This window comes from Amblyomma mixtum, chromosome 2 (genome assembly GCF_055824585.1).
Source record: "Amblyomma mixtum isolate Tamu chromosome 2, ASM5582458v1, whole genome shotgun sequence".
NCBI classification, from domain to species: Eukaryota; Metazoa; Arthropoda; class Arachnida; order Ixodida; family Ixodidae; genus Amblyomma; species Amblyomma mixtum.
In genome coordinates, this window is record NC_143013.1 from 244945170 (window position 1) to 245062784 (window position 117615).

Genomic DNA, 117615 nt, shown 5'->3' on the forward strand with positions numbered 1-117615 from the left:
CCGAATGACGCGGGTTCGGTCCTTGTCGCGGTGGTTGAGTTTCGATGGAGGCGAAGTTCTAGAGGCCCGAGTACTGTGCGATGTCAGTGCACGTTAAAGAACCCCAGGTGGTCGAAATTTCCGGAGCCCTTCACTACGGCGTCCCTCATAGCCTGAGTCGCTTTGGGACGTTAAACCCCATAAACCAAACCTGGGTTTCGCGTCGTTGTAGTAGTATGGTAGTAATGGGAAATTGATTTCGACGCGAGAGAGGTGGAATGTGTAATCGGAGGGTGGCTGCCTCCGGAACCATCCGAAGCGCGGTTGCCTGCGAAGTGGGAAGGTGTGCCGTTAGCGGATCGAGGATCACGTAACCAGAGAGTACATGAAAGAAGCCGACACTCAACGAAACTAAGGAGCATAGGGGGTGATGTTAATCGATTGGATATTAATGGCTTGATTAGTTGATAATTAAAAAGCGGGATTAAAAAAACACATGCCACTGGTCGGATACGAACCCACGACCTCAGAATTCGCCTCCGGTGGGGTCCGTGGAATAAGGAGGTTATGGCAAGAGTAAAAATGCGCAAGCGGAGAGGGAGTGCCATGAAAAACTAGCCGGAGGGCGGTTACAGTAGATGGAGAGGGTTACTGTGGAAAGAGAGTATAGCGAGAGTGGAGGAGAGCTTACCCAGAAGGTGGTTACCACGGGAACCTCTTTGTGAGTATTCCCGTGGCCGTCGAATTTCGATGGGAGCGAAATTCTAGAGGCCCGTGTGCTGTGCGATGCCAGTGCACGTTAAAGAACCCCAGGTGGTCGAAATTTCCGCAGCTCTTCACTACGGCGTCCCTCATAGCCTGATGGTTGAAAAACAGCGCACAAAAGACTAGAAACAAGAGTAAAGGCGACGACAGGACAAGCGCTGTGAGTTCAGCGCTTGTCCTGTCGTCGCCTTTACTCTTGTGTCTAGTCTTTTGTGCGCTGTTTTTCAACCATGAACCTATACCAACTCGCCCAACTTAACGTTCTACTAAGTCATAGCCTGAGTCGCTTTGGGACGTTAAACTCCAATGAACCAAACGAAACCAATCTTTGTGAATATTCCAGTCAAATTTAAAAGTTCTGAGGTAATCCTACAATTTACCAATCATTTTTTAATTGCTTCTCGCAACCGATTACAGCAACACCTCACTGCACGTTCTTAGTCGCCCCTACCCCGGTCTATATTAACTCTATGACCCCGGTGACGTAAATCGGTAGTCTGGGCTAGCTTTCTCTCTGGCGTGCCCAAGTGACGTAGGCGGGATGGGGCGCGACGGGTGCACTCCCGACCTGCTTCTTTTTGTATTTATTTTTTGTAGCGCATTGGTGTGTATGAGTTGAGAGGGCACAGGAGGAGCATCATTTTTAATCGCCAATATATTCGGTGCTAATGAAGCTAGCTAAAAAATTTTTTCGGGGTGGTGACGAATGATAGAACACCGATCACTCAAGCGTTTTTTCAAACCTAAGTAAATATCATTTAGTTGTCCCTTTAACGCGTTTCGATACATGCTCGTATCTTACTGAAACCGTTACTGCAGGTTCTCCTCGGCCTTTTGACAATTGGTTTGGTTTACTGGTTTATTGGGGTTTAACGTCCCAAAGCGACTCAGGCTATGAGGGACGCCGTAGTGGAGGACTCCGGAAACTTCGACCACCTGGGGTTCTTTAACGTGCTCTGACATCGCACAGTACACGGGCCTCTAGAATTTCGCCTCCATCGAAATTCAGCCGCCGCGGCTGGGATCTAACCCGCGTCATTTTTGCCAGCAGCCGAGCGCCGTAACCACTGAGCCACCGTGGCGGGGTCTTTTGACAATCATTCCAAACTTCGCTGCTGTGCGACGTTTCGTTTAAGAGCAAATATATTTTAAAATTTCTCGTTTCATGACCTCAATCGAAGCGTTATCTATGAGCATCCTTGCGGGTGTTAAGTCGCGACTTGCGTCCCGTCGGTGTTTGCTCTGCGTTTGCAGGAGGAAAAAGGTTCGACCTTTTTTTGTGTGTGGGATTTCGGACAAAGTGTCTGAAGGTATCATTTTCAGTCCCCAGTTTAACTGTTCGACATGCAGAGAAACCGCTTCGTGACAGTATCAGTGATGTCATCAGTTGTTGAAACCACATTTCGGTTTTTGCTTCGTATGTGTAGGTGTTCTATCATGGTGCTGCTCATTATTTTGAAAATCGTTTAATCGCAAACGAGAATCGGAGGTCCAAGAAATATAATGAGATCGTTAACCCAAAATTGTCACGTTGTAGTGACGGCAGTCCAGCGGTCAGGAAGACAACAACAATGCTTGCAAACGAAGCTCTTTATTTGGGCTGACTTGCGCCCGCAAAAGAACTAAACAGCACGGCAGCGGTGTAAGCAACAAACGTGCTTGTCAGTCGTCCAACTATGAATGCCCGCCGCTCGCTGCATGGCTCAATATAAAGCCGGCAAGGAAACTTCGAGTTAACATCAAAATCAGCTACAGCAATCTGGAAAAACGTAAATGCAGTTCTTCATGACTGATCAATCGAGATTAGTCCGGTCGCTTCTCGCGTCACCAACAAAAATGATAACGCCCCGTCCCCGCGGCCTTGAGCGCGAACGAACGGACACTACAATGATACGTGGCAATATTTTAAATCCTCTGGAGTTGTTCTTTAAACATTGGTAAGGCGTTGAGAAAATGCACTTTACGACATCTCGACAAGCTATACAGGGTCTGTTCTGAAAGTAGTAGGACTGGTTTTTTCCTGAGCGAACGGGCGGACAAGAGGTGGTCTCCGCGTGCAGGATCGTTGAAGGAGGATATTGGGAATGCTGGGGAAAATCGGCAGTCGGCTCTCGGCCGTTGAAGAGAGGAGGTCGCTTGTAATGTGAACCCCTGTCGAAACGTCTCGTCACGCAGAATCGTCGAGCGTTTACTGGATCAGCGATACGCGATCAAATTTTGAGTAAATCTTCGTAAAACGGGCAAAGAGACTCAAAACATGATTAAGGAGGCCTACGCTGACGCTTCCATGGGTATATCAGGGTTTTTTGAGTGTCACAAGCTTTTCCGAGAAGGTAAGGAAAGAGTGGAGGAAGACGACCGCTCCAGACGCCCTTCGACCAGCAAGACCAACGAAAATGTGTAGCGAGTGATCGTAGAATGAGTATCAGAATGATTGCTGATGACTTGAGCATTCCTCAAACCCAAATTTTTGAGATAGTGACAGAAAACTTATCCATGAGGAAAGCGTGCGCGAAGTTGGTGCCGGGAGTGTTGTCAGAGGAGGAAAAGGCCAACCGGTAGGATCTTCATCATGTGAATGAGGACTCCGATTTTTTGCCCAGAACAAGGCGGCAACGCTGCCTCAGCCCCCCCCCCCCCCCCCCCCCCCACAGCCTCGACTTGGCCCCGCCAGACTTTTTTCTATTCCCGAGAATAAAATCGACGCTCGAGGGGAAACATCACGGATCGGTAGAGGTGGTTCAACAGGCCGTGACGAGGGAGCTAAACAGCATTCCGGTCCAGGCGTTCCTGGAGGCGTACGAAAACTGTAAAACTCATTGGCAGCAGCGTGTAGGTGCGGAAGGGGTCTACCTTGAAAAATTGTAATCGTTTGTACTATTCTCTTGAATAACTTTTGTTTAAAAAAATGAGTCCTACTACTTTCAGACCTGACCATGTACTATCGCGCTCAATATGAGTTGCAACGCGCGGTCATCGACCGGGGCTCGTTCCGTGGGGTGCCTCCTCCAAACAGTCGCTCGGAATTCTGGGAGAAACTGCTGTTCCAGGAAACAACAGCACCCCCGCTCAGGAAAAAGTTTCTGCCAGAATTCCGAGCGACTGTTTGGAGGAGGCACACCACGGAACGAGCCCCGGTCGATGACCGCGCGTTGCAACTCATATTGAGCGCGATAGTACATGGTTTTGTCGTTTACAAATAAACAGGGTGCTGATGGTGATACTAGCCCCAACAACCCAAAGCGCTTCTAAACTTTCTATACCCTACATTCTACTCCCCCTTAATTTATGCCTCATGACAGACTTCTCGAAAAAAAAAAGTATCAATGGCGCGGTGTTTGAAAAGGTTTCTGTCGGTGTACACGACACTTGTGGCGCTGGTTTTTATGAGGCAGCGCGGCATGTGAAGCATTGCGCGTAGTGTTTAATACGGCGCTGGTGACGCACCACCTTTCGATGCTTCTGTTTTGAAGCGAAAAGCTTCACTACGCAATAGTAGGATACAACTTAAAAAAAACAGCAGTTTCTAACACTGGGCCGCGGTTCGCGGCGTCGTGTATTACTCCGCTGGCCAATCTAAACAGTAAACGAAATCAGCTGTTTAATATTTGACTAGATCAAACAATCCGCGCATTAAAATTCTAGAGCTCGTATTTTTTCTTGTGATAAACTGCTTGTTTAGGTAACAAGAAACGTTTAAGCCGTGGGCTACTTTTTCGTCGTGGAGGAATTCTGTGCGCGGACGCTCAATGTGGGCGGAGCTTCACTGCAGACCTAAGTTGTATCCAACTATAGTCAACACTGCGCTTCGCGTGAGCCGGCGTATGTCGGAGCACGAGTGACGTCACGCACGGTGCAGGCTACTGCGCATGTGCGCCGCCGCTTCTCCTCCTCGCCACCGTTTGACCTTTCGCCGCAGCCGTGCGCAGTGCGCATTTGAAAGGAGGGGTATATAAGGCGCGCTTGCCCATAGAACAGGCGCACGCTGCTGCGCGCTACGCGTCGTCGTTTGACGTTCGCCGCAAGCGCGTGTTTATCGCGGAGGTCGGCTGGAAAGCAATAGCTTCTGCCAGGCGGTTGATTGATAAAAGGCGGGAAGCGCTTTCTCTCGTTCTAGCCGAGTCTGGGCGAATGACGCCGCGGGATTTTACTGCACAAGGCAGACGTATAGCATAACCATAAGCTAACCATAAGCATATCCATAAGTTAAACCGTAAGCATATCCATAAGTTAAACCGTAAGCATATCCATAGGCTAAATCATAACTCATAACCATAATCTAAACCATAAGCATCACCGCAGCTTTTCGCTTCGAGATATCCAATCTTAACCTTAGCTAAGCGCCAGCCAATTTTTTTCCCTGGGGTGACTACTTGCTCTAAAAACGCGCCCTTAATCGCAGTGTTGCCAGAATAAATAACGTTTTAACGATGCTGCAGAACGTTTCGTGTTCAGGTTTGGTTTGGTTTGTGGGGTTTAACGTCCCAAAGCGACTAAGGCTATGAGAGACGCCGTAGTGGAGGGCTCCGGAAATTTCGACCACCTAACGTGCACTGACATCGCACAGTACACGGGCCTCTAGAATTTCTTCTCCAAAGAAATTCAACCGCCGCAGCCGAGATCGAACCCGCGTCTTTCGGGTCAGCAGCCGAGCAGCATAACCACTGAGCCACCGTGGCGGCATTGATTCGTGTTCAGTGGGTAGAAGGACGAGTATGTGCAAAAAACTAAAAGGAGTATTATATAACTATACGTATACGCACGCCGCTCTCAAATTATTACCGTAATATATCGGGGAATGAAAGCACATGAACAGCGCTTGCTGAATTACAGTTGTAACCGCCCTTTGTTTTGTTTTTGTTTTCTCTTAATTACTTTGTTGCATTCTCTTTTGCTCTCTTGAGACATGAATGGCATGCCGGGAGCACTTCAACATTGAGGCCTGTTACTCGTGACGAGAAGCCATTATGTTTTCGTATTTGAGAGAATTCATAATACGCAAGCGAAAATAAGCAAACAGGATTGCTTCGGAGCGCGTAAATACGGAACTGAAACGCGCGCTTGAATGCGAAACTGGTTCTTCGTCACATAAAACCATGAAAGCGCCGGCAGTGTAATAGCTATTTTTTGTTTTTAAGAAAACTAATTGAAATTTTTAGAAGCCAATTATAGTTTTCCATTGCACAGAAGTTGTTTCCTGAGAGACCTAGAAAAAAATCTGTATAAAAAAACGTTGCTGTATGTATCAAGTCAAGGCAAGCCAAGTCAAGCAATCAGAATTCGTTCGTTCGCGGATTTGTGTAGTTCGTGTTCTGTCCATCCGGTGTTTGCTGTGACCGCAGGTGTGCTGGTGTGGCAGTTTGCTCTTGCGCCTCTCATCCCAATGATTACACAATCGGATGAACGACACTGCGCAATGTGACGTTCGCCCCGAAAGCTGCAGTGTCTGTGCCGTGAGCGACGTGACACGAACCACCAAGTTCGCCGATCTTCAGTCATGGTTGGCTCCGTGGTGCTCGATGTGCATCGTCCACTGTGTTCATGATTGTGGTGACCATGTCAAGACTTCCAGATCATAACGATTGGGTCAGGAGCTTCTACGTGTCGAATCCGACACTGCACAAAAAGGGCTACACGATCTACAAGGTTGTCTCAAAGGTAAACGGTAACCGCTTTCGCTGCGACCTCCGAGCTTATTTGATTCGAACCACTACTTTCATCTGGGTTTTTAAGGTTATTGCTTAAAATTGTTCTGTCGTGCCGCTGTAAATCCTTCATATACATTATTCGCAGATATTTCCGAAGAACTCGGTGGAAGCCGCGTCTCAGGTAATGCGTGAGCGCTTTGTTTCGTCCTCAAATCAGCATGCGTGTAACGGCTAACACTTCCTTGTTTTGCTCGCAGGTTGTTGTGTGGAAAAGGTACAGCGACTTTCGCAAGCTGTACAAGGCCCTCTTTCATCTTTACCAAGGCCTTCACCTGAAGGGAACCTTTCCCAAGTTCCCTAAGGCCAGCTACTTCGGTGAGTGCTTGCGTCGTGCTTTCGTAACCTAGGACAGTCGGAATAGCTCCCAATTACGTTTACACCACAAGTACTTCTAACACCGTGGTTTATACTGCTTATGGAAGAAGGCTATTCAGTAGTCGGTAATGAAGGTTTATGAAAGCCACTCGGCTTATCGGTCTGAGGTCCGTATTTGAACTAGAGCTTTACGCTTTATTCACAGAAACAAGACGTTGAATCCGCTTCTTATGATGCCGTGCAGGCTTCACAGTCTGCTAAATGTTTGGTTTGGCTTGGTTTATTAGGGTTTAACGTCCCAAAGCGACTCAGGCTATGAGGGACGCCATAGTGAAGGGCTCCGGAAATTTCGACCACCTGGGGTTCTTTAACGTGCACTGACATCGCACAGTACACAAGCCTCTAGAATTTCGCCTCCATCGAAATTCAGCCGCCGCGGCCGGGATCGAACCCGCGCCTTTCGGGCCTTGCAGCCGAGCGCCATAACCACTGAGCCACCGCGGCGCATCTGCTAAATGTTTTAATGCTTTATGGCTTAGAAGGGCGAGGGAAAAAAATTATATCGCATGTCATGTTGCTGGGTCACATTCGGTGTTTGCAGTCGTCATTTGCAGAGGAAAATGCGTATGCTGAACCTGTTTGTGGCTTACTTTAGATGTTTAGATGCAGTGTGATCGGCAGTCAGATTTAGGTCGGGGAGATGTGTTTAGACGCTTTAAGAGTTAACATGATTTTCCACCACGTTGTAAGCACAATTTGGCATATGCATCATATGTGTTATCTGATTGTTGCTGCTTGTGTGTAAACATAGAGGTTGCCATTTCAATTTGTTGTGATCAGGCCGATGTTGACACTGCCTTAAACCCTTCACCTTTTGCAAAGTTCACTTGTGCGAACTCCGTGCGCTCATACAGCCGACTCCGTGCGCTCATGCAGTGGTGGCAAGTTTTCAGAGCTTTCGTGGGTGCTTCTGCAGCGTAAGCTCATTTTGTACACAGCGAGAACAAACGTATTTGTTAAAAGAGAGAAAATGAAACCCTTGTTGACATCCCTCCTCATCCATCATAACTGTCTTGCTCAATGCTTTGCTTCCAAGGCCGTTTCGATGAGGAAACAGTGGAAGAGCGACGCAAGTCTGCTCTTTGCCTCCTGGAGTTTGCCGCCCAGTATCCCGTCCTCTTCAACAGCCAAGTGTTCGTAAAATTTTTTGAGGTAGGTCAGCAGGGTGCCTCATGCTGTGCGCTTTCTCTAGTGTGCCCATAACTTTGCTGCTGCTGTGGAGACTGTTTCTCTCAGCTGTGCAGCGCCTGTGAAAACTGATATCACAGTGACACATTGCATTGTCACGGCATTTTCATCTGGGCGACACAAAAGACATGTTTATGGGTGATAGCTGCATCTCTTCCACATATTTGTCCTTATTTCTTGCTTCCTTCGGCTTGCTCTGTCAATCAGCTTAAGTAACAACGTTAGTGGTGAGAAGGACACAGGAATATACTACTACTAAGTACCTGCTAAAGGAGCAACATTTTTTATTGAAATCACTGTATTTACAATGCTACCTCATGTAATGTCTTTTTATATGTGTATATGTTTCCAAGATATCACTATCATTAAAGAATTTTTGCTTTTATTAAAATACCATAAATGGCATTTTGACCTCCTGCTGACTTTGTATGAACCATTTCAAAGTGTTATATAGAAATCATGATTCATGCTAAATAAGGCTGTTAATGGATAGTTTACTGACTTTTATCGAATTTTTATTTATTTTTTGTGGAAATGGAAAGCTTCTTGCCCAAAGACACGAATACCCGGCTGTGGCACTGAGAAACACAACAGAACAATTTAAAACCAAATTCTTTCATATGGTAATCTTGTTTTTTTTCAATGGTACATCATGCCTGCGAACCCTGACATCGGGGACATGAAATATGGTTACACTCACTCGATGCAACCCTATGGACACAGTGCATGTCGCTTCATGTAGCCAGTGTGCAATGGCAAAAATGATTGTGACATTAACCGAGATGCCTAGGTTTTATTAAAGCTACAGTTGGGAGCACTAAGATGGTTTTAAAATTACGTTAAATAAAGTAATAGTGGTGATCTCTGTCACTGATGCCAGTGGCTGCTTTTGCCAGCAGCAGCACTGAAAGCATATCAGCACCCTCATACGTGTTATTTCTTTCTTGAAAACATTTTAAAAGATGATCACGCAAGGCTGAACAATAAGAGTCGCTGTAATGTATTGAAAGAGCGAAAAGTATGCAGCCTTAAAGGAGTAGACACACCAAACTTTTCGAAGTCTGTTTTTACTCTGAAATGATACGTACGACTTTAGTAAATGTGTATCACCGCGTGGAATTCTTCATTGCTGAGTAAATAATTTGTAATTTGATTTTTTTTTTCCTCTGTAGTTTCGATTTTAATTCAATTGCCAGATCATGGTTGCAATGTCACAGGTGAGTATGAGATCATGTGAGGCATCTAAAAACTGTAATACGACCACTGCTTTGTTGTTTTAATTCATTCACACTCTTACGCTGAACTGGTGCAGAAACCGGAACAGCAGCAAGCGAACAAAGAGCTTTTATGTTGCAGTTTTTCTATGCCTTGCATGACGGGGTGCTCACTTGTGATGTGGCAACTGCCTTTCAACTGTAGAAACCGAAACTGTGTGGAAGAATAAATTAATTTATAAGGTCGGTACTGAGTGTAGACGAATTGCATTTCATGATTCACGTTTACGCATCATTTGAAGGCAATAACACGCTACGAAAAATTTTGGTGTCTCTACCCCGGTAAGGGTATATAAACAAAAATTAACTCCGTAAGATGCTGGGGCATAGTCATGAAATGCAGTATATTCATACTACACGTTTACTGTGTTGACTGTAACAAGAGATTATAGAACTGACTTTCTTTGGCAGTTCCTGCCTAATTCTGCCTAAATTGCGAGTTCTGCCTTCATTATTGCCACCATGCGGCAAGATCTACTGGTATATGCCAGTAATTTTATACTCGTCTCTAACACTAGACTGTCTCTTTAAGAAACTCAGTATTCTCAATGTTGTTGCATTAGGGAGTGTTGTAAAACATATCTTCACTTCTAAGGAATTGAGGAAACCATACCGAAGAGATGTATTTATGAAAGGAATGGCACAGCATGCGTTAGAAATGAGGTTATGACAGCTCTAGCACTTCCTGCCCTTATTTTTTTTTCTTTCACTTTCGACTGTGCTGTTGTTTTTTTAACCCCCCCCCCCCCCCCCCCCCTTTTGGTATGTTTTGCACCTCTTTTTACCTATGGGGAAATGCTGATATGATCATTCTTCCTGCCTAGTGTATTTGTTTTGTTTAACCTGTTGCAAGCAGATTTAGTGAAATAGTCATACTAAAGGTGATGTTGATGTCTGTGAACAAGAATTGTAAATAATTGAAAGCCTTTCAACCCCAGTGATGTGTTTACCTCATTCTAGCATTCTCATACTTGTAGCATGCCCTTTTATCAGGCAAAGATAAAACAGTAATAACAGGGTTTGAGCTTTATATGCCACTGTAATGGAGACTGCCTACAGTAGACTTTATTTTTGTTTGATGTATTGAAGTGTAATCCTTGTTTCATGCTGGCTGTCGAAGAATGTTTGCTTTGATTAAAAAGCATTTAATTCAAATCAAATATTACATTTATTCTTGTAATTTGCACCCATGCATAATTTGCGCACCTGCAACTGTTTGTTGGGATTAAAAAAAAAATTGCTGCGCCGGACCGCCAGCATGTATGCTGGTGCGGCGGTCAAGGCAGGCTTGGGAATATCGACTCGGCCACATCACCGTGTGCAGCTGCAAAAGGGCCGAGTACGCCATTTACTCAGCCTGCTCACACTGGTGGTAGCTTGCCCGGACGAACAGTTGCGCGCACGCCCGAATCCGAAACTACTGAACCGTTTGCTGTTCAGTTTGCTGCTAGACAGCCGGGCCGCACGCGAGGGTGCCGTTTTATCAACCGTTATCTCTTTTGTCTCCCACTCTGGCTTCACTAATGTATCATTGCGTGTTTATTGCCTTGAGCTGCGCACATGGCATCATGCCTTCACGCGGGGAACTAGATAACTTGGTGTGGAGCGGGAGGGGGTGTACGTCCTATATTTGGAGTCAACTTTTTTTGTTCTTTCCTGCCAATGAAGGGTGCTAGAAAAGGGGTCTACGTATAGACAGCAATATACAGAGGACTTGTTCGGAAAATTTTCGCATAATTTCCTAACCCCCTTTTCGAAGCGTTAAAGAAAAAAATGTGCGCGAATTGTGCAAGTAAATACAGTGATACTCTAAAAGAATAATTATATTCTTTGAGGTGGATTATCATCTTTTCATCTACCTTTATAAGCTGTTTGCTAACAAACTACAATAGCGTCAGTTCTTCGCTTGTGGCGTGGAGAACGTTTGAGTAGTACATCAGCGTTGAAGGTCAAGCAGTGTGTCAGTGTTGCTAGAGCTAATGGTCAACTGGTGTGCCCTTACATAGCTTCACTTTCCTGATTTGCATCCTTTCAAACTGTTGGTACAGCTTGGCGCCGGTACAATATTTTAAAAGATTGGCTGCCTCAAGCAGTGATAACGCCTATGTTTGCTCGTTTAAGACTGCGGTTAATAGCTTATCTATTTGCCTTTGGAAGCTGGCATGATTTTTGCTATAGAGGTGTAAAACGCTTAGTGTGCACTACATTCTCATCTTTCTTTTTCTGTGGGCCCTAAAAGCTTCAAATAATTGATATTTAGATTGTGCTTATGTCATGCTTCCTTCCAAGCAGCATAGCCAAGAGTGCCATGATGATGTCGAAGAAGAAACTTCTGGTTTAAAGCCACCCCTGCTCGCACCACCGTCCAAGTCCAATGGATCCTCGACCTATTCTGGGTAGGCATTGCACTTTGATAGCCGGGAACTGTATCTGGCCCTTTTTGCTGCTTGTGGCTCACTAGCATAAGCGAAAGTATTGTACGTACCACTCAAAGTCAGCCTTTGATTGAAATCGTGTTAACTGCCATGTGATAAAAAAGAATGAAATGCTTGTCTTAAGGTTAACGACTGCTGGCTTCATTTTTGATCCACACTGTGAGGCCTTAATTTCAATGTTGTCATTTTAGCAAGAATTACAGCCAGTTTAGCTTGCTTGGACAATTCCAAAGTGCGCTAGCAAGTCGCATTTCACTTCGCCTTCAGTTCAAGGTTAGCAGTTCAAGGTCAGGTTTCAGGCAAATATCGGTGAAATCGGTGATTGGGGCCCACAGTGGTAGTGCACTATAAAATTTTGGGACCGCTTAACCATTGCCTCCTCTAGAAAGATGCCTGCTGTGTGCGACAAAAACCTGCTGCCCTTACCTTTCCCTTTTTCCTCCTTTCCACTTAAGTTGAAAGCTAGCGCTCCTTGCGGCGGCTGCTTGCAACACATGCACGCATGCGCACTGCCGCGCAGTCGTGGTGCGCGCGTGTCGTAGTTGTAGCAGACGACGTCTCTGCGGCAGGCGACCCTTCCGCGCATTTATGCAGACGAAAACATAAGCACGCGGAGCTGAAGGAAAAAAGTTGCAAATAAGTTTATTTTGCTCTGTCATAGGTTACTTAAACCCTCTTTAAATGAAGTTTAGGTCTTTTGTGAAAACTACGGTGGCAGACCTATTAGTAGCAGAAGAACTGTTTAACACGTCTGCTGACTGCTGCCGCTCACTGCTTGCAACTGTTTCGGTCTTTGGGCACTTCAGCAGGAGTTTTACTTGCTCGTTGTGTGTACTGAAAAGAGTTCAGTTTTCTAAAGCGCGATGCGCTCTTGTTGTGTCCCACGCTGCACCTCAGGCGAACAAAGAAAGGAGCCCGGAGTCTCATTACATGAAGCCGCCGCGGTGGCTCAGTGGCTATGGTGCTCGGCTGCTGACCCAAAAGACGCGGGTTCGATCCCGGCCGCGGCGGCTAGAATTTCTTTGGAGGAGAAATTCTAGAGGCCCGTGTACTGTGCGATGTCAGTGCACGTTAAAGAACCCCAGGTGGTCGAAATTTCCGGAGCCCTCCACTACGGCGTCTCTCATAGCCTTAGTCGCTTTGGGACGTTAAACCCCACAAAACCACAAAACCAATCATTACATGAGCTACCATCCGACAGCGCTACGCGGGACCGTGACACCTCACCACCCCAGAGCCGTGCACCACCCCTGATCACCCCCCCCCCCCCCCCCGCATTGGCGCGGATAGGGAACTAGCTAGTGCCATCTCTTAACAACCGCTCGCAACTCAAGGCACCGCGGCTACAATGGGCGAGAGCGCGACGCCGCAGGCATCTTTCTAGAGGAGGCAATGGCTTAACGCACAAGCATTGTGTTCTGGATCCATTGTGCGTGGATGGAAGTTGGTGAAGGTGACGCCATGCAGTGCACAGCACAAGAGAGTGGCAGTTAAACATGACAGGTGATTTGTTCCACCGATAGCATAATATTCTCGTGCAGTGACCAGCAAAGCTGATGTGTTTATGCTGACACGGGTTTGAAGCCCAGATGCGGCCACATTTAATTTAGGTATTTTTGCAGGTCTAGCTGGCTTCAGACAAGCAGACAATGGGCTTTTTCAAGTGGTAGCGCACTAAGAGACAGTTTGAAAATACTAATGGTTTTGCATGTGCAAGTTTTGCTTATTACGTTGTACCACTGGCTTTTTGTGTGCAGGTTACATTGTTTCATTTTAATAGAGTGCAGCATGTCATTTTTGTATCACAGGGCATAGCTTTTCGGAGAACTGAAGGCAATGCAGGAAGCTCCAACTTATGCACTCACCCTCTACTCAGAATGATGTCTAGCTCGTCAACTCGTTGTTCTAAATGAAAGAAACTCGCTCGGTACCTGATGTTTCTGATGTTATCATAGTAGAGCCCTCAGTAACATCTTACATTGCGTATTGTGCGCGAAAATAAAATCTGTCCTCTGTAGCACACCCGCCGTGGTGGCTCAGTGGTAAGGCGCTTGTCTACCGAGCCGGAGTACCTGGGTTCGAACCCAACCGCGGCGGCCGCGTTTTGATGGAGGCGAAACGCAAGAGGCGCCCGTGTGCTGTGTGATGTCAGTGCACGTTAAAGATCCCCAGGTGGTCGAAATTTGTTACCAGAGACCTCCAGCACCTCTTTCTCCCTTCTTTCACTCCCACCTTCCTCCCTTCCCTTACGGCGTGGTTCAGGTTCAGGTGTGCGCCGATATATGTGAGACAGATACTGCACCATTTCCTTTCCCCGAAAAACCAATTTACCAATTTACCTCTGTAGCACCATGAACAGAACAAAGGTGGGAGCACCAAATTTCCTTTTTTTTTTGTCCTGGAACACAGTGGTCTGGATTTTTTAGTTTGGCATTTTCTACTGTAGCATCTGTTGTCATTGCATTTTCCTTGTGGATGAACCCCGCTGATTTTTCGTCCCCTTCCCCTGCACCACCTTCTCTCTTTCGTGATTAGCTCTGCCGATCTGGCAGGAGGCGATTGTTCCTCCGACATTTCGTGGCGGCCACCCTCGGCTGCTGATGCGCTCAGCCTCGACTCGCGGACAACGGAGGAAGAGGCAGACCTCTCTGCCCGTTCAACGGCCACCGAGGGCGAGGAGGACGACCGACTTTCCACCTCGCGGCAGACATCACCCGCGGGGTTTCTCCGTCCTGATATAGCCGAGTTTGACCCCATCCTGCAGGTGCGGCCCATTTGAAGTGTAAAGAGTGCACTTCCTCAAATTGTGGTTAATTTCTTGCATGAGCATTTGAATATATTACTGCAGTATTCATTTCATATTATCTTTCTTTTTTTTTTTAAGACAATTTTTGTCGCTACATTATTTAGTGCATTATGCTACAACCAGTCTTTAATGAGCAAATGTATCTTACTGACCCATCTTTGCTGTGTTTGTTTGTTTTGTCTTCTGTAATGTGGTGTGCATACCCTGCCGGGGACCATACAACAAACTGACAGACAATGGCTCTTTTTGGCTGAATGGAAGCCTTAGGTACAAGACAAGACACTGCAATTGCTGTATCAGTTGTAGGCTAACTTGAGTGTAAAACCAGCTTGGGTTCAAGGCTAAGTCATGTTCATGCAACATCGTGTCAATATTTTGGTTTTGTCATTTGCTTGTGAGTGCCGAAGTTGCAAAGTGTGACGAGTCTTTTCGAGGTTGTTGTTTTCAAACTTCTATCAGATCTTCATGTGATGCAGTCACGCAATTTCGTAGACCAGTCCTTTTTTTGCTTTTTATTCTTTTTTTACGTGTTCGCAACCTTTGTTGACACTGGCAAACACATTGCACTTGTGCAGCACCACACGTGGTCCGAGCTTGGCATTTCGTCAAACACTGTTGCAGTGAAGCAGCCCCAGTGCATGCCCGCTGCTGAAAGGTTGTCCGGACACAAAGAAATGACATCCTGGCTTTGCACCCGATTTGCACTGGTGTGGTGCTGCCTTTTTCAGTGACGCAGAAATTCCATTGGTAATAAACAAATGAATGGGTATAACCTTGTTGCATGCTTTCCAAGGTGCTGTCTGTGTAATGTAGGATGTTGTGCTATACTGCAGAGGGAGGACAGTGATGAGCTGTCATCGCTGAGCAATGCCTGGATTCTGTCGGCTGCTGATGCCTGTGCCTGCCTGGGAGACGAGTCAACGCCCACCCCCAGTGGCTCCGCTTTTGTCTTTCCAAGCCCAGTCGAAGAAACAGTGGAGGAAGATACTGATGATTGGACTGCTTTGGAGCTGAATGGTACAGTGCCTGACATCTGCTCGGTTTTGTTGCTAAGATCATTGTAAAGCAGGATTTAACATAAGGCGAGCACAGCACTGGAGTAATGACATATGTATTGTAGTGAAAGCTATGTATCGTATTTACTCGCATAATTTGCACACCCCTAATTGATTACCCGGGTTTATAAAAAAAAAGGAAAACTTTTGCTCACTGGTTTTGCTCCCTGGCTCATCGTAGGGACAGTCAGGGACGTTCAGGGAATGCGGGTCAAGGTAGCATTTCACTTTCGAGGCACCAGTAGGCAAAGAATTGCAATATATGAATTTGTGGCTACGCTTCGGCCATGATCATGTTTGCTAGAAGTACAACCCGAGATCAACGACGACTTTTTAATTCACATTCAGACCACTCTAAACTAGTGAAAAAGTTCAGTGTAAATTCCTGCCTGTGAAGCACATTGACCAAGTTCTGCTACTGTGCTCCTGGGGGATTGTTAAATTTAAGCATCTCTGCAAGGCTTCGTTAGTAAAACAGTCATAATAAATTAGTGAAGATTTTTTTTTTTTTTGTCTGTACCATAAGTGCAACAACTTATGTGTTTTGTGGCACGTTCACATGACATACTTTGGCTGTGTCTTGCTGTGCTATCATCAGCTAGTGTCGTTGGTGCCTCAAGCTTGGTGTGTCAACTTTGGTCACGGTGCAGCGTTATGAAGGTTCAGAGCCATCAGATGTAGCTGTTCAGTCAGTGCTCTTTGCACTCACCCTTTACAGCTAGTCTGTTAATGTCATCTTGACTTATAGTTGCGTTTATTTCTGTGGTCCATCAAGTTCTACCAGAACTGTGGCAGCATTTGTAATTATGGCAATCACTTTTCCATCGCTGATGAAAGCAAAGGCAGTGGAATAATTGCAAAGAATAAAAAAGAAAGACTGTCACAGTGCTCTCGCAGATTCAGATTCAAGCGTGCTTCGGATAGCTACCTGAAGGCAACATGTTCATCCATCATGCTGGAACGTGAAAGGCAAAGAGGATTGCATATGGTATTTGTTTCTTTGAGTTCTGTATCATTCGTGGTGCTTGTTTTTTTGTGTGTGTGTATGCAGCTGTTGAACCAGCTAGCTAGCCTCTATGTGAAGCTATAGGAATCAGTAGCTTGGTTTGTAGTTGCCTTATTCTGCATGCTGAAAACTGATGCACATCAACGTTGATGCAGATGAGACTGACGGAAGAGGGGACACGGGGTGGTCGAGACACGAGTCAGCCACAAGCTTTTCGCTAGGCACGCCTGTGTCACCGCTGGATGCGGAAGGCATTGGTTACCTTCACGAGGCGACGAGCTGCGCAGCCAAAGCACATGCCTGCGAAGCCCATGGTGACTTTGTGGGAGCCTTCTCCCTGTACAAGAGGGCAGTCAGCAGCCTGCTTGAAGGAGTTCAGAGTGAGTAGGATGCCTAAACAAAACTCGGGGGATAGGGAATCGCACGTCTGACGCAAAATGAATTGCTTCGCGTACAATGCTTTGAGTTCTTGCTTCCGGAATGGGTGTGCTGGAGTGTGGGATCTTTATTTAGTGTCATGCTCTCAGAAGTCAACCTCTTCCTTGATTGTGTACTGCTGAGCATTGGTTGCTTTGTCATCAGCAACACGTTGAGAGGCATGGCAGTGTATGTTTGTATTAGTGGTGTCGTTTGTGTGGTGTAGATGTCATTAAGCAATTGCATGCAGATGCTGCTCTCATAAAAATGGATGGTGTCACGAATACAACATCAAGGTATTTGTCAAACTAACTCTGCCTACACTTCGCATGTAAGTGCTTCAATGCTTTGCTCTCTGCTCTTCCTTTTATGTGTCTAGGCTGAAGAGACCATCTTAAAAAGACTGCGTACCTTGTAACTTTGTAATTTCATCATCTGTTTGGTCACAGTGATTGCTATTATTGTACTAGTAGGAGCACTGTACTACTACTTCTACTACTACTGCTTCTTCTTCTGCACTGTATACTACTACCACTGCTCTGTGCTTTACTGCTGTGGTGCTGTGCAGTAAATACTACTGCGAACTGGAGGTTATTGCCATTCTGTCATCATCGTTTTGTGCAGAGGACAGCAGTGCCTCGCGGAGGGAGGCAGTCCGGCGGAAGACTGCGCAGTACCTGGCTCGTGCTGAGCAGATATACGAGCATCGGCTGGCCAGGCGCATGGAGGGGGAACGACGCTGGTCCCTCAGCAAAGGCCCTGAGGTCCTGGAATCCGGGGTTGCTCCTTCTGGAAAGTGCACTTCTGTGGCACCCCGGGGACCCAGCCTGAGAGGTCACATCAAGGACTTGGCACACTACAAGGTCATTGGTGTCGTGGGCACCGTGCTCCTCGTGTTGGACATGCGGCAGAGCCAGACTGTCGTCATCAAGGCAAGCTTGTCATTGTCATCTCTGTGAGCTATCATTGCTGCTATCAAGTTGGAGTGTCCTGAGATAAGAATGAAGACAGCAGTTCAAGCAAAAAAAAAGAACTAAGCATGTTTGCTAAAGCTTTTATAGAGTAGAGATAACTGAAATTGTCATGCCGTGGGCTGATAAACAGTGAAGAGCATCTAAAAACCGAGAAATAAGGTGGAAATCAATCTTGTTAGGCTATTGTTTCATTTAGTTTGGTCCTTCTCTCTTCGAAGCAGTTCCTATGGCTGATAATGGGTATGAGTGTGAAATGTTTTGGTGTGGGTAGCTTAGTAACAGCTGATACTGCAAAAAAAGGCTCAGGTGTGTCATACCTGGACCCTCATTGTACTCCTTTCAGAGCCCCTGCAGCTTTGTTCATTCATACAACCACCCGCCGTGGTGGCTCAGTGGTTACGGCGCTCGGCTGCTGACCCAAAAGACGCGGGGGCGATCCCGGCCACGGCAGCTGAATTTCTTGAAGGCGAAATTCTAGAGGCCCATGTGCTGTGCAATGTCAGTGCACGTTAAAGAACCCCAGGTGGTCAAAATTTCCGGAGCCCTTCACTACGGCGTCTCTCATAGCCTCAGTCGCTTTGGGACGTTAAACCCCAACAAAACAAAACAAAACAAACATTCATACAACCCCACTGATATTGTGACATCACATGGTGCTAATTTGACATTGTCGGTCACACCTCTTGGATTATGCAACTGAAAATCCCAAAGATGGACAGACGGAAAGTTTTGCTGAAACATTCTATCTGTTCTTGTTAAACGTGTGAAATGCTGCTCCTGACATTCTTTGCTGTGTGCATTGAGTTCTTCTTAATTCGAACTTGCTTCGTCTGGACATCTGGTTCATTCAAACAGACACAGTTTAGGGCAGTCAACATCAAACATGTTAAAAAGTCTCCCCTCACTGCCAAAGAACTTGAATTCGAAGAATTTAAGTCAGATTTCGAGTTTTAATTGGAAGAATGAGAACTGCTGTCATAGAATTGGAAAACTTGCAAAGAAATCATTTGCTGAAGCGAACCTCAAATTGTCGTTGCTGTGTATGATTTCAGTTTGTCAATGCAAATCACTCACGAAATTGGAGCCCACGCGCAGCCCCCTCCGCGTCAATTTTATTGATCATTCGCGAATTTGGTTTCCGACCGTCTAGTGGCGAAGTGGGTTTGACACTAGTTGATTCTCCAGCAGTCACACCGGATCACGTGATTGCGCAACATGTGCATTGATGTGCCGCGTGCGCTGCTTGTAAAATCTTTCTTGCTAGTTACTTTTCATTTTTTTTTTTGTAAGTCGCTTGCACTTTCCATGGTCTTTCCTGTGCAACGTCCCCCACGGCAGAGGAGAAGCTGGAAGATAAGGGGCACATACGTGCAATTGCATTTGGTCATGTGCGTGCATTATGTGACCACGGTAATTCGAACTCTGCATAATTCGAACAAATTCTCAGTCCCCTTGAAGTCCAAAACTTAGATTCTCAGGAGTCAACTCTTCATGATTGAGTCTTTTTTTCTCACGTTGTCTTGCTGTGTACTCTTGCCCGACGTCAGGTGCTGCACAAGAGTCCTGGTGGTTCCTCCCCTGGCCGTCCCAGTGTTGTGCCTCAGGGTGTGCCTCACATGGCCCAGTTGCTGTGCCTGTACGAGACGGACTGCTCCTACTATCTGGTGCTGGAGTACGCTCCGGGAGGCCGCCTCTGGGACTGCCTGGCGCCCTACTTGAACCGACGAGCTGTCCTGCCACCGCCCCATGCCTGCCAGGTGCCTTACGCGGGATCCCCATCTTTGTCTCCCCTGGATGGCTCAGCGGCATCTCCTTGCTTGCCAAGTGGTGAGCTGCTCTTGCATGGTCGCCGTTGGAAACTGAACCTAGCAATGTTTAACGCAAGAACCTTATCCAGTGAGGCTAGGTTAGCAGTGCTCGAAGAGAAGGCAAGCGTAGCAGGGGGCGGCAGAAGGTTAGGTGGGCGGATGAGATTAAGAAGTTTGCGGGGACAGGATGGCCACAACTGGCGAAGGACAGGGTTAATTGGAGAGACATGGGAGAGGCCTTTGCCCTGCAGTGGGCGTAGTCAGGCTGATGATGATGAAAGATTGATGCAGTGCGAGGGTAGTAACTGTGTGTGAACAGCTCACGAGGCAGAATGTACAGTCGAACCTCATATAGCAAACACGCATATAATGGCTATATAGAACTCCTCTAGAATTTTTCTAACAAATTCTCATAGTTTTTACTTTGTGTATTGGATGCAGTTGAGCATAAAACAAGTATGCACCAAGCTGTACCCAAAGTTATGGCAAGTGGCTAACTTTACCAGACTACATGAATGGCTAGTGGTGGTGCAGCATGTCCACGTCTTCATCATTGCACTCTGTGGTGCAGCTTCATTCTTTCTTTCCTTCTTTTCTTTTAGGAGAACCTGCACGCATGCCTCCTTCAGAATGTGATTTTGCCATTACTTGCAATGAATCTCAGACATCGTTGCCTGCCACATCAGTTCCGTCTGTCTTGGACTCAACTCTGCCTGCAAAAAGGAGCCCTCCACCTTCGAGTGATCAGCCATTGCTCAGCCCGGATACCACATCCCAAGTACAAATAAGCACCACAGAAAATTCGTTGCAGTTGCCATCCGTCACAGGTACACTGCCGTCTCATGGGAGCAGTCAGCTCTCTAAAGCGCAGACAGACGTACCAAGCCTGGAGCAAACCACAAAAGCCATGAACATTCTGACTGTCGACGAGGTGAGCGAGAAGTCCTGCAGGAGTAGAAACCAAGTAGCGGGCCGGTCCTTGGAGGATGTTCTGGCCAGGAACAATGCCCTCAACTTGCCAGCCTCCAAAGCGGAAAGTCACAGCTACTCGGGAGAACGGTCGAGAAATTCGCAGGCGCCGAAGGAGAACAGCCGCAAGAGTGTGGCCAGTCCGAGGAAGCCCGTGAAACGGTCGCTCTCTTCTCAGGCAGCCGAGGCATTCCGCGAGCTCGACAACATTTCCAAGCAGCTGGCCAAGCCAAGCCACCTGCCTGAAGCCTGCATCCGGCTTTGGGCTGCGGAGATCGTGATGGCCCTCGGTCACTTGCATCGCCTGGGCATCGTTCGGCAGGACCTTTGTCCACACGATGTCCTTCTAGGAGAAGGAGGCGAGTCATTTATGTGTCAAATGTATGACCATGTTTTGACTTGCCTGCACACACCATGCTGCGCTCATGGGGATGCGAACTGCAGTTATTTACCTTTGTCCTATTGTAGAATTTCCCCCCAATCTTCCTAGTGCATGCTAAGCATACACATTTTTTATGCAAAGCATACTACTTTAGCTACCACTTCAGCCCTTCACCGTGGTTATGCGCCTCCAAATCACGTGATACATGACGTCACACCACGTGACACGATGACGTCACGACAGTGGAGAAACGGGGGCCCACCTCGCGCCGTCGCTGTGGTTGTGCACCTCCAAATCACGTGATACATGACGTCACACCACGTGACACGATGACGTCACGACAGTGGAGAAACGGGGGCCCACCTCGCGCCGTCGCTGTGGTTGTGCGCCTCCAAATTACGCGACACGATGATGCTTCGCATTCTCCAGGCTTAACCAAGTTAAGCCTCAGCCATTTTTTTTTGGCTATTCAGGAAAAATTTCAATATTTTGCTTTTTTTAACTTTGTAGTGAGTACTAATTTCTGATGATGATTTTGTGATGCTGTCATGAAGCTTGGATGAGTTTTAATGGTGCATTTCCCTGTGTAATGCCTCATTGGGCCTTTACAATAACAAAATCAAGTCAGATCAGATCAAAAGTTGATTTCATTTGAATGAAAAAATGATAAACACATTAAATGAACACTCATTTCTGGTTATTTGCTGCGAATGGTAATGAATCATTTGGCTGGCATTGCTGGTGTATGTGAAATAGCTAATGCACGCAGTACACTGGCAGTGATGTACAGTGCTCACTGTTTCACCTCTCCGAGTATAAATTAAGAAAGTGCTGAAATCCTCCAAGCTGACTAAGTCCTTTATTCATTTCCCTCTCTCCCTGACCAGGACATGTGGTGCTCACGTACTGCTGTGCTTTCAACTCTGTCGACCATGCACCTAGTCAGTTTGCACGGGAGAACCAGTATTGTGCTCCAGGTAAGCTACGCAGCATTTTGGCCTGTGCCAGACATTTTTATGTAGAATTTTACATTCCACATGCACAGACCTTTGTTGATCGTTGTTCAGTTATTAATAGTGTTAAAATACCCTTAAATTGTAAGAAGTGAGCTTCTGGTTGCTTTCCCTCACTAAAATTTATAAATATTTATTTATTTATTTATTTATTTATTCAATATACTCTTAAAGGCCCTCTTTCGAGGGTACTACATTAGGGGTGTGGGCAATAGAAAGCAAACTTGCAATGTGACATGGAAAAAGCACACAATAAAACGCAAATTATTATACGCAGTCATGCAAATAAATTTCAAATACGAACTAGAAATATACAGAGTGCAATAGCAACAACAGGTGAATTGCTAAATCTAAATACGTAGAGTAACATGCGCATCATAACATATGGGATGGCAAAGGATGGCACTACTAGAACTGGCGATGTCGTTAGAGGGTATCCAAAGCGGAGATCAGTTCTTGAAATTTAGATGCGTTAAATTCGGTAGCGATTTTGGATGGTACATACATTGGGTAGTAATGGTACATTCACAGTTTTTTTTCTTGGGTATTGCTTAAGTAGTCTTTTAGACTTTGTTGCCGTTTTGCTTACAGCTGTGGCTGCTTTGTCATTCAGCCGAGAAAGCTTTGTTTTTATCCTGCTTTTAATCTTCAAGCATACACCTTTGCGTGTATAAGAAGGTGAAATTTTATGTTAAATACCTCCATTTTTCGATAACATGGGAGCAGCGGGAATGTTTGTGAAACTTGATGTCTCGCAGTGTACATGTTTCTCTCATTTTGTTTGTCATCATTTTATGTCAGAACAAGCGTAACAGCCTTCATTTGATTGTTTTGGTTTTACGCCTTTTGTCTGGAAATGCGGCAGAAATCAACAACTTGGGTCCAGTGACTCCAGCGTGCGACTGGTGGAGTCTTGGGGCACTCCTCTACGAGCTTTTTGCCGAAGCTGTAAGTGTAGGCTTTATGGTTCCCAGCATGCCATCGGTAATCAAGCTGATGTGGGACCAAAACCATTTTGTGCATGCGGTTCTTTTCAGCTGAACTTTTCATTTTCTTTGTGCTTCAGTCAGCTACAAACCTACTCGGAGTAAAGTAATATCTGTGTAGTGTTTTACCGCTGTGGTTGCGCCTTTCAGAAGCACCTGTGATGAGAAAAGGCTAGAGCAGACTAAGATTTCTGTATAGAAATTCAGCTCCAATTTTTGCAGGAAGTGGCTTTGGATAAACAAGTGTTGAGTTCAGAAGTACGCTGTAGGATTAAAAAAAAAATAAAGGTAATCAGCCAGGCTAAATGGGCAGGGAATTTCACTTTTGCTTGCAACAATATTGATTTTGCAAGTGTGGAATGCCAAGCAATAAAATGAGTCAAGGTCTAACATTGAATGCATCAGTGCAGTTATTTTTTCATTAGAATGTGACCATTAGTTCACCAATATTCAAAGCCATGCCAAAGGCCCGTAGCGTCGTGGCAGAGATTAGTCATGTGCGATTTTTTATGCAACTGATTCTTCGTGTAATCGTTGGATCTTATTCTGCTAGAAAAACCTGAAAATGAGAAGGGAAGGAATTTATGCTGAATTGAAACCTGATTTGTTTTTTCTGCGGTCAATTATTTACTTGGCGTCTTGCACCTGTGACTTCACAGAAAGTTCTGAGAGCCTTGCCCAAACACGGCTCGTCTCCAATCGGCACATAATAACACCACTATAAATGTAAACCTTGCATCGTTGGTAAAGCTGGAATTTAATGATTGAGCTCTCGATTTCAAAACTGTTCTGCTACCATTTGAGCTATGAGCCCACACTCGTAACTTGGACTTGGAGGTTCTGTTACTGCCAGCATCAAGAAAAAAAAACGCAGTGTGAAAGATAGAAATAGCGACATTTTTTTTCATTGCAGCGGTAATGATCAGTGCTGTTGCCGAATAGTTTGGTGCTTCAGACAAACCAGCAGCAGCAGACGGAAATCTGAATAACGAGTAGACGTAACAAATAATGATAGCCATTGTATGATTAGTTCTCCTATAGGCTACAGGATAGTCAAATTTTTTGTCAATTTATGAGGGCAACTTATGAGTCTAACCTAGCTTCATCCTTAGTGTTTATTTGTATAGACCTAAAGTGCAAAATAGAGGCAGACTGCAAAAAGTTAGCAAGAACCTTACAGGACAGTTGTCACTGTGTAACGTGAGGTGCAGTGGCATCTGTTTATGGTGGAGAATACTGCTGCGAGCTACTGGGCGCGCAGTAGATGAGGACAAAGCGTGGTGTCTGAAGGTGCAGCCATCTTGACAGATTATGTCTTCTTTCCTCCACGTTTGCCCCAGTGTTTATTACTCCCCGTCCAGTACTTGTTACAATTTGTATGGCACAAATTTATTTATTTATTATTTGACTTCTTGTCTGGTTGGGTGCGTGTAACATCACTGTGTTTGGACCATCTGGAGCGGTACATCACAGCGATGTCATGTGCGACATGCATAAGATGAGAAGGGGAGATAGCGTATCCTTCGGTTTTAACAACGTTCCCACTAGAACTTCGCTGTCAAGAGCAGCAGTCTACTTTTCAAGCGAAAATAGCCTTTACTCCTTTACTAGCACACCTGTTCGTGCAGTTACATTATTAGTTATAACTGTGGTTTTCAGTAGCTCTGCCTAATCAGTCATTGAATTGAGTGTGAGCTGTCTTATCAGTATACTACCTCAAATCCTGAGATTCGTAAAGTACCTGTAGTCATGAGCTGTTTGATTAGTCTGACGGTAAGAATCACGTGCTTATGCATGGTGAATTGTTTTTTTTTTTTCTCTTATTGAAGGCATATTGTGCTTAACATGCGGCTGTAGAGTGCTGTGTGCTCTACCATGCTAACTCTTCTTTGTCATTTCAGCCCCTCATTCTGTGCCATCCTGGGGGCATCACACCGACCACTCGCCTCCACATTCCTGCCCATGTGTCAGCTGAAGCAGCAGACCTGCTCGATAAGGTGACCAGTCCACCCTAACTCCTCTTCGATTCTAAGAGCAGATGCACAGGCGTCTAGCACGAAAGCCTGTAAAGTCATGTGGCGCTATATTCAACACACTTTTTTTTAAAGCTGACCTGTTATGCAGTCTTCAAAACTAAATCAGATTGCGTTTCTAATCAGTTGCTCTTGTTTGTGTGTGCTTCAAAGCGTCAGCATGCCTTTACCATCACAGCAGCTTTCTTTGAATATTTCATCTTGGATGCTCTTTTAGTGCAAGAAGGTCTGGCATGAAATTTTAGCACTGGTATGCTTGATCTGTGCAGACCTAATGCTGTGAGCTTGTACATGCACAAGCTTTTACTCCATAACGCCCTGTACAAAGTGTTTAAACCTCAGCTTCCCATCACCTGCCAGTGCAAGCACGTGCCGCCGTACGACTATAGCTTGTTAGAGGCTTCTGTTTGAGATTACCACTCTTAATTTTAACCAAAGGAAAAAATTAGGTCTGTTTGCAGACTTCCTGTGACTAACCACTTGTTCTCCATGTTCTGTATTTCTTTTTTTCCAAAGCTTTTAGCCTATTACGCCCATCAGCGTCTCGGTTACGGCCCCACGGGCACCGAAGATGTCAAGTGCCACCCATTCTTCGCCACAATCGATTGGACAAAGATGAGTCTATCTAGGTGAAGCGTGTAGCTCGTGAATGTCAATACCTGTGATCTGCGCACCTCTCGTCATGCTGTTCATGCCGCAACATGCTTTTATTGAGTCTGTAGAATGTACAGAAGACCTGCAGTCACTGTCACCTTATGAAGCCTGCCAAAATCATTTTATTCGTTACACATTCATGCCACAGTTTGATGCATGCAGTTTGATGAATTCTCTGTAGCGGGCCAGTGTTGTCACAGATGTCGGTCGCTAAGTTCGCTGCTGATGTCATTATGTGTTCTGTTTTATCATAAAATGATTTCTGCTGGGTTCATTGCCTTTGCCACTGTATTATGTATATGCGGAGCATTTTTAATAGCTTTCTTCAATACGTGGAGTGAGACAAAGAAAGGTATTGTGTGTGATCACATCTGATTCGTTCCAGGGACACAAAAAATTGTTTACTTGTTTTGTGTGGTCTGTATGGAAACAGGCTATCTCTGTATTACGTTTGTATTTGTTATTAGCTGAGATGTGAAACTCCAGTATTGTGGTCGTTCATGTGATACCAGTGTTTTTTATTTTGTCATCCTCACATTCTTTTGCTCATTGTGAATGATGGTGGATGGAGAACTTTTTAATAACTGCAGTTTATTCCCAACAATTGTTGTATTCAACTTTTTTACAGATGTTTGTCTGGGTAAAATAGTGGACAGAAGTTTCCACCCAAGTAATGGTTCTTTGAGTAAGATTGTGCGAGCCACTGCTGTTTTGTGATCAGTTCAGCTGTAAGTTATGAAATAAATTTTGAAATTGTTCTTATTTTTTAGTTGCTGACATATGTGAATGATTGAGGTTGTTAGTTTTTAGCATTGTTTGCGAAAGAACTATATTCTGTATACCGTATAAACCTGTGCAATGGCTGCATTTTTTAACTTTTATTTTTCAGGGTTTTGTGTGGAAAGTTAGGATGTGGTTTTTAGACAGATAAAAATTCAGATATTTCCTTCTTTTTTTTAGCTGATGAATTCTTTGTGAAAGTTACCACATTTTGTTTATAAAATGAAACAGCTCCATTTATTGCATTGTCAGGATCAAGTCTATGCTGTCTGCCTTTCTGCATATCATCCTTGCCACTCGTTGAGACAGTCCCATCTCTGAGCTGATTGTCTTCCATGACGTCCAATACGAATACACATTTGTGTAACCGTGAAGGCCGTTTCACAGTCCTCTAAAAAACCACACCACATACTTGATCAACCCGGTGCACAAATTCTCACAAAATGTCCTTTCTCGCTACCCAAATTGGTGCCTCTTGGTAGGTAACTGGTGTCATACAGCGAGCATGCATGTTGCAGTACACAAACTTGAGTGTTTGCTGTTTGGTTTACAGAAGTGTTAACAGATGCGGCATGTCATTCATACCTCAGGGTGTCATTGCCTAGTTTGTCCCCAAAGCACGAGCTTGTTCTGGTGCGTTCGTTGTTGTACGTTCCCAAGAACTCACTGAAGTAAGAAGGGATGGAATATCAAGATCCTGTCTGCTGTAGACACAGATTTGGCAGTGAGTCTTGCATCAGGTGGGTGGTGTTTGCTTATCTGCTGTAATGCAAAACACCTCTGTTCTTCGACACCCATTGCATGGTAATGAAGGCCTTCTCTTTTATATCTGTCATATTCTCGGGCACATCTAAACAAGGCGATATTTAGTCAGCATTATCCATTTCGCACAGTGCATGTCCATGTTCAGGGCACTTTATGATGGCGAAGCTTTGTAAGAAAGAAGCTTGTCTTCATGTTCTTCCTGTAGACAATGACAGTGTCGTTGACAAAATGGCAGTTTCTTTTGCTTCTTAGAACAGCAATCCATCTGTTGCTTGTTGGGATTTGCGTCGCGATAATGTTTCCTTCATAGAGTTGCAGGCATATTCAGGTATGCCGTCTCCATTAACGAACATTGCTCCACATACCAGAGAGGCAACTCTTCCACTTCGGGAAATTTGTATTCAGTTTTCGTGACAACACAAATGGCATGTGGACCCTTTATCTGTGTAGAATTTCTCTGGCTGCTCCCTTGCTGTCCTCTTCAGCATCAGCAAAAATGGGCATGCTTCCTCATGACAGATGGAACTGGTTGAGACGAAACACCCCGACGCATGACTGTGGCTACATCTTGACACAGCTAAGCTGGACTTGTTGCCTGCTTCACAAGAAGGTGGCACTTTTGACTTTCCCAAGTTAGGTTTGCAAGTTACGTGTAAGTGAAATCTTGAGACAGTTTTTTTTTTTACCTTTCCATTCAGGATTTGGTGTGCAGCTATTGCATGTCTGTACAGTATACATGATGCTTAATTGAAAAAGATCTGGGTGTTTACGGTTGTATATTTATGTTTATTCATTCAAGGAAACATAGGTCTTTTCTATTTCAGGCTGCTTGGAGGAACGAAATCTTTGAACGCCATTTCTTCAAGCTGCATTTGCAACATACTTTTGTTTCATGGAATTGAATTAAGCACTCAGAAGGTCTTTTGATACTTTTGTACTGGTCATGAAATTTTTGTTAACTTTATGGGAGAAGATTGTACGTCACCTAGAATGACTGCGCTGTACAGCTGTGTCGACTGGGGGCATTACCTTCTAGCATCATACACGACAATTTAGCATCTTTCACACAAAAATTTCACACAGTTCTGGACATGGCCTAATGAACATGAACATCTTTGTGTCCTGTAGAACCTGCAGGAACACATTGCAGAGACATAGATTTTAGCTCTCAGGTATATTTCTCTACGTGCAAACTGATATACGCTCCGTGTAATTGTATTCCACTGCTTGTTTGACATTAATTATCAAACCTTTTTCTTTGATAATGTGACACATGCCATATGAGAAGGTTGTGTCACGGGGCAGCTGAGCGGACAGTGGGCCTCTGATAGACACTGGTGCCACTCGTAGTGGCTGCTTCTGTCCATTAATGATACATGTTGGGATGACCAGTAAATAGATATATATGAAAGGATTCTGGCACTAGAATACTTCACAGAGTTGAATTGCGTATCATTATTTTGTACAAAAGCATTGACTTGCATCATAGGTGCACACGTGTGTGTGTTGTGTCCAGTGGCTTTCTTTTCTTTTTCTTCGCCTGTGACTGGCAGTGCCACGTAGTTAAAATATACTTGGGGGGGGGGGGGGGGGGGGAACACCATTCTGTAGTCCAGCGCATTTTTAGTTAGCAGTTTTAAATCCATCTCACACTGTGCACCTTTGGCGGTTAGAAAAATAGCCACCTTCCTTGCCCTTGTTGCATGTTTTGTGGTGGTCATGTTTTTGATGTGACCAGCATTTCACCCTGGTTGACAAACCAGCCTGAGAGCTGTTGGAAGTAGTACTGCTTAAGAAGTAGAATTTGCAGTTGTAATTAAAGAAGTACATAAGTGCAATGAAGCAATGAAGAAGGGCAATTTGGCAGTAGAAGTTGAAGTGACTATAGATCTGCTATAGCACAACAGAGAGCCTCTGCTTGGAAAGCTGGAATCCTTCTTTTACACTATATCTTGTGACCTGAAGTGTACCAGAGACATTTCAGAATGCTTTTATAATTGTGATTCACTAAAAAGGTGACCTCAACAGGCAGTTAGGATGGATTAGGATGGTGTCTGACTTCGACCAGCGAAGGAACTGGCAGGCTTTCAGAAGGGGTTTTTTCACAGCACCTATGCCATCAACTAGATTATGGGAAAGTGTATGGAATATTGTTTGTCCCTATATATGTAGTGCCTAAATTACGGAGAAACATGTGGTTATGCAGAAAGATTAGCAGTCATACAAACACTGTGTGACCAAGTCATTGAGGAAGCATACGTAGGTATGTTGGGAAAAAATATGGTGTAATCTTTTTAATTCAAGCTTTGGATTTATTTGAACAAGCACTTTGGCCCTTTCAACACCATGTACAAACTTTTCATAAAGTTTTAGTTCCCTTCACGTTTGAATTACTGAGATGCAACTGTATCTACAGGGACTGCATGATGGCAAAAGCCCTCTATATGAGTAGTGAAAAAGAAGTAGAACATCAAACAGGCAGATACAGTCTCTGTGTATAGGCACTCCATGTCTGCAAGAAGTGTTCCAAACATTAGATTTGGAAGAATTAGATAGGAGTTGCTGGTAAATATTTCAACGACCTTTGATGTGCTAATGGTGGTGCGGCGAGTTATTGGACAATAAATTGCCTTGAACAGCTGGGAACCTAAATGGCAAAATAATTCGATGAAAGCAAAAGTAATGCTCTCCATTTTTTGCCAAGAAGCAACAGTTCACTGCATGTAATGGGGTACTGGAATAAACGCATTCCTTTAGAAGTCGCAACAGATATGGGTCATGGGGTAGAAGTTAGTAGACGAATAAGAACATGTTCGGTTGTATTTTGTACACACTCCTAAGTTGTGGACAGTAGCTTACTGATAACTATCAGAGGGAAAAGACTGTCACCAGTTTATCGTGCGAGTGCTCACTGATGGAGCCAAACCTTGGAGGCTATCAAAAAGCTTGAATTTACCCCAAAGATAGAACAGCGAATAATGTGTGGCGGGGGGATACCATTGGTGTAAAATTTGGGAATAGAAGGAGAGCTACATGTGTTAGGAACCAAATGTAAGTTGATGAAAGCGTAGCTTTAACTAAGGAAAGGAAATGGGCATAAGCAGGACACATTATAGATAACCTGTAGTCTTATCAGCATCACTGAGAGGAAAATGCAACAAAGAATGGTAGAGAATCTGGTGGAGGGGTGAGGTGAAAAAAAATTTGCTAAGGGCCAGCCATGGATGGCTTACACAAAGCAAGGGTAATTAAATGCTGTTACCTTTACTGTTGACTTCTCTCCTGTAGTAGGCTTAATTTGGCTGGTGATGGTGAAGGTGTGACGAAGCATTTAGTTGCTGTTTTCAATCAAGTGCAGGCATTTTAAAATGCACTTAATGGTCTGTTTTGCAAATGCTTACAAAGGAAAACGGTGTGAAGCTTCTGTCTGCATGTGCCTCCATTGGGGCATTTTTCTCATGCTACCGCATTTACTCGCATATAGATCGACCTTTTTTTTTCAGAATGTTGCCCATAATTGGTTATCGACCTATATTCGTGACCAAAGAACCATGACCTAGTATATTCGTGACGCAGGTCTTCATCATGCGGATGCACACAGTGAATTGCTGTGTGTACCCGCATTGCTCTTTCACTCATTACTGTGGTCTTATCATGGTAGACAGCTTAGGAAGCAGTATATTTTGGCGTTCTAGGCAGGATCGGTGATAGTAAAGCACGGGAGGTTTTGGAGGCGTACCACATAAGAAAAAGAGGAAAAAGTTGTGTCAGTGATACATCTGTAAACCTTTTTAGTGTTGAGATTTCATATCTTGAATGGTTCTGTTCATTGCACATCAGGTTTCTTTCTGCGCATGCCTAGGTTTCTGTACATTTTCTCGCTTTTCAGAGATTAAAGTCAGATGAAGTGTGCGCTTGTCCTACGTCGTATGTGCATGTTCTTCAAAAGATATGGGTCGATTTATATTCGAATAATTTTTTTTTATTTCTCGGCGAGCCCAATGTATAGGGGTCGACCTATATTCGTGGTCAACTTATATGCGAGTAAATATGGTATGTTACCTGCTCGTCTGCTCTGTTTCTTCCAACCAAGTAAACAGTTTTTTTTTCTGAGCTTGGGCTTTCAAACTTTGCTTTGCCTTGCCACAGAATTAAGGTTTCATTGCAGGTTGTTTCATTCTAGCACATGTGGTGATCGGTGCAGCTTTTCCAACATGCCAGTGTTCAGTTATAGCATCAGTGATGGCAGATTTTGAAATGGACGTTGCTTGGAGCTGGCAACGAGAGTATACGGGGCGTCTTATTATTCAAATGAACGAAGCAAAATATAAACAGTGTTGGTATGCAGAGTCATTCCTTGTTGACCAAATCAGCCTGAACAAAGCCACTTGTTTACAACAAAACATGTATCTTATGCATTTCACAGTAACAAAACACATAAAATGATAGCATTAACCCGGTGTAAGCCTGTAAATGATGAAAGTTTAAGGTAGCCTTGTGGTACTGGGAAGCAGTGATTGAAACGTTGTTCACACCTAATTCATGTCAAGTGTCAGTCACTTGAATGAATACACAAAAATTACATTTTGCATATTGCATACAGGGTGGTCCGCTCTTAGGGGAAGCACACGAGTGTGTGGCCGAACTCTTCGGAGTGCCCATGCATTTGAGGCTGGCTTGGGCTAGATTGACAGGCTTGGTTGGAGGCTCGAGACCTTTTTGGCTACAATCTTGACAAATGGAATATTTGTGCTCAAGCTTTGACAATCTCCATACTGACCAGGCAGTCATGTATTCTTTTACTTTCATGGCACAATTTTCCCACCATAGGCTTAGCTGCATTTGCTGTTGTTGGTATTCTGTGTGAACACTTTCATCACAAGTTTCAATTTGTCCTTTGTTGCGTTGTTTAAGGCCTTGCTACCCCAGAAACCATACTCTGGTGACTTACGTGACTTGTAGTTTGCTGAGAATAGGAAGCTGCCACCCCTACCCAATGAAAAAAAAAAATACAGTATGGTGCATAGATGCACATTTTATATATATGTCAAGCACTTGAGACATTGTGTTGTGTACTGCTGCTTCTGCGACCACATCAAGATTGCATGCACCTTGGCTTTTTATGAAATATAGTGAAAAGAAAAAGTTGTTTCAAAGCCAGTGACATCATTGTTGGCTCACGTATCACAAAGCACCATTCATCAGTACTTGACCACTGCTGTGAATTTTCTTTTATGATGGTGTTATGTACGCTCATTCAAACAGTGTGCCAAATTTTTACACCGCAGCTTAACTTGCTGAGTAAAGTGATGATAGCGCCATTGTGTTTTTCCCTCATTAAACCTTTTGTGCAAAATTTAGGTTTATAAACTCCATGTGGACTCTCTGTTGCCATTTTGAATAAACTGATAAGGCTTCTTCTGAGTCTTATTAATCAGTGTTACTTTTCAGTTTGTGGCTGATTTCATTAAATTCTGTTTTCCAGACATTTAGGGTCTTTTTCTTTGTGAGCACAGCCTTTTCATTTCACGTTTACGCTCTTGATGTTACTGACGCAGCACATTTTTGATATTACCATGTCATCTGAATTTTTAGCCACATGCATTTGAATTGTAGAGGGGGTATGTAAAACGTCAGTTCTCAGTTATGCTTATATCCATTATTATAATTGTGTTAAATATTGTTATTTTATATTCAAACAATGTGAAACCTCTATTTATTGTCTTTTGCATGATTTTCATCAAGCTTATCATGAATGTTTATATACGACAGAGCTGTCTTGCTTCTCCTGCCACATGATAATGTTTCAGAGTGACACGCATATAAATTTTTCTTCATTGATTTTGCTTCAGAAATGGTGGTGTCCATGATAAAAAAGAACCAACGTCACACGCTAGAAGTAACATGTATATTACGACAATATAAAACGCAGTACAAACAGCAAAACTGTGCACCTGTAAATATAGCAACAGTATACCGTAACCACAACTGTTCGGCTGAGTATTGCTTGCTGTTCACGCCCTCTGTATAAGATTTGAACCTGTTTCCTCAGTCGCTTTGGGACGTTAAACCCCAATCAACCAACCAACCATCATATTCATCTGTGGCTAATAGCCACCGAAATTGTGTATCACAAAATGATTACAAATCATGTACACCTTGTAACCCTTTATCTGAGCATGGTCAGGAAAAGTTTTTAAAAATTCGATTCTATTTGTCTCTTGTTGTGTCACAAGTTACAGCTACCATGGTGGGGCTCAGGCACGATTACATCTGCAAGCCAAATTGTCTTGAGAGTCAGAGTTGCCAGGAAGACACTTGTGGCAAACATACTTTCGACAGGCAGATTGTACTACTTGGGGCAACAGGAATATGATAACTGTCACCTCTGAACATTCACGCCAACACTGTGAGACCATGGAAACACTTCCACAAGTCTTCAAACATGATTGCAAGCTCAGCCGTGGCTTTGCAGGTGGTTGGAAGAATCCCAATTCGCATTGATCACAAAGCAAATTGCTATTCTTATTGCACCCATTTGTATTCAAAGATGACACAGGTCAATACACAAAGCATGTTTCCTAGTCTTGAATCGCACCTTATGAGTACAATATTTTTCTAGCCCTGTGCTTAACATATTGATGGCAGCTAAAGACCAAAATGCTGCACGCAGATCTTACTGGCTGTTGTGATTTCTTCAAGGTCAGAAAAACGTTCCTGGATGTTTGTGCATTCATAAACACTGCAACCTCATTAAGGAGCTAGAGCAGGTGCATTACGTTTGTGCCATCTTTTGTCTTCGTAATACTCGCAGAAAGTGAGTAGGTATGGTGCAGCATTACCCTCTACTCCCCCAAGAAAGCTTGCATAGGAGGCTAATCGGCCACCCTTGTTCACTTCGTAGTTATCCTTTCCCCGACTGTTGAGTGATCTTGGAAATTTGGCACATTAACATTGCTCTCTCTGTTGCAGCCCTGGTAATTCAAACAAACATCACATTTATAACACATCGCAACATTCAAGTACTGAACATAATTATTGAATAGTTGAATGAATACTAGAATGAAGGGTCGTAAAAGCACATCACGATTTCAATAATTACGGTAATAATAAAAAAAGAGCTTAAACAATGACACATAAGAATCCATGCATCACCATCCTGCATACCTCTCACTTTTAGCCTCATATAGGTGCGTACCTGGTTAAGCATCTATAGCTTAACATGAAGCACACAGAGGTGACATGCAGTAGTACTTGTTGCACTGGTGAAACGGTGCTGTTGCTCTGAGGAGATGGCGCTTTTTCCTTATTGCACCGAGCAGTGTGTAGTTGCATGCAAGCATAAAAACTATAGCACGTCCACAGCATGTGTGTACACGTAAGGTGCGACTCATCGCTGCACAAATTTTTAACCCTGCAAGCAAGCACAGGTAGCTAACAAAGTCGTGGATGAAAGTTTGCCCCGCTTTGCTATAAAAAGTTCAAAGCAGTGGCAGAGAATAACAGGTTAAGGCACCACGGCCACACAACAAGGAGAGCAATAAATACTGTCACTCAACATTTCAACAGGAATCGCAAACAGAAAGCTGCAAACAGATATTGCCTCGCTAGCTGTGCTGTACACAGACTTGGACGCACGCTCACAACAGGTTTCACGCATGACAGTTCTTCATCGCGGAAGTGCTGAGTTGTGCGTAAACCAGTTAAGGAACTTCAGTCACTTGCGCCTTGTGCCTGGTTTTCGTCGGAGCTTGAGGGTGGCTCCTGCACGACGACCGTAGGTGGCAGCTCGGTGATTCCGTGGCCCTGCAGGAGGTCCCTGAGGGACGCTATTTCCTGCTCCAGGGCGTTGCAGTAGTCGCGGTTCTTGAGCAGCTCTTGCATGAGCTTCTCACGCAGTTTGCTCTCTCGCAAGAGCTGCCGCTCTGCCTGCGTCTTGACCGTGAGCACGATGCCTGCAGGAAGTGAGGAGCAAAGAAAGACTTTAAACTGAGTCCTCGCAAGGCATCTTGACAGTTTCGTGAAGACCAGAAATGATGAAGCGGTGGCCTCGACTCCATCTTTCCAACTGCTTTCTAAATTTCACCTTTATAGAGTGTGCAGAAAACAAAAGACAGACTCCTCTCATACAGCCATTGAAGTTTCTGTTCCTAATGGAATGATGACTATATAGGTCACTACCAGTGTTTACGTGAAGCAGCAAAAATGTGCCAAATTTGGCTTGAACTTCAGAATGCCTGCCCATGTCAAGTAAATCTTGAAACAGCCCAAGCAACACAGCAAGGAATAGGCTAATTCAGCTGCTGTTTCGCTTTCTTGTCCAGTAATTTGTGCCACTTCAAGGCCTTCTAAGCATAAACAAAGCCAACAAGCCAAGCTTAGCTGCTGAGCTAATGAGTTATAATTGCATGGGCAGCCTGTCAGAAAGAGATGTGTTAGCACGGTCAAAGTAACTGCCCGAAGGCACAAAAATGCCAGTGTGACGAGAATTTATAAGTGAAGCTGATCAACATGAAACCTTGGCCTTGGTGGTCTTTTGACATTCTGCCTTCTTAATGATACTAGTGCTACACAAAATATGTGGATCCGGTGCCGACTCCCAACTACTTGGCCTAAAACAGCAACGAAACACTTAAATATGTGGATAAAATGAAGTTACGACATGCAGTCATGCCATACAGTAACTGGCACTTTCTAGACAATTCACTCCATTGCCTATTCTCTCAGAACTGTGCCCTGCAATACTGGCAGTTTGTCTGATCGGATCGCTGATGACATAATAATGTATTGATCTTTCCGATTTTGTACTTACTGCACTTCAACAATTTCACGCATTTAGTTAACTTATCATAGCTCTAAAATAATATCATATCCTTGTATAGCAAGGGCTTGTAGAGGCATTCCCCAATAAGTATTCAGATAGTCCCAAAGCAGCATGGTTCATGCTACTACAAAGCTTTCTTAGTCTTTCTTATTTAGACACCTGCTTATTTTACCCACATATACTTCACTGCATGACAAAGGAATAGAGTATATCATCGCATCTGTGCACTGAAAGCCAGCAATGGGGCTAGTTTCAAAAAGCAGTTCTGCTGGTTGTGTCGGAATTCACTTTCCTGCAAAGACTGAGCAGCTTGTAATGAGCATTACAACATCAGCTCCAGCAAGCCTGCCAATCCTATTAAAGTTGTGTGATACCTAACACACGTATAGCATTATAACAAGCCTCTGTCCTGCTCACGTTTGCTATACTTCTTCAGGAGATCAGTATCGTGCAACCTGAAGAAGGTAGACAGGTGTACAGAGGTTGATGTGTTTACCGTCTTATCGTTTCCCTTTGGTGCGTGTGCATAAAAGCTGCGTTGCCATTTCAGTAAAAGTCGTTGGGAGTTGGCGCTTTGTCCCTGTACTCTGCGTAAGTGTTTGCAACTGCTTAGTGCCACAAATGTTAGGAAGAATCTCCAGTGTGTGCCGAGAAGAAAATGCAAAGCCCCGTACCATTGAGCAGGCGCGCCACTCGCCAGAGTCGCAGGACAATGATGAGACCGGCGCCGTTGGCAGCCGACTCGGGGTCCCTGAATGCAACGTCCAGGGAGAAGGAAATGATGACCACCACTGCATCAAACACCTCCAGCTTATGGTGGAAGAAGCGGAGCCGGTAAGCATACAGCTTGACAACGATTTCCACCAGGAAGAGACTCAGGATAAAGATGCTCATCGAATGGATGATCTGTAAATACAAAAAAAAAATGGATTCTTATGTATCCTACGACACAGCGTGTCTCAAAAGTCCACATTCATCCCGACCATATGAGGTTTTTTTCCAATTTGGCCAGAACCTCAGTACACAAGTTTGTTTGTTTGCTTGTTTATTGGGGTTTAACGTCCCAAAACGACTGAGACTATGAGAGACGCCGTAGTGAAGGGCTCCGGAAATTTCGACCACCTGGGGTTCTTTAACGTGCACCGACATCGCACAGCACACGGGCCTCTAGAATTTCGCCTTCAAGAAATAAGTGTACCTGCATTGTGCCCTTTGTGAACTCATGAGTCCAGCAGAACTATATCACATACACAGCGGTGGGTAGCATACTGTGTATGACTTAACTTTCGTGAGGGCCTTATTTTTGCACTTCACATAAAGCACGTGAAGAATGTATCCCACAGATAATCTCAGCAAAATGTCAACTTGCAGTGTGGGAAACAAACGACTGTGAGACCAGCATGGATTCCTGCCTGCAGCCTAAAGTGTAAAGCAAAGTGGTAATTCCCCGCTCGCCGGTTCTTTTCCCAAGTAGAAGGTGCAGTCTTTTTCTAGCAACGGCTTTGTTTGCTTCTCGGAGCTGGCTGCTGAAAGGGGAGCATTTAAACGGTAATCTACCTAACCGTTGCCAAGATTACTATCTGTCTGTTTTTTTTTTGTTCGTCTGCTCAATGTGTCTCACTTCTGTCCTCTCTGTGAAACGTCTGAAACCCAGCAACACTCACATTTGGCTGCTTTCGCAAGTAAGTTTCAGTATTCACTAAGAATGTTTAGGCCTTAGCTGAGGCTGCCAAATTTGGCAAATGTCCGATTTACTTTTTTCTACTGCTGAATTACTGCAAAGGTGGGTTTCACATGAGTGTCAGCATGTAACATGAGCCACATTCCTGCTCTGCAATGTGGTAAAGCTAGCAGACCACGCGTAAGAGGGGAGCACTAAGGGGCCTGCCACGTCTTCACCATGAAATTTAATGCTCACAAAATATTCTGAAACTGTGACTTTAGCCGACTTGGCATAATATGAAGCTGGTGAATAGTAAGTCGTCTATAGTAGATGGCACATGAAAGCCCAATCTTCATGCACATTCGACACAAGACTTGTCATGTTGCTTAAAATTATTTAATTTAAAAAATTATTTAATTTTAATTCTGTTTAATATTTCTGAGCATCCAATGCTGGTCTAAGATTGGCCAAGTGGTAATGCAACTCAACTCATGCCAACAATCATTGTAGTGCACGGTCAGAAATTCACTAGTTATTTATTTGGCATTTTAAAACATTATTCGGTCTTTCATATAGTACAAAACAAATTTTAGACAACAGTGCCACACAATGTACAGTCTTCAAGATGAGTAGCTGTCTTACTGCATGAAAGTTATTCTGCGCAAATTTGAAGACACTATGTCCTCAGATTTGTGTGGGAATCAGGCATACCTCGGCACCAATAGAGGTGGCTCAATCACACTCACACTCACGGCCACTCGCACTCACATCCACTCATTCACACACACACTCATGTCCACTCACACTCGCAACCACTCACTCACATTCCCACTCATGACCACTCGCGCTCACAACCACTCACTCGCATTCACACTCACGACTACTCGCACTCACAACCACTCACTCACACTCATGACCACTCGCACCCACAACCACTCACTCACACTCGCACTCATGTCCACTCACACTCACAACCACTCACTCACACTCGCACTCATGACCACTCGCACTCACACTCATGACTACTCGCACTCCCAACCACTCACTCACACTCACAACCACTCACACTCATGTCCGCTCACCCTCATTCACGTTCACTGACTCTTTCCTTGTTTGCTAACAACGGAGGGGTTGAGAGATTTACTGCCGCAGCCGACTGCCCTCATGGCTCCCCTAGCATAGCCTGTGTCTCAAAGATGGGGTGCTGAGCGGCCCAGGCTTTGTCGGGCTATTTGGCCAATCGTCACAGCTTCACTGCTCGATGAAAGTGGTCACTGATCACGCATATTCCATGCACTGAATGGTACGCACGTGCGCTTCCGGGCTTGCTGCTGAGACGAAGAAAGCCAGTTCAGCGTCAGCTAAGATGCTTAGAGAAGTTTTTGAACGGTGCCCATACACGTGCGCAGGGTTCTCCATGAAAATGAGCCATGTTTCAGCTCAGTGCTCCCCCACCCCCCCCCCCCACCCCCATCCCCAACCTTCTCTCCTAGGCCATTACAGCCAGAACGGAGCGCAAAGGTGAGGAATGATTATAGAACATTTATTTCTATGCGATGTAATTTCAAAATATACAAGATATTATTCAGCAGTAGTTTTTATTTTAATCTGTAATATCGGCAGAGGAATACATGGTATAGAGAGAATAGGCCGCTGGTTCCGTCACCCTCAAAATGTGAACGAAGGGAGGCGAAAGGCTAAGGGTGCTTGCCAGAGTTTCCGCAAGAGGTCTTGTCTTCATCCTGACTAAGACAGCCCTCTTGTTGAAACGTTCGCAAGCACACTGAGGCTTTCGGCTCCCTTGTTCACCACGTGAGTACCGGCAGAGGAAGGCATGTCACTCCGTCGCTGAAGTATCAATGTAACATCCCGCTTCCAGAGTAATTTCCATTCTCTCTAAACCCCAGCAAATGTGACAGATTTGTTTTTTTTCACTGTCACAGCAAAAAAGAACCTGAAAGGCTTGCCTCAAAATGACCCGGCCAGTAAACAGTTCTTGAACGCAACATCATGGGTCTTCGGCCACTAAAAAACCTGATTGGACATAGCACTGCACTGTAAATTGTGCCGGAACAGGTCCGACAAGTAATTGTATGAGGCAGACTTGGCGATTAGGGAGATTAGACGAGTGAAAGAGGGGGGGGGGGGGCATCTCCCTTTCTTGTGCGCACACCTGTGACGGTGTCTAAATAAAAATAATGAATTTGTCTTGACAATAGTATTGGATTGTGTCTAATTACCAATATTTGGTCTTGCTTGACAACGACGTTCCGTGACTGCATGAACACATTGGAGTCAAATGGCAACTATGAATACTTTTCGCGGCGTGGAAAATGGAGCATGTTTTTCAAACGGTCGAGTGATTTCCTCACGCAAAGCAAAATGGCTGGAATGGGCCGCAAGTAGAGGATTTCCCCGCGTAATAACGATGCTAAGGGGAGTTGTCATTAGAAATCCATTTACAAAACCTCCTAAGCTACAATGTGTGACCGATCTGTGGACATGTCTGCCGTGCAGAACGTTTTCTGCATTGCACATAATCCCTGTCTGAAGGAGGTTTTACAAACCAGCGTGATGTTTTTGAGGCTAGTGCGTGCGGAGACCACCTGCGCATCCGCGTGGTGATAGGGGGCGCTTACATTTCACCTGATTATTCTTTAACGTCGTTCGCGGAAGAATGCGCATGCAGGTAACTTGTGAGCCATTTTGTTGCGCGCGCCCTTCTGAAACTAAAATACTTTAGTGGGAAAAAGCGCTATCCAGAAGTTCTCAGAGGAAATCGTAGTATCCGGTTCAAAAGATAACTCATGCTGTCCAGATATCAGTGTGGGTAGGATTGTGGAAATCGATGCGTGCAAAGAGAAGCTAATCCACTTACTTCACTGAAAACACGAAAAATAAACAAAAGCGCATTCCACAAGCTCATTTCGATTTGACTCCCCCAGTGACAAAGCTTCAGCGCCAAGTAGGTCACGTTTTCGCGTGGGTCCGGCCCAATCAACAAATTACGGCCAGAGCAAAGCTCTGCAATGCACACACCTGGGCACACACACACAAAAAAAAAAACCTAAGAGTCCACTGCAGCACTCGAGATCCCATCTTACGGTAGTTATTGCCAAGAAGCGGACAGTCGTTGTTTCAGCAGTAAGCGTCGTAACTCTTGTGTATATGAGATCGAGCCGTGCGGGGAGCGTGGCAAGATACACCTGTCTATATTTTCAGGACTGGCAATGCAAAATTCGATAAAGGATCTCACAAAACTTGTAGCGGCACATTGCATCCGCGAAGGGTCTGCGCTCGTGCCAGTGGTGAACTACAAATGCAACGAAATATTGCTGTTCCTGTGCCAGCGGAATCCTCTGCTTCGGTTGTCCAAAGACACGAGCATGATGCCTTATGCTGCCTCGAGCGCCCTCAGTAGTCAATATTTGCTTCCCTCAGCTCTCAACAACATGAAAATAGCTAAGCGGGCATCGTGGTCGCGAAACATACGGGACAGACTTCGCTGTCGCGTCCACCCACCACTCACATCCACTCATTGCCACTCACGTCGACTCACAACCACTCATTGCCACTCACGTCCACTCACAACCACTCATTGCCACTCATGTCCACTCACAGCCACTCATTGCCACTCATGTGCACTCACAATCACTCATTGCCACTCGTGTCCACTCACAACCACTCATTGCCGCTCACAACCACTCACAACCCCATCACAACCACTCATTGCCACTCATGTCCACTCACAGCCACTCATCAAGCATGTCCACTCACTACTCACCTCTACTAACGCTCACATCCACTCACTCGCACTCACACTCATCTCCACTTACACTCATATCCACTCACTCACACTCACACTCTTGGCCACCCATGCTCACATCCACTCACTCGCACTCACACTCGCGTCTACTCAAACTCACAACCACTCACTCGCACTCACACTCGTGGCCACCCTCACTCACAACTACTCACTCGCACTCACACTCATGTCCACTCACACTCACGACCACTCACTCGCACTCACACTCATGTCCACTCACACTCACGACCACTCACTCACACTCACACTCACAGACGTGAGTGTGAGTGAGGCGATATGAGTGCACTCATGAGTGAGTGTGCCGACCTATGGAATCAGGACACACACGTCTTGAACAAGCAACAGAGCAGCTTATGAAAGGAAAGGAAACTAAACTGGTGACATGCGAGACTTCCTCTGGTGGTACAAATACGAGCTACATGTTTTTCAATACTTCCATGTGCAAACCTGAACAAGATGCTACACCTTGGCACCAAAGGGAGGACACAACGGAGCACTGTGGAAGCATTTGCACAGAACGCCCTGTACAATGTTGAACTTCTTGTGTCAAGAGAGCGTTAGAAATACGGCTCTTGCACACCATACTGTTAAGGTCTTCGTTTTGCTTCATGTGCACCTCGTACTTCTGCCAACACACCTGGTCCAGTACTGTTCACCTCTCTTGAGAGCGTAAGACATACTTGGGACTTGGGTGTGCTATTTGCCTTCACTATGACCACTACTGCTCAACTGCGATTTACCTGAACGGCTCCCACAGTGGCACTAAACAGGTTTCGGACTTGCATCTAGTGTATGCACACTAGGAATGGGTCACCCAAGACAACCAGTCACGTTCCATTTGGGGAAGGTTAGGAGAAATTTTGGTAAGGAGAGAGTTTTTGCAGTTTTGGGGAATTTTAGGAACCGAAATTGTGTCACTTTTTCCAAATGGACCAAGTTTTCAATACGCTTCAGGGAAAAGGGCCTGAAATAGAGAATTTTGGGTCCAAATAAGGGAAATTTTATATTACAGCTTGGAACCACACTGAAGCAAACTGTAAACTCTCATTTAGTACCCTGTTTTCTCAACAGGCTTCCTTCAATTGCTGTTCAAGCACTCAGCCAAATGCTTAGACAGGTGTCAAAGGTGTCTGGGTTTGATTTCCTTTTCTTACACATTATGGGTATGGACCTTCAGCAGTGATCAAACCAACTGTACAAATGAATGACCAATCGGTCTAATCAATTGCATCTTTAAGCATCTTTGACCTCTTCACTACTCCACTCTCCTTGTCTTAACACACTGTTCGCCCCCCCCCCCCCCCCCTCCCCCCCTTCCTCTCCCAGTATAGCTAGACTAGCAAGGTAAGAGATTCAGAGCTGCAGGCTGACTATTCTTGCCTTCTATCCCCTCCCCCTTTCTGCCTTTGTTCCTCTCTCTTTCTCTCTCTCTCTTTTTTCAACAAGCATAGGTTAGCCCAGAACGGATTTTGCACTTTGTTGCGAACTGTCTTCTGTGCTTTAAAACATGGCTGTTGCTGCATGATATAAGATCGTCGTTAGTTAACTTCTGCTAATGCATGGTTTTGAATGCGAGGATGTGCATAGATCAGAAACAAAGAAAAATTAAATAATATACTTTTAGGTGTTAAAGCTATACACATCTCTTGGGTATTCCATAAATAGGGCTCTGTGGAAAAATTCCAGTACATAAGCATCCTTAGATTTAACCTGATTAAAATGAGTCCACTGCATTAAACTATAAAGCAGGTTCAAACATAACTACTCGCTGCCAGCATGGTGAGTTTGCAGTTCCGAACAGCTAGATGGCCTATCAACATGCGATAACTGTAATACACCGCTCCTAATGGCAAAGATGGAAATGTGAGATTGGGACTAGTTTAATAGTTCATTTAACAAACTAGCCCAATCTCACGGGAGCTTCTGTGCAACAGTCAGACCTAGCTTACAGTGCTGCTAATATGCAGGAATCAAATGAATCGTGATTAACCTGGAAAGAAATTAAAGTTGCTATAGCCAAAATACCTGCTGTTTTTGTCTGCATGAAAAAAGCATGATATAAAGTATGTGAATTGCAAAGATAACCTGGTCCATTCAATCCCTTTGTCTTGTGGTGGCTCATATATCTGTCGACCAAACCAGTCATTGTGTTAATGGCAGGCTTTGGGAGCAATGCAACAATGTCAAAAATGCCGCCTGCAACGTTGGTATTCGCTGCCATGACTATTCTTCCCGACCATCATATGAAAACAGCAGAGTTGTAGCTAAGAACAAATGTCAGCTTACCAGAGAAATCATCGAGGCTTCTAAGATTGTGAGGCATGGTGCAACATATGTATATGCACTCCACCTGTTGCTATCTCAAGGAAAGAGCACGAATGTTTACAATCTTAGATATGCTATATTGAAGAAATTCTGCTTGTTCAGAGCGATGTGCCTTGCTGTACTCAGGGGTTTTCTGTGTTTTTTCAGTGATGCTAGAGTTTACCCAATGGGCACTAGTATTCTCTTGGATGTCCCATGGACGTCCTAAACGTCCACAGGACGTGCCCATTGGGTATATAAGCTATGACATCCTGAATAAACTATCTGTTGTTAATTCAGCGCTGTGTCTCATCCAGTCTTCACCTTTTGGCCTCGTGCTGTTGTGCTGGCTGACTAAGAGTTATCTCAGTCCCACATTAACAGACTCTGCACGATATGTCATCTGAAGTCTACCATTCCTGGAGGCTGCCCACTGCTGCTTAATGTTTTTCAGTAGTGACTGGTATCCTTACCTTTGGTGCGATGGAGCTGTGTTCGTGAAGTTTTAGGACCTCCAGCTCCACAAGCAGTTCGGTGATGACTAGAAGGCAGTCAAGAACTACCAGAACCACAATGGCAATCTGAAAGGGCAAAGTAATCGTTTTGATGAGCGGCTCATAAATGTATGAGGACCACAGTGCACGCAACTGTGCACAATATGAGCATCTGAAAGTCACCTGAAACTTAGTAGAATGCAGCAGCGCAGACAGTTTCTCGCGGAATGTGACAAGGGGCCTGATGTCGACGTCAGATTCCATGTCAACGTCGATCGAGACGAAACTGGCGCTCGGTTTGTCACGAGTTTGTACGCTCGGTAAGTCCTTTTGAGGGAAACGATCGTGATCTTGCTCCCTGCGGCGACAAAATCGGACGACATCAAGCATAACATAGGTAACAACATGACACCTGTCAGAAAATGTCAAAAGTTCCGCATACGGTACGGACGTACTATGATGAAACGAAATCTAACTTGCGGAAATATGAAGAAAAATAACTATTTCCACACACTTTCTGACACCCGATACAAACAATCAGTGAATGAGATTCGACATCTACTGCCTCGATTTTCGCAGCACAAAGCCACAGCTCGTGAATTACGCTGCCAAGGCTTGAAAAGTGACTTACGTCGCTTGCTCCATGTTGCGATACCTTGCACGAACTGGGACGTCCCAAGTTGGAATGCTGAAGTTTTCAACAGCTAATCATGTGCAAACATTTCCCACGTACCGCCGCCAAAGGGCCTTTTTTTATCATTGTCACCCAGATACAGAGCCACAGAGGTGCGATCAACGAACTTTCGCACTACGCCCCCCCGGCCCGATCAACTGACCAACTTCTGAGCGCGGCTGTGGCGGCTGCTTGGGCAAAACCAAACCAAAACAAAGCAAAATGTCCCACTCTCGCTGTTTCCAGCCAGCGCTCACACGCTCCCGGTTTGGCGGGCGCGCGTCCGCGCTGTGGCCACTGTGGGCAACCAAGTGTGCGCGATTCACGTGAGTTTCATTCGGGCGGCGTTGCAGTCAGAACACGTGAAGTTTTACCGCAGTAGCGAAGAGAGTTTGTGGAAATGGCTGCAGTGTTGACGTTAAACCCCAAAGCTGAAATCGCGCGGCATGCCCAGGCACTCGCGGTCAACATCAATGCAGCCAAGGGCCTCCAAAATGTGCTGCGCACAAACTTGGGCCCTACTGGCACGATGAAAATGTGAGTAGGCATTGTGCCATTCTAAGCCTAAGCGTTGCCGGAGAGATTTTTGTCGTGTATCACCATAGTTTAAGAGCGATGAGCTAATAATCTCTCTTAACCACTAAATTGTTGTTGCAGCGATAGTCCCTTATTATATCCGGAGTTTTTTCTGTAAGCTGCCGGGTTATAAAGAGGTGTTTCGGTCAGGTGTCACGAAGTGGACGCCGGCTTGCGATGCCGCTCTAGAAAGTTCCGAGTCAGGCCCCCCGATTTGATTATAGCCTTAAATGTTTCGCTGCCAACCGTTGTTTCATCAGGTGTGGAAAGAATTATTGTCTTGTGTCAAACTCTTGTGTGCTTTTCTCGTTAATTCGTGCTTGACAGTCCCCATTGATTCCATATAAGGCAAAGTCAAGTGGCGCATGGCAGAGAAGACGGGCTTTCAGTGAAAGTGTTTTCTTTTTTTTTTTCTTTTAGCACACTTTGTATGGACCGCAGATCTCGAAACTGAAATGTTCCTCGTTGTTTCGGTTGTCCATTTACCAAATTCGCTTTTCGTGCGGTTGTCGTGATCGTTCTCGATACTAGCTTGGGGTGCGTCCTTGCATGGCTGTGCTCACACGAGGGATAGTCTAATGCCATTCCTCCGTGGAGAAGTGATATTTTAGTAAGGAAGCATGCCAGGCCATCGGTTATGTTAGTTTGCCTTGGAAAAAATGAACTTCTGGTGGATTCGTGGCGTGTTATTTTGAGCGAGCGTTGATGTAGCTCTCGAACGCTGGTTATCATTCCTGGGTTCCTGTAGATTCTTCTCCTTTTTATAGAGTGTCATTTGGTCTAAATTAATCCGGAGCCGTCCACTACGGCGTCCCTCATAGGCTATGTGCAGCTTCAAAATGCTAACCGTCACAGACCACTTTTTTTTGCTATTGTTTCATTTGCAAGGTTGTGCAGAATCAAGAACACAAAAGATGCAAGGAAGCACCAGTGAACTAAGATTCTCATTATTATTATTTTTTGTATAGCAGGATTCAAAAGGTTTTTGTAATGGCCACACATGTGCTTGTGTTTTAGGTGCAGGCAGCTCTAGCATTCCAGTGAAGATATGAACGAATGAGTTGCTCGCTTGCTTCACGCCACGGTTTGTGTATTGGGTGACCTTGCCATACCTTACAGGTGATTCACACTGTTCGGGGTAATTTTCTTTTTTCCAGGCTTGTATCAGGTGCTGGTGACATCAAGATAACAAAGGATGGCAACGTCTTGCTGCATGAAATGGTAAGTTCCATGTGTGTTTCAAGCCAGCTTCATTTACATCTCTTACTGCAGTTGACTGAAACAGGTGCCTGACCTGAAAGACGCGGGTTCGATCCCGACCGCGGCGGTCGAATTTTGATGGAGGCGAAATTCTAGAGGCCCGTGTACTGTGCGATGTCAGTGCACGTTAAAGGGACACTGAGGAGAAATTGAAGTTGGCTTGTATCGACAGAATACCAGCTCCTGATTACAAAAACGCCACTAATACTGACAACAAAGCTCTTGTAACATAGAAAAGAGCAAGAACCAAAATACAGGTATCGCCGCCACAGGCCAAACTCGCAAGTACAAGCGTGATGACGTCATTGGACAAAACAGTGTTTCTAGAACAAATGGTGCTAGCAACCCTAGGACACAAGAAGCCACGAATCACTGAAGCGCAGCCAATGCAAGCGCAAATCTCCTTGACGTCGCCAGATGGCGCCACATACCCGGCAGCTATGCGCGCGCCTGCAACATCGGGACCAATCGGCGCCTGCTCGCCGGCAGTAGGCGGGCTCCTGGTATTCCGCTAACGGTAACAAGGTACACAGTATGCTAAAGGTGTCTATTTGCGAGAACTTCGTTGACGACTTCGAGAGCGGGATCCATTGCAACGCTGGCAAAACGCCGCTGCAAACGTAAACGAAGTGACGGTAGCGACGGCCGCAATAGCTGATAGATGCCTTCAACGAGCGGCCGGCGGTAGCTTTCTTTTCGGCTGCTGCTAGGCCGTCAGAAATCACGGAGTCTGCGTTACGTCATGTGCACGTCATGTGTCACGTCACTTAGTCCTGTGTCGTCATAAGAGAATCCCAAGTTTGAATCAGAGCGGCGGGAAAAACTTTTTCAACTTCGAATCCAAATTTCTTAGAAATAAATGCATCTTTCGCTGCCGTCCTAGTGGCTACAAAGCCATGAAATGCCGAACTATCGGATTTTGCTTTTAAAAAAATATTGATAGAGCTCGCCTCACTGTCCCTTTAAAGAACCCCAGGGGGTCGAAATTTCCGGAGCCTTTCACTACGACGTCTCTCATAGCTGTTGGCTTCTTTCATAGCTAGCCTGAGTTGCTTTGGCTACAATAAACCCCATAAACTAAACCAAATCGAAACAGGTGCGCATTGGGCTGAGGTTATCAATATGCAGGGATTCCAAAGCTCTCTTAGCTGTGATGTGTTGTTGCCCGTATTAGCTGCTGCGATTTGTCCCTGCCTAACAGGATAGTACTATTAAGGACAAAAGCCACAGGACGCATACGCAGCAGCCGAAGCCGGTATCTCTGTTATTCGGTGGTGGCTCAAGACCATGCTTGTAGAGGGGTAGGGAAGCAGGACTCACGTGCCTCAATATGTTGCAGTTACACGAAGTTATCATTGGCAGACATGGCCGTTATGAGCCAAGATAGCTTTCCCGTCCTGAAGACTTCAGTCCCCGATAGTGTATGCAGTGGGCTTATTATTGCTGCTGGCAAGTCAGGAGCACCAACAAGACAATAGATAAGATGGTTATTGTCACTGGCTATCTTTGATTGGCTGTGACACCAGTCACCAACCAGTAGTGTAATTGCGATTAATGTGGTCAGCCGTGCAGTAACCGCACAATAGATAGGCACCACTACACTGTTAGTTCGCAGCTGGTTATTCGTATATAGAGAGCAGATATCAAAACAAATGATAGGGCTTTAACTCAGTTAAACCGAGTAGAGGTGCGAAAGCGTGTGTCTAGCCTGATTGGCTTGTGGTTTTGTTTTGCTGGGACGTTGGCACATCTGGAGACGATATTAGACTCAGGTTAAGTTCTGATCGAGGTTAAGTTGATCTGATGTGTTCGCGCCACAGATGGGAGTTGATGAAGACGATGCGCAGTGCATAGTGCGAGAGTTTGTTACAGTTTAACACGAGGCATGGTCTGCTGCGGCGATAGCCTAGTGCTCGCGTGCAGTGGCCAGCAAAGCTGATCTGTTCGCGCTGCTGCGGGTTCGAATTGCAATCGTGGCAATGTTTATTTTATTTATTTGTTTGTTTATTCAAGGTCAAGCCTTCAATGGTGGCCCAGCTTTCGCAGCTTAGGTCATGAACTACAGCTTTCACTCGAAAAAAGGCAGTGGACAGAGGGCGATCACTGTAGCGAAAAGGAGCGTAGCTGAGGCACTCGCAAATCACGAAATCATCCTGCTTATATAAAGAGCTCCAATCAGATTTGCAAGTGTGACCTTTGATTTTCTTAATGCAGCATGTTGTGTTTTTGCTTCAGCAAAAGTTTGGCACCATCATTGCCCATGCTTCACCTGCATTTAAGGGGCACTGAGGGCAAATTGCGGTTGTCCTGTGTCAGTAGATCACTGCGTTCTAACTACACACAGGCTAGTTTCACTGAGAATGGCTATTTACAAGCCAGAAAATGTGAAAGAATGTAATGCATATTTCTCCACCACTAGCTGATTTTGCGGGCAGTGGGGACTTCAAGACAGTTTATCATGCACATATCTCTGAGGTTAAGCTGCGCTGCCATCCAACTCTTTACTGTGATCACGGAGTCCTTTTCAGTTTTGATGTCATGACCCTGGATAGAGTGGTGATGAAAAAATTTTAAAATCCAATTTTCTCAGCTGTAAATGCATCTTTTGCTGCTGCGCAAACTAGAGCATTGCCAGACGGAGCCATTCAAGAAGTTTTTGCTGTGGACGAAAATTGGAGGGAATTGTTGTCGTTTTCAGAATAGGTCGTTACTTGCTGCTTAGCTGTGCGGGCTAGCGTTTATAAGTTTGCATTAGTCATTCATGTCTTCTGTGGGTTGTGCAAAAAGAAAAAAAGGCAGCTGAGGGAAAAAATGTGTATAATTTGTTTTACAGCAAATTCAGCTTCCCACTGCAAACCTCATCGCGCGAGCTTCAACAGCACAGAATGACATCACTGGTGATGGGACAACATCGACTGTGCTCATCATTGGAGAGCTCCTCAAGCAGGCCGACCTCTATGTTGCTGAGGTACGTTCTTCAAATTGTGGCACGGCATGTTTCGGAGTGTCTTGTTATTAGTACTTCTATGTGACATCAGTCAAATTTGTGCAAAATGTATAACTTCAAGCAGTGTACTATTTCTCTAGCAAATAGTAGCTAACAGTGTTGGCTGAGTGGCCGCGTTCTTTAGAGGGGAGAGGTCTTATGCTATTAATATTGAGATATTTCAGTTTAAAATATCCTGTATAGGAGGTGTTCATGTGATGTTGTCCGCAAGGGGTGGTAGTGACTGGCACAGCATTCGCCATGTTCGCCGATGCTGCAGCTTTTCATTCTTTGTGGCCAGCGAACTGTCTTTTGTGTCTTATTGTAGATGACTGGTAAAAGTGTGTGAACTGCGTGAAACAGAATGTACACTTTGAAAAAGTTTGGTTTTGTGAAAACATTGGCCTGTACGGCTGCGGAGGCACCGGCATCTCTTAAAGGTGCACTGAAGAGGATTCTGAACATGTCTTTTTGCCGCGGGAACTCGATCCACACGTTCCTAGCATTCTTAGAAACAGTGACTTATTGCCCTGTGTGGCCGATTTCCCCAATTAAAACGAATTAACGTCCGGCTGCCGCCTTTTCTTTTTAATTCTGCCTCGTACGGTGGGCGGAGTCGACCAACGCGTGGAGCGCCTTTCACCCAGTCCCGTGGAGGCTTTGCTTTCGCTTTATTTTGTTTTTTAGGTTTCCATGAATAAATAGTTTCATTCGCAGATAATATAGCTGCAAAATAAGCCCGAAGAAATAAAAATACGTGTGGACTATTTGCTACTACGGACTACTACGTATTACTCCGCCGATGGCAGAGCGGCAAGCCGCCACGGGACTGGGTGAAAGGCACTCCACGCGTTGGTCGACTCCGCCCACCGTACAAGGCAGAATTAAAAAAAGAAAGGCGGGAGCCGGACGTTAATTCGATTTAATTGGGGAAATCGGCCGCACAGGGCAGTAAATCGCAGTTTCTAAGAAAGCTCGGAACGTGTAGATCGAGTCCCCGCGGCAAAAAGACAAGTTCAGATTCCTCTTCAGTGCACCTTTAAGTGTTGCAACAGGCAAAGAAACTAAAGCCTACAAATGTATGAAAGCGTGCAATTCACCTTTTTCACAAGGCCGCTTCATCCTCTCCAGCTTCATTGGTTCAAAATAAAACCGCCAGCTCCTGCCGTGCAAGCGCAGTTCATGTTAGTGACAGACCTGTGTGACACATGACAGCAGCTGTCAAGCACACTTGGCACTTTGCAAGCGCTCCTAATGGAACCAGATTGCTCCTGCGTCTCCCGCGCATATTTTTCAACCTGTAGCAGACGAATTTTCACCACTATCCAGAGGGCGCCACATCTTGTGGGCAGTGAAAGCTGGCCCTGTATAAACCTCAGAGCAGAACGGTTGGGCTAAAAATTAACGTGCAGAAAACCAAAGTAATGTTCAACAGCCTAACAAGGGAACAGCAGTTCGCAATTGGTAGCCAGGTGCTGGAAGTAGTAAGAGAATGTCTACTTAGGGCAGGTAGTGACCGCTGATCCGGATCATGACAGGGAAATAACTAGAAGAATAAGAAAGGGGTGGAGCGCGTATGGCAGGTTCTCCCAGGTCATGAATGGCAGTTTACCAATATCCCTGAAGAGAAAAGTAGGCAACAGCTGTTTCTTACCAGCACTCACCTATGAGGCAGAAACGTGGAGGCTAACAAAGAGGGTTCAGCTTAAATCAAGGACAACGCAGCGAGCTATGGAAGGAAAAATGATAGGTGTAACGTTAAGAGATCAGAAGCGGGCGGAGTGGGTGAGGGAACAAATGTAGGTTAATGAGATCCTAGTTGAAATCAAGAGAAAGAAGTGGGCTTGGGCAGGGCATGTAATGCGAAGGCAAGATAACCGCTGGTCCTTAAGGGTAACAGAGTGGATTCCAAGAGAAGGCAAGCTTAGCAGGGGGTGGCAGAAAATTAGGTGGGCGGATGAGATTAGGAAGTTTGCGGGAATATGGTGGCCGCGGCTGGCGAAGGACAGGGTTAATTGGAGAGACATGGGAGAGGTCTTTGCCCTGCGGTGGGTGTAGTCAGGCTAATGATGATGACGATGCTATGTCCGTCCAATTTGCAGGGCCTTCACCCGCGCATCCTGGCGGACGGCTTTGAGAAGGCCCTGGGGAAGGCCCTGGAGGTGCTGGAGTCCCTCAAGGTGACCCCGAGCGAGGTGGACCGGGACCTGCTGGTGCGGGTGGCCCACACGGCCCTGGCCACCAAGGTGAGCCCCGAGCTGGCCCAGCACCTGACCGAGGTGTGCGTGGACGCCGTGCTGGCCATCCAGCGGCCAGGGGAGGCCCTCAACCTGCACATGGTGGAGATCATGGAGATGCAGCACAAGACCGACATGGACACCCAGCTGGTGCGGGGGCTGGTGCTGGACCACGGCGCTCGCCACCCGGACATGAAGAAGCTGGTCAGGAACGCCTACGTGCTGGCCTGCAACGTCTCGCTGGAGTACGAGAAGACGTACGTGCCTGTGGGGAAAGGAAACGCACACCCGCACTTCTATTCTCTACATTGTTTTTGCTAGTTTTCATCTCTTCTGTTGTGATTAGCCCGTGCTGTTCATTGCGAGATCAGTGGCCGTATTCTCTTGTGCTGTTCCTGGTCAAGGTTCCGCCAGTTAATTGTATTGCCATTGTGCCCATGACCGCAGTGGAGGATCATGGTGAGGCAGTCATTTCTTTGATGCCTGATCACCATAGCCGCATTTATGTGGGGGCAAAGTGTGTGAAACACCACTTTTGCTAAGGATTTGCTTTGTCGGGAGGGTGATGTTAAGTTTTTAAACTAATTGGGAGCCGTCCACTCCACCGTCGTAAAGTATCAGTAGCTTTTTAACACTCCAGTGAGGTATACAATAGTACCGCACTGAAACGTCCCTGGTTAAGGCATTCTCGGATAACATGATTTCTGGGCTACTGCATTTAAAACTTTGAATTCTAGTCGTTTAATACTTTTAGTGGCCAACTGCACATGTGCAAACATACAAGTGGGTCGTATATGGGAGCGCCTGATGAGCTAGATTGCAGTGACAGTCACCTGCCATAGCAGCTTCTCTGCAATGTTTTGGTGCACCAAAGAGCACCAAAAAAATGATGAAACTGGTGCGCTAACTTGCAAGCGGGCCATTCCTGCGCAGATGTGACTTGTGGAATTCTGTGGCTTCTTAGCGGTGCCCAAGCAATAGGTGATGGAGCATTTGCAAGCTGTAATGACACGCTTACATACGAGTGGAACGCAACATGAAAATCAAGTACGCTGCGAAAATCAGCCTCCATGGTGGCTTGCCCTCTGTGCTTAGGCACAAAGGGGTGAAGCATCCAAAGACTGACAAAGATCTTGGCATTGCTCTCGAGGGACTGCTGCAAAGTTCATTCCGCACTTCAGACTATGCTAATGCGAACTGAAATATGTGAGTACTAGATAAGGAGCTGTTCAGACCTTGTGCCAGAAATGCTAATCAACATTTTTGTGAAGGGCAATTATCAATAAATGTCCTCGTATCTCATTCAAAAGTTCCATTTCTGAAATGTAGGCACTTTGGATCATGCACTTTCCTGAATAGACCTTTTTTTGTTGTGCATTTGTTTAAAAATGTAGTAACGAATTTTTCCGTTAATTGTGCATACTTGGCATTTTCTGCGGCATATTACCACCTGCATGTTCTGTGTACATACGATTAGTAACTAGGATACCATGCGTTGTAGAATAAAGTGCAAAAGTTAGATGGGCTTGCTTGTGATGAACAGAAGGACATGAAGCTATTAACTAGCTCCAGAGCACCCCAGTGGTGGCCTAGTGGTTGAGCGTCCACCGGTGATAGTGTGGGTACAAGCTTTCTCGTGGCACAGTGCTCAGCCTATCTGGAGTGCAATGCTTGTGAAATCAGTCTCTGAAACCACCCTGAGTCGACAAAAATACCTTGTGCCATGGCCTGCCCTTGCGTCATTAAAATCTATCATCGCCAACTGGCTCCAAACATTCACTGTGTTGTAATATTGGCAACATTACTGCAACAAATGGAGCAGCAGCATAAAGTGGCGTGCAGTCCCGTTTCTTCCACTCGCTTGACAGATTTGCTGCCTCCTTTGTTCCTTTGCAGGGAAGTGAACGCTGGTTTCTTCTACAAGTCGGCAGACGAGCGTGAGAAGCTGGTCAAGGCAGAGCGCCAGTTTATCGAGAACAGAGTGCACAAGATCATTGAGCTCAAACGCAAGGTCTGCGACACTCCCGACAAGAACTTCGTCGTCATCAACCAGCAGGTCAGGGGCCTCTTTTTCTAGACACGCGTGACCTCGTGCTTTTATCTGTGCTCTTCCTATTCCACTTAGGCCATTGCTACGGCATTTGGCAGTGTGCTGGAAGAGTTGTTAGGCATAGCGTGAGAGTCTACGCATCACCATGTGCTAACGTTCGATGTGTTGTGCTTTGCAGGGCATTGACCCAATGTCCCTGGACCTTCTGGCCAAGGAAGGCATTGTGGCCCTGAGGCGTGCCAAGCGGAGGAACATGGAGCGGTGCGTTTCTTGCTAGCATTACTCTTTTAGAGTAGTAGCTGTGTAGGCAGCTAATTCTTGTCATAGGTAAATAGGTGCTGTCTGAGAAACGGAGGGCTGGAGGGGCTGTCCGAGCTACGGCAGGGCAGAACCAGCCCCGACAGTGTTAGGTTTTCAGCTTTTCTTTCCTCTGCAAGGCCTGAGGCTAACTTTATTGACGGCACCGCACGCGGAGCATTTGTGGCCTGCGGCCGGAGCGAAATGCGAGGGGTGTCCCATGACATGGTTCACATTGTACAGGCTGTGGAAGTCATGGATGGTCTATTTATTCTTTAACCCTTTGAGGGTCGAATTATTTTGAAGAAAACTTTCCCAGGTGGTCAAATTACTTTATTGCAGATCTTGAATCTACAAAATGTATATAATCGAGAATAAATAGTAAAAAAAAATTAGGAACAGTACTTTGGTGACAGCATCACTCACAACTGGAAAATGTTCAATAGAATAGAATAGCAACGGTGATAAGCAAGCTAAGAGCAGCACCAATAAAGATAGAAATCAACTTTCGCCGCCTCTGCAAAACAGTGCCCACAAAAAGAAAACACGTTTCGCGCGACTCCGTTGCGATCCCGCGGCGGAATCGAAACCGCGTAGGCGCGTTGCCACAGAGGGCGAGAATACCTCATGAGCAACGGTAATAAGCAAGCTAAGAGCAGCGCCAATAAAGATAGAAATCAACTTCGGCAGCCCCTGCAAGATAGTGCTGACAAAAAGAAAACTCAAATTTCGCGCGACTCCGTTGCGATCACGCAGCGAAACCAAAACTACAAAAGGGATGTTGCCGCAGTCTGTGCCGCCGCGCTAAAGCTAGACATAAGTTCTGCTTATCTCCGTAAGAAGGCAGCACAAAATTCAAACACTTCTTGTAAGTCCTAAGAGGTGGCAGCACCCCCCCAGTGAGTATGCATTGTTCTTTTGGCGCAAAATTTCAAACGGAAAATCGAAAGCGTACCCGTACGGCAAAGACCTTGCGGGACAGAAAACCGCCGCCGTACATATACGGCAAAAACCTTCAAAGGGTTAAGAATTTGGGATATTATTATGAGATATGAACTTATCAGCAAGAGTTTACTCTTGTTCGTCTGGCAGATTGCAATGAAAAGTCTTCATGTTGTATTTGTGAACAAGTAACTCACCATTTACTACTTCTTGTGCTTGTTTGATTGCATTGAGAGGGTAGCGATGCTAGGACTAAATTAGTGTGAGGAAAGGAAAAAAAAACACTGCTGCGTGGTCTTCCTAGTGCGAACCTTGTCCGAAATGGCAGTTATAAGGTCTGCCCCCTTCAACGGAGCAGCTGTGGTCTTTGTGTGGGTGCGTGTGAGAGAGAGAAGCCTCCACCCCCTGGCGGATTGAGGTAACTTTCTCGCCTGCAATGTGCTTCCTCTGGAGCAGGTTGGTGTGTACACTTCTGGGCACCTACTGGCGGACTTCATCCACACGAAAGTCCAGGTTGGGCTCCGTATAACGGCTCTCGATGCAGTAGCGACAGGAAGCGCTTTTGATTAATGTGTTGTGGCTCTCTTGGTGCAATGCCCATTCCTGCATTGGGTTTCAGGCTGGCGCTGGCGTGCGGCTGCACTGCCATGAACTCGCTGGACGACCTGACCCCCGAGGTGCTGGGCTTTGCGGGCCATGTGTACGAGCATGTGCTGGGTGAGAACAAGTTCACCTTTGTGGAGGAGCTCAAGGACCCCCGCTCGGTCACCGTGCTCATCAAGGGTCCCAACAAGCACACCCTGACCCAGATCAAGGATGCCGTGCACGACGGGCTGCGTGCCGTCAAGAACGCCATTGAAGACGGTGAGCTGTGGAGACTTGTGTTGTGTCGCCTTTTTTCTTTTTAGTTTAGTATTGTTTTGTTTTGTGACGGGTTGTTGCTTTGATGTGCAGTTAAACCAGGACATGACGAACCCCTGTATAGCAAATTCCTTGATACAGTCGCCGACTGATTTTTCGGACTCCAAAAATTCGGACATGCTCGATTATTCAGACTGCTTCGTGGCACCGCCACTCTCCCCATAGACCGTAATGTATAACAACTGCCGAAAGTTCGGACATCTTGCAGCCTCTCGTTTGATTTTTCGGACACTCCTTGAGCCAACTCGACCGGCAGCACTTGCCGCACCGACGCTCACCGACGCGCGGTTCACTTCGCTCAACGCCATTTTTGTTTTGAACTGAGCCTCCTTGCTGCCCCGCGAGGTGGCGCTACTGCAAATTCCCGCTCATCATCATCGTTTCCGCGTGGTTCGGTAGCGCGCCGCATGGTGGCGCGCCACACCAGTTCCGGCCGCAGCTTAGTAAGCCATCTCAAGGCAATCCAGGAGCCGCTTTGTTTGTTTATCCGGCAGCAAGCCCGCGAGAGCGCCGTGGTAGGGTGTCTAGAAGGGGAGGTGTGAAGAACGCGGCGCGCTGACCATGGCGAGGGGTGGCCCCCTGCGCGTTACTGCCGCCAGGGCCAAACCGAGCGCTACGGTCGGGGGCGCCGTCAGCATTCCGGAGGAGGCGGCAGGGTGAAGGTTGTTACCGCATGGTTTGACCCATCGTCATAGTGTGTTTCTGTGCGATCTCCTGCATGTGCTGTTTGATGAATACCCTTGCTGCGTGCTGGCAGAAATGCCGCCTACGTCAAAGAAAAAAAACTCAGAGGTGTGTTCTGTTCCTGAGCGCGATCATGTTCGGAAAAAGTCTCTCCTTTCCGTACGCTGTCTTGCCCGGATAAGTTCTCGAAGTGGGCGCGCTCCATGCCAAGAGCTGACAAGCCCCGTTGCAAGAGAATTGAGCTGATGTCTGTAAAGAGTGGGAGTTGGGTGGGCTTCTGAACCCATCGACCTCACTACACGATTTGATTCATACTCTTGACAGCAGGCTAACCCACCAATTCTGCAGAACCAATCTGCATTCTAATTTTATCTTTCAGCATATTTCACAAGGTGAGCACAAACGTGCCAAAAATTGGTTGTGTGGAGCACTGTTCTGAGCTCACAAAATATGTAGTCAGGTTTTTCTGCCTCACCAGATTCACTTTCTTTTGAAGGGCCTCAAACAAGAAATTAATGAAAAAAAAAGGAAAAATAACAAAGCCTTGTCTTATGTGACCCAAGCAACAAAACTGATTTGCTGGCTGCCAATAAAGCTTGCTTGTCCAGGAACATACTGAATGTGTTTTCTGGATTCTGTTATATTCAAAATGCGCGAATCGTAGTTGCAACACACGATCTTGTAGCTGTACGGGTAATGTGTTTAATTTCGTTTACGTAGGCTGCATGACGCCCCCCAGAACACAGGCAGCGAATTTTCGAGCAAAAGGTAGTTGAAATGGCTCTGAAACCTCTCAACACCGTGTTTGTGATGGTTTAGTGCTGCTTTGGAAGGTAGAAACGGAATCCACTGCTTTTGAACGTGATAACACCGTCGCCAAAGGTAACGTCCGAAAAAAATCCGGTAATCCTGGCGTTAACTATCACGTTCATTCAGGAGGAAAAAAAATATTGCTTATAGAGTTGTGCAGGACACATTCCGCCCTAGATAACCACCACGAAAATTCACTGCCTTTAGCAGAGATTCATAAAATACGTGCCTTCGGCTCGCAGAAAACTCGCGCAAAGTTTGCACCGATGCGCAGAGATACTGCTGTGTTTCTCCGCGCTTTTATGTCAACAGCAGCGTCGCTTCAGCTTTATAATGTCTGAAGAACTGTGGCGCTTGCCAAAACTTCGAAAATTCAATAAAGTGCGTTTCCGCTACAGCCTTCTCCCTGCTCGCGCAGGCAAATGCGCTGCGCGCGCTGACGGCGCCGCTGACAACAGCGCCGCCGCGCGGCAGTCACGCGGAAGGGGCCAGCTTTTCCTGACCGGTTTTCACACCTCCCCTTCTAGACACCCTAGCCGTGGTAGCACGACGCAGCGCTGGAGATGCGATATTAGCCTAGGGCGGCTTACAGCCGGCGTTTTGTCATCGAAAGGGGTCTGTTGAACCCCGAGTAGCAGTATCAAGATGTTTCGTTGAAGTGCGCGTGAGCATTGACTTATGCAACACCAGGCCGGCGGCAGCAAGCCCGCGAGAGCGCCGTGGTAGCACGCAGCGGTGCAGATGCGATGAGGCCCGACGGCTCTCGAAACGATGTGGGGGAGGAGGCAAGTAGAGGAGGTGGTGAAAGAAGGAACGGAGAAGAGGAGGAGGAGGAGGAGAGGCGGCGTTGGGCGAGGAGACATATGCAACGCCAGCCCGGGATCAGCCAGTGCATGTAAGCTCGTTAATTCGACCCCCGTTAATTCGGAAAATCGGATAATTCGACGCGCGCGCGAGGTCCCTACAATTATACATAGGAGTCTATGGGGCGAAACTCTCGTTAATTCGAACAAATTTTGCCGTGCGTCGGTTAATTCGACTTCACTCCGCAGCCCGCCAAGCCGGTTTGCCGAGAGCAAAAAAAAAAAAAACACTGCCATGAGCGGCGCTACTGTACTGCTGATAGGCCATCCGTATGGTCATATTATCATCCATCCATCCGAGGAAGCGAGTTAGCGGCGGCCGAAGCGGCTGGCGTCTTTTTTTTTTTTGTGCTTTGTTGTGTCGCAGCAGTCGCTACGATCGCGGTTATTTACGGCGCCTTTTTTGGTAAATGCGCGCTTTGTCAGCGTGTTTACTGCGCTGCTTGTTGTTGCTGTTTTGTTGCGACTGAGAGAAGGGTGAAAGGAAATTGCAAGGGATTGCCTACTGGCTCAGCCGAGCCACCACCGCTGCCATGTGCAGATAGAGGAGAGTTAAAAGATCAGAGGAAAGATAAAGAGAAAAGATAAGACGCGCATCCCAGCAACAACGCCGTCCCCGTGGCCGCTGGCTGAAAAAACAGATAAGCGGGGAGCCGCGCTCTCTTCACCTCCTCCCCGCGCTGCTTTCGGGTGGATAGCGCGCAGGGCCTGCGCGCCTCGCCTTTGTGTCCTGTCAGCTGACCGAGGATGAAATAATTAAAGTGACAGGCGCTGACAACGACGACGATTTACGATTGTGAGCAGTTGTCCCAAATGCCGAAGTGCACGGTGAAAGAAGCCGCAGAAGCCTTGTCCGTGCGGGAGGACTTCTGTGAACAAATCCCTGACGGCGCGTGTGCCGCGGAGCACCTGGCAGCTGTTAGAGCTATCGTAGTCGCTCAAATTCGCTCGAAAAAGCAGACGGTGATTACAGATTTCCTTGCCAAATAAAGGTATACGTCCTGTTGCGGCAAACATTGTTTTTTGTTGTTCATTCGGATAATTCGACAATTTTTCGCGGTCCCGTCAGTGTCGAATTAACGAGTTTTTACTGTAAATAAACGATTTCTTTCTCTTTTTTTTCTGAATTTGTTTTTTCGGACACCTGTTTATTCGGACATTTCCGCGGTCCCCGTGAGGTCCGAATAAACAGTCGGCGACTGTATTATGAAGTTTCTCAGTTCTTCAACGCAGGCCCCCATTGAAGCGCGTTCATTTGAGACCTCCATGTAAGGATGGTTTTGTGGTGGTTGACCTTGATATAAATGTGCTACGCTGGTAGTCTGTTAGCTTGTGCCGAGTACGAAATTTGGCAGGAAGGCTTCTTGATTTTAAAGCACAAACTGACAAAGGAACACCTGCGATCGCAATGAGCTTCCGCAGTTGACACTTGGTGCCATGCTCCAGCATCGTTGGCATGCTTTCGCTTTTGGAACGTCATACCACGTGGCACTGCAACTGTTCATGCTCAAAAGCAGCGACAAATAATAGGACATTGCAAGAAAGGCAAGACATTAGCCACCGCGGTGGCTCAGTGGTTATGGCGCTCGTCTGCTGACCCCAAAGATGCGGGTTCGATCCCGGCCACGACGGCCGAATTTCAATGAAGGTGAAATTCTAGAGGCCCGCATACTCTGCGATGTCAGTGCACATTACAGAACCCCAGGTGGTCGAAATTTCCGGAGCCCTTCACTACGGCGTCCCTCATAGCCTTGGTCGCTTTGGGACATTAAACCCCAATAAACCAGTAACTGAATGTAATTGTTTAACTAACTAGTTTAACAAGTTTAGCTGTGCAGGTTATAACAGCCAATTGACTGTTGTCATTGCTTGGTCACACAACAGTGGGTTTAATCTCGCAGACTGCAGTGGTGGAACTGCTGCGCCAATTGCGCCAAACTGCGCCAAATGGGAAATCCTGCTACATGCTGCTACAAAATCGGTTTTTTGCCTACTTTTGCGCCACGCCTGCGCCGAAATATCTCTGAATAACTCCAATAACTCTGCCGAGAACGAAACCGAAACTCATTTCCGTGAAACCAAAACTGATGTCTGCCGGCAACACTTCCGGCAACGCATCTGCCGGCAGCCACATCGCCATCGCTGCTTTGCAGCCGAACACAACCGAAGGTGAACAAAGGGACCACTGTCAGCGCACTGCCTGTGTGAATGGACACTTCACGTCTTCGATGTCTTTGTCAAAGCTGAAAGGCAACAAAACTTATGACTAACTTATATCGGGCAGAAAATCCAGCTGCCATTCCTGTGACACAAGGATTAATCAGAGCGGTGAAAGGGTCGCGGAAGCGTCAGCTGCAACGGTTGGAGGCGGATGCAGGAGAAGAGACCCGTGCAAAACAAGCGAAACAAGACTGTGATGTACAGGACAAAGACACCCAGAAGAGAGGTCAGAATGAAGAGAAGGTACAAGGAGAGATCAGACTGGCCAGGAATATGATCACCAATGCTGAGCTGCTTTTCACAAAAGGTGTCAAGTCTAAACATTTTGCAGTCATTGAGAGTGGACAAGCCCTTCTGAAGAATGGACAGGAAAAGCTCGCAGTGGCACTGTCTAAGCTGGAGTGACCAAGAAAAGGGAAGAAATAGTACCTGAAAGTTTGTTTTATGAACGGTATCATTTTTTATAGTTCTGTTGAGCATCTCGTTATGTCGCTCTTCTGAACAAAAATGGCAGTGTTTTTAGGAGAACCTCCTGTTTTGTTTATTTTCGGCTATATTTAAGGAACCAAGCACTTTAAGCTGCATTTGGGATTGAAGCTTGCTCTTGCATGGCTGTGGTTGCTAAAAACGTCTGAGCAAATGCCTGTTCCAGAAATACAACAAAGCTTCTTTATTTAAAATAACGTTTTTTGGCATGAAATTTTGGTACGAAGCTTTTTTTTTTTTGTGCTACAAAAGCTCGAATTCTGCTACAAAATGCCATTTTTCCTGCTACAAAACTTAAAATTGCTGCTACAAACTGCGATTTCTTCTGCTACAAAAGCTGCTACAAGAAGTCAGTTGCCAGTTCCACCACTGAGACTGTTACCCACACTTGCTTCTTGGTCTGCAGTTCCTCACTGCATAATTGTCATCTTGCTGTCTTGCTCGTGGCGTTGCAGTAATGTAGCATAGTGCTGTTGTCTCATGTGCTGCAGTGTGTTGCTCAATCATTGCTGCCCCATTCCTTGGCGCAGGGTGTGTGGTTCCAGGCGCGGGCGCCTTTGAGCTGGCAGCGCACGCAGCCCTGACTGCGCTGCGCCCCACAGTTGAGGGCAAAGCGCAGCTGGGGGTGCAGGCATACGCCGATGCCCTGCTCGTCATCGTCAAGACCCTGGCCTCCAACAGCGGCCTCGACCCCCAGGATGTGCTGGTGCGGCTGCAGCGGGAGCAGCAGCAGGCACAGCAGCCCATCGGCCTGAACCTGCGCACTGGTAGGTGTTGTTCACATCCGCAAGAACCAGAAGTTCTGGATTGGCCTCGGGCATGGGTCAGTTCAGTGCCCTGCTTCCAAGTACAGGGTGATCCACTCGAAGGGTGAATATGTAAGTGTGCTGCAGTCACCCTTTGGAGTGCCCATGTGTTGTTCGCGCGTCGAAGCAAAGTGGCACAGTGGAGGTGTGGTGCTTCGTGTTGTGTCATGGCCACACACACTCAGGTGTTCACCCGAAGAGTGGATCACCCCGTAGGTGCCCCAGTAAGGCTTGAGGAAGAACGCTATTCTCTGCCCTACCACAGTTCCCTCCCTCCCTCCTTGTCAGATGCATTTGATACTGGTGGTCCCCGCTGTTAATGGCTTCATTTAGGATAAATGAACGCAACATTAGAAATAGGTTAAGGCTGAAGTACTAAATCTCTGGCACAACAAACGTCTATGGATACGGTAGTCCAGTACAGTGAACATGCAACTTTAGATACTCGAATGCAGGGACATGCTGCATGGCTTTAGTCTTGATCATGAATGCGACAAATGGAAAAAGGGTAAAAAGATAACGTGTATGTGAATGCCAGGAAAAGGAGTAAAAAGTCTGCCGTGTGAGCACAGCATTACGTAAGCTTGCGCACTTAGAGGTCATCATGATATGGGAAGATTTTTGAGGCACAAAAGAAAAAGAACCGGGGTATTACGAGTGGTGAACCCTAAGTTTTCTATCTCGCTGAAAACTCTGGAGTTGTAAATGTGGAGATAGTGTTGTGCCTGAACTGAGCCATGGAAAGCAGAGAGATCTTATCCTGTACTGGAGCACATTTGTTGATTGCACTGGTTTTGCCTGCGTAGTGTGCCAATCACAAATTCCTTGAAAGCCGCATGAAATGCACTCCTCAGTAATCTCGTGCACCAAATTAGACAAGTCGCCACGCTTGTTCGGCTCTTATCAAAAAAGGCTAGATCGACATCTGCTTCGCATAACTTTGGCTGCCACCATGACTCTCTGTTCCCTGTGCAAATCCCACAGATGCAGTTTCTCTTGCATCCATCCAAAGCCTATCGTGTGTCCCTTCCTTCTATTTAGGGTTGTTGTCTTTGCAAAACTGGCCACTGTGCTCACATATGCCATCAGTGTGCATCTTTGTTGGCTCACCGCAGAGGGGTTGCTAAGTGTTGTCATAATGGCTTGATTTGTTTATTTGAACCTTGCGTTGCACTTTTCAGGAGAGGCTTTGATTCCGGCCAACGAGGGCATATTTGACAATTACTGTGTGAAGAGGCAGCTCCTCAATTCCTGGTGAGTGCGGTCAAGTTCAGTCTCCTTGCTTGGCTCTAAAATAACTTTTGTGTATGTAATTTTCTGTGGGCATTCTTAAAAGTAACGTTGGAGAGCTTTGAGCGCAGTACATGCTGAAAACTGATCTAAAAAGCCTCGAACACTCCTCCACGTAGTTTTCTGTTTGGGCTTTTTTAGCCTGTCAAGAGCAGCTGTTGGCTGCGTGTGGCTTGAATAGAGTAACATTTTTATTTTTTTCATGAGCATTTTGGTTGCATGCAGTCCATGGCATATGAGTGATGGTTCTCTTGCTGCATGATGCTAAAAGCAGAGTTGTTGCAGAGTGGGCTGAACTCCTGAAAGTATTCTCTTTTTTTATGTATTTTTATTTCGAAGTGATTAAATAAAATGGGCAATGTCAGTGCGAGTTGAAAAACCGCAGGTGATTGGAACTGCTAATCCAATACAGTCTGCTCTGGCATTTGTCGCACTTCATGGGCAGTTTTGGGGCATTAAACCCTGCATGCCGTGCAAATAAATGTTTTCTTGCTATATTTTTATTTGTTTATGCCTGTCGCATTTCTTGTTTACGAACAGTGCTCCTACAGAACCTGATATTTTGGGCACTGGATAAGGCTGAGTGGAATTTTGCAGCTGCGTCATGTTCATATTAAAAGGCAACCTACTCTATCATTTTTTGAAGCCTTGAGCGTTTCAGTCTTGGTAAGCAACCTGGAGTCGTTGGAAAATGCTGGCATATGAAAAAAAAAATTTCTGCGCTGTATAGTTGTCGGTCTGTGAGCAGATGGCTGTGCCCTGCTAGAATCACTCTCGTTTCCTGTTCTTTTTCTGGGTTTGTCATCCTGTTTTTCAGCGTAATTTTGCATATCTGGTCTGAGTTTTTGTTGTTTATATTCAGCAACACACTGCACTTCATTGGTGTCCCTTTTTTTCTTTTCCTTTTTTCAGCACTGTCATCGCAAGCAACTTGCTCCTGGTGGACGAAATCATGTTTGGCGGAGTGAAGGGACCGAAGTGAACATTTAACATTGTCACCAGGCTACACCCGCTGATGCTGCTGCTGCCCGGTCATGTCATGTCTGCACACCTTTTCTGAGAATAAATTATTGTTTGTAGCTTTGGTTTTCCTTCAGGTGTTCAGTACCAGTTGGACCTTCTGTAGTGGCTGGCACTCTACAGCCGTTCTCAAGGTTGCAGGCTCGTTCCCGACTGCAGGAGCAGCACTTCAGTGGAGGTGAATCACAAGGTTACAATTACAGAGATTCGTCAACATTCAGGAATTGAACTACAGTAGACTCCCTTTAAGATGAACTCCAAGGGACCATGAAGACTGTTCATCTTATCAGAAGTTCATCTAATGAGGAGTGCTTCTTAAAATGATGTTCGAGCATGCAGTGTGTGTCCAAATACTTCGTATATGTGAACAAAGCCATGAAATAGTCTTTTAGGAAAAAAATAATTGCAACATAAGCATTTATTGCACTACTAGTGCAGTGCATCAGGCACTGTTGAGTGTTGCCCAGTCTGTTTTTTTTTGTGTCTGTCGAGAAAATCGTCTGCTTGCTACAAGCGTAGGCATATCACTTAACCTTCCAAGATATCCTTCAGTGCCCTCACAGGGGAGGAGCAGCGACAGTTCTGCTTTCACAGAATCGCCCTTTCAACGGAGACGTGGTTAGGTCTCTGTGCCTCCCCGCATCGCATGGATCGTCGGCGGTGCAAAAAAGCTTTCAATTTTTTAGCTTTTTTTTCTTTCCTTCTGCTGAAATACTGCTCGAATGGTCGAGTAAAGCTGCATGGCTTGGGCACGGCTGGTCGTGAAAGTTCATCTTAACCAATTAGCACGTGTGCAGTGTACATCTTAAGCAGATTTTTTTTGCATTGACTCTATGGGAAACCAAACAAATGACCACCACTGTTCATCTTAGCCAAGGGTTCATCTTAAGCAAGTTCGTCTTAACGGGAGTCTACTGTATTTGGAATTAATAGTTCTTCATACGGCAGGCGTGCAATTAGAACTCTCGAGCTCTTGTTCCAGGCAGCAGAGTACGCGTTCTTATAAATTGCAGAGCAGTGACGGCAAGAAAGCTTGTCAGTTGATTCCGAAGACTGCACGTTTAGGAGCAGGGAGCAAGGTGAAATATGAACAGAAACGTGACCTTTTTATTCGTACTGACGCACACATTTTCTGTTGGCCCGCCGTGATGACTCTGGCTTAGGCGTTCGGCTGCTGATCACAAGATGGCAGGATTGAATCTCTGTCGCGGCGGCTGCGGTTAGATGACGTGAAATTCAAAAAAAGGCTGTGTACGTTGCAGTGTCTCCGCACGTTCTGAACCCCAAACATTACGACTTGCCTCGTAGTACGAGTCTCTTGGGGACGTTGCCACCGTCTCATTTTATGTGCCAGCAGTGTGGGAAACAACAATGCGTGACTGCTATCTTTAGCATGACATATTACCATGCGTCGTAGCTATGCGCGGTGATGAATAACACGACCTAAAAATTACTGTTGAAATTGAGCTAGCTGACAGAGCTTCGAAGGGAGGGCATAAAATTTGCTCAGATCTCTAGGGACTGCACCCCCCTGCCAATCTCGCTGCACAGTGTCTCGTTATTGTGTTACTGCTGGCTGACTGAGATGAGATGGCGGTGCTAGTTCAAAATGCAGGCGTAGCTCATAACTAATTTTTATATTTTTGTATTCTCAAACTACATACAAGTTACAAAAAAATGCTGCTGCGGACTTCACTGCTGGGGTGCAATCCTTTTCGCACAGTATTTTTGTAGAAACAAGCTCAATCCCGCTTGCATTATCACGGTAACTTCATGTAACATGGTTATGTGTGACTTTTTAATGACTCGTGAGGAGGAGGAGGAGAAAAGACTATTAAAAAATGAAGGAGAGTTGTGCAAGCTTATGGGGGTCCTCATTCCGGAGCTCCACTGGCTTGAGCTTCCCTACGAACTTGTTTATGAGGGCCCGTTGGTCATCCAGGTCATCGCTGGTCAGCAGCTCTTTCCACCGCTGAAAAGACGTGTTTTCCGTCTGCAGATTGTTTGGTTTGGCCCCACATCCCCACGAAATGTGGATGAGTGCAGGGCGGGCCTGGCACGAGGGACACGTGTCTGAGTATAAAGTTGGGTGTTTGAGATGTAGTCTTGCAGGTTTGGAAATGTGCTCGTCTCTCTCTGCCGCCGAGACTGCATCTAGGGTGTCTAATTTCTTATGAGATGGGGGGAAGTGTCTCCTTTGAAGACACTGAAACTCGAGGTATTTGTTATACCTGTGCAAACAGACACAGGTGTGTATGTCTTGTATCTTTCTTGGTCTGTGTGTGTTTGCGCTGTTGAACTGCCATTATGAGTCTACAAGGTGCTTGGTGAGAGGTGTAACACGTGAAAACATTTTAATAATGATGGTGAACGACTTTTATTGAGAGTGGATCGACTCTTAAGGGGCCGGCCCTCACAAACACTAGGTGAGGTACCTAGTACGGCACCCCAGTGGCGTCTGCCGCTGCCAGGGTGTGCTCAACCAGAACCTTTTGGACCTGAGGGTCGGAGCAGCCGAGCAGTGTCGCCTCCCAGTCCTCCCGGGTGGGGTTGGGGTCAGGGGGGATAGCAAGGTTGGAGGGGCAGGCCCACACCACGTGGTAGATGTCCGAGGACTTCTCCGCACAGTGCGGACAGCTGTCCGATAAAGAAGGGTCGAAGTATTTGAGAGCTGTCGGGCAGAGCAAAGTATTAGTATACAGGCAGAGCAGAAGCCGCTCTTCCACCTTTGAGAGCCCTTTACATGGGCGGGGATAAAGGCCACAGCCAGATTGGTAGAATAAAATAAAGGAGTATACAAGCTGGAGTGAATTCGAGTTCCTGATATTCGGGGTCGGAGGTGAATGCCCGGTGGGAGAGCGCGCAGGCGGCGGCGTCAGCTGTGTCATTTCCCTCCAGGCCCATGCGAGCAGGAGCCCGAACTATATTGCGGTGAGCGGAGTCCCCGGTGTAGATGCTGTTTTGGAGAAGGCGGTAGGCTAGGCACGGTACCCAGCCCTGCTCAATATTCCGACAGGCACCTCGCGAGTCGGATATAATTGTTCTGGAAGTGGGATGAGATGCAGCCAACGAAACGGCAACCTCCTCCGCATGTGTTTCGTCACGGGCTCGGAAAGGAAGATCGTTCACTTTTTTGGATTGGTGGATGACTGCGGCCGTGTACTATCCCCCACGGTGGAGGCATCCACGTAGAATCCGTCCGGTTTCGATTCATAGTGGCGAGCCAGGGCTTCCGCCCGCGCCAGGCGCCGGCCATTATGGTCCTCGCGGGAGGAGGGCGCATCTCCAACTACTGGCTCTTGGAATTCACAACACCTTCGAAGAGATCAAAGAAGCCCAACTGGTCACGCAGTTAGCTAGGCTCCAGCAGACTCCTACGGGGCGCTCGCTCCTTAGGCGACTGGGGCTAGGCCGAACAGCGGAATTCGAGAATCGTACTGCGAGCATACCGGACGCAATTCGCCAGACGCCAAAGGTTCGCTCCCTTCCCCGGAACATGGACCCCAACTTGCATGCGGCCCGTAGGGCAGCCCAGGCGAGGTATGTCCAACAAAATCTAGCTACAAAATCCACAACGGTATACACGGACGCGGCTCCGTATACAGGAAGCTCACATAACAGCACAGTGGCGGTAGTTATTGATTCGAACTTAAAGGAATTAGCTAGCGCCTCAGTGAGGGATTGCACGGTAACCGAAGGGGAGGAGCTGGCCGTAGCTCTAGCGGCGGTAGCCGGTTATCGAAGCAACATGTCCCTTACCATCCTTACAGATTCGAGAGAAGCGTGCCGTAACTACATGAACGGCCGCATAGGTCGCGCCGCGCTCCGGCTCCTCCAGAGCGCGACCCCACCAAAAGTCACACATAGCATTTACTGGGTGCCAGGACACACCGACATAGCGGGGAACGAACGCGCCGACGAGGTAGCTCGAGGGTATACGAGCCGAGCTTCCTCCCAATCGGACGATCTACCCGACCGAGTCAGCCCTACGTACTCAGACATTCTGAACTACTATAAGGGGGTACGGATCCGCAATCCGCCGCCTCATTCTGATCTAAATCAACTAGAGGCAGTGTATTGGCGAAGATTGCAGACAGGAACATTCCCAAACCTGCATATCCTTAGCAAGATTTACCCGACGCAATATCGGGACACTTGCCCGTGGTGTGGCAGCAAACCATCGTTGTACCACATCACGTGGGAATGCAGTAAAAACGACAACTTTCGCAAAGACCCGAGTGCAGAACAGTGGGAGAGCCGGCTCTCCAGCGGCGATCTGGGTGGCCAACAAGGTCTGATCCAGCACGCCCAACGAGCAGCGAAGCTCAGCGGAGCCCTGGAATAGGGGCACCGACCCTGTGAGAAGAAGGAAGATGGACCTCTTCTTTCTCGTCTGCTACTAGCACCTTTCTAGATCTCTTTCCTACCTACCTACCTACTGGGATGGGATATGTACGTGCGCGCTCTTCCATGAGAGTGGTATGTTGGATGGCAATGAGGCGGCGACCGGAGCTTCCGAAATGTGTTCACCATGCCCAGCCCCAAAAGGCGCTGGCTGGAGGTGTTCGCGGGTAGGTCCAGGGCCCGCTTAATAGTTTTGTGGAGGATGACTTCGAGTGCATCCTTGTCTTGCTTCCACAGGTGCAGGTACGGAATCGAACATAGAATATGACTGGTTACAAATGCATGCGCCAGCCGCAAGGCGTCCTTGCATCGTAACACCCCCCTTTTTTAGAAATCCGGCGGACCATCCAGCTCTGGTTCCCCACCTTACGGAGTTTGGCCAATGTCGTTTCTGACCGTCTGTGTTGATGTATGATAAAGAGCCCCAGTACCCGGTCTTCGATATGTTCAGGGATTGGACCTGTCCCAAGAAAGAGAGAATGCAATTTTGGCCGTGTACTTTGGTGAGGGGCGTATGTTCACAAATTCAGACTTGTGGGGAGTATTGGAGGCCGCATGCAGCGGCGAGCATAACGGTCCACTATGGTCGCCGCCTCCAGAAGATTGGCCTCAATGTCTCCGAGGGAGCCCTGCGTGGCGCACAAGATGACGTCATCGGCGTACAGCGCATGCTGCTCACCAGCGATATAGCGCCCAGCTGAGCCGGTACGTGCATATATCATAGCCAGACTGAATAACAGGGGAGAGTGCGCACCGCGCCCTGTGGTGTACCCCTGATTCCTAAATGAAAAATACCATGTTCTTGATCCTGTATTCGAATGTAAAATTGTCGGTTGGTCAAAAATTGCCGAATGTATTGAAAGGCGTTTTTGACACAGTTCAGTTTGAGAGAAGTGAGTGAGAATGATCTCGCGTTCTCGAATGTTCCCTTTAAATCCAAGGCGAATACGACCTCGTCATTGTGGGGGCATTCGACGGGGTCGAGGACGGCCCGATGAAGTTGTAACAGGACATATCCTGTGAAGATCTGTAGGGAACCCGAACATATCGGCGAAAAAGCTCCACAAACTCGGACAACTTGTCGCGTACCATCGTCGTCTCCGTGAGTTTACCCACACAGGAAACCATATAGATGGGACGTAGGTTGTCTGTGTTGATGCCAGCTTAAGGTGACCACGGCGGTCTTCCAGTCGATGGGGAGTGGCACTTCCCCAGGCCAGATTGAGTTAATGTAATCCAATAAAGATAGGTATGTCGGGTTGGGTAGGTTGGCTAACAATTTGACTCAAAAACACCTCCAAAGAGCAATACCCAGCTTTCAGGGCAACGCAATTCAGTTGGCGCGCAAGCTCCGGGGCCAGTACTTGTGCACCACCCAGGACGCCGTATCGCGGGCCGGAGTTGGAGGCTCTGAGAACGCTGAGCCTGAGGGCGGCCCTGGCCAAAATGAAACGTGGCACAGCTCCGGTCGGGACAAAATTAGTCATAACATTTATGAAGCGCGAACTCAAAATGAATTTTCCCGCTTTTTCAGCCTCATGCATGTGCTGCCCCAAAGCGGCGTCAAGCTGGAGCACTTGTTTGTGTTCCTTTTCCCGGAGCCGAGCCGGTGCCATTTTATTTTGTCTCTTGTTTTATCCAGCGTTCCCTAGTTTCGCTTTTTGCAGCGGCGGCTTGCGTAAGACTGCGTACAACAAGGTTAAAAATCGTCGTACTGCTTATACGCATGAGCAGTGCATGATCACTTCAGAGTAGCCATCACCTGCGGTTTGATTGGTTTGGTTGCAGCGCGCGACAGCTGCTGAAAACAAAGCGGTTGTTCTTGCCGGTAACGTGGCGTTGGATGTATTTTGAGTAGCTGAAGTGCACTGTCACCGAAGCTCGCTTCGCGATGACTGGGACAGTGATAGCGCGCGAGACGTGTGGATCTGAAGTTCAGCAATCTTATGTCAGGTTCGAGAACAGCGATAAGCTGTACGTCGTGAGGCGGTGGCCCCGCAGGTGGTCGTCGTTGAGAACTGTTTTCAGCGTGAGTTGGCTTTTTCTCGTGCGCATGTTTGTCCTCTAATCCTGCCAAGTTTTGTACGATGTGTGTGGTCAAAGCGGTTTGGCGTCAGCCGAGCTGATTTCAAGTCGAATCGGCCTTGAATGGACGCAGTCGAATACGGCTCAAGTTTCGATCAGGGTGCATATCAATTTAGATGGTGCTTCCTAGTTGCATGACTTTAGCATTACTTAATTCGGCTAGATTATATCAGCTAAACTTATATGCGTAGCAGTACATGTAGCAGTATAACCCCCTTGGTAGCAATAAGTGGATTTTGTGCAGGTTTCCAAGGTTCGTAGCGAAATTTAAACGGGGCTGCTCGAAGCGGGGGCTCAGTTATGTTGGATCATGATTGGCTGGTATTCGTTTGAGTGAATTTCGTGCGGGTTGCCGATATGTCTTGCGAAATTTAAACAGGGCTTTATCGAAGTGGGGGCTCAGGCATTTTGGATTATAATTGGCTGGTCTTAACCGAGTTTTACAGATTTTATGTTCTTTAGCGGTGTGAAAAGTTCTTGTCAAGTTCCTGTCGCTTTTATGAAGGGGATCGAATAATCCTAAACTTTTTGATCAAAAAGTTTAGGACTAAAAAGTTTAGGATTATTCGATCCCCTTTATTAAAGCGACAGGAACTTGCCCAGACTTCTCATGATGCTAAAGAATATAACCTCAGTAAAAACCAGCCAGTTATGATCCAAAATGACTTGAGCTACCACTCCGAAAAGCCCTCTTTAAATTTCGCTAGACGTCTCCCCACAAAATTCACTCATGCGACGTAGAATTAGCTCAAATCTTTTCTTTGTACACAAATGGATGAGGATCACATGGGAATAAATACTGAATATATTATGTTCCTTTATGCAAGGAATCGCGTGTGGAAATTGTTCTGCAGACAGTTCACGTTATTACCGTGATAATAAATAAGTAAAGAACTGAAATGCTAGACCAAGCAGCTTTATAACTGATATTTTGATTGCAGGAGGTATTTCTGCCTGTTGGCTACCCAGACAGTGTGAGCCGTGATTACACAGAGTACCAGATATGGGACAGCATCCAGGTAGGTTCTATATTGTATGTATACAAATATCGGAATATTGGTTTTCTGAGTTCCACACTTTGGCTTTGCATGCTCTTCATTTGATGTTGGTACTTTGGGCTTTCATATCCTTGTACGGTTTAACGGGAGACATTGCCTTTGGTGTAGGCATTTGCCAGCAGCATCACGGGAACACTGGCCACCCAGTCGGTGCTTACGGGGGTTGGAGTTGGCGACCAGAGTGCCTCTGTGTTGGCTGCAACGACCACCTGGATTCTCAGAGGTGAGGGCTGAGCTGCTCAATAGCTGTAGCTCTGCTGTCAGTTTGCTGTCGGTATGATTAGAAATGGAGGTTTCCTATAACTTTGAGGTGAAGTGCCAGTAACTTCACCTGACACTGCGAAACTCAGGCATATGCAGTCATTTATGTGACTCAGGCTCTCGGTGTAGAGATGCTGGCTCTGAGTGCTTTGTGTATGTGTTTTTTTTAATAACATCTCTGTATCTGTGAAAGATGCCTGTGTGCAGAAATTTATTCCAGATGGTACAAATTGGAGCAAAGTACTTCATTGTGCCCTCTGTCATAGCTAGTGCAATTAATTGCTGGTAATTTTGCCTGAATGTGTGATTAACGCTCTTGCGTGCAAGTGTTCATTAATGCTTACACAGTTACGAATAAGCTGCTGTGTTCCGAGACGGTATTTCTCCTACTTCTAGTGGCTGCACAGATGGTAATGGCAAATATTTTGACTACACGTGCTGTTCAGAAACATAAATTTTGTGATATAACTTGACAGCAACGCTACTTTATGAAGGCCGGAATTAGACTTTGACAGCACTGTCAGTCATTCAAAATAGGCAAGCAGTGAAGTTCCGAGCTTTCCATTTTTCAAGTTTTTCTGTTGGTGTGTGTGTCCTATGGACATCGCTTATGCTATGGCTTTGCCCTGTCTGGAGATTGAGAAAGTTGTATCATGCCATTTTTGTGTCGCCACAAAGTAAAGTAGCTTGGATAGAACAATTCTGATCATAAGTTTTGTAATCTTGTGTTTGTGTCCAGAGAGCTTGAGTAATTCATGGCCAGTCTGCCTTTATTTTTAGATGGCATGGGCATGACAGGGCGCATCCTGTTTGCCTGGTTTCAGGGGTAAGTTAGTGTGAATTAAATTGGGCATTTAATGGGTATACCTCGCGAGCTTCCTTCTAATCGTGCTGTGCACATTTTTGCTACAGATCAAATCTTGATTACGACTCGAAAAAGTGGAGGTGAGTTTCTTAGCCCATCCTTGCATGAGGGTCTGATAAGAATTTTCTGGTAGTGTTGACAAAAAAGTTTTGTGCGTTCTTTTTGAAGCTTGATAAAAACATTAAAAAAGTTATGTTTGAAAGCTCTGTGAACTCATTCCACTGCTGAAAGCTGTTTTCGAGGTCTAATTACTATTTTTCTTCTTTCACGTGACTTGTGCAGGGTGCTTTAGAAACTCGAGCTTTATAATTCCTTGTTGTTCTTGTTGTCCTTAGGCTTTTTGCTGACATACTGAATGATGCAGCCATTTTCCTGGAGCTTATATGTCAGTATTTTAAAGGATATGTCACCCCAATCCTCTGCATATCCAGCGTTGCAAAGGTATGTCCAAACTAACAGAGTCTCATAATGGGCATTTACAAAAATGCACATATATGATGCATAATTTAAGAGCACAGAGAGACAGAGCAAGAGCGCACAAATCAAATGCTTGTTTTGTGCGCTGTGTGTCTTGTCCTGTCTCTCGGTGTTATTATTTTATGATTCATTGCCAACTTGCCCAAATTCTACCCTCAATTAAAGCATAATATGCCCTGGTTGCGTGAGGAAATGGCTCACGTGTTCGCATCAGTTTCCTAAGTTGCCATATGTGTAGTGTGGCTGTTAATAAGAGGTTCATTAAACAATGCTCCACAATTGGTTAATAAATAACTCTTCTCTCACCATTGCTGTTCCCATTGTCACCGGCTGTTTGTGATGCTTAAAAAAACCAGGTAGTATGTTAGCCATGTGGTGATAGAAATTGGAATGATGTGATATCAGCCTAAAGAAAAAGTGCAGGGATTCGAAAAGATGTAGGAAATGGCAAACCATATTTGATGGTATAAAATTATCGACTGTCTAGCCGCTTACAGTCATGGCCATTATGGTGTGGGCTCATATCAGAGGTGAAACTCCTACCTTGCCTGACCAAAAAACTTAGGTGCCACTTAACACATGCGGTAGCAAATGCTGCTGGTGTGCTGACATATTAACAGAAGAAACTTCCTTATTTCCTTTATGCAACGAGTGAGAATACCTACTTAGACCGCTGAAGCATGTTCCATATTATTTTGACCAGGGCTGTACTATACATAGTATGGTTCTATTTGCATCAGTACTTGCTCTTACAGTTGGGTGTGTTTCCATAGCTACCGTGCTCAAGCATTTCAGGGCCCCTTTCAGCTTTGTCACAAGCAATGTAAGGGTGGGAATTTTCAAGTAGATTGTGCATTTTCTTGCGTGCTCAGTCCATCGTAGGTGTCGCTGGGGGAGCAACACGGGCTGCGTTGACTCAGCACCAGGCTCGCAGTAACAACATGGCCGACGTGAGTGCCAAGGATGGTAGCCAGGAGACCCTGGTCAACTTGGCTGCATTCCTCTTCAGCTTATTGCTGCTTCGACTAGTGGCTGGCAACCTATGGTGGGTACCACTTTTGGGCAAGGGCATACTCGACTATTTTTGTGACATCTGTTGCCTTACAGCATAAAAGAGTTCCTGTGTCCACACAGCATATGATACAAACGTTGACCTCACGTTCAACTTGCGTGCTCAGATGGTTATGACACAGGAATAATCACTATTAAAACAAACAACCTTGTCTGACCAGCTGTATTCCTTGTTGTCTACGACAAAGAATGTCACCTAAACACATGGACATAGAAACAGTGGAGGAGCTTCTAGTATTGCAGGGACTCTGAGGATGTGGCAAGGAGGTCGACAGTCTTAACCATTGCTTTCACAAAGGTAGCGTGCGTACAGGTGCCACAATTCGCACGGCTTCCGCATTCATGCCCTTACTGGCCTACACATTTATTGTACAGACTGCATAGACAGAACAGAGGAATCATTGCACTGAGGACGTGTTTCATGGGAGTGTTTTTCTTCAGTCTTAAGCTGTAGGTTCTTTTGCTGTCATGCCAGTGCCCATTTGTGGTATGGCGTGCATTTTGATCTTGCTCCCTTAAGGTTACTTTTGTAAGTAGGTACTTTTTAGTGTACACGCTCAGGTTGAATATTTTGGAGTGGGAAGCTTGTGTGTTATGCTCTCTTTGCAGTGCACTACGGTGCTATGGGATTCTTTGCTTTGCAGTAAAATTTGCCAACAGAAATAAAGAAAAGTGAGCTTGTTGAGCTGGGCTCTCATAAAGGTGGTTGTTCCATGGCATTAGTTATAAACTAGTTCCTCCAATCGCAGAGATGTTAGTGCATGTTTCCACTGTACTTCAGATGCTATTTATCTTATTCATTGTTAGAAATTCTCATGACTCTGTATTTTTTCTGAGCAGCTTTTAAGCCTTTGACATTAGCTGTTCTCTTTTGCTTTACGCCTGCTGTTTGTTCTGATGAAATATGAAGGGCACGATTTCCAAGTCTTGGGTAATGACCAAAATTTTTAACTTTCTTATTTTTATGTTCCATTTTTCAAATGAACTGCGAGTGGTTGCTCTCATTTGTACTGGTGGATCCTGGGATATTTGCTGTCTTTATGTGCTTACTGTGTGACTACTATGTATAGTTATCAGCTTTTCACTTCACTAGAATGTTCTATTCTGTTAGGCCTCTTGTGTTAGCAATGTTCGTGAAGAATTTGTTGTTTGGACAAGTGTACAGTGGCAGTGATCATGTGTAGCACTCAATATGTGCCTTCGTTATTATTTGGGCTCATTCTGTGTGAGGCGCTTAGTACAGTTATGCTGTACAATAAGCTTTTCCATGCTGTTGAAAACTAAGTGTAGAGCTGATAACTATACATAGCAGTCACAAAGTGAGCACTTAAAGATGACAAAGCTGAAGGGGTAGGTTTTGTTTTCGTTAGTTAAGTTGGCCTCTGCACAGCTTCCTATACCTCACAAAAAAAAAAAAAAAAAAAACAGTTAAGCAAAATACATTTAGTGTTGCAGGTTTGATTAGAAAATCTTCCTTGGGGATTAACAATAGGATCTGTAAGGCTGGTTGAGGTTGTTTTCCTTGAACAGTTTGTATTGGCCATAATCATTCTTGCTTTTAGAAACATCATCACATTTGTTGTGCACTACTATTCATAGCTGCTTTGACTCTCATTACCCTTGTTGTGGCTACCATCTTCTGCAAGCATTTAGACATGTTTTCTGTCATCAAATGACCTAAGAGCACGCAACTGCTTTGTGGCACTTGACTTTTCTTTCCTATATCCACTGCACTGCCCAAATCATATCTCGTTGTTCTTGTGTGAGCATATTTCCACAAGTAACATGGTTCATATGTTGATGAGCAGTAGCATTACTGATGTGATGCTATAGAATGTTGCATTTAAGAATGCTGCGCAATGCAGCGAGTGCACTGTGTATGGCTTTTCCTTTCTTTACCTGCTTGCACATAGTAGTAGCTTGCACGTTACAAGTACAATCTGTTTACAACAGTTGCCGGTGAAACCAGACTTCATTTTGACCTTTTCTATTTCTCCTGGTTCTGTTCCACAGGCTTGTCTACACCATCTTCATCTTTTTTACCATGCTGCACATCTTCGCAAACTACCGTGCTGTGTCATGCGTCGTCATGGAAACCTTCAACCGATCTCGCTACTCAGTTGTGGTCAGGCACTTTCTGCAAAAGGGTGGCGGCATTGCACCCGTAGGGTGGGTCAACGCTCGTGAGTCAGTGTGGATTCAGTGTGGCAGGCCGTTTGTCAGCATCAACCTCGGAGTGCCACTGTCCACAATCGCACCAACATCGCAGGAGTTGCTATGCCGGATGGAGAACGCTCCTGGTGGAAAGAAAACCACGCCGGCATACCTGCTCGCAGTCGTACGTGACTCGTCGCGGCATTACGACATCAATATTGTGCTTTCAAGCGAGAGCACAGCCAGGGACCAGTTGGAGGCCATGTTCCACGCATTTCTGCTCGAGGCCATTCTACTAAAACTAAAAGTCGACGCCAACCACCCTTGGGCTACAGACATTTCAAACGTGGAAAACGCTGCAGAGGATCTTTCTAGCGATGACCATCGACTGGTCCATTCTTCTAGGGCTATGGTGAAAAAGTGCTTTCCTCTTCTCTGGGAAGCTCTGGAGGAGTCGGAGTGGAAAACTGATCATGTTCTCTTTGGGGCCACGGAATGGAGAGTCACCTGGTTGGACCAAGACGGTGAAACTGTTTCGGCGGGCGACACTTCATGTTCCAAGGACCAGTAAGCAACTGGATTTTGTGCTGTTTTTGTCCACTGGTGATGGAACATACACCTTGCATTTTTTTTACCGTGATTAACAAGATGCTAAGGGTGGCATCTAGACCATCTCCTTTTATATTCTGACTGCCATTATAAATGGCAAGCTCCATTTTACTCAAAATCTGCACTATTATTTGTAGTAAAAAATCTGCTAGCCTTTTCTCTCTTCACTGGGTACAGGCAAAGATTAATGACAGCTGCTGTACCCCCCCTGTCCTCATTATCAGTAAGTGTTCTCATTCTCGGGCCTCCCTTAATTGCAGAACCTCGAATAGTGCTGTTCAAAGAGTGCTGGTCCCTTACGGTGCAGATTCAACCAGGCAACACTGTCTTTGCCCAGCAGTAGACAGTTGGTGGTTACGACATGCTATGAAATGACAATGCTGTTACTGTGAAGGAAACCCGTCAAAAGGCTATCGCTTTAATTTCTGCCGATATTCTTGCACAGCTCTTGTTCTGGCTTTAAATGGTGTGCAGCCAAAATGGATTTTAAAATTTTTTTTATTCGAGATGTTTGCCATTAGGCATAATGAGAAAGGGCGTAGTATAAACAAGCCTCGCTTAAAAAGTGGCAAAAGTTCTCAATAAAGCGATTATCATGAGTCCACTTGCGATAGTCGCCTGCAACGTCCCTTCGCAGGCCTACCTTCCTTAGGAAGCGTCGTCTCACGGAGGCTGTAGCCGGGCAAGCCCGCAGCAAGTGTTTTCGTCACACAGGTCTGGCGCAGCACCACAATGGGGACACTTGTCAGTCACAGATTTAACTTGGGGCAAATCATTTTCATACAGACAGCACTTTAGGGACGACTGTCACCTCTTCGTTTTGTCACCATTTGTCTTTACCGCATGTTTCCAAGAGGTTAGCACCACGTGTACTTACCATGTCATCACCAACATGTTAACCTTGTATTGTGGTTACCCATATCTGCAAACAGCCAGTGTAAAGTTTGCTTTGATGGCATGTTCCATGATTGTCATAGTGCAGACACCATTAGCATTGAAGAGAGCACAAACAGCCCGCTGCTCAAGATTGCGTGATGTGTGCGGACAGCCCGGAGGACATCTTGCTGTGCATTATTGCCTTGCAAGTACCTTAGCAGCCATAAACTGTCCAATTTTCAAAATGTCCACGCTTCTCTGATCATCCCAGAGCACCAAATGACAATAAAATATGCTTTTGCAGAATGTATGGCATCTTCATTGCTCTGTGCTGTGGCGGGTAACACTGTCGTGCAACCTTGACATTTTTTTTCTCGCTTTCTGTTTGAAAGTGTTTGCGCTTTTTCCAAAGTTACGCATTGTGTGTTTAAAGTGGCAGTGACCAGTGAAAGTACCAGTGGGCAGGACTGTTGAATTTGTACCTTGTGTCCCGATGTGAACCTGTTCTCCCAAAAGCACAGCACCACAGGATAACAGTAACATCCTGTTTATATTGTGGCAGCGATAATTTTCACCTAGCTATTAATTCATAAACTTTGCCTTATAATCCACTGTTCCTCCCTAGCTTGACAATCTCCTACACGAATCCTCTAATCTCTGCTTACATGTCCACACTTTCTGATAATAGACCATGCCCTAACCGTTCTTAAATCTCAGTGTCTCTCATCACTGTGGAAACGTGTACTCGGGACAAAGTGCCTTGCACTGGTCAAGAATGTGCTCCATTGTTTTTCCCTGCCCTGCATGTAGCTACAGTGGATATCGTCTGTAGCACAAAATATTTGCGAGTAACATTTCATCCTCAAACAGCCAGCCTTAGCCTCAAAAGGGAAATCTATGTTTTTGAATAGTCAAAAAATTTTCGTTTAAAATTTAATGCTATCTTCAGATGTTTTTCAAGCGTTTTCTGACTAATGACTTCTGGCTAAGCAGTGCTAACTAGAAACATCAGTATGCATCAGTGATGTGGCGTAATGGATTTGAATAATGGTAAACATGCTATTAACTGGTTATAGTGACACACAGTAGTCTCTGCTTCGTCCTTCACAAGGTAAGTCATAGCTAAAGCAACTTACACACAGCCTAATCTATTCTTTGCCAAAAACAGTGTTTACGTCACTCCTTCCATGCACAGTCTTCAAGCTAAGTAAAAAAAAAAATGCCTTTTAAGTGCTAAAAAGAGACCAAAAGTGAAGCTTATTCTGCATGCCATGACCCAAGCGTGGTACAGAAAATGTGTTGTCAGCCAGAGTTCAATTTTTCCATCATTCTCGTCTTTTGTTGTAGTTTTCGTGACAGCTTGTCATGAAACCCACTGTCTGGATGAGATGGGGATGTGAAGGTAATGAGTGAATGGCAGGCTGACCTAGCTATCACAAGCTGCAGGTTAGGTTAGGTTAGGTTAGGTTAAGTTAGGTTAGGTTAGGTTAGGTTAGGTTAGGTAGAGGTCCTCGAATACAACTAGCTTAAGGGGATCGAATGTATGAAACTTGCAGGTCCAAGTATTTTTGGGCTAGCACTTAAAATGTTGACTTGATTGCCGATGAAAACTGTGATGGCTTTCAGGCTTCTCCAAATCATTGGACGAGGCACACACGACTACATGATCTGCTGCTGCGGCGGTACATTTTTGAGCACAAATGCTTGGTTTGGAGGAGGTAAATCCACTGCACTGAAGGCAAAGCCTGCACAGCATGGTTTAGTAAACAACACATAGCAGGATGTGGGCAAAGGAAGTGGAAATTTGGTTGGTATAATTATGGGGTTTAATGTCCCAAAGCGACTTAAGGCTATGAGAGACGCCGTAGTGAAGGGCTCCGGAAATTTCGACCACCTGGGGTTCTTTAGCGTGCACTGACATTGCACAGTACACGGGCCTCTAGAATTTCTCCTCCAAAGAAATTCCAGCCGCCGCGGCCGGGATCGAACCCGCGTCTTTTGGGTCAGCAGCCGAGTACCATAACCACTGAGCCACCGCGGCGGCGGAAGTGGAAATTTGGAACCTGATTGTCTGTGACATCACCACCAAGCTCCTAGGCACTTCACACACGGTGTGAGAAGCCTGAGCTTGAATATGCGATTACATCACCATTTTAAATGCTAGCGCAAAGAAACTTTGCATGCTTTATCTACAGGCTTCATTGATTTGAATCCTTGAATATCGTGGAACTCTGAAAAAAAAATAAATCATTTAGCTGCCCATTAAATAGACTAGTAGCCTCGCTATGAGGCCAGTCTAGGTCAATAAATTACTTCTCATGGATTTCAAACATCTATGGCTCACTGAAAGTAAGGTTTCATTACAAAAGCAAATAGTGCAAACAAAAGCACTTGCAGCAATCTGGCATTTCTCCACATTTTTAGGATGAGTGAGTTAACTGGATGTGTCTCGTGAACATAAACGTGCATTCGCAAAAAGTTGCATCTTATGAATGTAAACGTGTTTGTAAAAGACGCTGTGGGCATGACGAGATGAGATACCTTGTGATTTGAAGTGGTTGCTTTAAAAACAAAAAAAAAAGCATGGAAACTTGTGAAAAGGTTGCCCCACTGTTGTATCGTTGGTGGCAGGCTCAACCACAGTGAAATTCCATGCCATCAGGCTTGATATCTCAAATTAGATGGAGTGGCACAAAATTGGAATTTTTTCTTTCAACTCCAAATTTCTAGGCTAAAGAAAGGCTTTCCTTGCCAAACAAAGAGGAATAGGAAGAGGCCCAACTGTCATACGGCTCTAAACATATATTGTTGTGTGGTCAAAAGGTGGTGTGATCACTGACACGACACTGGCTGTTATTAGGAACGGCAATGGAGTGCCTGATATCGCCACACTAGCACGGATAGGCCTTGAGCCTATCCCTTACCAATAGAGGATTTGTCTTTGCTGGCTCAGTTTGGCTAGGCATGGGCCAAACCAATGGTGCATGGTACACCATGGCGCAGACAAAATGTAATGTGGCATTGCCCATGAAGAAGCACAAGCTTAATGCCTCAAAGAAAAGTGTATATTACACAAGTGGTGGTGTCATAATCCTGCTTTCCGTAACAGTGCTTGAGGCAAACGACGCACATCACCAAGGGCATGTGCATTGTTGCAACTGCACTACTTCGTTGGACACCACCAGATTCTCAAACCAAATCTATTCAGCATCTTCCAAGGTGAAAAACATGTTCTGGAACTTATCTTGGTCGCCCTATTTATGAAATTCTGTGATTCATTCACAAAAAGTCAATCCAGTCTTCAAAGTCTTTGTTCAGGAACACATGAAAGGTTGGAGGCTCTTGTAGGTGGCAGTAAGACTATCTGCACCAGAACCGGGGCAGCCTGTATGCTTGCTGTTCTCTCTGTTTGGCTGATCTCATTCTTGGGGAAGGTTCAAACTCAGGTTCAAGGACTTGCGTTTGGTGAATGGCTAGATGAATCAGCGTGATGTACCCAGAGGCGTACTATCATTGACTGCAGTTGCATGTCCCCGGGAGTGTGCACCACTGTCAGATGTCACATAGTCGGAGTATGGCACGACCACTGGTAGGGCTTCAGTCGCAGCCATTAAGAAGGCTGGTACATGACCACTGGGCACTTGATAGCATCACTTGCACGAAGAGGTCTCGAGTGACCAACAGAGGCTTCATCTTTGTTGCTCTCGTCTTGGACGGGTGAGCTGCGGGCCAGACAATATTGCATCATTCGCTGTGGTGGAGATAAACCATGAAATATGGCAACACTTGGGATTTGAGTTTATTGAAATTGCAGATGCTCTTGTGTCATGACTAGCAAGCCACCACACCTATCGCATATCTGCGAATGTGTCAATGGACAAATTTCTTGTTTTGTGACAGCAATGGTATCACAACAATTTCATTAGCAACATAAGTGATTTGTTCTCGGGTATAATGCCTATGCTTCCTTTTGTGACCGAAAGGCTCCATAACAAAAGGCGAGCAAAAACACCTAAGCCTCATGACCAACTGCGCATGTTCAAATCTGCTAATGCTGTTTGAGCTGACACTTGCAGAACATTAGTACCTGCACATGTTGGCTTTCAAACCGTTCCTGGACTGCCTTGACTGTCAGCACACTGGCTTCCCAAAGTCAAAGCCTGAAAAATATGAAATAAAGAAAAACAGAAGCGGCCTTAGTAGTTTCAAATGTGCATTTTAATGGTAGTTCAAAGCTTAAAAACCAGCATAACTGATACTCTCTAGGAATATAAATTACCTCAAGGAGAAACAGAGAAACCTTAACTTACATCTTCGTCTTTCACTTCCATGCTTTGCTCGCACATAACATAGAAAAATTCTGGCGAGGTCAGCAATGGGCTGCAGGCACCTGGTGGTTCACCGCCTTTCTTCAGGTCGGGAGTCGAGGTTCCTGCGCCTTCTTTCTGTTGTCTGCATGGAGAAAAACCACGTGCACAGAAAAAACTGGTTAATAGACAGAAAAAAAGAAAGCCAGGCAATTGGGACAAATGCGGATATGTGCGCCAGCATGATGTGTTTTGGTGCTGCGCTGCTCTGCTAGGTTAATGTGGTTGTTGGTGTGTGTGCTCTTTCATGCAAAAGCGAAAAGAGGACATGGCAACACCTGCCATAGCACCTGTATAGTGCCACTGCTCACCTTCCCACTGGCAACACCTTGGCAAGTAAGCTACGTGGTGGGCAGGTGAGCAATGGTGCAGCACCCCAGGTTTTTGCCTGGTTGCCACCAGCTACACCTTGGCAAATAAGCCACCCCGTGGGCAGGTGAGCAGTGGCACAAGGCAGACGCTATGGCAGGTGTTGCCATCGGTGGGACTTGAGTAGGGCTGTGACCCAGGTTGCTCTTGCCAAGCAACCCCATGATTAAATAAGCTGCCGCCTGACACGGTGGGCAGGTGAGCAGCCTGCCACAAAACTGGCTTCCGACAAACAGACAAGACACACACACAACATCCTTATTAGGTTCCCAAACAAGCAGCATGCAAAGCTGTTATTATTGCACAACAGCATGCCACTACTTCCATCCACTGAGCAGCGTCGTACCTATGTTGCTGTGGACGAACGCAGCGGGAGGTACAACTAAAAAAGAATGAAAAGGTGGGAGGTCATGGTAAGTTATACAATGTACCATTAGCATTGCACGAATTTCTCAACAAGTTTTGTAGAGTCACCTCAAAAGCCGCTCCAAGTTGTCGGCATAGTCACGCGGTGGGGGCCGATTGTAGCAAGAAGGAAAGATGGTGGGTAAATAAGCGGGGTGAGCCTGGATGGTGCTTTTTTTGTTGCCCACAAAATGACGACTGCATATTCTGCTGTTAGACGTCGGGAGCCACGGTGTGCCGTCAGGTCTGCACGTACAAATATCACATAGATAATGTTAGTGAGACGGCAAACAAATCAAGAACAGCAGCCAATATTTACTTTAGCCGGCGAACTGCTTGTATCCAGAGCTTGCGTCGCTCCGCTTCGTACGATTTAGCAGGAAACTGGTAAAAACGGACATCTGGATCGTAACCTTCTTGCTCGTGGCAACCTACAACGCAGCAATAGCGACGGTTACGACGTTTGGGCGTCGCGGGCTTTTCTTTCTGTTGTCTGCATGGAGAAAAACCACGTGCACAGAAAAAACTGGTTAATAGACAGAAAAAAAGAAAGCCAGGCAATTGGGCCAAATGCGGATATGTGCGCCAGCATGATGTGTTTTGGTGCTGCGCTGCTCTGCTAGGTTAATGTGGTTGTTGGTGTGTGTGCTCTTTCATGCAAAAGCGAAAAGAGGACATGGCAACACCTGCCATAGCACCTGTATAGTGCCACTGCTCACCTTCCCACTGGCAACACCTTGGCAAGTAAGCTACGTGGTGGGCAGGTGAGCAATGGTGCAGCACCCCAGGTTTTTGCCTGGTTGCCACCAGCTACACCTTGGCAAATAAGCCACCCCGTGGGCAGGTGAGCAGTGGCACAAGGCAGACGCTATGGCAGGTGTTGCCATCGGTGGGACTTGAGTAGGGCTGTGACCCAGGTTGCTCTTGCCAAGCAACCCCATGATTAAATAAGCTGCCGCCTGACACGGTGGGCAGGTGAGCAGCCTGCCACAAAACTGGCTTCCGACAAACAGACAAGACACACACACAACATCCTTATTAGGTTCCCAAACAAGCAGCATGCAAAGCTGTTATTATTGCACAACAGCATGCCACTACTTCCATCCACTGAGCAGCGTCGTACCTATGTTGCTGTGGACGAACGCAGCGGGAGGTACAACTAAAAAAGAATGAAAAGGTGGGAGGTCATGGTAAGTTATACAATGTACCATTAGCATTGCACGAATTTCTCAACAAGTTTTGTAGAGTCACCTCAAAAGCCGCTCCAAGTTGTCGGCATAGTCACGCGGTGGGGGCCGATTGTAGCAAGAAGGAAAGATGGTGGGTAAATAAGCGGGGTGAGCCTGGATGGTGCTTTTTTTGTTGCCCACAAAATGACGACTGCATATTCTGCTGTTAGACGTCGGGAGCCACGGTGTGCCGTCAGGTCTGCACGTACAAATATCACATAGATAATGTTAGTGAGACGGCAAACAAATCAAGAACAGCAGCCAATATTTACTTTAGCCGGCGAACTGCTTGTATCCAGAGCTTGCGTCGCTCCGCTTCGTACGATTTAGCAGGAAACTGGTAAAAACGGACATCTGGATCGTAACCTTCTTGCTCGTGGCAACCTACAACGCAGCAATAGCGACGGTTACGACGTTTGGGCGTCGCGGGCTTTTCTTTCTGTTGTCTGCATGGAGAAAAACCACGTGCACAGAAAAAACTGGTTAATAGACAGAAAAAAAGAAAGCCAGGCAATTGGGCCAAATGCGGATATGTGCGCCAGCATGATGTGTTTTGGTGCTGCGCTGCTCTGCTAGGTTAATGTGGTTGTTGGTGTGTGTGCTCTTTCATGCAAAAGCGAAAAGAGGACATGGCAACACCTGCCATAGCACCTGTATAGTGCCACTGCTCACCTTCCCACTGGCAACACCTTGGCAAGTAAGCTACGTGGTGGGCAGGTGAGCAATGGTGCAGCACCCCAGGTTTTTGCCTGGTTGCCACCAGCTACACCTTGGCAAATAAGCCACCCCGTGGGCAGGTGAGCAGTGGCACAAGGCAGACGCTATGGCAGGTGTTGCCATCGGTGGGACTTGAGTAGGGCTGCGACCCAGGTTGCTCTTGCCAAGCAACCCCATGATTAAATAAGCTGCCGCCTGACACGGTGGGCAGGTGAGCAGCCTGCCACAAAACTGGCTTCCGACAAACAGACAAGACACACACACAACATCCTTATTAGGTTCCCAAACAAGCAGCATGCAAAGCTGTTATTATTGCACAACAGCATGCCACTACTTCCATCCACTGAGCAGCGTCGTACCTATGTTGCTGTGGACGAACGCAGCGGGAGGTACAACTAAAAAAGAATGAAAAGGTGGGAGGTCATGGTAAGTTATACAATGTACCATTAGCATTGCACGAATTTCTCAACAAGTTTTGTAGAGTCACCTCAGAAGCCGCTCCAAGTTGTCGGCATAGTCACGCGGTGGGGGCCGATTGTAGCAAGAAGGAAAGATGGTGGGTAAATAAGCGGGGTGAGCCTGGATGGTGCTTTTTTTGTTGCCCACAAAATGACGACTGCATATTCTGCTGTTAGACGTCGGGAGCCACGGTGTGCCGTCAGGTCTGCACGTACAAATATCACATAGATAATGTTAGTGAGACGGCAAACAAATCAAGAACAGCAGCCAATATTTACTTTAGCCGGCGAACTGCTTGTATCCAGAGCTTGCGTCGCTCCGCTTCGTACGATTTAGCAGGAAACTGGTAAAAACGGACATCTGGATCGTAACCTTCTTGCTCGTGGCAACCTACAACGCAGCAATAGCGACGGTTACGACGTTTGGGCGTCGCGGGCTGTTCTGAGTCGCCGCCGCTTCCTTTCGCTTTCGGCATGATTGCGAACTCCCGCGTTGGAGAAGGTGGGACAGGGATGGTGCGCAGAAAGGTCCGCTTCACATTCTGCGATAAGTTTTGTTGTCAGGCGATGATAAAAAGAAAGGCGAGTTCACACACACATCCACACAAAAGCGTTGCAAAATACATTCGCTGTCCAGCAGCTTCGGCAGCTTCGGCAGCTTCGGCACGGCACGTTGCGGTTCGCAATGCTGTAAGAGCTGGTACTACCCATCTACTTTTTTCCTCACCACCAAGCGGCACCACAAGACTTTATTGTCTCCACTAGGGGGCAACATTTTTAGATCTAGGGGGCTGGCGAGCGGACATCCAGGCACCCTACTCTCGCTTAGGGTGTCTACTCTCGCCATCTCATGGAGGGTAGAGAAAGTAGGACCTCCTGAGGCGGGAAATGTGAATTTTGAATTGAAACGCGCGTTTGCTCTACCCACCTCCGGGTGATCTAGTTACAGCTCCTTCTCTCGAACGGTGGGAGACAGTGCTGGCTAGCTCTGACCCCAGAAAGCAAGTTTTGGCGGTGGAGTGGGCTGACAAAGTCGTCGAGGGCTATGTACTCTCGACCACTTAACGCGACCTCTTGCCAAGCTCTTCCCGGCGAATAAAATGTTTTACAATCAATTGCTCTGCCCCGAACCAGGTCGACCAGAGAGCGTGTGGTATAATATAGAGAAATTACGTCTTAGTATTATAAACAGAACATACAAATCTTCCCCGAACCACACAAATCGTTAAGCAAATCGCAACAAGTCTGCTTGAGGCAACATCAGGACGGACACATTCTTTAACACGTACTACATCTATTCAAATTGGCTCCCCGAAGAGTTCAGCCCCGTCTGTTCACTTTGCAGGGACCCAATTGAAGCTAGCATTTCACATATTTTATACTTGTGCAATTGAGATAAACCGCCGGAGGGCCTGCAACTCTCCCACCAATCCCAGCGGAAGGCCGCGCTGCTCAGCTCGGACCCGGAAGAACTTAGGGTCACGAGAAGGGCCGAAGAGGTCGCCGGACGGCATCGCCGGTCGCTACTCTCCTAGTAAAGTCATTTTCATGAAAAAGGTTTCGTGTTTTTCGAGCGGACTGCATAAATGGTAGGGGCGGCGGGTTAGCGACCCTGATTTCTTCAAAACTGTGTCACCGTGCACTAATGAATAATAAAGTAATGCTTCCTCACTGCGAGCTTTTAGCTGTAGATCTCACTTTACCGCAATACGCCACTGTCACAGTCGCTAACGTCTATTTTCGAGCAGGAGTATGCAGAACACACTACCTAGACGCCTTATACTTGCCATTTCTAATAGGGTCATCATTGCAAGGGACTTCATTCAACTCACATCAAGTTCTCAGGGGTACCTACACTGGCTCACATGGACAGATGTTATGGGCATGGATATCGGCAAATGATGTGCACTGCTGCAATTCTCGGGACATAACCTTCATCTTTAGAAATTCGCGTTCAGTTCTCGATTTGTCCTTGGCAGCAAGAGGGGTAGGTATACGGCATGGTCCACAGTTGACTGTGGTACATCTAGGGACCACTTGCCAATTACTTTCACCATCTTGGTGAGCCCACTTCGAGATTATGGTTCTGCCCGGAAACTAGTTAATCTTGCAGCCTAAAATTCATCATTGAGCGCCTCCCTTACATATGATCCTTGTTCATGTAGGAACGACAGGGCTCAGCAAGTGTTTTATTAAGTTTTGAAGGCTACGGAGAGATCCCAGTTCATTATGCGGTCTGCTGTTTGTAATAAATCACCATCCCCATTGTGGAACGATGCGTGAGACAGCCTTCGGCCGCAGGAAAGCAGCATGGAGGAGCCCTTCGCATAAACAGTGCCCTGCAAATTAGATCAACTACAATTTTTTCTCAGCCTCGTTTAAAAGTACTATAGCAAAAGCAAACGATAACTAAAATAAAAATTTCCCGTGCATCCTGACGTTACCGTTTGTTTACGCAGACGGCACAGCCTTCTATGCTTCTGCAACAGACATTTATGCCCTATATCGTTCTCTCCAGGCTTAACTCAATGCACTCGAGGTTTGGCTCGATAACATTAATTTGGTATGAAATGTGCGTGTGTAAGTGTGTTGGTTTTTCAATACAACGTGAACATTTCGTTACACTATCGCTCGGACAACGCACCACAGAATTGGCGGCCCCACGTCGACTACCGTTGAGAAAGGTGAGCGTGCACTCGGTAGGCTGCTAGGAAATTTGGCATGCGCCGGGACACGCTTCTACTTATTTGCAAAGCCTATGTCAGACCCATTTTGGAATTCGGCTGCATATTCTTTTCTAGCTCCCGTAAATACAAGCTTCAACCATTGCTGCTGTTAGAAAGGTTGCCTCTGTCTCCCTCAATCAGTTACCACCGCAGTTCTGTACCTGGAGGCTCGTATTCCCGACCTTAACTCCCGTTTCAAACTTTTAACTGTCAAGACTTTCTTGCGGGAATTTGAGTCTGCTCCTGGCGTGGCTACACCTATTTTTGTCTCCCACCCGGCCCTTTTTCCCATTCATCATCGGCCAAGGTTCCGCTTCCCTCAAGTTGTTTTTACTCAGAATTTTTTATCGAACATTGGTGTGGATCTCAATTTTGTACGTAGAGTTCGATACGCAACGGCCCTTGTGGATATTGCTTTTGATTATATTTTCCCACCTAATGCGAAGCATCTGCCTGCCATGGCACTAACTGGTCTCCTCTCTGATCACCTTGGCAATTTCCCGCACCACACTGTGATTGCTACAGATGCGTCCGGTGCCGGCTAGAAGGCAGCGGTTGGTATTTTTTCAGAGTCTCTCTCTTGGAGCTTTTCGGTTCGAGTCCCGGATTACACACTCCCACATTTCTAGCGGACTTTATGGCTCTTGGGCTGGCTGCTTTGAAAATTCCCTCCAGTGCTTCCCAGGTGATATTCCTCTCAGATTGTCTCTCTGTGTTGTTGGCGCTGGACTCCAAACGGGACGCTCTTTTGAGTCGCTCTCTAATATCTTTTATTCCTGGATGGGTGAAAGAGGTGCGCTTCGTTTGTATTTCAGGTCACTGCGGTATTTTTCAAATGGATGCAGTAGACTTCTAGGCAAAATCAGCTCTCAAAGCACCTGTCGCCTGTAACGTCCCTAATCTCATCCTTTTCGGAATGTCTCGTTTTCAGCGTTTTCAGTATATAACGGCTACGTGCAGCGATCCCTTGTACTCTACCGTTGACTGCCAACATCTCACGTACCCATAGGCTTGTGCATGTAAATCCCGGCAGTGTGAGCTAGCGATGACTCTCATACGGTGCAGGATCCCCCGCTTAAATCTTTACTTATGCATATGTCGGTTCAGTCCCACAAACCTTTTCGCGGCTTGTGGAGACGTAGAAACACTGGAGAATTTCCTACTCCCTTGCCGGATGTTTGCACATCAGAGATGGACGCACCTAGAAATTCCCATTACAAGGTTAAGACTCACTTTGTCGGTCCCGCTTCTTCTCTCCTTAAGTGCTAGTGCCAGAAGTTTTGCACTGCATCAAGTTTGCGAATAGCTCCACAATTACATAATAGAGGCCGGCAGATTCCCTTGCTAATTGTATCCAAAACTTCCTCATTTCAAGAATCTTTCAGTAATTTTCATGTATTCAATTCTCTAATCTTCTCACTCATTACTTTTATTGTTTTTGTTTTTTAAATTTTCTCTTTAATTACTCTGATTTATTACCCAAAGCAAAACCGTTAGCTTGGCACCAGTTTGCCCTCTTCTTTTGGATCTCCTCACTGAGCCCTGGCCTATCCCCCGTCGTGGGTATGTGCCATGCCACTAAGGCAACACCAAAGACAACAACAACGCCTCAGAGCTTACGGCTCAGCGTTTCAGCGAAGAAACTTTGGCACTGAACCCCACATAACGTTTGGTGGAGGTCGCTCCTCATCCCTGTCCTTACCCTGGAACTGCACAGCCTTACGTTGCCGTCACTGGCCACGATGTAAGACGGTGCCAGCCCCACATCGCCGCCCGTCCTTCCAGCCATTCTGTGCTCTGGTGCGCAACGGTAGCAGGACCCGGTTATCTTCAGCGGCGCCGATGACCTCGACGCTGACAACTGGCTGGCCTCCTAAGAGCGCGAGGCTCATGTGATGCGGGGTTCAGCCCCAGGTTTTCCTTGCTGAAACGCTGAGCCGTAAGTTTTGTGCGATTCTCTGAGACGTTGATCCGGCTTGTATTCGTCGTCTTCTGACTGGGGTGCCGTTTTCTGACACCGATATAGTCCATCACAAAGTAATTAATTTCCGACAAAAACTTATGGGCCATGCTAAGCATGGGAACCGTAAACCGTAAACAAAAACCGCACTACAGTTCAACGTTGTTGTAACGAAGTGCAAGGGACCCAGCGATTACTTCGTTATAACCGTAGCTTCGTTATAACCCATGTTGGCCGAGCTCCCAAAGGGAATCGTTATTCCTTCGTTATATCCACTATTTTCGTTATAAACTGTTTCATTATGACGAGGTTCGAATGAATTGCTCTTTACCATTTTTTAACTATTTTGCGCTGTGTGAGGGAAGCCATGGAACACGCGGCGCACAATTATATACCGCTTTTTTTTTATTTCAGTAAGAGGTGAACAGTCGGGCTTCGTCTGCATCCCGTTTCTTAAGGTGTTTGCGTGGTTCAAGTTTAGCGCACAAGAATACAGACTGCAACAATTGGAGTGCTGCGCATACGTGACATCTTGGTCGAAATTTCCGGCGCCCTCCACTACGGCGTCTCTCACAGCCTGAGTCGCTTTGGGACGTTAAACCCCATAAACCAGACCAAACCCTGAGTTTTACGTTACTGACGAGGCAGCTTTACTTAACTTTTTATTTCCGCTATTCTCATATCCACGCTTGATGACGTACCACGCTCGATAAGGTCGCGTCGCGGTCATTGCTCTTATGAAAATCCCGGCCAGATTGGCACTTGCTTTCCTATGCACAGATAACACCCAATTAAGGGCCTCGCTGAATCCAGGTCAGCGCATAAACAGAGAAGCGAGAACCGCCATACCTCTCACGGTATCGCGGGAGAGATATTGCCTCGAGAGAGATACCGCGATAAACACTCTGCGAACCGCGATACCTCTGCTGTGAGCTCTAAGATAGTAAGCAAAAAGAACCGAATTTAGAAAGCGCCGAATTGTAAGGAGGAACCTCACTTAAAAAAAAGAATGAAAACGAGGTCTGTCGAAAGAAATATGCAGGTTTACCAACAGAAAAAAAATTAACAAAAATATGCAGGTCTCACCGAGACTCGAACTCGGATCGCTGGATTCAAAGTCCAGAGTGCTCACCATTACACCATGAGACCGACTCATTCCGACGCCGGGAATCGAACCCGGGCCTCCTGGGTGAAAGCCAGGTATCCTAGCCACTAGACCACGCCGGAGACACTCGACGCCGCAGCTGCGGAACGTTTTCCCAAGACACGGATGCACGCACGGCTGCGTCGAAACGACGGAGCGGCGGCGTAGCGGCAACAGCTGTTGAGCGATGAACACGTGCGTGTCTGTTTACTGCATGTCAAACGGCTGCAGGCCGCATGAGAATATTCGCAGCGTCAGTCTTTCCACGACGGTTAGGCGCACATCCAGCATATCAACAATGAAATCTAACCTAAACCTCTTATCACTGGCATCCCGACGTAACCTCGCACGGCTATCTTTGTTTCATAAGATCTTCTACCACGATATCCTGCACGATGAATTGCTGATTCCACCTTCATATGTGTCATCACGTTTAGAGAACATTCACAAAGTTGGCACATTTATATGCAACACTAAAACATTTTCCGATTCATTCCTTCCCCTCACATCAGTAGACTGGAATCGCGTTCCCTCCTCCGTTGCAATGATCACCCAACCTTCATTATTTCAGTCAACCATACGCAATGTATAGTTACTAGCAAGTTTTGTACAGTACAACAAATCACCTTCCTAGTTTCTTTCATTCGTATTTTTGCTACTCTCTGTGTACTGTGACATGTGACATTACAATTAGAAACTGTCTTCTAGTTCGTAATCATTCATTCTGTTGTATGCCTGCACACTTAACACTGTTACACTTATATTTCAGACATTCACGTTATTTGTTACTTGTGTTGTGATTTGCTGTGTTTATAGATATTATTCCATTATCCCACTCCTCTCTGTAATGTTCCCACACTGAGGGTATCAATAAATGGAAATGAAAAAAAAACTCTATGCTGTGCGAGCTGCGGCCACACTCTACCTGCAAATTTCTTAATCTCATCCGCTCACCTAACTTTCTGCCGCCTCCTGCTACGTTTGCCTTCACTTATAATCCACTCCGTTACTCTTAAGGACCAGCGGTTATCTTGCCTTCGCATACTACCCTGCCCAAGCCCATTTATTCCATTTGTTTTTAACCTGTGTTTGTTCCCTCACCGGCTCTGCCCGCTTCCGGTCTATTTACGCGACACCTATATTTTTTCTTTCCTTAGCTCGCTGCGTATCCCTTAACTTAAGCTGAACCCCTTCCCTTAGCCTTAACTTTTCTGCCCTATAGGTGAGCACCTGTAAGATACAGCTGTTGTATGCTTTCTTTTTCAGGGATATTGGTAAACTGCCAATCATGATAAGCCGCCTATAAGAGCAAAATTTTGTAATTTTGATCGTAGGTGAAAGGGAGAATGAAATGGAAAGGAACTCAGAATTTTATACGAGATGATTTCCGGCCAGCCTCTAAAATGTTTCGTGGCAAGAGTAACCTCTTCAGGCACTAAGTAGTACGCGATAGGAGGAAAGTCTCCAAATTTTGAGATTTTTGTAATTATTGCATGCCAAGAATTCACAAGGAAATTCCTGTCTTCTCTGATTATTATGTATGAAATTTCTGCGTGGTCCTCATTTACCTACGTCATGACACAAAAGTGCTTTCAAGGCCTCAACTATACGTCTTTTGACTGATTCCTGTCCTACGAAGCTATGCGAATAACGCAGGACATTTCAGGCACTTTTTACTGCTCATGCTTGCAAAGCAAGCAAACAAAATATCGCACTTGCTAGAGCCACACCAGAGTTACCATAAAACCTGAACGTACCAATATTAAACACATTTTTCTCCTTTCGTTTCGGATGCCTATCTTGATGCGTTTATGGGAAGAAATGGACTTGGGCAGGACATGAAATGCGAAGGCAAGATAACCGATGGTCGTTAAAGGTAACGGACTGGATACCAGGAGAAGGCAAGCGAAGTAGGGGGCGGCAGAAAGTTAGGTGGGTAAGTGAGATTAAGAAGTTTGCCGGGATACAGGGGCCGCAGATGGCGCAGCACACGTTTATTTGGAGAGATATGTGTGAGGCCTTTGTCCTGCAGTGCATTCTAAACACGGAGACGCCTATATGAGAGTAAAGAGGGAGTAAACTCTCCTTCAGCGCGCTCCCTTTTGTAGCGAGAGCTACATTACCCGCAGTCTCGCCGTTTCGCTGTGGGCCTTCGGCGCCACTTGTGCGCATGCGCTAGGAGCCCAGTGACGTCACAGCCACGCATCTGGTGCGCCGCGCGCCGCGCCGCACGCCTCCGAACGAGAGGAGCCGCCGAGTGACGTCACAGCTGCCGGAGCCGCGCGCCGACGCCGATCGCCTCCGACCGAGAGAGGACTGCCCGGGCCGTCTTTCTGGCTGTCAATAAAGTTGAATAACACGTGCCGCCTTCACCACATGTCTCGTCTTTAATGTCTAACACTTAGCCATGACAATGAGCAAAACGTAACCAGGGAGATACCGTACCTCTCGCTACGCATATCCTGGCATAGATGAGCTAAGCCACTGCCAATTTTTTATACAAGGCAGTGCGCTAGAGGAGTACCGTATTTTATCCTTTTTGTTTACATGTGGTCGTAGTCAGGTCGACGATGATGATGATTGGACATTGCGCCTTGTATACGAGGAATTTGAGGTCGCGTCCGCAAATGTGGACTGAGCGCCTGATCACAAGGAATATTTATAACTCCGCCGCGATAGACAGCGAAATTTAACAAAAACTCAAGGGGCACTTTGGCTCTGTAAAGCGCTGCAAGGAAAGCCTTTCCTGGAGCACTGTTTGGCATTGACTGCGAGACTGTTTGTGCTGTACTAGTGCTTTATTTGACTAAACACCTTGACTACACATTGCAACTACACACTTTGACTACCGACTTTGACTGCTTCTTTCGCACGACTCTCTCTCTGCTTCGATGAGTTCGGTTATCCATGGCTCTGCTCACAGTAATGAGGTATGTAATGTGGTCACCCACGGACGCCTTACGCCTCCTGTCGGAGCGGACGACAACTGTTTTATTAGTTTCCGTCTGCTCGGAAAGGGGGCGTCAGGCATCCGTAGGTGACATCATTACTGCGAATCCGCGCACTCGGACGTCATAACAATTTCGACCATGCTGACAACCTTCTGTCGACAACGATGACGCATTAAGGGCTTTCGCCTTAAGAAACTTCCGTAAGAATGGCGAAAGCTTTTGAAGTGTCAGACAATCCTCTAAGTGCAACAGCCGAGCTGTTGTACATAGCTATTTTTGGCCCGGACGTGTTGCATGTGCAGGCGACTTTATTACTCTGGCATGGTCTATCTTCACTCACTTCATACTGGTGATAAAGTACCGCGCGCCAGATCAGAGTTGCAATGGCGTGTGTTCAAGTGTATGTGCACGCTACATTTTCGTTACATATTTTGAAAAATACATATCTCCGACTAGTTGGTCATTATAGCAAGCAGAGAAATTTCAAGTATTCGTCGCAAGCACAGCAGTTCTGCAACTTCTGCGAATAAGAAGTACACCTGACGTACGCTGTTCCATTAGTTTTCGACTGTTAACTCATTCATTTACCTCCCTTGCTCTGAGGTATAAATTATTGCCATCGAGTGCCGTACAATAAGAAGGTTTATCTTTTAATGCGGGAGCATTACTAGGCTGTGTCAGCGGGGTCGTGCCCGCAAAACGGAGGGATAGCATCAAACGAGTGGTTGTAATCGAAAGAGTATGATGTGAGGATGCTGCGCAAAAAAAAATGTGTCGATACAATGTTAAGTTAAATAATTACAGAGAAAAATGTCAGAATGGCGCGGACGTCAGTGTAATGAGTGGACGGGAAAACAGCTAGCTGTGGACGGCAAAATACGGGAAAAATAGACAAAGGAGTGAAAACAAAGTTTGAAATGAATTGGAATGTATTTGATGAGGAATAATTAATCGAACAAAAATTTTTATTGACATAGATTAAGTAGTTAATTAATTGCCAGCAAAAAACATTAGACGGTTGAATAGGCTGGACGGGGATATAGTAAGTGGACGGGAAAGCAACCACGGCATCAAATTTGAAAAGCCAAAATGGTTGAGATAAAAGAAAGTATTATCAGAGTAAATGAATCGATCTTTAATTAAAGCATAAGATAATTGCGCAAATTCAGTAGTTAAATTAATTAACAAACAAAAATAAAATGATAAAGAGAGGCAAAGAGAGGCGACGAGTGCCGATGAGGCGCCAAAGCTTTCGCATTCTCCCAATGCGGGTCGCCGCAGTGATCTCTAACGTTTTTTATAGTCGCTAATGGGTGAAGCCAGCAGCATTGGTGGCGCAAAAGCCTCGCAGTGGGATGCGCCTTAACGAAAGGTGTTGACGATGAGTCGCAAAAAAGTTGTGTGAAAGTTCCAATGCCTCTCTTGCTCTCCTAAATATACGTTAGAATGCCAAGCACGAAATGCTTTTAGCACCCATCCGCAGCAAGATTAGGGAAGTACCATCCAGAAACCTCGCAGTACCTGATGCAAAGCGTGAAGACGAACTCGTCCGAAAATTCCGGAACTTCTCTGTCAGAACGGGAGCCAGCAGAAAAAAACTTCAACACCGAGCAGGATTCGAACAAACACCGGCGCCAGCACAGCACTTTTATTTTCGTTCTTTTAAGGCGAAAGCCTTTAATGGCTCATACTGTTGTCCGTTAGCAGAGGGTGTCACACCTTTGGCAGCGTTTAACTTGGGTTTTAACTCGGGAAATAAAAAAGATAGGAGAAAACGAATGGTTGCTTCAGATAGAGGAGGACGAAATAAGCCCAGAAATCAAGTTTGGTGACTGTATATTAATTAGTTCATTAATTATAGGCAACAATGTCGAAATTACGTCGAAATAGCGGGGACGTAGATATAGCCACGGGAACGGTGTGACGTTACACCCACATGGAGTCGTAACGGCATAGTGAAAATTGCCACAGAATGGTCGGAAAAACGTCTGATTTGTGCCAAATTAGATGGAAAATGTGTAATTAAGCGTAATTAACACTTTAGATCCCAGAAAGACGTATAATTTTTATCCCGCTCGGCCATCGCCGCGGGTTTTTTGCCTACTGCACGAAAAAAATTGCTTAAAAAAAGAAGTCAACCAGTTCGTGCCTCACATAAACGTGCCGCATAATGCGGTCCGCCTGCATTCACTACAAAATTCTGGAAGGCGCACACACGCGCCATTGAAGGGTTATTGTTCCTGCGCCGCATGTACACTCGGCGCACCAAAGCGCACGCAGTAACTTCTCGCGAGGTGTGTTCAAACTAGTAGCCTCTCGAGCTGTGTTTTTTGAAATTTTGGATTATCTTCCTCATCGTTTATCTGTTCATTCGGCGCCAAAAATTTTGGCTCGGGTCCCTGAAGAGCTTATCTCCCCTTCAATTTTTTTCTTGTCCGCGCTCACAAGTTAGAGCCTTTCCTCGGTGCTATACTCCATTAAACAAGAGCTCCTACTGGAAATAATATCTGCGCACTCCACTGTGGTCTACATCGACTATCTGTAACCTCTTCTAGCTCACACGGTTGCATGATTGGCCGTCAAATCTACTGGCGATCCCAACGGCATATTGATTCAACTCGATGCCCCAAACCATTCCACTCCCCACTGCGAGCAATACAACGCGAGGCTTCAGAAGCAGACAGGTGAAAAGATTCTCTGCGCTCTTCGAAAGTGACGAACGCTTCGAAAGTTTATAAAGGGCGTCCGGAATCATCAATTACTCGGCGCTGTCAAGGAACTTTCCTTCCGTCTAGGTAGCTCTGTACTCCGTTCGTGATCGATGGCAAAACCTGTAACGAGGGCTCTACGTACCCCCGCGAAAACCTTCGTCAGGAGCCGAAGCTCGGGCCCTCCGCTCAGGGGTCGATAAGGGGCACGTACATGGCCTCTGAGAAAATAGGGGCAGAAACGAGAAAAAAATATCCGCTTCACCTGAAATTGCGTGCGTACGATCATTTAAGGAATTTTCAAGTGTTTTTGTGTACGCTTTCCTCGGAAGCCTTCAAATGGAAGATTTCAGAGAACCGTTCAAGATGTTTTTTTCAATCGAAAAACGAAACGGCAGGTAGACTCTGCAGCACATACTGTTTCCAGCAACCTTTCGCGTCTGGCGCACTTGTGTCGCCTCTGCAGCAGTCATGCCGAGTGGTTTGACCCGCGGCGAACCAAATGTGCATGTCTTTGCATCCTCCAACTTTGTCGAGCTCGAGCCGCACTGAGGAGACAGCTAACGTGGCTTTCACTGCTGTACCAGCCTGTCACAAATGAAGACGTTTGAAGAGGATGACTAAAACATTTCGCATACATGCCACAGTCTGAAACTTAGCGGGGATTTTTATATTTCATGCTCTGTTCTTAACATTCCATCTGGTTGTTCTTCTGATGGTCGTGTGATCGGAACAGTTTGATACCTCGAATATTATGCATCCGAAGATTAATTTGACTCCCAGACATCTCACGCTTTCTACAATATATTTAAGACGTTCTACGAGATGAGCAGGTGAGATTTGCAACCGTCTCATTTTTTCACTGGAAGGAATGACTGCTCTCTTGATATTGGAGAGCAAAGTTTCTAACTTTTCGCCCACTTTCGCTTTGCGTTAGCGGGCTTCCAGCAGTAGAGTATCGACCTCCATACACTGTGTTATTACCCCATAGTCGGCAGGCTTGGTATTTTAGGGGGAAAAAATCAGAACATCTATTCCTTTTCAAAACAAACAAACAAACAAACAAACAAACAAACAAACAAACAAACAAACAAACAAACAAACAAACAAACAGACAAACAAACAAACAAACAAACAAACAAACAAACAAACAAACAAACAAACAAACAAACATCATTGCAATGCTTTTCGTTTTCTTCTGGGATGACTTCCTTCTTTTCTCGGTCTTATGTTGCAAACATTAACATGATCTGCTCGCCAAAGAAACCTCATGAAGTTTCTCGTGTTCTACTATGATTTCAATTGGTCACTTCATTGCAAGATTATTTATCAATATGAAAAAAAAAAGCACTCGATCGCTTTCGTGGATGTAACGAGACGAGTGCCGGTAACTACAGATTAATCCTAATAAATATGCAGAAGCTGTCAGCATGAGGCTTGTTTTGCTAGAAAATTATTAAGAGGCTAATTTAGCGCATTTTATGTCCCTCATAAAAACGAGTGCCTATAGAAAATTGTTTTTTCATGACCGAATAAAACCTTAACTATAAAACCTTAATAAATATTCTGTTTTTTTTTGTCGAAGAAAACATACACTCGCCAAGGTTCAAAGAAAAATAAAAAGAATTGACGTTTCGGCGCCCGTACGGGTGCCTTGATCCCAAAGAAGCGAAGCCGTTCTTGGGAGTAGTATTGCTTGCGCAATAAAAAAAATAATAAGAAGAAGATGGTTTGGTTTACGTTTATGGAGTTTAACGTCCCAAAGCGACACACGCTATTCTTTTTATTTTTCTTTGAACCTTGGCGAGTGTATGTTTTCTTCGACAAATAACTATGAATTTTCCTCGCCAGACGGGATTCCGTCGAACCCTAGACTTCATTAATATTCTGGTTTATATCAGAATTTAAGTTAAAAAATATATTGCTAGATTTCTACCGCCCGAGTTCGGGAAAGAAATGAAAACCGAAGACGAACGGGCCTGATTAGCATTCACTTCACGTGGCAATCATTTGCAGAGACGATGCGATGAGGACGGATTCCTTTTCTCAAACTTCCGTGGCTTCTCACCATTCAGGGCTTTTCTCATTGCTTCCCCCCTCCCCCCCTCTCTCCCAATCCTCACATACACACGCTCACTGAAATACACTCGTTAACTCCGTTTGTCATTTTGACTGGCTTCAGCAAAATTCGCGCTAAGTTGCCTGTTATAGTCGCTAGTTAGCCTGTGAGCAGCTGCCGGTATTCGATCATGCTGCATTAGTCTTGGCTTTAGTCGAGCCAGCAGCCATAAAAAAAAAAAATCTTCCTTAACTAACACTTCGATCTGGGTAGAGCCTCTCACATGGGAGCTTTTTGCTCCACGCATCTTCTGCCCATATCGGGGCGCCCAAGCAATTTTTCTACAGCGAGGGGAACAGGATTACGTGTTTTCCTTCTTCTTTTTTGGTTCTCAACGCCAGTCGGAAAAGTTAGGTGGAGTAAATACGAATTAAAATGTATGGTGTCATCGACGGCAGAAGACTGTCCACCAGTTTTCCTCGTCCTCCGGCAGCGCGCTCCGAGCGCTCGCTAATTAATTAGCCCCGAACGCAAGCCTGCGGCTTCATACGCTCTCCAGCGATCTTCTGCAGCTGTACTTTCTACCAAGAGTCCTCGCGAGCTGCTGCCATTTTTCTCTGAAAGGGTTCACTTTCACCTCATGTACTTTTCTTTGTAAATTTTTTTTTCTCGTTTTGTTTCTTGCGCAGCAAGTTTGAACACTTGCCAAAAAGAAAGTTCTTCATTAACTAGTTCCCTCCGGAATCCCGAGGTAGTAGTGAAGCACCGGTTATTCTTACACGGTATGAAGTGACGGATCACGCATGTCAGCGATTAATTTTTTTTTCCTGCCCGCTAACAGGCTTGGCGGAGCAATTCTTTTTCGTTGACTAGTTTTTGTAAAGCGTGCTTCCGAAGGTATTAAGAGCGCAGACCGATTACCTGCCCCCGGGATACTCGATACCACTTAACGAACTCGCTCACGAAGTTTTTAAAACAGGAAATGGAGGACACTTCTTACCAATACATGGGCTCGGGCTGGAGGATGCAAATCACAGGAAGAAGAAATGAAACCTATTTATTTGTTGTTAAAAATTTTCTCAGCGAAGTATGCACAAGGATGTTCTCCAAAACTTAAGGGATTATTGTACGTGCTTTACCTTCCATAAACAGTTCTTTGCGACACAGCTGCCTGAAAGGAATGTTTTCTACGTAGCCTAAATGGGCAGGTAGGGCTGGTATTTTGATTAAAGTTTTTTTTTTGAGGAAAGAAAGAGGTGCCGTAATTGTATCAAATCTCGGTGGACACAAGTTGAGAGTGAAAGAAGAAGAAAGAAAGAGGTGCCGTAGTGGAGGGCGCCACCATACTTGTATACAGCCACAGGTTCGCTTTTACCGCAATTCAAAATTTTTTACTGGAATTTAATTGGTTACCTTGCTAACATTTTTTAATTATCATTATTATCTTTTATTATCCTTCTTATAATAATGGTAATTAAAAAAATGTTAGGAAGGCAACAAATTAGATTCCAGTAAAAAAATTATATTGAATGGCAATAAAAGGAGACCTATTGCTGTATCCAAGTATGGTGGCGCCCTCCACTACGCCACCTTTTTCTCTCTGTCTCCTTCTTTCACTCTCAACTTGTGTCCACCGAGATGTGATATAATTACTGCGCCATTTTCTTTCTTTTATTCTTCTTAATGAGCCTCCGCGGTGGCTCAGTGGTTATGACGCTCGACTGCTGTCCCGAAAGACGCGGTTTCGATCCTGGCCGCGGTGGTGGAATTTCTATGCAGGCGAAATTCTAGAGGCCGGTGTACTATGTGATGTCAGTGCACGTTAAAGAACCCTAGGTGGTCGAAATTTCCGGAGTCTCTCACTACGGCGTCCCTCATAGCGTGTGTCGCTTTGGGACGTTAAACTCCATAAACGTAAACCAAACCATCTTCTTCTTCTTATTTTTTTTTATTGCGCAAGCAATACTACTCCCAAGCACGGCCTTTCGCGTAGCGGCGGCCACTTGCCACGTTTGACCTTTAGAATGACCCCTGACGTCATACCATGCTTAGCGACGTCACAGCGTGACGTCATACCAGGAGCGAGAGACGGGCTACCAACTCGGCTCGTCGGGTAACGGCGGCCGCTTGCCACGGCGCGCCGCGCTCCTCCCGCTAGAGGCGCTAGTGACGTTATGGCGTGACGTCATACCAGGAGAGAGAGACGTCATACCAGGAGAGAGTACCGATACCAACGCAAAACAATCGCCGTTGTAACAAACGAAGGAGGGCAAGAAATAACCAGCGCAACGATAAACAACCCAAACATAGAAGCAGCTGAAGAAGCCGCCATTGCTCTCGCAATATCGCACGACAACGCAACAGGACACAACCTCACTATAGTGACGGACTCCAAACAAGCATGTAGAAACTACACAAGAGGCAGGATCGACAGCATCGCCAATCATATTCTACACACGACGAGAAGACACAAAAACACTAAACCTAGTATAGTGTGGGTTCCGGGACATGAGGGGATGAGGGGCAACGTGGCAGCAGACGAGTTAGCTCGAGGATACGTCAACCGAGCAGACTCAGCACTTTGCACCACAGGCACCTTTGACCCAGTTACCCCCACGTACTCAGATATACTCGATCATTACAGGGGTCAGCGGAAACGCTACCCAGCCCCACACAAAAGGCTCACCAAAGAGGAGGCGGTAGACTGGCGCAGACTACAAACCGGTACCTACCCACACCTGCACAAACTACACAAGATTTTCCCTACACAATATGCAGACGAATGTCCGTGGTGTCAGGGTAAACCTACACTAGAACATATCACATGGACCTGCCCTAAGGCAGACTTAGAGCCAAGAATAAACCCGAGTGTGATGCAGTGGGAGCACTTGCTGGCCAGCGAGGACGAGGAAGCGCAACGATTCCTTTTGCGCCGAGCCACGATGGCAGCAGTCAAGTGCGGCATCCTGGACCAAGGATCGACCACGGCGCCCAGTGACCCGTAAGGGTCAAGAACACCAATTTATTGACAATAAAGTTTTTTCCATCCATCCATCCATCCATCCATCCATCCATCCATCCATCCATCCATCCATCCATCCATCCATCCATCCATCCGTCCGTCCGTCCGTCCGTCCGTCCGTCCGTCCGTCCGTCCGTCCGTCCGTCCGTCCGTCCGTCCGTCCGTCCGTCCATCCGTCCGTCCGTCCGTCCGTCCGTCCGTCCGTCCGTCCGTCCATCCATCCATCCATCCATCCATCCATCCATCCATCCATCCATCCATCCGTCCATCCGTCCATCCGTCCATCCGTCCATCCATCCATCCATCCATCCATCCATCCATCCATCCATCCATCCATCCGTCCATCCGTCCATCCGTCCATCCATCCATCCATCCATCCATCCATCCATCCATCCATCCATCCATCCATCCATCCATCCATCCATCCGTCCATCCGTCCATCCGTCCATCCGTCCATCCGTCCATCCATCCATCCATCCATCCATCCATCCATCCATCCATCCATCCATCCATCCATCCATCCATCCGTCCATCCGTCCATCCGTCCATCCGTCCATCCGTCCATCCATCCATCCATCCATCCATCCATCCATCCATAGACGGGCTACAACTCGGCTCGTCGGGTAACGGCGGCCGCTTGCCACGGCGCGCCGCGCTATTCCCACTAGAGGCGCTGCATATTCAGTATAAAACACCTGCTTTCGCAACCTACCGGGCTTAACAAAAGCTAAGCCCCGCCAATTTTTTTAATCCCTCGGCTGCACATCACCCAGTGTCCATCTATTGCGTACGTTATGCATTTCCCGTTTCGTTTTGGTGTTTTTGCTTTGTGTTTACTTTTCTATTCCCCAGCAATCCTTTATTTTTATCCATGAAAAAATTCGTCACAAAAACTCTCTGTGCACGCAACTGAAAAGGCGCCCTTGTGCTGTGCGATATCAGTGCACGCTGCTGGTGGTGGTGGTGGTGAAAAACATTTTTAATAGACCTCTTGCATTGCCCAGGGGGCGCTGCGAAAATGGTGCTAAAGAGCGCCCTCTTCCCTCGGCTGGGTAGTACCGGGCTCTGGCGTCTGCTTCGGAAAACACGTTGGCAGTATGGATACGTATGGACCCGCGACTTTCACTTGTACTGTGTCATAGCCTACAGCGAATATCGGGCGCCGAAGATTTTTTCAGGGCTGGCACGCTGTGTAAAGGGAAGAAATTATGCAACGCCAAGTACGTGTACTCTGTTCAAGAAATAAGCGGCGAAGTTTCAGCGCGGTGTCATTCGCAAGTGAAGAGAGTCGCGTACGAAGTTGAACTTCAGATAAGGTCTGCACGCTTCGAGATTTAAGCGCACCAACGCGATGAAATACTTGCAATATATGAATTCGCAGCAGCGCTAAACAGACATGTATACGGGACTGCTCGAGCGCACGACGGTACACGCCGCGCCAGCAGCGGGCCACGAAACGGTGGGCCTCCTGCAGTCTTCGTTGACTGCATCTCGCTAAACAAGCAGTCATGCCTGCTTTGTAGTAGCCGCCATCTGTTCCTTCAGCAAATACTAACATGATGCAATGCATATATGAGCTCGCAGCCGAATAACGCTGCAGCGCGAGCTCTTGCGCTGCGCGCTTCATGTCGCTTTCTTGATGTAGCTTTTCATCCTTAAAACGACATCGCTCGAACACGTTCGCTGTTATCAGTGATGCCGCGATGCCACATACGTGCTGGATTGAGGTCGACAATATGCACATTTCACTCTCGACGCTGGGCTGCTCGTAGTGCGTAGCGAATTCGCACCTAATCAACCCCCCCACCCCCCCCCCCCCCCCATTTGTGGTCATTTGTACGCACCTGGCCACCTTACCACGTTGCACCGGTCGAATTGTCAATTGTCTCAGTGGCCTCTCTAGTCGTGAATCACCAACCATGCCTGCTGATATGCCGATTTTATTATCCGAAGTGAGATGTTGACATGATCGACATATGAATTATACCATGCATTTTTTGTGCTCTTTGCTGCGTTGTGCATTCCCTTGATATGAACTCTGAATTATGCTGTTCGTTTCTCGTCTTTTGCTGCTTGCTCTGTTGCGCATTCCCTACTGTTTGGTGATTGTCATGGTACACTTTTTGCTGCTTGCTTGGTCCAACTGCCTATGTAGGGATGTACTAAACAAGTTGTGTTGTAGAATGCATAAATTCTCATTCGACGCCTGCATATGCGGCTGCTCCCTACATATACATTTTTTTGAGAGAGGTAGGCGCCAAAAGAAGACGAACACAAGGAGGATGAGACCGGCTGTAGACCGCGGGGAAGATTGCAGGTACATATGCGGGATGACTGGCCGAATTGTTTTGCTCGTTACCCACAAAGTGGCGACTGCATGTCCTGGTGTTCGGCACTGCATCCCACGGTTTGCCGTCCGGACTGCATGTGCAAAGAGAACGAATTTCAGCAACGCGGATAACCAAACAAACATCAAGGCAGGCGAAGCTGACAGCACAGCGCGAAGGTTCGCTTACTCGGTGCGTCCAACTGCAGCTATCTAGCGCGCCCGGCGCTCCGCTTCGTGACACCTTGAAGGAAAACGGTGGAATTTGATATTGGGATTCAGACCTTCTTGCTCGTGGTAGCCCACGACGCAGCAGTAACGACGGTGACGCTTTTTCGGGACTGAGCGAGGTCTCTCGGGCGGATCGGCGTCGCCGATTCCTTCTGCTGCCTGCGTTTCGTGCTGAGGCACACGGAGCGTCGGTTTTCTAAAAACTAAGCCACGGCCAGGCCGCGGCGTGGTTGGCCACAAGTGACGAGCCTTGTCGCACTCACAACAGTTCAGAAAAACGTGCGAATCGACGCAAGACGCAGGCTAGAAAGGTACACCGCCACAGCCAGCGCTCACTACTACCCAACCTGGTACTACCCAGCCAGCTTTTCCTTGCTGCCACCAGGCGCCGCCACGTTACCTCAAACTCCAGCGCAAGACGAGAGTTTGGGGATCAGAAGACCCCGCTACATGGTCGGTATCCGTAGTCCGGGACACCGCACGACGAGGCCCCGTCTCGCGCCCGCTTTACTAGAGCCCTTTGGAACTCCAGTGTGGAGCAGTTGAGGAGGGCAGTCTCCCATGCCTCTCGGGTGGGGGTGGGGGAAGGGGGAAGGTGAGGATTCTGAGTACATGCCCACACCATGTGAAAGATATCGCAGATCTCTCCACAGTGCGGGCAGCGCCCATCTGTGTTCGGGTCGAAGTGTTTTGCTATGGCAGGACAGAGAAGAGTTTCTGTCCGCAGGCGCCGCAGAGTTCGCTCCTCCGCCTTACTCAGCCCCTTGGCAGGTGCCGGGTAGAGGCGGTGGCTGTCGCAATAATGAATTAGGATTTCGCGGAACCGCAGAAGTGGCTTTTGAGCTTCTGAGCCAGGAGAGCTAGGTTGAGGAGCCCGGTGTGTGAGCGCTCGGGCGGCCGCATCAGCGGCCTCATCGCCTCGTAGACCCTGGTGGCGAGGAGCCCAGATCACTTTTGTGCGAGTTGCACGCTGGAGTACCCAGGTTCGAACCCGACCGCGGCGGCAGTATTTGGATGGAGGCGAAACGCAAAAGGCGCCCGTGTGCTGTGTGATGTCGGTGCACGTTGTTGTTGTTGTGACTGAAAGAAGGATGAAAATAAAAATGCACGGGCCTGCCTACTGGCTCGAGCTGAGCCACAACCGCTGCCACGTGCAGATAGAGGAGAAGCGAAATATGTGAGAGGAAAGATTGAAAGAACAGACGCGTTAAAGATCCCCTGAGCGTCGAAATTTTTCCGGAGACCTCCACTAGGGCACCTCCTTCTTCCTTTCTTCTTTCACCCCCACCTTCCTTCGTCCCTTCCCTTATGGCTTGGTTCAGGTGTCCGCCGAGATATGTGAGACAGATACTGCGCTATTTCCTTTCCTCAAAACCAATTTTCGATTTTCAACTGTCACTGAAACCAGGGAGCACAGAGGATATTTATTTGTGGTGGTCATCAACGGGAGATCAATAGGGTAATTGTTTTAAAAATAATCGATTAGAAAGCAGAAGAAAAATAACCTCAAGGCGTCGGTGGGATACGAACACACGACCTCCGAATTTCGCGCCCGGTGCTGTACCAACTGAGTTACGGCGACGGCTGTCTTCTCTTGGAAGGTAGCAAAACGTCAGCTTAGCACTATTTTAAACTGGGGTTTCTCCCACTGTAAAGTTAGAATGTCCAGCAGTAAAAGCCTGTCCCCATTTCTGATCAGTACCGTATTAAACGAAGAAGCATAATTTGGGAGCAACTGCGTCGGTTCACCGTCCATTATCAAGAAACGAGCTTATGTTCCTTACCATGTCCTAATATTGGTTTTAAGCCAATCTGGCTTTCGGGGGTATTTAGCACCTTGGAAGAATTTTTTTTTTGTGTGTGTAATATAGTTTCCATCCATCCTATGCGTACTGTAAGTGAACCTTGACAGTGTTCACCAGCGTCACCCTCGTCAATAGTGATGGACGTATAGTGATCCTGTATTACTACACATTGCAGAGTGGACTAGCTAACCGGAAAATTCCTAACCTCACCACAAAAAAAAAAAAAAATTGGCTGGGGCTTAGCTGAGGTTAAGCCTGGATATCTCGAAGCGAAAAGCTGCGGTGATGCTTACGGTTTAACTTATGGTTATGCTTTATGATTTAGTCTACGGATATGCTTACGGTTTAACGTACGGTTATGCTTTATGATTTAGCCTACTGATATGCTTACAGTTTAACTTATGGATATGCTTATGGTTTAACTTAAGGTTATGCTTAGGATTTAGCCTATGGTTATGCTATATGTCTGCCTTGTGTAGTAAAATCGCGCCGCGTCATTCGCCCAGTCTCGGCTAGAACGAGAGAAAGCGCTTCCCGCCTTTTATAAATCCACCGCCTGGCAGAAGCTATTGCTTTCCAGCCCGCCTCCGCGATAAACACGCGCTTGCGGCGAACGTCAAACGGTGACGCATAGCGCGATGCAGCGTGCGCCTGTTCCAAGGTAGATGTACTATGGTAGCGTAGGCTGCATAGAAGCCCATACGTTCAAAACATGGCGGCTCATGGTGCGCAGCCAGCGCCGTCTTCGAAATGCGTGGATGGATGGATGGATGGAAAAAACTTTATTGTCGATAAATTGGTGTTCTTGACCCTTACGGGTCACTGGGCGCCGTGGTCGATCCTTGGTCCAGGATGCCGCACTTAATTGCTGCCATCGTGGCTCGGCGCACAAGGAATCGTTGCGCTTCCTCGTCCTCGCTGGCCAGCAAGTGCTCCCACTGCATCACACTCGGGTTTTTTCTTGGCTCTAAGTCTGCCTTGGGGCAGGTCCATGTGATGTGTTCTAGTGTAGGTTTACCCTGACACCACGGACATTCGTCTGCATATTGTGTAGGGAAAATCTTGTGTAGTTTGTGAAGGCGTGGGTAGGTACCGGCTTGTAGTCTGCGCCAATCTACCGCCTCCTCATTGGTGAGCCTTTTGTGTGGGGCTGGGTAGCGTTTCCGCTGACCCCTGTAATGATCGAGTATATCTGAGTACGTGGGGGTAACTGGGTCAAAGGTGCCTGTGGTGCAAAGTGCTGAGTCTGCTCGGTTGACGTATCCTCGAGCTAACTCGTCTGCTGCCACGTTGCCCCTCATCCCCTCATGTCCCGGAACCCACACTATACTATGTTTAGTGTTTTTGTGTCTTCTCGTTGTGTGTAGAATATGATTGGCGATGCTGTCGATCCTGCCTCTTGTGTAGTTTCTACATGCATGTTTGGTTGGTTCGTTGGTTGGTTGGTTTGTGGGGTTTAACGTCCCAAAGCGACTAAGGCTATGAGAGACGCCGTAGTGGAGGGCTCCGGAAATTTCGACCACCTGGGGTTCTTTAACGTGCACTGACATCGCACAGTACACGGGCTTGTTTGGAGTCCGTCACTATAGTGAGGTTGTGTCCTGTTGCGTTGCCGTGCGATATTGCCAGAACAATGGCGGCTTCTTCAGCTGCTTCTATGTTTGGGTTGTTTATCGTTGCGCTGGTTATTTCTTGCCCTCCTTCGTCTGTTACAACGACGATTGTTTTGCGTTGGTATCGGTACTTTGCTGCGTCCATGTAGACTACGTTGGGATTGTCGCTGAGTTCCCTGGTGAGTGCTCGGACTCTGGCTTGTCGTCTTTCATGACGTAAATTCGGATCCATGTGTCTTGGTATTGGTCTTATCCGGATGTTCATTATTAATCTGTTCCTTGTCTCTTTGTGTACCTAGAGGTAGCCGTAATTTCTCCAGTAGGTGTCTTCCCGTTCTGGTTTGAGTGAGTCTGTCTAATTGCGCACTACGTTGCGCTTCTCGTAGTTCGTCGAAGGTGTTTGATACTCCCAGGGCCATTAGTTTTTCGGTTGGTGTGGACATTGGAAGTTTGAGCGCCGTTTTGTACGCTTTGCGTAGTATGGTGTCGATTTGTAGAGTCTCTTGCTTGTTTAGTTCGTGGTAGGGGAGGCTGTACATAACCCTGCTCGTGATGAGGCTGTCAATGAGTCTTAGGGTGTCCTGTTCTCTCATCCCCTTCTTTATACTGCTGATTCTTCGCACGATTCTGGCGACTTGCTCTGTTGTATTCTTAATAAAGGCAACGGTTTTGCTACATCGGCCTGTGTTTTGCAGCCACATTCCAAGTACCCTGACTTCCGTTTTCTCAGGTATTGTCTCGTTTCCAAGTTTCAGGGTGATTTGGGAGTCGTATTTTTGTGTACCTTTTTCGATTCTTACGTATTCTATTTTTTCTAAGGGCTTGGAAAAAACAATACATTTACGACTTTCCAATTTTCTTGAAAAATACAACGTGATAACTCCAAGACAGTTTGGATTTAGACCTAAGTCCTCTACTGAAATGGCTCTCCTGAAGCAAAAAGAAATAATCTTAAATAACATTGAATGTAAACAAATAACCCTTGGAATATACATAGACTTCTCCAAAGCCTTTGATAGGATTCATCACGAAACTCTTCTTCTTAAACTTTCTGCATACGGTGTCCGGAACAAGGCATTATCTCTTATCACCAGCTATTTAACTGACCGATATCAGTACGTTTCTATAGATAATCATCGCTCTACTTATAATAAAATAAAGCATGGTGTACCTCAAGGAAGTATCCTTGGTCCCTTATTATTTAATGTATATATTAATGACTTAGTACAGATTGACTCCGAAACAGAATACGTAATTTACGCTGACGACACTACTTTATTTCTGTCTGGCACCAACGCGAATGATATAGTAGAAAAGGCTAACAGCGTGTTGGGGAAACTTAACTCATGGTCTGAAAAAAATTCCCTACTAATAAACACACGGAAAACAAAGGCGATATTTTTTAGAGCTAAAAATGTCAAATGGGCTGTACATACAGATTTAGTATTGGGTGGTAATATGATAGAAATAACTAATGTTGTAAAAACACTTGGCGTTCACTTCAATGAATTTATGCTATGGGACTACCACATCGAGCAAATGGAGAGTAAGCTAGCTCGCGTTGTCGGCATACTCAGAAGGTTAAAGTGCATGATACCTACTAGGACAAAACTTGTTATTTACCATGCCCTCTTTGATTCTCATGTTAAATATTGCCACTTGGTCTGGGGTACAACGACGCAAACTAATATTCAGAAGGTTTTGACATTACAAAAAAATGCAGTCAGAGCAATTGCGGGTGCCACATACTTAGCACATACGAGTGCTCTATTTGCAAAATACCGCATTATGGATGCAAGGGTTATTCATCAGTACCGTGTAATTCAGCAGTACAAATCTCAGGTACATAGTGACACCACATTTTTTGCTGACCTTGCGAATCTACGGGAAAATACCGCTGTTCACAACACAAGACACTACGAATATTGGTATGTACCTTGCCCACGCACAAATTACGGTTTTAAAACTCTCAGGTATGTGTTGCCATCATTCCTTAATAGTAACGCTTTCACTAATCAATCCATTCTTTCCATTTCATATAACGCTGTCAGAAATATGTTCTTACAAAAGAATGAATCATATCCAACTGTAAAATAAACAAAGTGTCCATGTGCTGTGATTAAGCTATCATTTGCGTGTGTGTAACAGTACCGAGACTATTCTGGTGATCTGTTATGAAGATATTGTACATATTTGTTATTTCATGCATTCTCTTGTTATTGTTTTACTGCTGTCTGTCATCGCCGTGCCAAGCCGCCACGGGAGATGGGAGCTTTGTCAAGCCGCGTGTGCGGCTTTTTTTCCTTTCTCCTCAGCCATTGTATATGACGGAAATAAATGCACTGAACTGAACTGAACTGAACTGATTTTTCTGCTGAGCACGATAATCCTCTGGCCCTGGCGTATTGTTCAGTATGATCGATCGCTTTTTGTAGCCGCTCTTGTTTAGCTGCTAGGGAGCCTGTGGTTGTCCATATTGTTATGTCATCTGCATACATTGCGTAGCTGATGTTTTCTATTTCGTCCAGTACTTTCGTGAGTCCTATCATCGCTATGTTGAATAGTAGCGGTGATATTACTGAGCCTTGCGGGGTACCCTTGTTTGGCACCGTGAAGCTCTCCGATCTTGTATCTCCGATGCCTATCGTAGCTGTTCGTTCCATGAGAAAGGCTTCGACATAACGGAAGGCTCTGCTTCCACAGTTTATGTTATTGAGACCTTCCATGATGGCCGCATGTCCCACGTTATCGAAGGCTCCCTTTATGTCGAGTGCTAGCACTATGTGTTCGCCGCTTCTTGGTATTTCAGTGAGGACATCCTCCTTTAATTGTAGGAGTACGTCTTGCGTGGACAGTCCCCTTCTGAAGCCAAACATGGCATCAGGGTAATATCCCTTGTCCTCCATGTAGTTTGTGATCCTTTCATTAATCACCCTCTCGTATATCTTCCCTAGACAGGAGGTTAGGGAGATTGGTCTTAGGTTTTCAATTTGGAGTCTTTTACCCGGCTTGGGTATCATAATTACCTCTGCATGCTTCCATTCCGCCGGCACGATTCCTTTTTCCCAGATAGCGTTTAGGTACTTAGTAAGCTCGGCGATGGCCGTGTCTCCCATGTTTCTAATGGTAGCGTTATTTATGTTGTCCTTTCCAGCTGCCGTATTCTTTTTTGCTTCCCCTATGGCTGCCCTCACTTTCTCCTCGGTGATTGGCCTATCCATCTCGGGGTTGTTTTCGCCGGTGTATACTTGGTCTTGCTTTGGGTGCGTGGTTGTGCCGTAGCATTTTTCCCTCAGTGCTTGTGTTAGTTGGTCTTCCGTTCCAGGGAAGGTGTGGAGCAGTCTTTTCATGGACTTGCCGCTTTCCGTTTTGGTTTTTGTGGGGTCTATCAAAGCTCTTAGTATATTCCAAGTTCGGGCCGTGCCTAGTGTTCCTCTAAGTGTTTCCGTGAACTGTTGCCAGTTTTGCGTGGCGATGTTGTCTGCGTGTTCTGATGCCTTCTTAGTCAGTTCTGCGATCTTCAGCTTGAGTTTCCTGATGTGTTTTTGCTGCCTCCATCCCCTGATAAGGCTTCTTCGTGCTTCCCATAGGTGAAGAAGGTGGCTGTCTACGTCTGGGTGTTGTTCCGTGCGAACGATCATCTTCGTGTATTTTTGTCTGACCTTCATAAGCTCCGTGCACCACTCTTCTACGTTGGTTATCGGTTTTATTATTTCGTCGCTGTGGTTTCTGAAGGCTTCCCAGTCTGTGATTTTGGCAGTCCCTAGGCATCTCTTCATTTCTCCTGCGGCTATTTCTAAGTTAAGGATGAAGTGGTCGCTCCCTAAGGTTTCCATTGTATTTTCCCTTTGGATATTCTCGTTGTTTTTTGAGAAGCTTAGGTCAGGCGTGGTGTCTTTGCAGACGCTGTTTCCTACCCTCGTCGTAGTTGTGGGGTCGTTAGCTAGCTCCATGCAGTATTTTTCTGCGCTTTCTGCTATGCTTTTACCTTTGGCATTGAGTTTTTGGTACCCCCAAATGGGGTTTGCCGCATTAAAGTCTCCTAGGATCAACAGTGGGTTCTGGCCTGCCATATCGCTGGCTTTTTTGAACAGTTCGTGTATTCTGGGGTTATTTTGTTTTGGGGGGCTGTATACGTTTATGATGAAAGCGCTGTCATCCGCTGGTTTTTCTGGTACAATTTCTAGTACAGTGTGGTGTACGTCCGTATCCGGTATGTTGGTTTTGCAGACTGCCGTAATTGACTTATGTACTAAGGTAACGGCCTTGCCGGAACCGTCTCCGTCATACATCTCGTATCCTGTTATGCTTGTTTTAGCCCTGGCCCCGTATTCTTGGATGGCAATGATGTCCGGCGGTTTTTCTTGGTTCTTTATGAGATGGATTAACTGAGTTTGTTTTCCTTTTATTCCTCTACAGTTCCATTGCCAAATTTTCAAGCTTCATTTCTTGTTTAGTCTTGTGTGTTTGCCGTTAGACATTTTGTATTCTTGCTTCCTGCTCGTCGGAATGGATGGGCCTATTGCTCATGTGTTCTCCCATGCGTTTGCTGTGTGCTTCCTTCGTTGTAGTCGCTACTTTCCCTTTAATGTGGACAACTACAAAGTGACATCATAATTAAAACAGAAACGCGACGTGGAAGTCACGTGTGTTAGTGACGTCATATTCGTGACGTCAGCGTCACGTGCTGCTTGGCGGGAAAAATAAACTGCTGAACGCCGCGACGCTTCAGCGCGACACCCGACACGAGAACGAAGAAAGAAGACACGACGAGTGCCGACCACCAACGCTATTTTTAGGTAGTCAGTTCTCGTTGTGCCTTTTTCCTTCGTCCTCGCCTCAGGTGTCGCGCTGAATGTCGCAAGTGTAGCGCTGAAGCGATGAAATGTGACGCCGCCAGACAGGTTATCGCTCGCACATCGTGCAACCGCACACCTCTTTTTTGCGTATGGGGGCCCCATGGCCACAGACGATGCCCTTTTGGGGCAAAAGCGACAGAACCGCACTCAACCGAACGAAACTACACAGAAGCGCTGGCAAAAGGGAAAAGCGGAAACTGTACACGAACGATGCACACCAAGAACTCGAGCAACAAGCAACAAGGAAATTGATTGTAAAACATTTTATTCGCCGGGAAGAGCTTGGCAAGAGGTCGCGTTAAGTGGTCGAGAGTACATAGCCCTCGACGACTTTGTCAGCCCACTCCACCGCCAAAACTTGCGTTCTGGGGTCAGAGCTAGCCAGCACGGTCTCCCACCGCTCGAGAGAAGGAGCTGTAACTAGATCACCCGGAGGTGGCTCTATTTTGCAGTCCCACAGGATGTGATCGTAGGTAGCACGTTGGCCACAGTGTTTGCAGTTTGGGTTGTAAAGATCTGGATAAATGCGCGCGAGGAGTGATGGGGTGCGTATCGATCTCGTCTGTAGACGACGCCACGTAACCTCTTGTTCTTTACTAAGTCTTTTGTCTGGAGGGGGGAAAATTCTCCTCTCTAGTTTAAAATGATTGGTGAGATCATGATATGTGATCATGGAGTCCTTCGTGAAATTCAGGGAGCCAGACTCATCCACTGCCCGGTCGACGAAACCTCGAGCTTTATTGTGGGCTGCCTCGTTCCCCGGATTCCCCGAATGGGCTGGGACCCATATCAATTCGGAATAATTTGGTGAGAATTTGGTTGCGTTAAGGATTCTAAGGGAGGTGTTTGTAATTCGCCCTTTAGCGAAATTATTGATACCCATTTTGGAATCGCTGAAGATGATGCTTCCTTGGGTATGCGCTAGGGCGAGGGCTATAGCCGCCTCTTCTGCCGTTTCAGAGGATTTCGTTTTGATTGTCGCCGAGACGATGTGGTCACCATTCTCGTTCACAACCACAATTGCAAAGGCATTGGTATTTTTGTATTCTGCTGCATCTACATAAAGTGTTCCAGCGCACTGTCTGTATTTGTTATGTAAGGCTTTGGCTCTTGCTTGTCTTCTACCCTCATGGTGTAAGGGGTGCATGTTTTTGGGGAGTGGTTTGATTAGTAGGGCCGTCCTATAGTCGCGGGGTAAGTCTACTTTAGCATCGTTATTCGTAGGTTGAAAGTTAATTCCGAGCCTGGTAAGAATACTCCTGCCAGTTCTGGAATTGGCTAATCGCGCTGTTTGAGCCATTAAATGGGCTTCTTTCAGTTCATTGTAGGTGTTATGTATTCCTAACCTCATAAGCCTTTCAGTTGAGGCATTTAGTGGGAGTCCTAACGCAGCCTTATAGGCCTGCCGTATCATACTATCCAATTTGTCCTTTTCTGCTTTCGAAAATTTGAGATAAGGGGTGGCATAGAGTATCCTGCTTAGCGCAAAGGCCTGCACTAGTCGGCATAAATCTCTTTCCCTCACCCCTTGTCTGCGGTTAGCTATGCGGCGGATTAATCGCGCCGTCGCTTCTACCGTGCGTTTTAGCTTAGTGAGTGTGTCAGTATTCTTTCCATTTGTTTGTAAATACAACCCCAGTATTCTCATGGTCTGTACCTCTTTGACAGATCGTCCATTAACATAGACGTTTATTTGCGGGGGGGTTGTCGTGGTACGCCTACCTCTTTGTTTACGACGGATCACTAAAAGTTCAGATTTTTGCTCAGAACAAGTGAGGCCGGATTCCCATGCGCATGCCTCAATGATGTCCACTGCTGCTTGGAGTGTGTCTTCTATGTAGCCTTCGCATCCTTTGGTTACCCAAAGTGTGATGTCATCTGCATAGAACGTGTGATGTAGGTCTGGTATTTGTGCCAGTTTGGGGGGAATTTTGATGAGGGAGAGGTTAAAAAGGAAAGGGGACAGGACGGAGCCCTGTGGCGTTCCTTTACTTCCTAGTGTGATTGGGGCGGACTCTATTGTTCCGACCGTTATCACTGCTGTTCTGTTAGTGAGGAAGGATCGGATGTAGTTGTACGTCCTTTCTCCGGGGTTGATTTCTGACAAGTTTGTCAAAATGGCTTTGTGGGTGACGTTGTCGAAAGCTTTAACAAGGTCTAAACCCAATATTGCTTTCGTTCCTGTTCCCTCGTCAGCTTCAATTATGTCCTTGTTAAGCTGCAAGAGTATGTCCTGGGTAGATAGTTGGGCCCTGAATCCTAACATTGTTTCAGGTAGGAGGTTCATGTCCTCCGCATAGTTTTGGAGCCTATTGAGGATGACATGTTCCATGAGTTTGCCTAGGCATGATGTTAATGAAATTGGGCGTAGATTCTCAGTGCTGAGTTTCTTACCCGCTTTAGGAATAAAAGTGATTTTCGCGTGTTTCCACTCTGGTAAAGTAGGGCTAGCAGAATCGAGTTTCAAACAAAAGCAAGCAGAATGGTCAAAAGATATGACCAGGGTATGACATCAGAGCACCGTCAACCTTGGCATCGTCCCGCTGCCATTGCCGCTGCTCTGAGCGAATGCTGTCATAAAAATTTTTACAAAGCAAGCGCTATACTTTCTAACAAAATGCACACAACTAAAACATTTTAAAAAGGAATCACTGCAATTGTTTTCGAATTCTTTTGAAACACAAAATATGTCCTAATTATTTTCCTTTTCTAGTAGTGTTTGTCCACTCATTTCATTTTGGCGCTTTAGTTCCACCACTAGTTTGATGTCGCTAGCCCTTGGTTCTGGACCGCATTCAGGCTCCGGCTTCGCGACCTATTTCAATTGACCTTGCCTGTTCTATGGGCAAGCGCGCCTTATATACCCCTCCTTTCAAATGCGCACTGCGCACGGCTGCGGTGAAAGTTCAAACGGTGGCGAGGAGGAGAAGCGGCGGCGCACATGCGCAGTAGCCGGCGCCGTGCGTGACGTCACTCGTGCTCCGATATACGCCGGCTCACGCGAAGCGCGGTGTTGACTAGCGTAGTGAAGCTTTTCGCTTCAAAAATGGAGGGAACATTTATGCTTCACCGTAAGGATATAACGCAATCGCGTAATGGGTTATTTCCCATATATGCAGGATTGGTCATTCTCTGCATTCATAGATGCGTGGGAGTCCTCATACCACTTCTGGCTCAGTGGTGCAGCGGTTAAGCAATACAACACTGCCCTGTGATGGCAGGTGCTCCCAGCGGTGGGCCATGTACGCCTCAGGTCGCTCTTCCCGAGGGACCAATCATTAGTTTAACCACCACCTGCCACAGTGGGCAGTTTGCTCGCAATCCTGTGGGCAGGTTGTGTTGACGCCGCAAGCTCAGCTGACCCAGGTGGCCCACCTGCGTCCTAGGTTGCTCTCTGGGGATTTTTCACGCACGGTCAACGACAGCGACGTCGAGGCCTGATGTTCTGCGACGAGAGCTCCCTAACGCTATCGCGTTAAAACACGACCAAGCAGCAATATAGTTTATCGACCCCTGCGCCCTCAGGGACCGAAGGCAAGGCCGAAGTCGACGCTATAGTCCGAAGGTACAGGTTCAGGAGGAGGGCGAAGACTGCGGAAGCTTTCGAGACACCAGACAAGTATGTGGAGGCCATAAACTTGCGGAAGCTTAAACGTAGAGTTTACGCACCCGCGCGCAAAGAGCTTAGCCGACAGCAAGCCACTAGACTTAGGAGCGTACACACCTATACATACCCAAACAAAGCACTATACAGCAAGATACGGCCCTCACAATGCAATAACCAATGCGTCCAGGGCGGAGCCCCAGCATCCCTACACGACTTTACCGTAGACAGCCCATTAACGCCCGTAATTCTCTGCCATGGTTTAGAGCAGTGGCAGGTCCTCCTAACTAGCTCAGTCCTGCAAGAACAGCTTTGTCTGGTGGAGCGGGTCAGGCCTGCAGCTGAGGCCAACGGACTCCTGAACCAAGGAACACAGCCAACGTGCTGAAGACTCTCATTCGCCTAACCTCTCTTTGGAGATCAATAAAGTTATTCATTCCTGAACTTGAAAGTTCAACAAACTCATGAGCCGAATGCCACGCCTGTGCAGCCGCCTTGGGTGCCAGTGGTAAATAGCTATTTCTCTTGAAAGGTAGCAAAACGTCAGCTCACTGTTATTAGAAAGGGGGGTTCCTCCTGCAGTAAAGTTAGAATGCCC

General features: G+C 46.4%; 5 protein-coding genes and 2 non-coding genes across 9 annotated transcripts; 3 read left to right on the plus strand and 4 right to left on the minus strand.

Annotated features, from left to right (window-relative positions):
- Positions 1–6029: 6029 nt before the first annotated feature.
- LOC149363299 (ribosomal protein S6 kinase-like 1) lies at positions 6030–27116 on the plus strand. The gene is made up of 15 exons (XM_089573447.1): positions 6030–6402; positions 6538–6573; positions 6650–6767; positions 7864–7979; positions 11582–11685; positions 14260–14488; positions 15364–15547; positions 16747–16971; positions 17633–17940; positions 19530–19809; positions 20393–21118; positions 22029–22118; positions 23020–23102; positions 25042–25137; positions 25690–27116. The coding sequence occupies exons 1-15, from the start codon at positions 6286–6288 to the stop codon at positions 25804–25806; spliced, it is 2829 nt and encodes a 942-aa protein (XP_089429573.1). The 5' UTR covers positions 6030–6285; the 3' UTR covers positions 25807–27116.
- A 6145-nt stretch (positions 27117–33261) lies between these two features.
- Positions 33262–45423, minus strand: LOC149363300 (voltage-gated hydrogen channel 1-like). The gene is made up of 5 exons (XM_089573449.1): positions 45115–45423; positions 44667–44841; positions 44463–44570; positions 36871–37102; positions 33262–35327 (listed from the first exon to the last, which is right to left on the minus strand). The coding sequence occupies exons 1-5, from the start codon at positions 45126–45128 to the stop codon at positions 35086–35088; spliced, it is 771 nt and encodes a 256-aa protein (XP_089429575.1). The 5' UTR covers positions 45129–45423; the 3' UTR covers positions 33262–35085.
- Positions 45424–45436: 13 nt separating this feature from the next.
- Positions 45437–64663, plus strand: CCT6 (chaperonin containing TCP1 subunit 6). Its single transcript, XM_089573448.1, has 10 exons — positions 45437–45693; positions 46890–46953; positions 49826–49960; positions 52081–52472; positions 54112–54271; positions 54444–54526; positions 56124–56368; positions 62019–62255; positions 63476–63548; positions 64497–64663. Exons 1-10 carry the CDS (start codon positions 45557–45559, stop codon positions 64564–64566), a joined length of 1596 nt encoding a protein of 531 aa, XP_089429574.1. The 5' UTR covers positions 45437–45556; the 3' UTR covers positions 64567–64663.
- A 5945-nt stretch (positions 64664–70608) lies between these two features.
- On the plus strand, positions 70609–78770 carry LOC149363302 (RUS family member 1-like). Of its 2 annotated transcripts, XM_089573450.1 has the most exons (8): positions 70609–71037; positions 72035–72112; positions 72260–72374; positions 73193–73238; positions 73325–73357; positions 73613–73718; positions 74627–74799; positions 76839–78770. In XM_089573450.1, the coding sequence occupies exons 1-8, from the start codon at positions 70900–70902 to the stop codon at positions 77548–77550; spliced, it is 1401 nt and encodes a 466-aa protein (XP_089429576.1). In that variant the 5' UTR covers positions 70609–70899; the 3' UTR covers positions 77551–78770. The 2 variants fall into 2 exon arrangements, with proteins under 2 accessions (XP_089429576.1, XP_089429577.1); XM_089573451.1 differs by lacking the exons at positions 73193–73238; positions 73325–73357 and having other exon boundaries at positions 70899–71037.
- Positions 78771–81646: 2876 nt separating this feature from the next.
- Positions 81647–86660, minus strand: LOC149363303 (uncharacterized). Of its 2 annotated transcripts, XM_089569912.1 has the most exons (12): positions 86289–86660; positions 86039–86215; positions 85911–85946; positions 85107–85280; positions 84857–85033; positions 84729–84764; positions 83925–84098; positions 83675–83851; positions 83547–83582; positions 82775–82916; positions 82552–82624; positions 81647–82186 (listed from the first exon to the last, which is right to left on the minus strand). In XM_089569912.1, the coding sequence occupies exons 1-11, from the start codon at positions 86483–86485 to the stop codon at positions 82568–82570; spliced, it is 1383 nt and encodes a 460-aa protein (XP_089426038.1). In that variant the 5' UTR covers positions 86486–86660; the 3' UTR covers positions 81647–82186; positions 82552–82567. The 2 variants fall into 2 exon arrangements, with proteins under 2 accessions (XP_089426038.1, XP_089426039.1); XM_089569913.1 differs by lacking the exon at positions 85911–85946.
- A 5112-nt stretch (positions 86661–91772) lies between these two features.
- On the minus strand, positions 91773–91844 carry TRNAQ-UUG (transfer RNA glutamine (anticodon UUG)). The gene has a single exon. It is a non-coding gene; the product is annotated as a tRNA-Gln (tRNA).
- A 6-nt stretch (positions 91845–91850) lies between these two features.
- Positions 91851–91922, minus strand: TRNAE-UUC (transfer RNA glutamic acid (anticodon UUC)). The gene has a single exon. It is a non-coding gene; the product is annotated as a tRNA-Glu (tRNA).
- Between the last annotated feature and the right edge of the window lie 25693 nt (positions 91923–117615).

Coding starts and splice junctions, on each gene's coding strand:
- CCT6 (XM_089573448.1), top strand. CDS start 45,557: ATGGCTGCAGTGTTGACGTTAAACCCCAAAGCTGAAATCGCGCGGCAT. Junction 52,473..54,111: donor TCGCTGGAGTACGAGAAGAC/GTACGTGCCTGT, acceptor GTTCCTTTGCAG/GGAAGTGAACGCTGGTTTCT. Junction 62,256..63,475: donor CGGCCTGAACCTGCGCACTG/GTAGGTGTTGTT, acceptor TGCACTTTTCAG/GAGAGGCTTTGATTCCGGCC.
- LOC149363302 (XM_089573450.1), top strand. CDS start 70,900: ATGACTGGGACAGTGATAGCGCGCGAGACGTGTGGATCTGAAGTTCAG. Junction 72,113..72,259: donor AGATATGGGACAGCATCCAG/GTAGGTTCTATA, acceptor CCTTTGGTGTAG/GCATTTGCCAGCAGCATCAC. Junction 73,239..73,324: donor CTGTTTGCCTGGTTTCAGGG/GTAAGTTAGTGT, acceptor TTTTTGCTACAG/ATCAAATCTTGATTACGACT.
- LOC149363303 (XM_089569912.1), bottom strand. CDS start 86,485: ATGCCGAAAGCGAAAGGAAGCGGCGGCGACTCAGAACAGCCCGCGACG. Junction 85,281..85,910: donor GTTCGTCCACAGCAACATAG/GTACGACGCTGC, acceptor TTCTCCATGCAG/ACAACAGAAAGAAAAGCCCG. Junction 84,099..84,728: donor GTTCGTCCACAGCAACATAG/GTACGACGCTGC, acceptor TTCTCCATGCAG/ACAACAGAAAGAAAAGCCCG.
- LOC149363299 (XM_089573447.1), top strand. CDS start 6,286: ATGATTGTGGTGACCATGTCAAGACTTCCAGATCATAACGATTGGGTC. Junction 14,489..15,363: donor AGTTTGACCCCATCCTGCAG/GTGCGGCCCATT, acceptor GCTATACTGCAG/AGGGAGGACAGTGATGAGCT. Junction 25,138..25,689: donor CAGCAGACCTGCTCGATAAG/GTGACCAGTCCA, acceptor TTTTTTCCAAAG/CTTTTAGCCTATTACGCCCA.
- LOC149363300 (XM_089573449.1), bottom strand. Junction 44,571..44,666: donor TGCATTCTACTAAGTTTCAG/GTGACTTTCAGA, acceptor TTGCCCTTTCAG/ATTGCCATTGTGGTTCTGGT. Junction 35,328..36,870: donor AGTGGCGCGCCTGCTCAATG/GTACGGGGCTTT, acceptor CACTTCCTGCAG/GCATCGTGCTCACGGTCAAG.